Genomic DNA, 144,179 nt, shown 5'->3' with positions numbered 1-144,179 from the left:
TAAAGCACGTTGAATGGTCGGAGGCCTATAGCTTAGGTGACATAAAACACTATAGAGACGGCTAAAGAAAGTTCGATGGTCGCGAGTCTATAGGTTTAGGGACATACACCACTCTATAGCCGGCTAAAGAACATTGAAAGGTCAGAGGCCTATAGCTTCGGTGACATAAAATGCTATAGAGTCGGCTAAAGAAAATTTAATGGTTGCGATTCTATAGATTTAGGGACATACACCACTCTATAGCCGGCTAAAGCATATTCAATAGTCGCGAATCTATAGCATCAAGGACATACATATGTCTATAGCTTGCTAAAGAATATTGAATAGTCGCGAGTCTATAGCTGCGTAGTCATAAATTATTCTATAGCCAGGTATAGAAATCGGAATGGTCGAGATTCTAAAGCTTTGAAGACATACATTTTTCTATAGGTGGCTATAGCGTGTTTTATGGTTTCTTATGGCTGACCATAGAGGGCCATAGAAGGTGATAGCTCACCATAGGATTTTCCATAGACGTCCATAGACCATTTTTGTATGGGAGGTGACCCAGAAATTTGACTTCTCTGACCCCGAAGTGGCATTTGGTTTCTTTTAATCTCAGTCCTGCTTTCTCTAGTCTTGTCAGCACCTGGCCTAGTCGATAGGCATGTTCCTCGGCGTTTGCCCCACTGATGATAACGTCGTCGAGGTATGCAGCGACTCCAGGAATACCTGCTAATGTCATGTCCATAACTTTTTGGAAGATTGCCGGCGCTGCCGCCACTCCAAAGGGAAGTCTTTTTACTCGGAACAAGCCCTTGACGGTGTTGATTGTTAGCATATCGGCCGTGGTGTCTGTCACTCGCAGCTGTTGGTACGCCTGAGCGAGGTCCAACGTTGAAAACACTGTGCCACCCGGAGGTTAGACAGCACTTCCGTGGGGGTGGGCAGGGGGTAAGCGGCCGGTTTAACTGCGATGTTCACCGTACTCCGATAGTCCCCGCAGAGTCTCACCAAGCCATCAGTCCTTCTGACCACGACCACTGGTGTCGCCCATGTTGAATGTTGGACCGGTTCAAGAATTCCTTGCTTCTGCAAGGAATTCTTGAACCGTCCCAGGCGTGACGCTCGACCATCGCCAATTCTTTTGAAAAAAATCACAGGGGTTCTTTTTGTGTTGCATAGTCACTTGCCTAAATATTTTAGTACACAAAAATATTTCGGCCGCGCTAGCGCTGCTTGAAATTCCCGAAAAGGCGCGAAACTAGGCACGAGTAAAAAAATTGCCATAAGTACAGATCTTTAGTTATCAACACAGAAAATTTTCGGTCCGATTCTACTTGCATTATTGCTTGATATGAGGCCGATTTTAAATAATATAGTTGTTTTTTGTTTGTTTTTAATTAAAGACAAAATAATGAATTTGTGCCGTTTTCAGGATATTTTTGTTTAAATTTGGGACTCTGTATACCCGTACTAGGAGTGTTTTCCGCTTCTATTGTAGATATGCGTTTTATATGAAATATCTTTCTACCGTTAACAAAAAGGTTTTTGTTATATTGAAGCTTAAATTTGCGTAAAAGGGCATTTTGGTTTAAATTAAACCGAAAATTTCGCATTGAGGTGGTCCAAGTAAAAATATGCCAGACCACTCACGCGATAGAGCGCCATACGAGCTTGTGATCTATAAAATTTAAACGAAGTAATATTCTTTTTTAAGCGAGAAAATATTTTTTGAAGTTGAGCTCCCGCTACACCACGCGGAGTGGTTCCATGCGGCAACTTCTCCACACAGCACGACGGAATAGACCTTATCTGAGCCGTGGCGCATGCCCTGGTGTTAGCTATCGCCTAGGGCCATCTATGTGCTTGTAATTGAACTATTCGTCTTGTTTAGCTCACGCCCTCCATTTTAGGCTACAAGATGTACTTTTCTGCAAAAAGAGCTTGTGTACTTAGTAACGCTGTAGTTACGTTCCCGTCAAGTTCGAAAACGGCTAATACAGCAACCTGCAGACTCTGGTTAAAAAACTTCACAAATGGCACCGAGAGCTCCCAGCTTTATAACGTAACACTCACCAGGCACCAGCCACTGCATGAAAAAAAACAAAAAAAACAAATAGGAATGAAGAACTGTTTTTTTTGCTCCCTACTTAGTGGCAACTTATTGCTGCGCAAACTAAGCTGCACGCCCCATTTAGAGCACCAGAATATGTGCCTGAGCTCAGATAAGGTCCATCGCCGCCGTGCTGTGCTGAGAAGCTGCCGCATGGAACCACTCCGCGCGGTGTCGCGGGAGCTCGACTTCAAAAATTATTTTCTCACTTTAAAAAAAAATATTACTTCGTTTAAATTTTTTAAATCACAAGTTCATATAGCGCTCTATCTCTTGAGTGGTCTGGCATATTTTTACTTGGACCACCTCACTGCGAAATTTGCGGTTTAATTTAAACCAAAATTTCGTTTTACGCAACTTTATGCTTTAATATAACAAAAACCTTTCTTTTTTTAACGGTAGCAAAATATTTCATGCAAAAAGTATATCTACAATAGATGCGGAAAACACTCCTAGCACGGGTTTACAGACTTTCAAATTTAACCAAAAAAATCTCGAAATTGGCGCAAATTCAGTATTTTGTCTTCAATTAAAAAAAAACAAAAAAGCAACTATATTATTTAAAATCGGCCTCATATAAAGCGATAATGCAAGTAGAATTGGACAGAAAAGATTTTGCGTTTTTGACTAAAGACCTGTACTTTTGGAAATTTTTTTTACTTATGCCTAGTTTCGCGCCTATTCGGGAATTTCAAACAGCGCTAGCGCGGCCAAAAAGCTTTTGTGTACGAAAATATTTAGGCAAGTGACTATTCAACACATCGAACCCCTGTGAATTTTTTCAAAAGAATCGGTGATGGTCGAGCGGACGTTTGGCATGGAATGACCCTATTATATTTTGCAGTCAAAGAGTGATGATGAATTGGCGATTTATTTGCAAAAAGAAAGAAATACGTAACAAGCGCACAGACGCCACATTTGCACCGCAAACACGAGCGCTAGCACAGCTGCCAGGGGTATTATGGTTGGGGCCGTGGGAGGGCTAGTTTCCCAAGGATCGTATCCCAGCACCAAACAAATGTCGACACCCATGGTCGACACAACACTCTGGTTTCCGCCGTCGCTCATAGATGGCGGCAACATTTCTTCCGAGGAAGAAGAGCGGGAACGGAACGAGCGGCGATGTGCGCAGCAGCGCGAATGGTTCTGCAACCACCGCGAGGCCGCTATCGCCTAAAGTCCCACTGCGTCGAGCGCGTCAGATTTCCTTGCGAAAGAAGAGCAGATCGCTCGCCTGGGAAGCCACCGCCGATAACAGAAGCTAGAGCTCCGCTGCTCTTCCTTCTTCACCAGAGTGTAAAGCTGAAAGTTTTTAGTATGGATCTGGGTGTCTGTGAGTTTGTCGGAGCCTTCGACTGCTTTCGGACTTATAATGAAACAAAGTATGGCGCTTGTCACCCAGGGGGAAAATGCCAGGTCGCCGCGCTGTGCACGCAGGCGTGGTGTTTGATGTTCCGCAGAGGAGAGCTACTGGGAATATTCGGAAGGTGTCCTCAACCCAGTGGACAAAGATGGCAGCGTGCAGAAGCCGAAGAATGGAATGGTTTTATACCCTAGTTACACGGGCGCTTTCAACTGCCATTGAGTCAACGACAGTTGACTCAATCGCGATCGGCCGGAGTTACACGGCGGCGCCAACTGTCATCGAGCCGCTAATGACAGTTGAGTTCAACTGAGCTCCCCTACCTCAGTTCAACTGAACGGACTTCCCCAACTGAGGTAAAATGGCGCTTGTTCGCGGGACCGCTGCCGCCGACCATCGTTTGCGAGGCACTTACTGTTTTGGAATGCGGGGGGAGGCGTCTAGAAAGAATCGTAGCAGCAAAATATCCGGGAAGGAATAGGTTTAGGCGCCCGAGCTGCCGCTAAAACGATCCCGGCTAGCGGGCAAGCCACCAAACGAGCGAAGATGGCGGTGGGACCAGCTGTATGAATGGACAAATAGTAATAGTTGCACCGATTGTAGCGGGCGGTAGTTTGCGCCACCTATCCTAAAATATGCACAACCTAGCCCTGAATCTGCTTTGGTACTCGTGTAAACGCGCTAAAAAGCAACAAGGTATAGAACATATTGTCCGATATACTTATAATAAACAAAATATGTTTCTCCGAGTAAATTAGTTTACCAATTAAACTGATCACGTGGCACAAGAGCTAGTTTCGTTTTAGCTTCAACTGGGTTCTAGAGAGCCGTGTAGCACCATCTCAGTTCAGTTCAGTTCGATCACAGTTGGCGCCGATAACTGTGATTGAACTGAACGACAGTTCAAAGCGCCCGTGTAACTAGGGTATTAGAACATTCCAACTATCACCTCGTATATTGAAGGTTCGTCGCGGTCGCTCGTAAGTTCGTAAAACGCGTGAATATTTTAACGAGAAAAAACCACACACACAAAAACTGGATATCGGAAATGAAGGAATTCATATCTACATAAGAGACACCAGACGCAACCTTAGCAGGCTAACTTCCCGCTGTCAAAAACTCGATATTTGGTAATCGAAGAAACGTTTACCAGACAAAAACTCACCCATTCTTCGGCGAACCCGGTAAGAAGCTAACCTCCTCTTAGGGTAACCGGTACGAAACCTAACATAGTGTAATACGCGCTGGACTCATCATTGTAAAATGGAGGCACGTCAACAGTCGTTCCAGAACCTTTTTTTGTTTGAGCTCCAGTAAAAACGACGGTCAAAGCTTCACGTGTCATGCTGGGGTTATTCCTATTCTGAATCTGCGTGAGTGCTATGGAGAACTGCTATGTGGCGTGCAGATTTACAAGACTCGGATTAATAATGGGGTCGATACTAAATCACCGGGGACTGCAGAGTAGCGATTATTACAAATCTTTACGAGTGTATTTAATAGTAATTTATTGTCTGAGTGTATTTCTATTTCACCACATTCTGCACTTTCTGGCAACGTATGTTTATATATATTGATTTTAAGATGTCAGTATAAAATATTTTAATATTTATATTTGTCTTCTATCGCATATAATAATGATACCTCTTTTACATTTATTTTCATCTCCTACATATATTGATCTGGAACATTGCTCAAGTCATACATACTTTTTCATCGATTGCGCTGCTTTTGGGGGATATTTTCATGTTTTTTGAAAATGCGTAATAGAAACAAAAAAAACTTATTTTATCAAAATGAGTGTTTGATTCGGTTCACGAGTAAAAAAAAAAAGGCGAGCCTTTGTCTGGTTAGCTTTTCTTTGGTAAGCTTCTTTACGTTTAGCTTTTTGTCCGGTGAGCTTTCGTGTGGGATCCAACATGTTCGCCCTTGACTTTGTACCGATCGGACCAAGTTCAGGCTGACGCGTCAGGACAAGATGGAGAACGCCCCCTCGACGGAGGAAAGTCTGCTACGGCACGCTGCCGCACGATTTGACCGTACGCCCGCGACCAAAAGCTTCCTGCGTGCTTCAACGCGCTACACGCGAGATGCCGATATGGGCAAACGGCCAGTGGCGCGAAATCGCGGCCAGAGTGCTTCTTGATGCTCGTCGAACGATTTGGAAGATCTTCGAGCAGTTCGCTCGCACGCACGCGCGGTTACGCGCTGGAGCGTTGTTGCGTCGGCGTCTCGATTGAGCGGCGCTCTCGATGAAGCGCGGAAGACAGCCGCAACGTTCGTCGTTTTCCTCCACCGACACCCGCAGGCTGCGCTTCACTAACTTCACCTGGTGCGACTCATTTTTGAGTGTGTTTCCAACAGCTCGATCAAGGTCAGGTGGTATATGGACCGCGATTAAAATACACGCTTCGAGCGGGAGCTGAAGGCGTCGAGTGTTTATAGCCACCAATAGGATGACGAGGGCAGGAACCAGATTCAGTTGTCTTGGCTTCAGCGCGAGCTTCCACCCTTCGATTCGCGGCGAGAAGTTTGGGTATCAGCGCCTTGTGGCATTTTTTCTCAATCCAGAGTGAGGATACTTCAACTTCCTCTTTTAGTGCAAGCACGTGTAGTGCCAAGCTTCTGTACGTTATGAAAATTAAGACATAACCGCGTGGGCAGCACGTCCACTAACCATAGTGAGGAAAACAGAAGCGCCCCTAGCGAGCTTCTCACCGCGAAATTCATACAGAAAGTCTTACAGGATGGCATTTAATGCATACTTTTTTTTTTGTTTGTGGGAAGGCATACGGAAAGCCCTTTCCTGTATACATTTGTGGGGGAAGTCATACAGGAAGGCATTTCCTGTAAACTTTTATACAGCACGTAATACAGGAAGGTACTTAATGTTTGCTTTTTATGAAGGAAGTCTGAGAAAAAGGTATTTTGTATTCACCTTGCATATATACGATTGCAAACAAGACTCGTGGCCGCCGCCGTGTTCTTGTTCGTGTGACCAAGCAGGTGCAAGTGCAAGCCTATCAAAGCTACCTTCACGCGCATCCTGCACGCGCTCGCATACATGGTGCGCCCGTCGGGAACTCATGTTTTCAAACGTCTATACACTTTTTCTACAAAGAAGTAGCCATATTGAATGTCGTCATTTCTGTCAAAAAGTTATTTCTGGTATTTGTCATTTCTGGTATACGTTAAAACATCGTTTCGATCTCTGGAATGTGTTAACCAAAAATGCTCGATTGTCACACATTCTTCTTTTGCCTCACCTATATTTTCTCGCACATTACAGGTTGAAATGTCCTATTATTTTTTTTTGTCCAGCGTACCATATACGGAATCCACGTGGCCGAGAACGAAATAAAACGAAAAACGTCAATAGGAATCCGAAATGGTAATCTAAATCATGAATGGCTTTTACGCCAAGTCAAACAGGTAATGGGGGAGTTCATGTAAGAGCCATAGGCGGCAAAACCTTGGTCTCTACAAAATCGCTCTAACATATTTTCACTGTTACGCCATATAATGCTCCAATTCACTTAGCTTTGAGTGGACGTCTGTCACTAGAAAACCCCCAAGTATAGAACAGGTTAGCAACGCTGTGGCGAAGATCAGTGGTAATGCCTCCGTTTCGCGCACACCGGACCCACGTTCGATTTTCTCGGGTGGCATGCGAGGTTTTTTAAGAATTTGGCAACACCGACGACGGACGCCCTACATCGCCAATACAACGTCATCACCGAAAACTACAACATCAACAACGGATGTCATTTCGACTGGGGGAAGATGCAGTAAAAAGTGTGACCAAGCACATGTTTTACAGCGATAGCGTCGCTGTAAAACATGCCCAGTGCACTCACACAAGCCTCACTCATGGTGTCGGGGATATCATTAACAGGTCTGAGTACTATGCAAGACTCTTTGTACAGATATGGTATACAAGATCCAGTGTGTGGGCTTCATCTTGTATACCTATAGAGGATCCTGTAAAGCTATACAGGATCCCGTATGTGGGTATGGATCCCATATACCTATTCAGGATCCTGCGTCCAATAACACCACATAAAATGTATATAGGATCCCATGTATAGAAATATGTCAGGAATTTTTACTCGAATATTTTTCAGGTGGCGTTTCGGCTGCGTGTTCCTACGCTCCTTGACGTTCCTAAAAAAAAAAACAATATAACAGAAAAAGAAATAATACAGCTGAAAGGAAGGTATTCTTGGCACTTCGATCGGACGCTAAGGCCACAAACAATGCGTTTTTTTACGCGCATGAACAGACGCTGACAAGCGCTACCCAGGCAGCCCATGAACATCAAATCGACATCGAATGCTCTTGGAAGACGTCTGGATGTGATGTCCAATGACTTCGAAAGTCATAGCATTCGAATGTGGCGGTGAACGCCGCGTATATGGTCGTGTCTCGCAGACGCCGGAGCAAACATGACATGGTCGCATCTTGTGGACGCGCTCGCGCCACCTGGCCGAGTGCGACAGACCTATGACTTTTCCAAGTTTTGTGAAGCCTCTCGATCTGCTATCCTCCTGTACACGCGGCAATCGTACACATGCGCTCGAGCCATCGCTGGAGTTGTTTGTCAAATTTGAAACGTCCTTCAAGACTTGAGCTGTCCCATCTCTTAAATCTAGGCTATTCAACTTCGTGCACAATGATGGATTGTTGAAGAGGCCCAATTCGTTACTGACGCACGCTCGTTGCACGTTTTGTTTCAGAATCGAATACCCTTCCTTGGAAGCTAATGAGGCGCATCGTGTTGTTGACTTCCTGGAGTCGGTCGAGTGCGAGCTATCGACGCGTTGTTTTTGGTGCTCTCTCTCTCTCTCTCTCTCTCATTCATAGATTATATATTTTTTAAATATAAATTGGACTAATCAAAAAGAAAAGCTTCATTGAATGTTGTCGCTTATTTGCGTGCGTTCATGCGATGAAAAATGCAAGCCGCGTCAGCCGTTCCTCATGTACGACGGAAGGGTTGAGATGACACAACAGACACGCCAAGTAGCGACGACTTAAGCAACGCGCACAAGGAAACACATTTGCCGGAACCAAAATGACGTCTTTGACTATTTTTTTCCTAATAGAGATATCAAAACACGTTCTAAACACGTACCACAGCCCAGTATAGGGAAGCTATGGCAGCACGCAGAAGGCGATTATTGGAGTGACACTTTGCGTGTTATTGCGTATGGCGCGAATTTTGATCGCTTTAATAAAGCTTAGAGGCGCATCGTGTTGTACACGCTAGTTGTTGATCACGGTGATCAAAGACATAGCAAAAGACAGGGACAAAAGGAAGAGGAACATACACGAAAGAGCAAGTGCTGATTGCTTTCTAATTGACAAACATCGTGCGTGCTGGGCTGTGTGTTTGTGGTGGTGGTGGTGGTGTTTGCCTGACGTAAGGTTTTTCTCACTGGTTGTGAAAAAGTTTCACGGGCTTGGGTTATTGCAGTATTGATGTGAATGAATGCAGGGGAAAGGAGGGGGAACAGATGGTGATGTGAACACCGGAGCGGTGTATACACTATTCCACTGTACGGCCCAGGGTGCAACCAAGTGCAGCCTTGTAACCCAGCGAGTGCGTATTCGTTGCCGCGGAACGCGAGGAAATAAAAAAACGCCTAGAAGACCAGGCCTGTGCCCCCCCCCCCCCCCTCTTTCGACGTACAGTCTCCTGCAATATAAAAGGCCCACCGGAAGCGCGTGGCCGGGACGGCGGAGGGGGGGGGGGGGGGGGTGCGCGCTCCGGACGATTTCAATTCTACGTTATGGCCAGGAGATTCACTCGGGGCTCAACCGAGCCTGAGCGCGCTCAAATTTTTCCTTTCTGTTAGCGGAAGAGCGCTCTTCATCGGCGTCAGGCCAGATATATGGTCACGAGGGCTCAAAATAAGCATAGTCATTATATTTTAGGAGTTGTTTCAGGCATGAACTGTCAGAAAATTTTCTGCCAAATAGCCAAATATTACAGTTATATCCGAGTCCTATATTTAAAGAGTAAAATGCGTTGAAAAGAGCATTCGTCCGCAAGGAGGATGGCACGGATGTCGCGCTTTAAGAGAGACCGAGTAATCACCCTGGCTACATTGTACCCTGGCCACCGTGACCCTGGCTCAGGCCTGTCTCTCACATTATGTTGACGAACTCACAACCAACTCTATACTTACGACCACTCCATCTGAGCGCTCCCTATAGAAGAGCATGCTCCCAGCTCTGTGTATGTATTGTATGTACGTATTTATGCGGCGCTTGCTCTTTGCAACGAGCGTCTGCAAAACAGACACGCCCCCCTCCCCCCCCCCCCCCCCCCCCCAGAAAAAAAAGGAGAAGAAATTGGAGTGTTGTTGCTGCTGCAGTCGCCGCACCGGCGCTTCTTGTAGTTAATGGGCTGAAGCAGCTCGTCAGATCTCCCGAGACTCGTGCCGTTGAGAACTTCCTGAAGTCTCTCCTGAAGCTTGTCTGCCCGTCTTCTTTCCGTCTGGAAGTGCCTCTTCAACTCCTTCACCGTAGACAATCCTCTCTTGTCCTGCATCTTGCACTCCTCGATGTTGTCCTGTGCTCTTGCTTCAGCTTCTTTGCTTTCTCTCGAAATCGTACTTCTGGTTGTTTGACATCTCCAGATGAATGGTGAGATCCTTTACGGCATCGTCCAGCTGCGCCTTGAGCTTGGTGCAGCCGTCCGAACGTTACCTTGCTTTGCACTGCTCCAGGTCATCTTTGGACTCCTCAATGGCTTTCTGTGGCATGTCCACGCGTTCCTGCGCCTCAGCCTTGCGCTGAAGCACCTCCTCCTTCATAGAGGGCAGCAGACGCTTGTATAGTGTAGGGTGCCTACATGTCTGTCTGTCTCAGGGTGAAGACATCCATTGTTGCCCTGGATGTGTCAGCGCGTGAGGCTCTCGAGCGCTCGGTGCGTGACTTGGGCGGTAAAATGGCGTCTATGCGTTAGCCAAAGCTACGCGCTCGAGCTGACTGACACCGGATTGCGCGCACTTCAAAATGCATAAAAAAACGACTGGGCGGAAAAATGGCTGAGATGTCACCACTCAAGCAAAAGCGCGCGTGTGTATGAAGGCACTCTAGTATAGTGTAAAGCCCCTTGATAAAGGTGTTTTCACAAGTAGCGCCAACCATTGTTGTGGAAATGCGCAAGACACGTGCCACGAGCGGGTGCTCCGCCGCCATTGGCTTCCAAGGGCCGCTCATTTCAGTGCTGCGCCGCCATTTGCTTCCAAGGGCCGCTCGAGACCTGGGCCACGTGCGCTCGCGCATTTGGCGCTACTTGCAAAGACAAAGGAAAACATATCGAGGGGCTTTAGTATAGTGTCAGCGCCGCTTCGTTTTCTATCACCTTCGTCGCACGCTCCTGCTCAACAAGAAGTGCTTCGTTTGAGAAGTGTAGCTTCTCCTCAAACTCCTGCCACATTTTCTCTGGGGCCTGCCTGTGTTTCTCCTCTTCCTCCAGCAGGTATGCCCCCATCTCCTCTACCCACGCCTTCCCCTTCTCCGCCACCTTGTTTGCTTCGGAAGCAGCAATGGCACTACGTCGGGAAGCATCTTCTAAACCATGAATGGTGGTGTGCATTGAAATTATCTTGCCTGCCATTTGCCCGTTCACCCTAAGCAGAGCCTCTCACTCCTTGTCGGAGTAGTCGATCTGTTGGCACGAGTCTCGCAGCAGCGTCTCCAGCAATGCCTTCTCGGCGAGCGTTACAGGAGAATCGCCCACCAAGCCTTGAGCCTCCGCTTCGCGCACGCCACAAAATTGGTTTCTTCTGTAAATCCAAGAGCTTGCTCAATGCGAGTACCGACGCCTGCTACAGGTTCCAGTGCTGGACACTCGAGAAGCAAATGTTGTAAAGTTTCGTCTGCACATCACATGCACTGCACAGCAAGTCCGTTACCGGTGTCATATCTTCTTCTGTACAGACGGGTACGCAAGGCACCACCGCGGGCCTCGGCGAGGAGCCGACTTCCCGACGTATTTCCACATCAGTGGATAGGTGCGATGTCGGTCTTGTAAGACGCGTGGAGGTGCATACTTGAATGTTCTTGCATGTCTGCCCTCCAGCGGTCTGCCTCGACAGTCTTTATGTGCCCTCTAACCTTGGCTACCCAGTCTTTCTTTGTAGATGGCTCGTCGGTCATTGAGGAGGCACCATACTTCGTTCCAAGTCGAATGACTCGACGCCTCCACGTTGTGTGTACGTTTTTTAATATGCAGGTATACGAAAATTCTCCTCGCCCAGCAGTCTCCATTCATATGTTGAAGTCGGGCATAATATTGGAGTTTGCTGATGGCTTGACGCGCTTTGAAAGAGGACCATCCGAGATCTCCTTGAACAAGTTGATTGGCCACCCTGCTGTGGCATCCTGTGCCTGGCGTCCAATCTCTCGTTGTCGTCTTTCAATGTATTCCAGGATCTCGCTGGGTGTACACGTAATACTATTGGCGAAAGTCAATCATAGTACCGCGACCGCTCTCCAAAGTTCTCGAGTTACTAGATACCGGTCACAGCTCCAAAGACTTTTTCGACGCAGCATGTTTCGCTTTCTTAGTGCCGATGCCTTGAGATTTTCATTGTGTTCTGTTAGATAATCTTCGGAACAGGTCAGTGTAACATCAAGGTATCTGTATCGGGTACTATCGGGTACTGGATGGTAAGGGGTTCAAGGACCTCGCCCTGCCCGGAAAACAGCACCACGGCTCACTTACTGGCATTGAAATGCAGTCGAAGCTGAGCCACTTCTGCTTCGCAGGTGGTCAACAGTACCTTCATGTCTACCACATTGCCGGCCATCAGCACAAGATAGTCGGCAAAAGCAAGACCGGGGAGCCGCCATTTGACCATGTCCCCGTGCTGCCTGTGTTGTAGAGTGAAACCGATACCGTTTTTTTCCAGTGCTTTCTCTATGCCGGACGTATATAGCATATACAGAACGGGGGATAACGGTCAGCCCTGACGTAGTACCCTGTGCACCGGAACATTCCCAGATGTGGTCCCGTTGAATGTTGCCATTACGTGGTTTCCATCATAGATACGCTGGATAAGTCCCACCCAGGGTTCCGGCATATCGAGTTGTTGTAGCCTCCTGATTAGCAACGTATGGGGTACGCAGTCGTAGGAGGACCGAGTTTTCGTGCCGCCCAGTGAGAAGCGTTCTCACTAGGTTCTCACCGAGCACAAAAGCTCGGTCCTCCTACCGAACCCCTACCTTGCGGGTTCTTCTGTTATCCGTGGGTGTGTGCCAGCTGATCGCGCTTTTTGGTTTCAAGCGCGTTCACGATGTAAAAGGTTTTTCTATTGGCGAATTCGCGTGGTCATTTCCCGGCAAAATATTTTGCCATATCTCCGCCAAGGGCGTTCGCGTGGTCAAAGGCTGGCGAGTGCGCGCCGTTCGGGTGGCAGTTCTCAGGCGTGTGCTGGCAATTTACCGGCACAATTTTTGCCCGAGCTCCAAGAGGTCGGGCAGCTTGTCTGCCAGACTGTATCCGGTATCGTCATATCCGAATCGGGAAAGGGAACCAAACGAAACAATGGTCGCCGATAGCGGATTCGAGTAGAAAACGAAGCCATTGAGACAGACACCCCTCTGTGGTCCGAGAAAGACAGCAAAAACAACGGAGATAAAGATAAAATATTTTAAAGGAAGCTTCCGCAAGATCAGTTTCCTATGGGACACAGCGTGTTATTACACCGCTGTAAAAAATGTATTGATAGTGCTACAGCTCGACACTTGAACTCGCATTACTATTTTAGAGGGCTGGGTCAAATCAAAATGCTGAGGATTCCAGCAAAAATGTAATAACAAGAAAATGGAATATAAAATGGCGACGCTGGTGAGCCTTCTAGGATCCTTGTAAGATGGCAGCAGTTCCTCGAGAATCTAAACAAAATATATTACAATTTGTTTACCCACATCTCAGAGTCCGAATATATGTTGCTGATGCCTAGAGCGTGCCTATTGTATCATAAAATAATCGTGGAAGAAGTTAACGAAGTTCACGCGCGACCCAGGCAGACGAAAACGCCAGTTGCAGGCGCTTTGTGTTCGGGTGGAGAGGGTCACGTGGTGCGCCGCTGGCGCGGTTTTCGTTGCCTGTGCCGCTGGCGTGAGCTCGCCGGCGATTGACCACCCGAATTCGCCATATGTGTAAAGAATATTGGGTCGTTAATTGGTTTGCTTTTTTTTTTAGTTTGCGCAATCAACACCAGATGGTAATGGCTGCGCCCTCGCGCCGCCAACGCCATAGAGGCCAACACAACCTGGCGCAGCGCGGAAAAAGATGAAAACAAATACCGAGTTCCAGGCCCCACCACGAGGCGCCGCTGAAACTCGGCCCTCCGGGAAGTGCGTGCTGGAGTGTTTCCAGATAAGGTGGTCGTAAATATAGAGCAGGTCATGGACGAACTACTCTGTGCCGCGAAACTGAAACCGAACTCCATCCGAGCCGCTCCTTTTGCCTATTCAGGCTGAGTTCTCCCCTTAGAGCAGAATGCAATCGCCCGGAGCGTTCGCAGCACTCCCGCCAGGAACCGTCGCAGCCACGCGCTCCCAGTGGCTACACTGACTTAAAGGAAGTAGAGTAGTTACCGCGTAGCCTCCACCACGCATCGGGAACGCCTGCTCCTTGGAAGACAGTGTAGGTGGCGGTTCGATCTGCAGCTCCGTTGGGTGCCTCCATCGGCCGGCAGATAGAGGCACCGTAACACGCTTCACAACTAATATAAATACCTCAGAAACAATTATTTGTTTACAGTGAACTTCCCAGGACATTTGTTTGTTTTCGTAGGTGAATAAAAATGTGAAACTAGCAAACGACAGTGCAGTCGACAGCTGCGAATCGGCCGGAGCTGGCCGGAGCCAAGTTGGCCAAGCGGCCAAGCCGTAGCCATAGCCGGAACGACGGATGGATGGATGGATGGATGGATGGATGGATGAATACGGCTGAGCCCTTTGGATCGGGCGGTAGCTTACGCCACCTAGCCATTTTGTTTTACCATTTAAGCTTAGAATATTTAAATGTGGAATCTATATTCACTCCGCAGTGCAAAGAAAGTGAGGCTATAAAACCCCCTTGCCATCAGTGAATAAGAAAATACCTAGTTTTCTCTCGATTTCTGCCACCATTCACTTAATCTTTGCTTGGTAATCTCTACAGTCTTGAAATCCACTCTCCCTTCGCTGTCTCTAAAACCCAATGACTTTATTAAATCTATGTTGTCTTCGGTAGGCCAGAGCCGTATATGTAGAGAGTTTGGTCAATGGGAGGCGCGGGCAGAGAGAGAGAGAGAGAATAAACATCTTTATTGTGAGAAAGCGATGGGGAGGAGTCCTTAGTCCAAGACGCCTTGAGCCTTCCCTGCTTCCACAGCCCTCGACACGAGCATGAGCTGGTCATCGAGGTTGGAGCTGGTCAGTGCTCTCTCCCAAAGCTCGTATGAAGACTGGAAGGGGTTAGACGATTGGGTGGGATTGTGGTCGCATCCTCCTACCATATGAAAAAGGGTCCCAGGAGCTCCGCAAAAGCGGCATAATGGGGAATAGAGGGTAGGGAAAAAGATATGGCATTTAGTGGGATGAGGGAAGGTGTTAGTTTGTAAGGCACGGTGATGACGTTCCTGCTCTTTCGATAGTTGTTTATGTGGGGGTGGGTAGGTACGTCGCTCCAACCTATAGTGCTGCGTGATCTCTTGATATGTTACCAATGGGACCGGCCGCTCCTGCTCGTCTCCCAGGGCCCGGCGGGATAACTCTCGGGCCAAGAGGTGGGCGGTTGCATTGCCTGGTACAGAGGAGTGGGCGGGTGTCCATATGATAGTGATGAGTCTATCCGGCGGGTGTTGGGAGATAATTCGTTCTGTTGTACGGTGAATTCTTCCTCTGGAGAAATTACAGCACGCGTGCTGCGAGTCTGTAATGATGACTTCGGCTGTAGTTTGCGCGATGGCAAGAGCAATGGCCGCCTCTTCCGCTTGTAAGGGTTCGTATCTTGGTAGTGTGATGCTGCTGACATGGTGATTTTGTTGGACGACGACGGCTGTCATGGCTCTTATGCCGGGATAAGAGGCCGCGTGCGTGTATGCGGTGGTTGGTTCGTGGCCATAGCGTTTGTATATGGCTTGGGCTGTCGCCTCCCTTCGTCCCGCATGATGCACGGGGTGCATGTTGCGGGGGAGCGGTGAAATGGAGAGGTGTCTCCGGACCTCGTGAGAGAGAGTCGTGGTTTCAGAAGGAGGATGCTGCAGAGGGGTTGAGAGTCGCAGTCGAGAGAGAAGAAGTCTTCCTGTGCCCCTGGCTCCCAGTCTGATTCTTTGGCTGGAAAGATGGGCTTCTATGAGCTCGTCAGCTGTATTGTGTAGGCCGAGTTTTAACAATTTGTCGGTGGCCGTGCTGACGGGAAGTCTGAGGGCCTGTTTGTAGGCTTTCCTGATCACTACATCCACCTTCGAGAGTTCTGTCTTGGTTAGGACTGCATAAGGTATGGCATACGTAATGCGGGAGATTATGAATGCCTGGACTAGGCGAACCGTATCGACCTCGCGCATACCCCTCGTTTTGGTGGTTATAGAGCCAGGGCGTGCGGCAGACTCGGAAAGAGGGCTTGGCATGCTCTCTTGACCAACCAGAAGCCGAAAAGAATCCCCTAGCGGTGGTAGCGGCAAACAGTTCTGATCAAAAGTCTATGTTCGTATATGGTTTTAAAAAGCGCGTAAGAGTGAAGTGTAGTAACTCTTTGTGGTTGAAAATAGGGTGCACGTGTTGTTTTGATCATGATCATGCAGAAAGATGTAATAAACGAATGCGCCGCGCAACCTCTGTTTTGCGCGGACAGAGTGTGACCGCTCGGACGGCAGATTCCCGGCCCTTGGCGCTTGGCGTACGGATTATGTCGATCGTTCCGCTTGTCGCACTCTTCCACCATCATTTTGGATTAACGCGATTGAAACATCACGTGTACCATATTTTCAGCCATTGAGAGTTACTCTAATGCAGTTATCAGGTTTGTTTCTCGCGACCACCACCAGGGTATTATTTCCGGCTTCTGGTTGGTCACATTCAAATTTCTGAAGATGCCCTGGAACACGCCCAGCCCGCTTTCGGCCAATGCAGCTTTTTCATTTGTCTCCTATACTTCCCAACGAATGGCCAAACTCTCTACATACACGGCTCTGCGGTAGGCATAGGGTGAAGCCCTTTACAGTAGAGTATCAAGTGCTCAACGATCTCGTCCTCCTCTCCACAAGCAGTGCACACTGTATCCATTTCCTGGTGCTTTACTCTGTATGTTCTGGTTTGCAGAACACCCGTCCTCGCCTCAAACAGCAATGAGCTTCCCCTAGAATTGTCATAAATGCTTTCTTTGGCAATAACTGTTTTGTTTGATCTATAGCTTTCCAGGGCCGTCCTTGTCTGCATTCCGTCTAGCCACCGATCTCTTTCTGTGGCCTTAACTTTCTTCTTAACTGAGACTTGCTCTTCCGTATCTTCGGTATAGCCCAAAAACTTTCCTCTTAATTTCCTAGTGCGCTGTCTCCAGTTTGTGTCTACACTCCTCATGTATAAATAGCTGATAACCTTTCGTGCCCATTGCTCCCCATCCATTTGCCTCAACCTATCCTCAAATTCTATCTTGCTCACCGCTTCCCTGCTCTCAAATGACGCCCATCCCATGTCTCCTTGTACTCCCTGGTTTGGCGTTTTGCAATGTGCCCCCAAAGCCAGTCTACCTACTCCGCGCTGTTTTATTTCTAGTCTCGCATGCACTTCGGATTTCATGCATAGCACTGCGTTTCCAAAAGTCAAGCCAGGCACCATGACCCCTTTCCAAATCTCTCTCACCACCTCATACCTGTTGTAATTCCAAAGTGCTCTATTTTTCATTACAGCTGCATTTCTGTTGCCCTTACCTATTATATACTTTTCATGCTCACTGAGATATTCTGCACCATCACATATCCATACTCCTAGATACTTGTATTTACTAGCTCTTTCAACTGTAATATTCTGTATCTTCAGCCTCTCAACTTCATCCTCGTTAAAAATCATGACTACTGATTTTTCGCTACTGAATTCTAAACCTAATTCCTCTTCTTCCCTACCACAGATGCTCATTAACTCCTGCGACTCTGTCCTGTTGTTAGCCATTATTACGTTATCATCCGCATACATCAATCCCTGTAAGGATTGCTGAATTGTTTGGCCTAGCTTACTGCAAGAAAGGCCGAATCCAAGCCCACTCTTCTCTAGTCTATCCTCCAATCCTCTCAGATACAACATAAACAGCAAAGGCGATAACGGGCACCCCTGCCTAAGGCCTCGTCTTATCTCTATTTCCCCTGTCGCCTTTCCTTCCCATGTTATAATCACCTTGTTATCTTTTAAATGTTCCTTAATAGTGCTGTTAGTCCTTCATCTTGGTTTAAGCTCTCCATTATGTCTTACAGGTTCCTTTGGTTCATAATTACTTACAGCGCGACTGGGACAAGGACAGAGAGAGGAGAAACACAGAAACACAGGACAAGCTGTAAGTAATTATGAACTCTTACCAACTCGCCCAATTGTCCATTTTGCTAGGTTCCTTTGGTTCACATTGTCATAGGCACCCTTGATATCCAGAAATGCCAGCCAGAGCTGTCTGTTTTCTTTTTGCGCTATTTCTATACACTGTGTTAGAGAAAATAAATTGTCCTCCAACCTTCTTTGTATCCGAAACCCGTTCTGTAACTCGCCCAGTATGCCCTCGCAATCTACCCATTCCTCCGGTCTGTTCTTTATAATCTGCATTACCAACCTGTAAATAACCGGTGTTACGGTTATTGGACGATAATTCCTAATATCAGACTTATCTCCCTTTCCCTTACATATCATACTCATCCTACTAAGCCTCCATTCATCTGGAATATTTCCCTTTGTTATCACGGTACTCACTACCTCCCTTAGTTTTGCCTTAGATTTAGGACCCAAATTCTTCACCAGCTTGATAGGGATACCATCTGTGCCTGTCGACGTGCCACTAGGGACTCTTCGTTCCGCCTTTTCCCATTTTCTTTTCCAAAATCCGCGATGTCACAAACTGGACTGCTACTTCCTTCGGTTCTCCTATCTTCCACGTGTACCCGTTCACGAAATTTCTCCTCCATCACTGCTCCTATATATTGTATCGCATCATCTCCCTCTAATTGATCTCCCCGATGCGAGAGTATGAACCTCTGTCTAGCTTGCGTCGTTTCACCGAGTGAGTTCAAGTGCTCCCAAAACTTCTTGGCAGCGTTTCTATCTTTCTTGCTTACATTACTCATCCATTCCTCACCCTTTCTCTGAATTTTCGCATTGATCAAACTGGATGCCTCTTGGCGACATGTTATAAAGTTGTCCCATTTTCTTTTTACTTCCGTTTCGGACTCCCCACTACGCTTGGAATACCTGTGTTCTCTAGAGGCTTCCTGACGTTTTTGTATCGCTTGCTTCACTTCTTTGTCCCACCGGCTTTTTGGTCTATGTCAGGGGTGGCCAAACCGCGGCTCGCGAGCCGCATGCGGCTCTTTGCTGGTCCAAGTGCGGCTCGCGGATCCCTCGTAAGGGGACCCCCCTCCCCCCTTCCCGCATTTCCCCAGGAAAAAAAGAAGGAATTTCAGGCAGAATGAAGTACGGCTCGCGGTTTGGCAGCCTTGTACCTCCATACGTACTGTCGTACAGCCTTGTGCACTCATACGTACTGTCGTACAGCCTTGTGCACTCATACGTACAGTCAAACTCTGAACAAAATTTAAACTTGCCCCGCCCCCCCCCCCCCCCCCCCCCCGTGGCTCTTAGAAGTTTCGTAATTCCGTTTGCGGCTCTTAGGCCTAGTAGGCCTGGTCATCCCTGGTCTATGTCCTTGCTTCCCCTTTTGTTTACTCTGAACTTTGTCTAGTTCTAGAGCAAAAAGCCTAGTTAGGCTCTCATAGGTCCAATCTGTATACCGTTGTCGTAAAACTGCTGCCTCTATTCTTTCAACAACTATTTCCAACTCCTTGTCGCTGCAGAAAGTTTGCTTTGAATTATGTTGTCTAGTTTCAGCATTTACTTCTCTGGCAAAATTCAGCTTAATACGTTTGTGATTACTACCAAGACTTTTGGAACCTTCATCTATTTTCATTACTTGTAACTTGCCATATATTTTGTGTGACATGAGTACGTAATCTATAGTTGAATGTAGATTGCCAGTTTCCCAAGTTATGTGCCCGTCACACTTTTGACTGGTATTACATAAAACTAAGTCATGTTTTTCCGCCAGTTCTAGTAATATGCTTCCAGTTGAGTCCGTATACCCATCCAGACCCTCTATATGGGCATTCATGTCTCCCATAATAATTATTTCGGAGCCTTCCCCTAGTTCACTAATGTCTCTTGATATGCAATCAATCATTTTTCTGTTTTCCTCTTTAGCACCTGTCCCTGTCCATAAGTAAACAACTCCAAGGACTGTTGATTCCCCAGCGACTTTTCCTTTCAGCCACAAATGTTCGCCGCACTCCTTTCTGATCCTTTGAAAGTTCATATTCTTCTTAATAAATGCTCCAATTCCACCTCCTTTCCTTGTTCCCACCATTCTGTTGCATTCTTCCCACACATAGTCAGGGTTGCAAGGTGGCTGCTCAATGTCTCTAAGGTGTGTCTCCACAAACCCATGCACCATTAAATCCTCCTTTCTTAGTTGCTCCTCTACCTCTTCCCATTTTAACCTATTTCTACCACCCTGCATGTTAATATATCCAATGTCTGATTGTGCTGTTTGTTTATACCTGTTCTTACGTTTTCTCCTCTTTTTAACCCTGGGTGCCTCTCCTGGCTTTGTTGGGTTTTCAGTTACTTCAGTGCCCCCCAGGGCCCTCAGTCCCCTCAAAAAAGCAGTCACCGTGCGGCCCATCCTATCCCCCACCCTGTAACCCGTGGCCTCACTGTAGTGAATGTCATCTGCAAAAGGGCGGGAGCCAGCCTCGTACACTTCTCTGTTTACTTCCATTATGTCGTACCGAAGCTGTCGACTCATACCCTTAATTACTCCGTTGACTTCGACAACCCTCTTCTCCGTTAACCCGGACTGCTCCCGAACTTCTGGAATGGTGCACACAACCACATGCACATTCTCAGACACGTCCCTCAGCTTACGCATTCCCACGTTTAGCTGCTTTCCGAGGTTCTGTCTCCTACCCTTGAGCACATCATTAAGCCCCGCATGAACTATTACTAGGTTCCTTCCCTCCCGGTCATCCCACACCCCCTCAAGTGCTGCGGTCATAGCATCCATCATACACTTCCCTGGCTGGACCTCTACGGTTGCCCTCTGGTCTCCCTTCACCCTGTTATGTACACCCCTCCTAACCCGTGCTACGTTAGAGCTCCCCACTACCAGTACCCTAGATCCCCCTGGTGCCTGCACGCCTTTGTCCTGCGACTTATCTTCTGTCACCTGACTGCCCGACGCCTGCTGCTCGAAGGCGCCATTGAGCTGAGGTTCAATCAGCTCTCCAGCGTCGTCGAGCCCGTCAGCCAACAGGCCGGACTCCCGACCACCAGGGACCCCAGCCTGCAGACTGGTGGTTCGTCCCGCTAGAACTGACACTTTATCCTTTCTTCCCTCGCTACTCTCACTCGCTCGAATTACCCCTTCAAGGCGCTCTACTTTACTGTCACACTCCCTCTTACGCTCCTCTAAACCCGCCTTCTATACTTCCCCCAGCTCTTCCGCCTGCTTCTCGAGGCCGACCCGCTGCTCCCTCTCATGATTAAGCTGCCTAGTCAGCTCCTCTACCTGGGCCTCGAGACCCACCCGCTTCTCTCCTTCTGCCTTAAGCTGGGCCTCAATCTCCCGAACTCTACCCTCCCATTCCCGTTACCTGCTGAAGCTTCACAAAAAGCCGACACTCGAAACTCATCCCCGCCGCCTCCTCCAGGCTCCCGAAACCCGTCTCTCCTCTAGGTAACACCACCTCCCACACCCCTCGCACTGCACCAACCCGTCCCCACCCTTGTCATGCCGACCCAAATTTAGACCCATGTCTAGACCGGGAAAAAACCGTCCCTTCCCGCCAAATATTCAAACAGAGCCTACTTTGCGAAACTAACGTTAACTGCTGCTGTTCAAACCTAATACTGTTACCGCATAGTCACTTCCAATCAACTCTCAAAAAAAAAAAAAAAAAAAAAAAAAAGAGAGAGAAAAGAAGAAAAACTGGCACTTAGCTTCGGATACTCGAGGAGAACCAGGAAACACGTCCGCTCACCGCCGTAGCTTCGGTGCTGCAAGCGCCAGCGCCACCCGCGGCCGTCTTCCAACGCTGTGCCGTTTCTCTGGTTTCGTTCGTTACACTACCCCATTAAGCCACTGTATACAGTGGATCTTCCATATTGCGGAGGACTGTACGCCATCACTGGTTGATCCAGGCAGTGCCGCGTATATCCAGCGTCAGCATCGTCGACTGCGCGTCTTGCAGCGTCTCACAGAGGCGCGACGTTAGCACGCAGCGGTTTTATTTAAAGCTTCACCGTGTTTGCCGCTTGAGAGGAGGGTCGGGGACCCACGAACGATGACATCATGCGACCGAAGACGTGCGCCAAGCGTGCCCCGACACTCGACTTGGTCGTCCGCGTCGCCATCCGCCATTGACACTGGCAAGCTTTTTTGCCCCGTTTCTTACAAAAGAGGGGGGTACGTTTTGTAATTTTACAACATAAAATATAGCTGGGAAATACACCTTTGACGAAAAGTTTAGATTGCTGCGTGATGGCGCAGAGTATTACGGTTCATTTTGAATCCAGCCTCGTTATTTCAAGCACACTATAAAAAGCTCTTCTTTCACAAAACTTCGTGGTAGGAAATGACACTCGGATAAAACGTCTTGCGATTAAGCATATATGGGGAGAGATGATCGTCGATCATGATATGAAGCTCAAATGGCCGGGAGAAACTGCCCTGGTGTGAAGCGACTAGAAACAAAAAGTATGGTAAATAGCTTTCATGTGACCAGAGTAATTTACTGAAGAGGTCAGAAATAAACAAAACAAAAACAAAAAACAAACAAAAAAAAACGTTGGGTTAGGATTTTGTGCGTTCACCTTTGTCTGAAAGCGTTCCAAGTTTAGTTTTCTGCGTGCTGCACCCCTTGCACGCCCAGCTTTGAGTTAAGTTTCGAAATATACATACATCGCCCCTCATACTTGTGGCGTCACCTGGGAGAAACTGCGCGTAATATGATGGACACTCAAAAACTCCGACAGTGAGATGAATACGACTGCTCGGCGGTTTTATTCTCGAACTGCTCGACGTCTGCTTAGACAAGATCCAATCAAGCTCGAGAAAGTCAAACATCTTATTCTTACGACTCGTGCAAATCCATTCAGCTTCTTTATTCGCAGCAACACTGGCAATAAAGAGAGCACTACTCCCAGTTCCATTTGATCATCATCAGAAGAAAAGAAAAGGGAGAGAAAAAACATGCAAGCCGACACTAGTCACGGAAGAACAAAAACAAAGATACTAAGCAACCTGCATAGGCAGTTTGTCCCATAGAGAAAAAGATAAAAAAAAAAAGAAACAGAAAGCCGTCTTGGAGAACACTTTATAGTCCTCGCGCGTCGGTCGCACCGTCCTAGACAGAGCACACAGAAGAGAAGCATGCCGATGCATCTTCCAAGGTCAGTCTTCTGCGCAGCTCGGGGTGAGGAAGAGTACCTCAACCAGAACAGCAGCGTCCGTTTTGCTTCATGTTCTTGTTTAATTAGCTAAAAGAGCACAGCGAGGAGCGCTCGGCAAGGACAGAAGGTGCACCAGTCAATACATACACGTATACTATGAACAAGATGGAACCCGTCTGCTTTGGGCAGCCAGAGGGTCGGAAGAAAGGAGGGGAGGAGGGGGGAGCTTTGATGAAGGGACCCGGGCCCATGGAGGGGGTGTGTGGGGCGGCGCTCGAGGTTACCGCACCGAGGTTCCGGACCCCTGGGCTCCTAGGCGTTAAAACCCGGGTGGGCAGCGAGGCTGGACGGGACCCGCCACTACGTCATCCGGTGATCGAGCTGATGGGAGCCATCGAGTCCACGGCGAACTCCCAGAGCCGCCACGCGTTGGAGCCAAGGTCCAGTAGCTTCCAGGCGGCGAAGACGAAGAGCGCATTGGTCGCGTGCTTCACCACGTACAACCTGAGGGAAAGAGGACAGAAAGCAACGAACTAAGGCAGGTTCACAAACTCGCGTTCGCTTACGACCGAGTTATCGTTATCGTTGCGACGAAGAAACGCACTCCAACACTTGCGCTACTGATGAGGTGACCCTGAAACTGCATGTTTTTCGGGCTTTGCGAGATCAAGTGCAGGGGCTATATTCAAGAAATAATAGTTTGTAATAATTCCAAAGTTTATCAAGCCAAAAAAATACAAACATATATATAAATAGATATGTACGAATTCCAAGTGTTCCACGTCTACCCAATAGACTTTGCCAATATGTCCTCTGGGCGCAATAAAGTTTAGGAGCTTATAAAACACAGGCCACAAGCATGCTTTGTCGAAGTCTACGCGCAAAAGAGTTTCATATTTCCGGTGTTGGTAAACATTTGGTCAGTGAGGTACAGCTGATAACTTGGGACCCTTAAAAGGACAATGCAATAATTTTTGTACTTTGCGCAAATACCGCTTGTTTTTCACCACACGCAATCAAAATCTCAAAAAAAATCAAAAGGAGAGCAGCGTTTATTCTTTCAATTTGAAGCCAGAACAAGCGGCCACGTGATCTGGAGTTGAAGCCAGCGTTGATCATTTCACGCGCTTGGGGGTTGGCAAAGCACAGGACACGCGCTGAGCTGCAGACATTGTGTTATGGTTCGGCTATTGTCGTCATTGCAGCGATTGGACAGGAGCCACTACCCGAATGTTTGTCGAGCTATCGATTATCACGAGCCCAAATTGAGCGCGCACGCATTGCTCGGGTCCAGTCTACGAGCAGCATTCAAACATCGCCACTGGAGGTACTATGCCGACACTGCGTCAACGCTACGTCAACAAGTTTTGTAAAGGAGAGATTGAAAGAAAGCGATCTCTTTTCTCCTAGAAATTACACTACGAGGGAGTTTCTTGGTCAGTGGCGTTGCGTGAAAGTACGCTTGGGTAGCACTAGTGCCAGTATGCTCGTGTAAAGTGAAAAAAAAACAAAAAAACATTCCTATTGAATATAGTTGCACCGCCCCATTAGCCTTCAAGTTATCAGCACAACTCGTCGAAAGTCAATTTTTCAAAGGTCGACTCGTCGAAGGCCATCTCACCCTACAGGTCTATTTGCAGAAAGGTGAACTCGTCGAAAGGGGCAACCTTTTCATAGGTAACTCGTTGAATATTCCGTAAGAAAGTCCTAGAGAGCCTTTTCATTGTTCCTTCTTTTCGATCTTTCACCCTTGAACACCAAGATCACGCATTCGTCTTCCTTCCCCTCACACGCCAAGATAAACATTGTTTTAAAAGTTTTCGTTTTAAATTTTTGCCATCGCTAGGATCCTCACGAGCGCGAACAGGAGCTCGTACCGTCGCTTTGAAGCCGTACTTCAGCACGCGCCCGTTGTGCCTCAATCCGTAGGGGTTGGATTGGATTGGATTTTTATGGCGCAAAGGCTGCTAAGGCCAAAGATCGCCAAAGAAGGGAACTATTGCATTGAGGGTAAGCGAGAAGAAAGGACTGTAGCGGTCAGGGTTAAAATAATGGAATGAGACATGAACCGGATAATGTCACAAACAAAAATGGGCATGAGTGAAAAGCTTTGAAGTACACAGTCGATGTAGAAGACCAATAGCATCTAAAAACTTCAAAACCTGCTTGTAAGTCACGAATGGTTCATCGCCCAATAACAGCATTGGGTGTAAGGGAATGTGCTTTCTGTATAGCTGTGCAAAGTGAGATTGGCGTTCCCGTTCATAGAAAGGGCACTCAATTAGAAAATGGAGAACACAGAGGTTTTTTACACTGTTCACACAAAGGGGCATCCTCCCAACGGAGCAGGTAGCCATAAGTAAGATGCATGTGGCCAATGCGCAAACGACACAGTATTACTTCATAAAACCGGAGCGCTCGCCCATTCACCCTGGTTTGGCTTAATGAGATGCAGCTTCTTGTAGATGTCCTCATTCCACTCGGCTTGCCATTGTGCTCGTATGCGAGACCTAACAGAAGGGCGACAGTCCATGTAAGGTATCCTTTTAATATCTACCTCTCTGCTGACGCATGTGCGGGCAGCACGGTCGGCCGCCTCATGGCTTGGGATACCAACATGGCTGGGAATCCCACAAAAGACAATTGTGCAGTGCTTTCTGGCTGCCACAATAATTCTCTTCTGAACTTCAACAACACGGGAGGTCATTGTAGGCAGCAGTGAAGAGATGGCTCGCAAGGCACTGAGAGAGTCAGTGAAAACCACTGCCAGGGGTATCCTGTGGCGGGCTATGCGTTCCGTAGCCAACAGGAGGCCATACAGCTCCACTGTAAGAATGGTAGCAGCAGCATTTATCCGCCTTACAGCTTCCACTGAAGAGCCAATGACAGAGCAACCAACGAATGTCTCAAATTTTGTTCTATCTGTATAGAACTTTGTATATTCTTTATACAATTGAGCGAGTTCATGAAATCCTTGTAGAAGCACAGCACTTGGAGTGCTTTTCTTGTTATACTGTGTAAGAGACAGGTTGCAGTGTATGTCAGGGTGCTTCCAAGGTGCTGTGATGCCAGGGAATTCGACTACCTGGGATGCCACATCAAATCTGACAGACTCGGTCAAGGCCTTCAATCGCAAACTGAATGCAGAGATCACGCTAGGTTTTGCAAGCAAGAGTCGTTCCGAGCGTGTTTCTTGAACAACTTCTCGAGTGGGGTGCTGGAGGACAGATAGGATGCGAACATCATGTCCAATGCGAATCTACGTCTTTCGAGGCAACACTTATTAGCCTCTGCTTATAAACTGGGCACAGGGGATGTACGAAATGCACCTGTAGCCAAACAAAGCCCAATATGATGAATGGGATCCAACATCTTGAGCACAGACTGTCTGGTAGACCCATAAACAAAGCAGCCATAGTCTAGTCGGGAGCGTACCAAGGAGCGATAGATCCGCAGGAGGCACAATCGATCCGAGCCCCAAGACCGGTGAGAGACAACTTTAAGGATATTGAGAGACTTGTGAGTTTTCAGTTTCAGGCTTTTCAGTTTGAGATCCCTGCTACATTATCCATGTTTCTTAGAAGGCCACGACAGTTCCATTGTATGACTACTGAAGCCATTTTAGGGTCAAAAACCAAGGAACATGAAAATGTGAGTCAGTTGCCTCACTTCGGAGGAGTTAAAAGTTTTTTTTTTTATTTTTGTTTCTTCGTAGTTTGCCACTCCATCTTGTCTTGGTCAGAACCCGAAGTCCATGAGGGGGCAGAAAAGGTAGCGCCAGTGTTCTCCTGAGCCCCGCAGGCAGACCGGCCCGCTGGCCCGGGAGAGTGTGTCGCGGGGCCCCAAGCCGCGGCCACGACCAGAACTAGGTGGAAAGGTGGTTGATGTACTGGAAAGGGGTTCTGCCCCGTTCCTCTGTTCCATTTCTTTTCCCGACAAGGAACCTGCATGCGAGCCACGCAGCTCCTTGGTTGCTGGCTGCCTCTCCAGGGACTGAGGCCGAGGGCCTCGCTTCTTCTCCTCCTTAGGAGAGCTGCCAGTGCTGATAGCTGCAGCCGGTGCTGCCCTGTCCTGAGCAGAGATAGCAGCTAAAGCGCCCTCTACGCGAGAAGAGGAAGCCTGCTGACCCTGCGCCACAGTCTTGAAGGGTAGAGCGGGCGCGGCTATTGCCGGCCCACCTTTGCCCAGGGGAGCAGCATACTGCTCCTGTTGAGGGGGTGGGGCCCTTAGGTCAGCCGCCAAGATCTCATGAGAAACCTGGGTGGCCTTAGTCTCCAAGCGTGGTGCAGGGCCCCTGCGCACCACCTCGGCGTAACCTCCCTTTGAGAGGAACAACAGCTTCTTCTTCTTAGCCTCCGAGTTGGTGATATTCTCCTTTGCCTTTAGGAAAAAAATTTCCTTTTCTTGACGCCAACGGGGACAGGTGCGGAAGTAAGCTGGGTGGGGCCCACTGCAGTTACTACAGCGGGCCGCTGCCTCGCGGATGTCAGCAACATGTTCCTGGCTTTCACATTTCGCACAAGTTTCTTTCCCACGGCAACTGCGTGACCCATTCCCAAAGCGTTGGCAGCGAAAGCGCCGTTGCGGGTTGGGTACATAGGGACGGATGCGACACTGGAGATAGCCTGCCTTCACAGTTTCAGGGAGGGTGTGTCTCTCAAAAATCAAGATCACGTGCTTTCATTAGGTTTCCTTGCCATCCTTCCGGAACATAATACGTTTAACGGCAACAACACTGGCATCTTTCAGTCCTTCCAGGATTTCTTCCTCGCTAGCGTCGAGGAAGTCGTCTTCAGAAAGGACTCCACGGATCGTGTTGAGCGTCCGGTGAGGACTTGTGGACACTTCGACATCGACTATGCTGGTCACCTTAGAGAGTGCCTAACTTTGTATTTCGTGTTCACTACAACGAGAAGGTCGCCGGAGTGGAGTTTTTTTTGCTTTGTATGAGAACCCGATGAGGTTTTCTAGCACCTTGGCTACCACAAAGGGAGACAATTTGGACACTGGTTTCTCTTCGAGGTTCGAGTGGATCACAAAAAACTTTGTAAATGTTGTTGTCATTCGAAAAGTTGTCATTCGAAAAGTTGTCATTCGAAAAGTTGTCATTCGAAAAGTTGTCATTCGAAAAGTTGTCATTCGAAAAGTTGTCATTCGAAAAGTTGTCATTCGAAAAGTTGTCATTCGAAAAGTTGTCATTCGAAAAGTTGTCATTCGAAAAGTTGTCATTCGAAAAGTTGTCATTCGAAAAGTTGTCATTCGAAAAGTTGTCATTCGAAAAGTTGTCATTCGAAAAGTTGTCATTCGAAAAGTTGTCATTCGAAAAGTTGTCATTCGAAAAGTTGTCATTCGAAAAGTTGTCATTCGAAAAGTTGTCATTCGAAAAGTTGTCATTCGAAAAGTTGTCATTCGAAAAGTTGTCATTCGAAAAGTTGTCATTCGAAAAGTTGTCATTCGAAAAGTTGTCATTCGAAAAGTTGTCATTCGAAAAGTTGTCATTCGAAAAGTTGTCATTCGACAAGTTGGCTTTCGACAAGTTGGCTTTCGACAAGTTGGCTTTCGACAAGTTGGCTTTCGACAAGTTGGCTTTCGACAAGTTGGCTTTCGACAAGTTGGCTTTCGACAAGTTGGCTTTCGACAAGTTGGCTTTCGACAAGTTGGCTTTCGACAAGTTGGCTTTCGACAAGTTGGCTTATACTCCATTCGAAGATGCTTGGGGATTTTTAACGTCTTCCACGTTGTGAAGTTTAGTACTGAAAAGTTTAGTAATAAAAAAATAAACCACAAGTCTAGCTTCTGCCAAGTGGGCGAATCCAGCTGGCGAAAAAACAAAGACAAAAACACCGCTTTCAGCAATGGTTGCTTTCACCATGTAACTCTTATTCAGTGACTAGAAAAATGTTTTTACCATCCAAAAGACACTTTACTTTTATTGGTGACACTGATTCTACGCTACGGCATGAGGAGCCTATACAGTGTTTCGCTCGCTAAACTATGTACACCATAACCGAACGATGAAGACGACCCCCCTTCGTCCGCCATTTTCAGTACGTTTTTTCAACTTCGGCGGTGCGCACCAGAGCCGAATTACTCGAAAAATGTGAGACCATACTCCCCCAAACAGCCGCGTTTCATTCTTTTTTTAAATCGAAGTGTGTGTGTGTGTGTGTGTGTGTGTGTGTGTGTGTGTGTGTGTGTGTGTGTGTGTGCGTGTGCGTGTGCGTGTGCCTGTGGGGTTGACCGATCAACGACTGGATTTCAATCCCCTACGACTGCGTACACGCTCCAAATATTGAATGTTTAGAAAATTTACGCAACCCCCTCATGCTTGGAAGGTAAAAACCCATCGGCCATATTTTCTAAAAAAAATCTAATGTTATTAAATCAGCCGCCGGTGCTAACAATTATGGTATACCTTGTCATAGGGGGATACCCCCTGAACAATTCTTATCTGAAGACTTCCCGCTCCTCACATCAGACTCCCGTAGAAGGTTACACTTGCGCACGGCATCAGTTCCTGTACTTACGGGCGTCGCACACAACTTGTTGCCTTTCTGGTCAACGCGCCAACAAACAAACGAACCAATTCTTGGTCCCGTGCCGCACCGGTTCTGTGCGTGCGTACACGACACGCGCGAGGCAAGCAAGGAAAGAAGCTGCTACGAGTTGGCCGCTATACAAGCATTGGACTGCAGTTAGCGGTAACCTTCGACTTGCCTCTGGGACAATCAACGACGACGCGTATATTGAAAGGAAGTCCCCTCCGGTGTGGGAAGGCACTAGTGGCTTCCTCTTAAGATATTGTCGTCGATACCTGGCGAGGTCAAAGTAGCGCCTCGTGCGGCGCGTGTTCTGATCGGCGAGCTGCAGCTTCTTCGGGCACCGACGGGGTGTTGCGAAAGGCCGCAGGAGACGACCTTACCTAACGAATCCGACCGGCGCCGGTGAACGCCTCGAGTACCGTTGCCACGTGGCTCCGGTCAGCTGTGCCCGGAGGCGAAACGAGACGCGACTTGGGAGCGCCAACGCACCTTGGTGAAAGGGGATCAAGAGGTCCAACGAGTCAAAAGATCCAACGCGTCAAAAGATCCATTATTGGACCTTCTGACTCGTTGGACGTTTTGACTCGATAACCCTCTTGACTCACCGTGGATCTTTCGACTCGTTGGATCTCTTGACTTGTTGGACCTCTTGACCCAGATTGGATCTCTTGACTCGTGTTTGGCGAGTCAAAAGCTCCAACGAGTCAAAAGATCCGTTATTGGGCCTTTTGACTCGTTGGACCTCTTGACTCTCTGGCCGATCACCGGGAAGGGGCTTTGAAGAAGAGCAGGAAAAGAAAGGAAGGCAAAACTAGGATGAATGACGGCCTTCGAGTGGCAAGGAGGGGAGTGACGGTCATTGCACTGAAGCAGGGTGGGATCCCGCGTCTAATAACAAAGCGACAAAGAAGAGGAAGATGAGAGAAGAGGATACAGTGGGGCCTCGGGGACGACAGATTTTGGGATACTGAGAGGCTGGCTGTGTCAGGGCGCTTTGCGTTTTCCAGTTTAATCGGATGGTGACCAACGCCATCTCTTCGTGCGGTATGCTTGACTAGAGGAGGAATTTCCCGAGAGTTGTGCACTCTGCACGGTAGTGGGGGCGCAAGGTGTTTCTCGAATTTAGAAATCAACGAACAGTTAATTCGTGACTGAATTACGATCGAGGCACGTATAGACCAACACGCGGTGCTGACGTCCCGCCTTTGCGGTGGTGCTGCTATCGGCATTGCGCACGCGCTGATGGTCCACTTGACGCGCTCCCTGCGCACGTGCAGTGGCCACACCTCGTGCGGAAACTGCGCCTTTTCTCGCACCTTGTGAGGGCTTGTATGGAAACAGTGCGTTGGTCTATACGCAGCATGAGCTCAACTGGGAGGAAGGGTTATGTGAATAATTTCGACAGCGTAATGTTTTGGGAGTCATCCAGAGGGTCAACATGTCGCAGTATCTTGCCGCAGTATCTTGTATCTTGTCTTGCTTTGTAAGCACAGTCGTCAAATAAATTTGAAAAATATGAGCATCGTTCTTCCCCTCAACTCGGAGCCAGAACAAGCGGCCACGCGGCCCGGCGCCTATCCTATACCTTTAACGTTAATCTTACCCACGTGCTAGGTTTGACAAAGTAGAGAACGTGTGCTCAGCTCAGACATTGTTGGAGTTGGGCTATTCTCATCACCGCTGTGATTGGAGACGAGCCACTACCCGAGCGTCAGCCGAGGCATTGAATGTTACGAGCCGAAGTCGAGTGCTCACGCAGTTCTCGAGTCCAATGCATGAGCCGCGCTCGACTGTCGTCAGTCGGGTGATTTCCATTCCACAATCACGTGATTCCACTTTGCACGAGCAAGACTGAAAGAAATAGTGACCTTTTATCTTCGCGATTTCACAATTTCACCGCGGCAAAGAAGTTTCTGAATCAGTGGCGGTCTGTGCGATTATACTTGCGCCAGGCTGGGACCAGTACAAACCGGCAAAGTCATGAACGTTCCAACCTGATAACGTTTCATGACCCCTTTAAAGGGGCCGTGAAATGATTTTGATCTTCAAAAAATCTAGTGCGTTAGGGACCCAGGAACCGGGGGCGGGGGGGGGGGGGGGGGGGGGCAACAGGGGCTTACGCACTCGCTGACATTTTCTAGGGGGTGCTGAGTGGCAAATGTGTAAACGGGCTCCGCAGTGCCTCTCTCGAAGGTCGCACGACACTGCCTTGGCTTAGGGTACTCATAACGCCGTTTTACGATACATCGTAAGGTGAAAGGAAGTATAATACCGGTCAAGTCGTAACATGTCGGGAGCTAAGGAACGCCTCATAAATAGGCAACAAATGAAACGGGAGAGTTAAAAAAAAGACGGCAAGAGCGCAGGTGAGCTTGTGAAAAGTTTAACGTGAAACGTGCTTCGGCTTTTGGCTCGTTAAGCTCCCTGCAACCCCCTTCCACAGAAAAAAAACCTGCTCAGAAGTCCAGAACGTAAATGTGTTGGGACGAAACAAAAAAAAAAAAAAAAAAAAAAAAAAAAGCATTTCTGAATAATAAAAAAAAGAAAAGGGCAGTTTATTTTTTGCAATTGCATGAAAAGTACAAAAAAAAGCTGTTAACTTTTTAAATGAAAAAAAAGGGGGGGGGGGGTTGAGATAGCACGAATAAGTATCCAGTCGACGTTTCGCAAAAATAAGAAACTAACATTTGAAGAATAAAAAACAAAACGAACCGAATAAATGCCGATAAAGTGCAAGTAAAAAAAAAAAAGATATATATATATATATATATATATATATGAACAAATATGTGCAGATGAATGAACCGTACTTATCCAATGAATCAAAGAATCAAAGTTTCCAGGAACCCGCCGAAAGCCAAAAATAGGCGGAGCCAGGATTTGAACTCTGGGCCTCCCAATGTCCGGTCGGGTGTGCTAACCACTACACCACTCCACCTTGGCTTTCTGGCGTTTCCTACCTGTCTTATTAATGCACAAGAAACGAAATGTATCCAATCGGAGGTGTTCTGGAACCACACGCCGCCGCGTGGAACGCGGTACGACGCTTAGTGTCACGTGGTACGTGCTCGTTTGTGCTCCAGAAATCCTCCCACTGTTTGTCTCGCCCCGTGTACATGTAGTATTCTTTGTTTATGAGCTTTTAGAGACACGGTATCATCATCATCATCATCTGCGAGAATCAAGAGCCACGTTATTGAGTATACAACACGGGCACTTCACGTCATCGTACGTGGTCTCCGAGCTGTATATTGTGAGCAGGCTCATTACTAGCGCCACCTGCCGACATCTTGTTGTTCACAAAGCCAAGCCTGGCCCAACGAAGGAGACTCTAGACGACGCTCCCGCTATGCGATGTTCCCGCCATAACCGCCGTATGAATTTGCCATCGTTATTAAACCCTTTAAGTAACGTTTAACTCTGCCTCTGTCATCTGTACCCTCACATTTGGCGCAGTCGACATGTCAAGGAGCCTGGATGCCACTCGTCCGCCCGCACCGCCTGCCTAACTCGCCTGAAGAACGAGTCGCATCTTTTGTTTCGCCCGCTCGCCCGCCCGCCCGCCATGCCTCTTGTCAATTGGGCCGAAGCCACGCCAAGCGACCTCGCCGGTTTTACGGCGGAATACCTTCGCGACGAGTTGTCTCGTCGCAAACTTGACGTCGCCGGATCCAAAGAGGAAATCATCCACCGCCTCCTGGACGACATCGCCCGAAGCCCCCCGCCACCGCCATCGACCCTGCCTCTTCCCGACTCGGCGGCCTCCGCAGAAGGCCCGCAAGAGTCATCGCCTCTCCCGACTCTCGACCCGGCGCAGTCCACGCAGCTACTGACAAGCTTGCTGCAGCAGTTCCTGACCGTGTCTCAACGTGCACCAGCCCCTGTGCAGGTGACTACCCTGCCGGACTTGTCCGCGTCGCTTCCAACTTTTAGCGGCGATGGAGGTATTTCGGCCCGCCATTGGATCGAGGAGCTGGAGCGAACACAAGGACTGGCTTCCTGGGAGCCCTCGACACTTCTCGCAGTCGCTCTCGGCAAGCTTCGAGGCCCCGCCGCTAACTGGAAAGCTGTTTCTGGACGCCAGTGCCTAACTTGGGACAGCTTTAAGGCCGCCTTCCAGGCGCAGTTCGGTGATCGCCTTACGCTTCTGCAGTGGCAGCATAAGGTCACCGCTCTGGTGCAGTCGCCTGCAGAGAGCCTCGTGAACTATTCCCTGGCAAAACTAAAACTCATCTCGAAATGCCCCGTTGTGCTGACTGATGCTCAGCGCATAGAGTATGCTGTTCAAGGCATCAATGACGAACATCTAGCGACATCCATCACAGCGCAGTGTCCTGCGACGGTCCCTGCATACATGGACATTGTAACACGACTCGACCAGACTTTAAGCCATTCTCGTCTAAGGTCAAACCGCACGGAGGCTGAAAGTGCAAGGCCACCAGTTGCCAAACCACACGCAACGCCTTCCTCTACTCAATCTTCAAATCGAGCTGAACGTGTGTCTGCCATACCACAGCGCATTTCGTCTCTTTCACAAGAACAGCAGGAGGCACGATACCTTGCCATCACGTCAAAACACGGAGCTCCCGCCCATCGCCCCGGCCAAGATTTGAGTAAGGCTGTGTGCTACAATTGCCGGCAGCTGGGTCACCTCTCCGCCAAGTGCACCGCTGCAAGGACCCCACGTAATCAGCAGCCAGCCAGCTTCAAGACCAATGCCCCTGCCATGTCCTGCCTCCAGAACTCTGAGCCACTTGAGGGCTCAATGGTCCAGTGTGCTGTAGTCCAAGCCGATGTCCCAACAATCGGCAAGGTTGACGCTTTCCCTGACAGTGGGTCTAAGTTGACCATACTGTCGCAAGAGCTTATCGGAACCTTGAGCTTGCTACCATGGACAAAGCCACCCATTGCTGTCGTTGGTGGCAGCACAGTTGCACCAACTGGTACTCTGTGCACTCGCATCTCCGTTGGTCCCATCTCTGCCGTCGTGGAGGTGATGGTACTTGCGCGCAACCCCCTGCCTCTGATCCTCGGAGAGGACTGGTTCGAAGCAGCACATGCAGAACTTGTTGTGAGGCCGCCTAATCCAACTGAAATTCGCCACCCCAGCTCAGGTGCCGTCTTGTTGTGCCAGGAGAAGGTGTTGCCGAGGATGTCGAACGCTGTCCTTCTCCACACCCTGACTTCTTCCCCGTTTGCACCGACTATCCCTTCGACAGGTGGTCTCCAACTTGAGCCTCTCCCAGATGACAACCAGCCCTTGTGGCTGGCTCTGGCATGCCATGAAAAGTCGCCCCAGCCAGAGCGTGATTCTCCAAAAACATGTAGCCCGAACAGTTTCGAGAGAAACAAGACAAGTTCTATTCTAAACGAAGCCCAAATTGGCACAGAGCTACAGCCAGAAGAGTCTGCTGCGATTCAAAATGTCCTGCAGCGACACATTGCTCTCTTTGCTACAGACGACAACGACTTGGGACTCTATGAAGGAGCACAGCACGCCATTGACCTCGTTCCAGACGCTGTACCCTACAGTCGGCAACCGTATCGGTATGCTGCTGATGACCGACAGTTTATTGAGCAGCAAACTGATGAGCTCCTGAGGAAGGGCATCATAGTGCCGTCTTCTAGCCCTTGGGCCTTCCCCATTGTCATTGTTTCTCGTGGAAGCAAGAAACGACTGTGTGTAAACTACATCCCACTTAACAAGCAGACAATCAGTGTCGCTCAGCCGCTTCCCCGTGCCGAGGACATTATGGACGACATAGCAGGTTGCTCGCTGTTCGCCTGCCTTGACTTGAGGTTTGCCTACTGGCAAATACGAGTGCGCCCGGAAGACCAGCTCAAGACGTCTTTCATTACGCATCGTGGCACGTTCCAGTGGACAAGAATGCCATTTGGACTCAAAAATGCCCCTGCCACATTTCAAAAAGCCATGCAAGCAGTCTTCGAGCAGCTTCGATCCCGACACCCCAAGTGTGGAGTTCGTGTGTATCTGGACGATGTCCTGCTCTTTGCCACCAATTTTCACGAGTTCATCGACTTGCTCGAAGAAGTCCTCGGACTGCTACAGACAAGTGGATTTAAAGTTTCGCTAACTAAGTGCCGGTTCGCTGTACCATCATTGACGTTCCTAGGCTACGTCCTCTCCAAAGAAGGGAAACGACCCAACCCAGCAAAAGTGGAAGCCATCCTGAAGATACCCACACCGACAACTGCCAAGTCTCTCCTGTCCTGGTTGCAGACTGCAAACTTTTACCGACGGTTTATCCCCGAGTTCTCCAAGGTTTCGGCTCCTCTCCAGACCATCATCAGGACTGGAACCTTTAAGTGGACCCCTGCTTGTGAATCTTCATTTCAAGCTCTCCGCCAAGCGCTTACCTCTGCTCCTGTTCTCGGGCATTTTGATCCTTCAGCGCCGACTACGGTGACCACGGATGCATCAGCTGTGGCACTTGGTGCTGTCCTTTCACAACTCCAGGATGGCAACGAGGTGGTCATTGAGTATGCTAGCAGAGCTTTGTCAGCCACTGAGAAGAACTTGCACAGCAACATTTGGGAATGCTTGGCTGTTCATTGGGCTATCTCCCAGAAGTTCCGGCACTACCTCCTTAACCGGAAGTTTTGCTTACTGACTGATAATTGGTCAGTCGCCTGCCTGACGGCCAACTTCAAGCCGTCGCGTCGCTTCACGGGAATGCTTATGGACCTTGTGGAGTTTGATTTCACTGTGCAACACAAACCAGGCAAACAAAATGTTGTCGCAGACATGCTGTCACGTCTTGCCTGTGCCACTGTGGAGCCCATGGTGACCTTGTGCCAACTTCAGCAAGAAGACGAGGAGTGCCTTGCCCTACATCAGAGACTGCTGACCGACGATGAAGCAAGGCAGGACTTTGTCATCATCGATGACATCCTGTACCGTCGCACGCATCCAAACGTGCACACAATTGTTGTGCCTTACAAGTTGCGTCAGTCTGTGCTTGAGCTGACTCACGATAACAGCGGCCACATGGATGCAAAGCGCACACTGAAGAAACTGCAGGACCGCTATTGGTGGCCACGAATGACTGCAACAGTGACCCAGTACGTTGACGGATGTCAAACATGCCAGGTCAACAAACGCCCTACCACACGCAACGTTGGGAAAATGGGCTTCATGCCGACAACCGAAGTCCCCTTCAGCACTATTGCACTGGACCACGTTACAATGCCTCTAAGCGATGGTGGCAAGTACATTCTGAACGTTATAGACTTTGCCACGCGTTTCATTGTGCCAGGTGCCGTCTCAACTACTTGCACCAAAGAAGTGATTCAGCACTTGTACACAGTCTTCTACCACTACGGTGTGCCTGATGACTGCCTGTCTGACCATGGCCGTGCCTTTGAGTCCTGCGAATTCACACGATTTTTGGTTCTTCATGGTATTCGACAACACTTTTCGGTAGCTTACCGTGCGGCAAGCAATGGGCTTGTCGAGAGAAGTAACGGAACGCTCGTCTCGGTGCTGAGAAAGATGTGCAACGCAGAGCCATCACGTTGGGAAGAGAAACTAAGCGCCGCAGCCTTCGCTGTGAACACAGCCGTCAATGCAACTTTACAGTTTTCCCCTTTTGAGTTGCTGCACGGATATGTGCCCAAACTGCCCATGGAGAAGTTCCGACGCCTTGGAACCACCACCCTAGAAGCAAGACTTCTAGACCTTTCAGAACGCCGCAGTGAAGCGCAACAGAATTCTGAGCAAGCTCAGCAACGACGGAAACGTCGCTATGACGAGAGCCATCGCCATGTCACCTTTACACCAGGCCAGCATGTATGGCTTCGACGTCAAGAACCAATCACAGATGGCACTACAAAACTTGCTCCAACGCACAAGGGACCTTATCAAATCATCGCACAGAAGACTCCAGTCACCTATGAGATTCGCCGTATAACTAATCCAGCCGACAATTCATCAAGAGACGAGAGAGTTGCGCACTCCAGCCAGCTCAAAGTATTCCGTCCTCCATACGTTGACCCTACCCTCCTTGCCCATCTGCGACCCGCACCGACAGCCTGTGCCGAACCAGACCCTGTGACAACCGGACCAACAGCCAGTGCCGAAGCAGAACCCTTAACAACCGGACCAACGCCTAGTGTCAACACAGAACTTGCAACCCCCGGTCCAAGCTCGAGGACCCAACGAGTGCGGCGCCTGCCCAACTATTTGACAGATTACGACCTTTCTGAATGAAAGCTTCGGGACCAAAGGGCCTTGGTCCTATTAAGAGGGAGTCGGATGTGAGCAGGCTCATTACTAGCGCCACCTGCCGACATCTTGTTGTTCACAAAGCCAAGCCTGGCCCAACGAAGGAGACGCTAGACGACGCTCCCGCCATGCGATGTTCCCGCCAAAACCGCCGTATGAATTTGCCATCGTTATTAAACTCTTTAAGTAACGTTTAACTCTGCCTCTGTCATCCGTACCCTCACAATATATATATATCGAATGAAAAAGTATTATGTAGTGGGCGGAAAATTTTATTGCCCGGAAGTGCGAGCCTTGGCTATTAGACTGCACTTGGCGTCATAACAGACCTCGCTGGGAAATCCCACACGGCCTCTTGGCTACCCTACATTATTGCAGCGTGCAACGCGGGGAATCGTGGGGCCGTTGTGACGTAGTACGCTTGGGTCGCCTCCTACGCTTCGTACATTCGAAAAGAGGCGCGATCCTTTCTTTCAGACCAGTTCGGAGTAGAAAGCGGAACGAATGCGCACCAAAGCTGAAACGTCCGCTGTTGTGTTATTGCCCGGTGGTCATCGCGTTCTAGAGCCCCAAGCCGCTAAATCAACGTGATTCAACTCTATCCTCGGGGCATGTCTTTACGCGCCGTACGTCGGAATGGCCGGTGGGTAGGCAGCAGTTTTCCTACAGCGGACCGAATCGCTTCAACGCGACGATGAAACAGGTCGGACGGAAAACAGAGGGGGGGATTTATGAAGATAACGATACAAGAAACGTTCACCATACTTCGTTCCAGCTTCGGTCCGAGCGCAGCCGATGTTAGGAGCCGAAGGGCCAATCCAACAGCGAAAGAGGCACAACGTCATGGCGTGCTCTCTGCAGTTGATAGGACCAACCGGTATTCGCCGTCTCTCTGTGCGTGCTCCTCCGCCGGCTACTCCTATCAAGCGCAGAGAGCACGCCATGACGTTGCGCTTTTTGCGCTGTTTGATTGGCCCTAAGGCTCATAACATCGGCCGCGCTCGGACCGAAGCTGGAACGAAGTATAGCTTAAAGTGATGTGCAAAACGAAAAAAAGCAAACGTTTCGTTGGTTTAGGCACACGTAATTTGCCATTGCTCGAGTCCTCTCTCATTAAGAGTTTTGATGTCCGATATTAATTTTATGGATTTGGAATATTTATTGTACCTACTCAGTCCTAACACTTTTATTTAAGGTACTTATCTTCATAATAAAATGCACGTTTCACTCCTTAATCTTCGTTCTGTGAAAGCACGTTTAGACTTGTAGGTGTTCTAGCAAACACTAAGATCGAGGCCAGAACAGTTCTTTTTTTTTATCGAAAGGCCGGACCAGCGTAAAACTTAAAAAAGTGCTTCACTGCCAATACATCCTTCAGCATATTCTCTGTTTAGTAATCAGCGAGTTTTATCTTGCAAATTTCTTGAACTGTGCCGTGGTCTGCGTTAAATGCATATTAGAAAGCGTGGATGTTCGAGTATTTAAAAGAAAAAAATCATATTTTAACTCTTTGTTCAAACTGAGTGCTGTCCACGGTGTAAGATAATGCTCTTCACGCGAGGACAGCGCGCTCCTCGCGACGTGCCGATAAAGTTCGCTTTTCACTCTATCTCTTTCTCTCCCTCACTATGGTTTCAAGCGGCGCCGGCAGATGACTCGTCGACCCGTGGGTCCGCGGGCCTCGTCTCCTGCGCTTTTAAATGGAAAAAGCGTTTTTTAGAAGTCGTATTGTGCATGCGGTGCGTTCCTTATAACCCGGCACTTGTAGTATCTGTGTTGCTTAGACATAGATTCGTCGTTTGTCTTAGTTTCGGGGCTCAACGGCAGCGAGGGCAGTTTTATGAAGACACTAAAACAGACGCATTTGGCGCGGTATTCAAACAGGCTAAGCGGGTATGTATCGGCGCTTCCCTGGAATTTCATCCCTTTCTAGGTCTCAGGTTCGTGAGTACCAGCCACTAAACACCTAATGTTGGGATTCATATTTTCTCGGCAAAACATCGCGGGGACAACCTCTCCACAGCGAAGCAACGCAAGCTCCGCGAAGTAACGTCCTTTCACAATCATGTCTTTGCTGAAATGCTTGACGCAAACAAAATCTTTAGGACCAAGCGGACGGTGCTTGCGAGGAGTTGCTTGAACCCCGCTTCTAGACGTGTGGGGTCGGATGGGACCTTGAACAGGCTAACCTTTTCTTTGCAACTAGGGTGACCTAAGTTGCAGTTCTGGACAAAGCCTCTCCGGCCCATTGTCACCGCTTTGAAACCGCGTCAAACGCGTGGTCAAACGTCGCACACGGCTTCTTCAATCTTCATTTTATGTAGCGTACGGCGACTGGAGTTCCAAATATCTCCGTCGCAATTTGAAACGAAGGAAAGACGTGCAAAGCGACTCTTAATAGGCCGATCTCACCAAGCGTTCGGCGCATGCGTGACGCCGGCATAACTTTAGTTCAAATGAGGCAGGCAGCAGTGCACAAGACGGCTCGTGCCGCCTCATGCTCCACACGCGCAGAGCTCCAGCGAGGTTGTCGCACGTGCAGAAAGACGAAAGCTCCCTCGATGCATTGCGGCAGCGGGGGCGTAGTCAAACTGGCTGTTGAGATCGGTCTATGTTATGCGAATATTTTTGGGGCAGACGCTGAGCACGCGAAATTCCGGCACCTAGGTGTCATGGCAACGAGATAATTTCTTTTCGCTCTCACACAGTTTCGCCGTTTGGCCGCCGGCCACACTGTTAGTCGCCGGCACGGTGGCAGCGGAATGATGCAGCCTTGGGGATGTCCGTCGAGCGAACGCTATCCGATTCCTCGCGCCGTGCATTCAGCCCCGCTGTGTCCTCACCTAAAGAGTGTATCTTACACCGTGGTACTGTCTCACCAAAAAAACATTTTGTGAAACGTTGTGATTGTGTCTTGAATTTCAGTGCTCGTCCCGTCTACTGCCTACCCTTGTACTGGTTTATAGCACGCACTATCGCCAGCATGTTTCTCCTAAATTCTTTAGGTAAGAGAACGAAGAAATGTATTTTTTATACAGACGCCTGATTTTGCTAGAATCCGAACTCCTTTTTCTAAACTTTCAAATTTGAGAACGTCCCCGCCTCGAGTTTTTAAGCCGCACACCTTATCAGGATCAGCAGAACCTTGCAAAAGCTCTTTTATGTAGAAAAACCAACACATTTTTATGAAGCTAGAAAAGCCATTAGACTCATACTTTCTTTGTTCATCGACCTTTGCAGTATTGCGCTACAGTGGGGCTCCGTGCGCGACAATACCGTAGAAACGGACGATGGTACTAGCCGCGCAGTGAATGTGAAAAGGAAACTGATTTGGAGGTGTGCCGTTTCGGAGTCATTTGTCAGATTTCGAAAACCCTGTTTCTGTCTGTGCCTGGATGTCTGTTTGTGTGCGTATGGGTGTGTGTGTTTGGGGGAAGGGCGCAACGTGCCGGGAGCCATATAATATTGTCTCGCGGGCCACCCGCTACCGACCCCAGCCGTGATGCGTCAAGGAGACGGTTGTAGCGCTGTTTATTGTCGATACGATTAATCCCGGACGGCACACTGAAGCTTGCGGTTGATTCCCGGGATTCGTAAGCAAAGCTTCAAACTGGGCTCTCTTTCGTTCATATATTTTCATGTTGCAGCTCACACGCATCAGTGATACCACAACATCAATCAAGTTTTAATTTAGGTCCGACTGAACTTAAATTTAAGTTTGATTCAACTTAAAATTAAGTTTGATTCAACTTAAAATTAAATTTGATTCAACTTAAAATGAAATTTGATTCAACTTAAAATTAAATTTGATTCAACTTAAATTTAAATTTGATTCAACTTAAATTTAAATTTGATTCAACTTAAATTTAAATTTGATTCAACTTAAATTTAAATTTGATTCAACTTGAATTTAAGTTCGCTTTAACATTAATTCTAGCTCGATTCAAGTTCGACGATTCAACATCGACGATTCAACATCGACGATTCAACATCGACGATTCAACATCGACGATTCAACATCGACGATGCAACATCGACGATGCAACATCGACGATGCAACATCGACGATGCAACATCGACGATGCAACATCGACGATGCAAGTTCGACGGTGCAAGTTCGACGGTGCAAGTTCGACGGTGCAAGTTCGACGGTGCAAGTTCGACGGTGCAAGTTCGACGGTGCAAGTTCGACGGTGCAAGTTCGACGGTGCAAGTTCGACGGTGCAAGTTCGACGATTCAAGTTCGACGATTCAAGTTCGACGATTCAAGTTCGACGATTCAAGTTCGACGATTCAAGTTCGATTTCACTCACATTAAACTTGCATAAAGCTAAGATTAAACTCAGATTAAACACGCAATAAACTGAGATGATACAAGTACTAGACTCAAGTGAATCTCATATTAATCTTACGTTAAACTCATAATATCCAATATTAAACTCGTTAAACTTTTATGCTACTCACATTACACTAGTTATAATTAGCGCAGACTTATGACACCCGTATTTAGTGCCAATTTTATGACACCCATGTTAAACTTACGACTCATAAAACTCGTGAAACTCGTGTTACTCAGGTTAAACTTATGTTAAATCTCGTGTTAAACTAAACTCGTGTCAAACTCACGTTAAACTAAACTCGTGTTAAACTCCCGTTAAACTCTAGTTAAGTTCAGGCTCATATTAAACTGATAATGACATAAAACTAAACTCAAGTTAAGCTCAGGTTTAACTCAGGTCGTTAAAAAAAAAAAAAGAATTGCGCTCGCTCTAACTAAACGGTCAACCACTCCATTCCGCTGAAGGTTCTGACATTTCTACATTTCACTATCAAATGTTGTCATACTATATAATCATGCCATGGAATGAAAATTCGGGCAAATTGGTGGGAGTTCATAGTGAAAAACATAGTAAAGAATAATAAACAACGAGATATATTGGCAAGGAGATCGAACTATAGGAGCGCTTTCTTCGGCTTGTTTTCCGCAGAGCTGAATGTTCACCAAACAGAAGACCTGCGACTTAGATGTTTTATGTCATCCTTTCTGACCCAGCGCTGCAGAGGCTGGGCACGAGTGGTGCCCCAGTGTCTGCTACGGCAGTCGCGCGCTGCGTTAGAAACTTAGCCAAATCATTCATGGGGTTTTCCCCAGCGATACATCCTCAACTTCGCACCTCGGGTCGCGACGGTTGAATTCCCCAATACCTAGACGAATTCATTTATTCATTTATTATACGAACCTCAAGCGCCGATGCAATGTAGAGGGGTGTGCGAAAGAAAGAAAAAAAAGACGAAAACGAGAAATAAAGAGAAACGTGTCAAAGTTTGCGAACATTAAATATATGCGCCGTAATTAAAAATAAGAAAAAAGACGTCTTCCACGAACAAAGTAAAATTAAAGCAGTCAAGCCAGTGAGAAGCATGACACAAACACGTGAACGAATATGGCCGGATTAGCGTATAACTAGATATAGATGGGATATCTGCCGGAAGGTAGTCCCCTTCGTTTAAACCTATGCGGGTTGTATGAATAGAAGGGGTTCATTTTGGCAACGACAACGAGTTTGTCCAACTTTATGTTGATGATCAACACAGAGAGAGTGATAAGTAGACATTGTAATGAAATTGGCTCGTAAATATGAATAATAACAAACATAAAATAGGCAAAGACAAAAGAAAATCCTATGTATTGAAAAAGAAGGTAAGGAGAGACTAAATTTCATCATATATAAAATCATTGGTCTATACTTCGTCTCATCCCATGATGGACTAAATCCCAATGCTACAGGCCACCGGGTCCAATCACGAGCCTGTTAGAAACCGCGTGGTATATTTGCTCCGTCGACGCGTCTCCGATTGGTGTGTTTACCGCGTCCAAAAAAGTGATCCCTCGATTTCCGCTTGATGACGTCATAGACGTGTCATGTTGTCGTCGGTCGCGATCTTGGCGGCGTCCCAACACCTGTGGTGTATGTGGCAGATGCCTGTTCCGCTGGAGGTCGCTCTCCACTGTGGCAGTCCACGGAAGCTCCGGCAGCCAAAAGTTGGGACGCCGTGACGACAGCGACACTCGCGTTCGCTCGTGCTACTTGCAGCCTTCTCGTCAACATTTCTACGACCAACCGCCAGAATCGCGACATGCAGCAGCATGACACTTCGGCTTCTATAACGTCATTGGTTACCCCCTAGGGACCACTTTTGATGTATGGGCAGCATGGGACGCTAAACACATCAGGCAGCGATGCGTTACTGGCACCATAGTATCAGTGTGCCAAGAGGCGTCATGCGGAGGCGAGTTTTTAGTCTGCTATCGATCGCTCCCGGCGGCCCCGTCTGCTTGCCGCTACTGAAGACTACTGAAGGGATTAAATACCATCTGGAAGCGATGTGGCGAAGAGAACCAGGAATCAGAACCAGTGGCCATTGAGAAATGAAGATGAGTCCGATAGAGTTTTCGACAAAAAAGCGTATATGTACGAACCGCGTGCGGAAGGGAGATGCGGGTGAGGGTATGTTTCACGTATAACAAAAGTTGGATTGGATTGTTATTGCTAAGGCGAAACGACTTTATGTCGACGTTGCCTGCTCGCCGTCCAACTTCTCCAAACAGTTTACATGTTTGCGAGATATGTCCAGAATGTTTTGAAACTAAATACCCCGTACTTTTAGTTCACCAATATAAAATATCGCGCTATCGTAACAGAGAACCATATGCGTTAGATTAGTGCCCTTCGTACTCTGCGTATGGGAATATCTCTCGCGCACTCTCACGCAATGCGGATGCAAGCTTTTTTCAGGCAGTGCTTCACCCGTCAGCCTTCGGGTCCGAGTAAATCGTAGAGTGTGACGGGGTGTAGTACTGGGTAAACGACCTTTTTCAGTAATGGGTCTGACGCTTGGGATGCGAGTATGCGACAGGGGACTACCTTCAACGTACCTTAGAGGCTAGAAATCTAAAAAGGGGTACTCCGGCGATTTTTGAGCTTCCAAGAACATATACCGTTTCACCCTACGTCCGGCCGCAATAGATGCTACAAGTCATCAAATTCAACCCGAGGCCGCGCGAATTTCGCGTGACCTTTGAGATGCAGCACCCTGACGCACGGAAGATGTAGTCACGCGATACCTTCCCGGAGCTGGATTGGCTGGCGTGACTCGTAGCGTCCGCTGCTGTCGGACGTAGGGTGAAACGGAGTATATAGATCTTTTCCGAATACCCGGCCTTTACCCTTTCGGGCTTGCTATTTAGTATTTCAAAATTCGGGATCATTACTGTGAAATCGACAGATGTGGGCGATGCCAAAAAACCCGCAATTTTGAGTTCTGCAACGTCGCTGGAAGTCTAGAAACTCGAACTGGCAGTCAGAAAACAGAGTGTGCCGCGTATTTGGCTCGTGCTGCTGTGCGATTCTGGAGCGAACTTTCAACGCATTCTTTTGACAATATCAAACTCCTTGTATTCATACCCTACCGCCCGAAGAATACTCACTCCCTGCCGCTGGCGCCACTGTTTCATTTTTTTAAAAGAAGCGTTAGGACTAAAATTGTGAGTTCAATTTATTTGCCACAAATATTCATTTGGCCTAATACTTGAATTAACTTGAGTTAAGGCTCGATCACACGGTTGCGTTTGACTGCGTAAGGTCTGCTAAGGACTGCTTGCGTCAAGCTGTTGTTACGGCGACCCTCACGATGAGCGAAGGGGATTCCGAGTCAACAGGTGCAACGAGTCAAAAGATCCAACGCGTCAAAAGATCCATTATTGGACCTTCTGACTCGTTGGACCTTTTGACTCGTTGGACCTCTTGACTCGCCATGGATCTCTTGTCTCGTTGGATCTCTTGACTCGTTGGACCTCTTGACCCACATTGGATCGCTTGACTCGTGTTTGGCGAGTCAAAAGATCCAACGAGTCAAAAGATCCATTATTGGACCTTTTGACTTGTTGGACCTCTTGACTCCCTGCCCGATCACCGGAAAAGGAAAGGAAGGGCTTCAAAGGAGAGCAGAAGAAAGAAAAGCAAAACTACGATGAATGACGGCTTTCGGGTGGCAAGGAGGGGCGTGACGGTCACTGCACTGCCAGCGGGGTCAGATCCCGCTTCTAATAACAAAGCAACAGAAGAGAGGGGGATGAGAGAAGAGAATAGTGTAATGTAGTGACAAGTTTCACTGTTTTCGCTATGTTTAGCGGACTTCGTGTTTTGGTTGTCAACCTTGTTATCTGTTTGTTATCGGAACGGAAAAGCAAAACCTACCAGTCGTCACCAAGACCGCGATGTGTTCGGCTCAAGTCATTACAACTGGCGACGAGAAACTAAGCCTAAACGGCGACGTCAGTTAGAGAACAAAGGAACACCCACGGCGGCAGAAGCGGCCACAGCGGCGGCACAGCAGCGGACTACGTGACAGCTCTCCGCAAGCTAGCGGGCGACTGTGAGTTCGGGAACAAACAGTTGCCGCTCGATGTCATGCTCCGTGATCGTTTTGTGTGTGGAATTCGCAGCGAGGCGATACAACAGATGCTGCTCGCCGAACACAAGTTGACGTTCGACGCGGCGTATGACTGGCGCTCACGGCGGAAGCCGCAGCCAGGCAGCTGAAGGACATCAACGAGGATCGAAAGACAGTCGCGGACGGGGACGCCAGCGTGCATGCAACCGCAAAGAGGAGCTCGCCTCGCGAAAAGAAAGGAGAGTTGCTACCGTTGTAACGGTAAGCATCTTCCAACTTTGTGTAAGTTCACGACTTCGACATGTTATAAGTCTCAGAAGCTAGGGCACATCGCGGCAGCGTGTCGTTCGAAAAAACAGGCGGTGAAGCCAGCGACGGGAAACAAGCGTGGAAACGCAAAACAGGTCCACGAAGTGGATGAGTTATTCTCCATCTGCGAGCTAACCGAGGCACCCAAGAAATACATGGTCGAGGTTTCCATTGCAAATGAGCAAGTCACCATGGAAGTGGACTCTGGTGCATCCTGTTGGATAGTCAGCGAAGACACGTTCAGGAAAATTGAAGCAAGCTCAAGAAGAAAAGACCCCTATCGTGTAATTGAGCACCAAGCTGGTCACATGGTCCAGTGAAACGCTGCCGATCCTCGGTAAAGCGATGGTGGACATCATGTTCAGAGATCACGTTGCAACATTGCCGTTGCTAGCGGTCGGAAGGCAAGGAAACAGTTTGTTGGGCAGAAACTGGTTTCCAGCGTTGGGGATTGGAGTGCAAGGCATCCAAAAGCTGAGCAGCTCCGAAGAGGACCTAACGGAAGCTTTTCAGGAGATTTTCGGCAGCGACTTGCGGGGATTCACAGGAGCACCCCTTCACATTGAACTGAAAGACACCGCTGAGCCGAAGTTCCTCAAGTATCGTCCAGTGCCATTTGCCCTTCGTGAAGACGTCAACAACGAACTGGACCGCCTCCAGAAGCAAGGCATCTTGGAGCCTACCCAGTATGCCAGCTGGGCGACGCCACTGGTAGTGGTAAGAAAAAAAGACGGGTCCCTGAGACTGTGTGGGGATTATTGAAGTACGGTGAACAAGGCAGTGAAAAGCAATGTTTACCCTCCACCGACCACTACCGAAGTGTTTGCGGCAATAGGCACCATCTGCATCTTCACGAAACTCGACCTCGCGCAGGCCTACCAGCAGCTGAAGCTGGACGATGAGTCTGCAGAGCTCCTCACAATCAACACCTTGAAAGGACTTTACAGCGTCCGACGACTGCCTTTCGGTGTTTCGGCAACGCCGGGACTGTTTCAGCGTGTCGTCGACAGTCTGATCTCTGGAATCCCTGGTGTTGTAGCGTACCTGGATGATATCATCATCTCGGGAAAAACGAAACAAGAACACAACGAGCGTATGGAGGCTGTGTTGCGACAGTTACAAGACACCAGACTGAGGGTCAACAAGGAAAAGTGCCAGTTTGGCAAGACAAGCATAGAGTACCTTGGACGCAAGATCGATGCTTCGGGGATCCACCCAAGTGCCAGCAAGGTTGCAGCAATCCACAGCGCTCCAGCTCCAACTAACAAAAAAGAACTACAGGCCTTCTTGGGCATGGTGAACTTCTACAGTCGATTCCTGGAAGGGAAGGCAGTGGTTGCAGAGATTTTGCATCGCCTGCTAGACGACGGACGTAAGTGGACCTGGACAAGGGAACACCAGAACGCTTTTGAGAGCCTCAAGAAACTGCTGACTTCCGAGTCGCTTCTGGTGAAGTACGAAACCAGTCGTCCTCTGGTGCAATGCTATGACGCCTCACCAGTGGGGGTTGGAGCAGTGTTGGCACACCAAGACGACGACGGGAATGAGCTTCCTATCGCATATGCCTCCATATTCTTGACAAGAGCGAGCGGAATTATGCACAAATCGACCGAGAGGGTCTTGCCGTTGTCTACGGGGTTAGACACTTTCACCAATATCTGGCAGGAAGAAGTTTTACGATCATAACGGACTATAAGCCGTTACTGGGATTGTTCGGCACAGACAAGCGCATGCCTGAGGTCCTTTCACCTCGAATGCTACGGTGGACACTCCTGTTGAGTGCCTACAACTACCAGATTAAGTACTGGAAGGGTCAAGACAACTCTAACGCGGATGGTCTAAGCCGGCTGCCACTGCCTGGAGGTGTTGACGAACCAGCACCACCCGGTGACATCCTGTTGCTTGAAGCCGTCCAGTACCCCCCCCTTCTGGCTACTGACATTGCGGGCTTTACCGGAAAGGACACCGTGCTCTCAAGGGTGAAGTGGTTTTCTCCGCACCACAAAAAATGAGCCAGATCTGCCCCAGAGTTCAGGCGAAGGCAGAGGGAATCGCAAGAAACAAGTGTAGCAAGAAGCACTCCAGGCCGTTCGTCCCATGTGCCACGGGAGTAGTCTACAGCATCCCCCTCTCGTGCGTCTGCACCTACGTGGGACAAACGAGACGGTGCCTGAATGAAAGGCTCCGCGAACACAGGTACTCCCTCGGAGCGACAGTAGGAGGACACCTATCGGTTCACTGCAAAGAGTGCCTGTGCGAGCCGTTTTTTAGTGCCACCACCATCTTGGGACGACACAGGGACAAAGTGACACGCGAGGTGCTGGAGGCATTCCACATCCAGAGTAGAGGAAAAAGGTGTATCAGCGCAGCATCGGTGGCGTTGTCAGGCAAGGAGCTGGAATTCCTGAAGTTGATGTGGGTCCAGCACTTGCCGTAGTCAGCTACCATGGGTGAAAGGTGCGCGTGGGATTGCGTACACTCGTGTCTTTTTTTCGTCTTTTTCTGTATATTTTTTATCTTTGTTTTCTTTCTGTCTTTTTCTTTGTCGTTGAGTAAAGAAGCCGTAGTTGCGAGTCAGCGCTCTGTCCTGTCTGGTTTGTCTCTTCCTATTTCTATCTTTGCGCTGTTTTATTCCATTATGTCCAACATTACCAACTAGCCCAGCTTTCAACCTTAGGACATATTTGGAATCTTGCATCCCATGATCCATTACAGCAACCGTTTATCAAATGCTAATTTAAATTTCGATGTGTCTTATATCGAACCTGAAAGTTTATTAGAAAGAAAATTGTCATATTGCCTTCACATTGGCCAAGTTCGATATCTTACCTGCACGAAAAGAACCGGTGAATTATCGGGAGTTCCTCTCTCCGAGGTGGCCACCTAAAGCGCATCCTAAATGAGCCTTAAAACGATTCGTCTACTTTTGCTAAAAAGTAATTAGAATCACTCAATAACGTTAATAACTGAATAAACTTGCATTAATTGTTCTTTCTAGGCAATGGCAGTCGCCAATAAAATTCGAGAAATATGAGCATCGTTCGTCCTCTCAACTCGGAGCCAGAACAAGCGGCCACGTGACCTGGTGACTATCCCTTACCTTCAACGTTAATCATACCCACGTGCTGGGCTCGACAAAATAGAGAACTCGTGCTGAGCTCAGACATTGTTAGAGTTTCGCTATTTTCATAACCGAAGTGGTTGGACACGAGCCACAACCCGAGTGTCCGCCGAGACATTGATTGTCACGAGCCGAAGTCGAGTGTTCACGTAGTCCTTGTTTCCAATCCAAGCATGAGCCGCGCTCAACTGTTGAACTGGTTGAAGGTGTATTAAGCTAGCAAGCGTAGTAAGTGTCTGCTCGATTTGAGGCTAATTTTTGTTTTAATGTTGTCGTGAAAACGTGAACAGACGCCTTGACTTTTATTATGCAAAGTTTTAGTGGCGCCATCTACCCGAAGCGAAGAAAAGCGCTCCCTCCCCACTTCCCATAGCCAGGGACACGAAACTGGATGTCTCCGGGTGGCCCCCTCGCGCCGGTTTGCGGGCCGCAAACCGGAAAACGGTGCGTAGTTGAGCGGCGCCCCTCAAACCTAAATCTGTTTCACTTTTTGTAAAAAAACAAAACTAAGGCATTTAATTAAGTTGTCAACTGATCTTTATTGTACAACGCCTCCCCGAGACTAGGGGAGGAGTGGTGAGGGGCTTTCCGTGGCCCCTTTGCAATATGAAGCGGCAGTTCTCGAGCAATTGGAGCTGTTGACCCACAATGGATCTCTTTGGCTCGTGTCTTCCGAGTCAAGAGATCTAACGCGTCAAAAGATACATTATTGGACCTTCTGACTCGTTGGACCTTTTGACTCGTTGGACCTCTTGACTCGTTGGACCTCTTGACTCGCCGTGGATCTTTTGACTCGTTGGATCTCTTGGCTCGTTGGACCTCTTAACCCACATTGGATCTTTTGACTCGTGTCTGGCGAGTCAAAAGATCCAACGAGTCAAAAGGTCCATTATTGGACCTTTTGACTCTTTGGATCTTTTGACTCGTTGGATCTCTTGACCCGAAACGAGCGAAGGGGGGGGGGGGGGGGGGGGTGCTGTGTTGCACGACGCAACGCAGTCGACGCAACTGCGTGAACGAGCCTTTACGAGCTCAGCGACGTTCGTTGGTGCGTCTAGGCAATTTTGAGGCAAATCGGCAACCGTGAAATAAAAGCCGGGTACCCCCCGAAGTCTAAGGGCAAAGAGGAAAAAAGGAAATGCGTCCACACCTCTGATAGTTTCGGCACTTGACCTTGGAGTGGTCCTCCTTGAGGAGGATGTCTCTCGCGCCAATGGCATAGCGGAAGAGGAACTGCTTCCAGTCCAGCGTACTCACGTCGAAGTTGAATTCCTGGAAAGAAATCATCACATCAATAAATACGCCAATGAAGGAAGCAATCCTTTCGTTACAGTTCGCTTAAGCATATTAATACGAGAAAGCAAGATACAGCGAAACACAACCATACCAGAGCTATTTTCAATTTAACCCGATGGCAACACTGTACATAAAATATAGGGTGAATGAAGTCTCAAGGTTTGATCTAAAATGGACCGTAAAAATGGACTCCTGCACCTGGGGCGGATTTATGGGTCAGGCCAGGGTGGGGCGGTAGGCATTCGGCTGGTGGAGAAGGGGTGGGGGTTGTCCGGGGGGCGTATTAGCAAACCATATCCTGTACAGTGCCTGGCCACGCCCCCTTCGGCTCGACGCAAAAGCGGCCATTTCATTGGTTTTGAAAATGTCACGTGACATGACGTCACTTCCGCGCCGTTTGAACGCATTTGACCGCGTTTTCGTCTCGTCAAGATGGCGTCCGCCGCTACGCTGGTGGGTGAGACGCACGTTACGCTGCGCCGCTGTAAACACTTCGTTTCACGCGCGTGCCTGCATGACTCGAATGCTTTCAGCTTCGCGATGTGAACTCGTTTTTCGGTAAGATGAACGCCCAGGACTGCACGCCGAGATGATGCCACCGCATACGCGCCGCTGCCGAAGTCGCCCATACGAGTACGACCACTACGATCGTCGAAGTTCGCCGCTGCACCGTAGCACCAAATGCTAGCGGGAGGACGGCTCGACGCGGACGCAATGCTTTTTATACGTGAATATGTTCTCGTTACGCGAATTCGCGCCTAATCGTGACACGGGCGCGCTGTGCGCCTGACGTCTACGCGCGTTCCAGTGCGAATTCGGAAAGCGATGGCGGTGTCGTTCTATCACCATCAAAGTACTCGGGCCCCTCAGAATGACTGACACCTTCAGTAAATGTACCGCAGTAGGTTGGAGTTGCGCATCTCACGACATAATGCTACAGCGAATTCTGTAGCATTATGTCGGCATGCAGTCCTGGGCGTTCATCTTACCGAAAAACGAGTTCACATCGCCGAGGTGAAAGCATTAGTTGCTAGCATTTGGTGCTACGGTGCAGCGGCGAACTTCAACGATCGTAGTGGTCGTACTCGTATGGGCGACTTCGGCAGCGGCGCGTATGCGGTGGCATCATCTCGGCGTGCAGTCCTGGGCGTTCATCTTACCGAAAAACGAGTTCACATCGCGAAGCTGAAAGCATTCGAGTCATCTAGGCACGCGCGTGAAACGAAGTGTTTACAGCGGCGCAGCGTAACGTGCGTCTCACCCACCAGCGTAGCGGCGGACGCCATCTTGACGAGACGAAAACGCGGTCAAATGCGTTCAAACGGCGCGGAAGTGACGTCATGTCACGTGACATTTTCAAAACCAATGAAATTGCCGCTTTTGCGTCGAGCCGAAGGGGGCGTGGCCAGGCACTGTACGGGATATGGCTTGCTAATACGCGTCCGGGGGGGGGGGGGGGGGGGGGGGGGGCCTCTGCTGAGATATGGCGCTACGGTCGAAAGGTTGCTGAGGTCTATTTGATTGACCCATTATTTGCTATGTCTCCAGAAACTGAACTTTTGGCTGGTGTATATAAATTATTTCATTTAAATAGTTGACGTTCTGGAGCTTAAGAACGGGAAGGCGGACCCCCCCCCCTCCTAAATTCGCCCTTGGCCTGCAAGGAGCAATCTAAAATTTTCGTCAAGGTTGTATTTCGCAGGTCGGTTTTTTCTTCTAGAGTTAGAAAGCGTAGCCCCCTTCCAGTAAAAGATGGAGCCAAGAAGCTTGCCAGGATCAACTGCGGGCGGCGACGCAAACAACCAAGTCGAGTGGTGGGGCGCGTCTACCACAACGGTACATGTGTTAATGTCGGCATTGTGCGAGTTCCGCTTGCTCGCCGATTCCGTGTCCTGGTAACAGAACGGAGGGACACTAATATATTTGTAATAAAAGCATCGAATAGTGCGTGGGTTGTCACAATTTACAAAAAAAAAAGTAATAGTTCGACTCAATCGCTCCATCCGCATTTTACCCTACCCCTACCAGTGCAAACTTAATTATAGGGTGGTAATTAAATCACTAGTTTATTTTGTTCCCTAAGTGATTCGTACTGAGGCGTCCGACGTATTAGGGGGGGGGGGGGCAGAGTTGTATTACTTATTGCATCAGTAATTAGAAACATTTGCATTCTCATTACTACCCAATACATGATACTGATATTGTGCTCCTTCGATCGAACGACCGAAAGAAACGAACCCCATGCATCTGTCTCGTTGGGTTCTTCCGTCAGCATATGTGACACTGGCTATCACAGTCTTTAAATTTCGCTTTAAATAATATGGTGTTTAAAGTCAACGGTCTTATGGGTTAAGAGTTATGTTCCTTACCACGTGTGTATTGTCCGACATCCAGCTGTACGACGATGACTGTGTGAATTACCGCAACTATAACTCTTAAAGAAAAAGAAAATCTCAGTAAAGCGGACAAGACGGAGAGGGCAGACGAACAGCAGCGTTGACTTACAACTGATTTGTTTGTTCTAACAGAGCACAAATATTGGAACGCCAAACTAACAAATCAAGAGAAAAACACAAGAAAAGGACGCCACGAGCTTCTTAAAAAAGCCATGAAAGAATTTCTCTACTTTTGCTATACACTACTTAGAATAACTTCCAAACGTTAATAACTGAATAAACTTGTCTTAGATTTTTCTTTCGGTTATTGAAGCCGTTTCTTGAATGCTAGAAAAACGGGTTATTGCAGTTATGCCCGATCGTTTCTTGAAAACGCTAATGAAATATGGTATAAATTTCATAATGTGCGTATGGATCAAATTTAAAGAGCTTAAAACAAAGCTGTCAAATTTGTTTCGGGGAGGTCTTTCATATGATGAGAGTTATGTGTGATGAGTGCTATACGGAATGACCCTCAATTTGAGCCACTGTATTTTTGAAGAAATATTTTTGGTTAAAACTAATGCATCAATTATACTAAGAAAAAAAAAAAACAGCGAACCAACGAACGAACAAAGGTAGGTTTTCGTATCTCTCATACATTATTTCCCGAAGGTCGGATGAGGCTTGCAATATTAAAGAATTCAACTGTGAATCTGATACCTTCAAATACTTGTTTTTATTTATGTACATTTGGAAATTGAATAAGTTACCCAACAATATATATATTTTTAATCATGTTTCATTTAATCATTCGTTGAACAACCGTGATTAATACTTTCTTTTTGTGTAATAACTTATAAACTGCCATTCCCTTATAGTCCAATTTTTGTATGACTTGCACATTGGCATATAATTATATGCATATTTCGATGTGCCGAGATATCAAATGATCATGACCCCTCCGTGCTAGAATGCCCTGGTGCTGCAGGATAAATTAAATAAAAAAGTAGATAAATGAATAAACAAATAACTAACGGGTTAATAAATTAAAGTGCATAAATTGGCAAAACCAACTAAAAAAAAATCTAGTACTAAATCTGTAGCAAAGGAAATTCCAAAGTACGTACATTACGGGCTTTTGTTGATCTAATGCATCTCCCGACATTAACACCTTTACTCTAAGAATTTAAGCTACTACTCCTTACAGAGTAGTAATTCTAATTGAATTTACCTACTTTTGGAGCGATAGGCAATAGTAACAATAAAAAAAAACATGTCGTGCATGATTTGCCGAAGAATTATAACCGACGCACACAGACACGCGCACACACACGCACGTACACACACGCACACGCACGCGCACGCGCACACACACGCGCGCACACACGCGCGCACACACACACGCGCACACGCAAACACACGCACACACATACACGCGCACACACACACACACAGTGTACCGAAAACGCCCTTATAATCACGGCAAAGGCGTAAGCATGGTGGCGCCCTCTCGAGGGAGTAAGGCAAATCATAGTTGAGTCGGCCGGTTTCCACCAGTCTCTCCAAGAGGACGCTGTCTGTCCATAGGGCAATGAACCTCAATGAAAATCGCGCTAGCAGTAAATTGCCGTTCACACTCTTGCGACCGAGTAAGACCGAGAGAGACCAGACCGGGTTTTAAGTCTTTTGCGACTTCTTAGGACCGGATGCGATGCAGCGGAGCTGGTCCTAAGAGATCGCAAGAGGCTTAAAAACCGGTCTGGTCTCTCTCGGTCTCAGTCAGTCGCAAGAGTGGGAACGGGCCTTAATTTTTCGCTTGGGAACAACTCTCTGCGAGATTTCCGAGAGGAGTAGTAGAGCCGGCGCAGAGCTTTAATCAGCGCTTGCCATTGGGAAGAGCTGGCGTTCCCGCACCTTCCAATGCACTGCCACTGAAAATCGTACCCGAAGTGTAGGCCCGCCCTGGAAGAGACATGGCCCAAGCCAACACCACCTCGACGAATCAGACCCTGTGCACTGGAGCATTGAGGTCATCGAAGTGAGATCGAACAAAGCCGGAGTTTGGATACGAGGCCTCGATTATTCCAGCCGGTGTTGGTAAAGCCCGGCTCTAGACGCTCAGGTTTTCTAAACTTTAGCCCGAGCCCGGCAGGATTGCCTTTTATGGGAAACTCCTTCATTTTGCATCACAGGTTAAATGCCGAACAATCCGAGAAACGCAAAAAACGTTTGCCAATCACCCGCTCATCATTGGACGACTCGCAACAAGGAAAATAATCTCGGACGAAAAAAACAAACAAAAACAAGACATGGATTGATTCGGTCATATCGTTTTAGAGTTCGTACCTGTTTAAATAAACCGTTAATACGGAAAATGTGATTCTGAAACTGAAAATTCAACGATACAATGTCACAAATTGATTATGAACAAAAGCAAGTGAAAAGTGATATGGTTAACAATCGATAGTGCAGCAGGAACACCTAGTTCGCAATCGTCCCAAGAAGAAAGAACAAAAGAAAGCCTAAAGGAGAAGCGCGGCCTTCTCAAGTGGCTACATGCTGCTTTTTTCCTGCCTTTTCCTCTCAAACAGAGAGAAAAGGACGCACCGATACTGAGCTTAGTCGGACAAAAGCTAAGAATTTGACAAATAAATACCGTAGAGTACAGAGTTAATCACACTTGTTCATAATGCGGGAGCGCACGGCTTCTTCCGGCGAGCACTCGACGGGTGGCATTCCCGGCAAGTAATCTATGGGGTGCCTGAAATGACATGGGTTGTTCTAAAATTGCCCGTAAAAATCGGCACCTGCACGGAGCAAGCCTTTCGTCAAAGATGTATTTCACGGGTGGGTTTTACCCTGTAAAATTGCAAGGCGCCAGCTCCCTTTCTATATATATATATATATATATAAAAAAATGGGGCCGAAAAACTAGCCACGGTCAACGGCGGACGGCGAGGCAGTCGACCGAGTGGAGTTGCGGAGAGCCTTTGACGCACGTATTGACAGATTGCGCTGCGTCCTTGACCGGCTCGCCTAAAAAAATAGAAAGAGCGAGTTTGGCCGCGGCGACCGTGGAATATTAAAAACTATATTAATTGGTCGAACTTAATGGAGGTGGTGGGGACCCAAGTGAAAACGTGCCAGTGTATTTCTATTGCTGCGAGTTTCTTAGGACGTCTTTCCAGCGAGAACTAGTCATCGTTATTGATTAATGCCCAACAAACAATATGCCACCAAAAACAAGCTACAAAGAGCACTGGCGTGCCCCTTCAAGAGGAAAAGTGTACACAAGCTTGATCATGCTGACAAAAACCGGAAAGCAAAAGGTGCGATGAGCGCAATCCGCACAACTATCGGGAACGGGCCCATTTTTTTATTGATAGTTTCAGAAAGTCCCTTATAATTTTTGATTAACATAACGGTTTGTTACGAAACTGGCATCTGATCCGAACCGCCAGCGCGACGTTTGGGCAGAAACGGGGTGTCCGACGATGTACAGTTTATTTTTGCGTCACAGAAACTTTGTAACACTTTTTTTCTTTCTTTTGGGACACGCTGTTATTAGCTGCCCTAACGAGGTAAAATTGTGAAACAAAATAGGTACCTTCTTGTCTTCATCGGAGAGCCGGTTGTACATGGACATCATGCCCTGCGTCTCGAACTTCCACTGGTGCGTGGTGAAGTAGCCGAGAGCTTCCAAAAGCGTCTCTAATTTGTAGTAGGTCTTGACTAACCTTCAAAAAAGGACCACGAGACACAGATAGCCATGAAACTAGTGCCAACTCGTAGCTAAGGTTTCGTGTTTTCGTGGCTTTGTTTATTGAGAAAACAGCGAATGTGCTAAAACAAACAACTAAAATTTCCCGCACTCTCACGTCGGGTCACGTCACATGTGTATCTTGCAAGTCGGGCGATAAATAGACAAAATTTTTCGAAGCAAGTTTCTTTTTTTTTTTTTTTCCACTGGCGTGAGCTTAATCAGTATTTATTTTACACAATTATACTTCTCGTAACCTGTCGAGAACAAGTTATAATGCCCCCATATTACATCTGACGTCATGATTTCAGTGTTGCGAGTAGGGCCACTCAGCCTCTAAGGCTAAAATGAAAAAGTCTGCTTCACAAGAAACAATTATTGTGACTTGCAATGCGAGTTATTAGTTCAGATGTTATTCAGGAGAGAACATGTGAGGGAGAAACAAATATATTTAGTTGTTGAAACTGAAGTTTCAACTGCAGGAAAGCCGTGCAACGCGTGCTTTTGAGAGAAGCCTTACTCACCCCGCGCAGATCGCATTTTTTTCCGAAGTAGCTGAAGCCTAGAACATCGATATATAACACATCCAGACTGACGGGAAATAAAAGAGACCGTGAAACGGGATCGGAGGCGGGGAACATCAGCGAGCGTGTGACAATTTTGTCACGGGGACACCTGGACCCACGCAGCACAAGCAGCCCTGCAGCCAATGGCAGCTACCCTAATCGTTTGCAGCTAAAGGAGGGAAGGACAAGCCCCTCCCACAGAGCTCTGTGCTCGCCATGATTTGTGATTTTTTCCTCTCCACCCGCCTCCTCTCGAATGTTCATTCAGCTAAGGCGGAAAAAGTAGAGGACTTTTTGGGAGGAGCCTGTCCTGCGCTGGCCTCCGAAGGTCCCGTAGGAGATCAAGCATTTGTGAACGTCACGTGACCCTGGTTTCCCTCTAAATCTGGCAGGCCACGACCTGCACACAGCCACATCCCGGGGTCAATGTACAATGTGGAAAGCCGGAGCGACCCTTGCGATTTAAGAACATTCTGGGAAACAAGTGCCAACGAAGAATTGCGTTTTGGTTTCCTCTGTCGCACAACGGCCAACCGCTGACCTTGTGGACTTGCACCTCGCACCTCATCACGGGATTCCTCGCCGTTAATCTTCATGATTTCATCTACATATTTACAGTTATTCTCGTGCCTTTATTAGACGGTAGACAGTCAAAGGAAAAGAAAAACTTGTCACAGCAAAGAAGCTAGGGGTGTTGCGAGGGGGTGCGAGGTAGCGGTCGGCAGCGTCCGCGGCTGACTGTGCTACAACGGCGGAAACAAAAACTTACACCATCGTTGACAGTCCCGAACTGTCCCTGAACCGCTGAGAGCGCTTCGGTTTTGCGCATTGTTAATTGCGAAACCTCACCAATAGCGGCTGTCTCCGTCAAACCGTGAAAGGAGGGGAAGGGGTGTTGGATGCAGAGCGGTTGCCTACCACTGCTTCTTGCCCAAGCAGGCGAGAAGTGCGTCGCCGAGGCAGGCCGGCACGTAGTGCTGGAAGAACATGGCGGCCCTGTGAGCGGTCAGGTTGCGCCTCAGCTGGACGTCGGGGTACCGGATGGCGCTCGTGAAGCGCAGCTCGCCCATCAAAGACTCCTGGATGGCCTTCATATCCCGCCAGCGCAGCCGCGGAGACCGCCCGCTGCTCGCGCACTGGTACACCTGCACGTCGGAGGGCCTGGGGCGAGGAGAAGCAGGTGGTTTAGGTGACAACGGCACTGCTGTTGCGAACATACGATTAAATCTAATTTTTTACCGTCAAATCACGAACAAATGGGCCTCTCCCGAATGATCGCCCACTTGACAATAATGCAGAATTGCAGATTGACCTGAAACGTTTTTAGGCTAGGCTTTCAGATTAAGTGTAGCCACAAAAACCGTAACCGCGATTTAGGGGAATTAGCACCATTAACTCCACTAACTCTTACTCTAACACTAACTCCACTGAACATTTTGTATAGCGCTAGTGGTTTGCACGACTATTGCTAAACCAGCAATGTTTCCCGTAGCAACACAATGGGAGAGCTATTCGCGATACAACTTTCCCCCTTAGGCCACTCGCATGAAGCTCGGAAAGGTCACTGACAAGCTGAGAACGTCGGGGTGTCTCTTTCGAACGCCTGACCTCCAGCACATGTTCGTTGCCGTTCGCGGCAATTAAGCTGTACGTCCACGCCTGAGGCTCGCGAGAGGCCGCAGAGTCCTCGAACGTAGGAAGTTTGCGCTGGAGGCTTAACAACCGAGACTGCTTCATGCCGTTCTTACCTTGTCAGTAACTAGAGAAGAGTTGGTCCATTTTGGCCAGCTACCAACCGCCGGTACCTCGAACCTTCTGCGAGTGCTCTCACGCGCGTCGCGTGTTGACGAGAGGTTATGAATAGCGTTCTGTATTTTTAATAAATACCGAAAATACCCGAAAGCTAACACCCGAAGCCGGTTTCGTGGAAATCGGGAATACCGAAAAATCCAGAAATGGAGATGTTTCAATATTAAAGAGAAATAAATTGCTGCAGAAACCACTATTGTTGGTTGTCTATCAATTGCGATAGCATTCGGCTAAGACAACCAGAAGGACGACGTTCGAGACGACGACGAAAACTACATTAAAGACGACATCTAGGACGACATCAAAAACGACATCCAGGACGACATCAAAGACGACGTTTAGGACGACGTACAGGACGACCTCAAGGACGATGTCTAGAATGACCTATAGGGCGATTTTAAGGGCGACTTCCGGGACAACCCCAAGGGAGATGTCCAGGATGACGTCCTAGAGGATGATGTCAGACGACGTTAAGGACGACCTCTAGGGCGATCTCCAGGACGATTTCATGGCCGACGTCTAGGACGAAGTCTAGGACATCCTCGAGAACGGCCTTTAGAACCACGTCGAGGAAGACGTCAAGGTCGTCAGGTAATTCGAAGAGGGCGCGAATGTGATGGAGAGTGAGAATGTAGGCTGAAATGGTTTACGGTGCATACCTACTGCGGATTAGGAGGCCAGAAAGTCCAAGAAATTCCGGGGGGGGGGGGGGGCAGCTAAAAATGCTATCGTATTAAAACAATGTTTACGGTGTCTGTGTCTCCTTCTGTGTCCGTTGTCCTGACGCTCTCTTTAATCATTATGAATCAACAACTTGCCCAACTTTCCACCCTCGTAAGGTCTACGGAACAAAAATTCTTGGCGACAGATATGTATTAAATTGTCCAGGACATAGCCCACTCGAAACTGTCTGCGAGGTTGCTTCCTTTTTGGAACCACACACCCTTTCCCGTTTCCTTCCCTTATCGATTCGAGGACATTTCCCAAGTATTCGGGGCCCGCGTACGTTGACTCGAAGTTGGGGAATCCTATGTTCTTATCTCATTTTATTTCACCAGAAGCCCCGATGAATGATGCTGTGCTTTCGGATACATTTAATAATAATAAAAAAACATTCACCGGTCAAATGTTTTTTTTTTAATTCGGATTTATAAAAAAAAAAGAACTCCAAAGTTAATTACATTGCCAAAAAAATCTGAATTCCATAACTAAGTTTCGTCAGAGCACAGGGTCATCGGTCCTCGGGAAAGACCTCCCAGATTCTTTCGATGTCCCGTAATATTAACAAAAGCAGGTTCACCATCTCTCCCGTCAAGGTTCTTTTGGGACAACGGGACATTGCAATTCTGGGTCACTGTTTTGGCTTTCAGATTGAACTTATTTGAGTTGGGTGGAGTTATGTTTTGATAACCGTGAAGGCTGTCAACACTGGTATTTTATAGGAGGGAGGGAGGCAGCTGAGGCTTCTATGTCACCACGGAAATAGAAAGCGCGAAAGACAAGGACAAGTGGAAGACTACTCAGGACAAGCGCTTAGTTTCAACTGACGTTTTAATTCGGAGAAAACCAAAGACGAAGGTACCCCATAACCCAATTGTTAAAAGCAAACAAATTTTTTTTTTTTATGAAAAAAGCAAAAGGATAAAAAAGAAACCTAACGAAAGATAAAAGAAAGAAAATGAGTAAAAATAAAAGGAAAATGTGAACATTATAAAGTAACAGTGATACATAAAAAGGAGATAGACAAAGGTAACGCAAATGTACAAAAAAATTAAGAAAAAATGGTGCATGTACTCTAATGCTTTTGATGACAAAGTCACAGACGGAGCACTGATGCAGGCGTCTCCTTTGTTTGCACACTCTCAAGAAAAAAGGGTGTCAAATGGTGTATTTTTACACCCTTTGTCCCATATAATACACCCCAAAATTTCAATTCGACGTACAGTGCCCTACAGTCGAACATTGGGCCCGAAACCTTACGAGGGGCTTGATAGCCGTGTGGTACAACATTTTAAATAGCTAAAGTACGTATCAAAGACCACATAAAGAAAACACCGAGTTTTTACAGTAGGGCAAAGAAAACCCGAATTATTTTTTTTCGTGTTCAGTAAAACGTACATTAGCTATTTTTATAAGTTGTACCAAACGGCTATCAAGCCCCTCGTACAATTTCGGGCCGTCTGTTCGACTGTAGGGCGCTGTACGTCGAAATGAAGTTTGGGGGTGTATTATATGGGACAAAGGGTGTAATAATACACCCTTTGACACCCTTTTTTCTTGAGAGTGCAATGTCTTCAGCCTCAAAAATCTCTCGAGTTCGCTTATCGGGACTCCGTCTCAAAATCCTTGAGCTGAACAGCAGCGGGGCGTATCCACAGTCCCTCACATGTATATCGAGATGCCCCGGCGGTGAGGATTTGAGTGATTGCGCGTGTTCTCCGAGTCTTACGTTGATGCATCTTCCAGACTGTCACATATACTCTTGTGCAACAGTTGACGTATTTGTGGCAGTGTCTAACGCCGCATTCTTCAGGCTTTTCGCGCTGGGTGTTGACTCTGAAACAGAGCTTTTTTAGCTTGTCTGGGGCTGAAAACACGACCCGCACATCGCATTTGAAGGCAATTCTCATGAAGTAATTGGAAATGCGATTAATGTAAGAGACGATCGCCGGGCGGCTTCGTTTTTCTCTAGTTCTCTTGCTTGTTGTGTTTGGTTTGATCATACATTCAGCAACGTCAGACAGGATGGAAGTTGTGCAGCCTGACGCCTTGAGCCGTGATACTTGCGCGTCAAAGCTCTCCCTTGATGAATGAATACAAGACCTTTTCAGGGCAGCGCTGAAACAACTAGATACAATGCCTCAAAAGAGGCATATTATCTAGTATCTAGCTGAGGCATTGTACCTAGTATGTAGCTGAATAAATACAGGACTTTTGAAAAAAAAGTATTTTTTCCATTCGTCGCGGCTCACGGCGTCAGGCTACCCGACTTCCATCCTGTCTGACGTTGCTGAATGTATGATCCAACCAAACAAAACAAGCAAGAGGAGTAGAGAAAAAGAAGCCGCCCGGCGGTCGTCCCTTATATTCCCCATCGTATCTCTCACAACTTCGAGAAAATTGCCTCCAAATACAATGTGTGGGTCGTGTTTTCAGCTCCATACAAACCAACTCACGAAATTTTTGGGACTGAATATGTTGCGAACGAAAGAAACGCCGGTGTCGGTGCTCCATCCATTACTTTGTCATCAAAAGAATTAGAGTACAAGCAACATTTTTCTTAGCGTTTCTTAAATTTGCGTTACCTTTCTTTTTATTTCTAAGACTTACTTTATCATGTACACATTTTCCTTTTATTTTTACTCACTTCCTTTTATCTTTCTTGAATTCTCAGTCTTGCAGATCCTTTGACTCCTTTCTTAAAAAAAAAAAAAAATGCTTGCTTTTAACATTTGGGTTTTTGATACCGTCGTCTTTGCCCTTTTCCGAATTAAAAAGTGCCATTTGTCCAAGTCTGGCTTGGACAAATGACACTCTTTATTCGAGGAGCGTCGCTCTATGGTGAAGCGATTGATTAAAAGGAACAAACGCCTATTGCACGACTCCCTTGAGTCATACCTTAGGCGTTGTCCTGACCGACATTGGGAATAGGTTAGGTACAGTAGGCCATACAGTGGAATTGAGGCTATATTTCTGAAGACACTCAACGGTCACGTGTCTGACTCTTTAAGTGTCCGCAATCTATCTGCTAAACACTTCTTATATATAGTAAACCCCAATGTTCCCCATTTTAACAACACAACTCCTTGTCCTGATAATCTTCTTATATCAATTCGTGCTGACGACTGATGATATGGCTTCGGCCATAAAAGAACTTCCCCCGAAAAAGTCATGTGGGAAACACGAGATCCCTGCCTTCATTGTTAAAGGGTGTTCTGTTATTTTGGTTCCTGTGCTGCAGTGCATTTTTGACCCCTGCTCTTAGGCACCCGTTTCCGGCTTCAGCGGAGTCGCCGCCGACATCGGCGTTCGGGTAACCGCGCGCGTTGCATTATGGGGAATAACGCAAGCGAGCTTAACCGCGCGTTGCATTATGAGAACGTTTCCCGCTAAATATAGTGGAAAAATTTCCCCTATAAACTTAGCCGTGAAAATTTCCCCCAAATGTAGCGGGGAAAATTTCTCGCTAAACCTAGCGGGGAAATATTTCCCCTCAATGTAGCGGGGAAATTTTTCCGCTAGACTTAGCGAGAAATTTAGCGAAAAATTTCGGCTAAATTTAGAGGGGAAGGGGGAGGGTACGGAGGGAGACGAGGGGCATACCCTCCGCTCCGTACTCTCCCCTCCACCTCCTCAAGAGCTGCGCTCTAATTCGGCATTACAGAGAATTGTAAACGTCTTTCGTTTTTTAACATGTCCTTAAAGATTTCCAACGGCTTGGGAAAATGCTGTGGTACGTTGTGCCAGTGCACAAATCTGGAAGCTCTGTGTTTCGATAATTAGAGACCAATTGCGCTGCTTTCTGTTTTTTTTTCCAAAGTTCTTGAAAAAGTTATTTTTAAGCATCCGAGTTTTCATTTTGGACCAATGCTCAGTCCAAATCAGCACGGTTTTTGTCGGGGACATTCTGTTGAGCCTAACCTTGTAACTCTTTTGGAGTTCGCAAAGCCTTTAGTTGAGACCCGTGGCCAGGTTGATGTTATTTATTTTTACTGTTTTCAGGCGTTTGGCCTCGTAGATAACAATCTATTGTTGAAAAAGCTGTTTAATATGGGTCTTCCTTCGGGTCTTTGCGACCGGTTTGGCAGCTACCTGATCGCTCAAATATAGTGTCCGACTTAGGCTGCAAGTGATATCCTTATGTGATCAATTCCGGAGTACCACAAGGGTCGAGCATTGGACTTTTGCTTTTAAATATTTTTAAAAATGACCTCGCAACTTGTGTAAGTAACTCAGAGATGCTACAGTTCGCTGACGACGTGAAAATTTATCGTAGTATCTGCACGCCTGCTGACTGTGAGCTGTTACAAAACGATGTTGATGCGATTCGCGTGTGGTCCTGCACAAACTCTCTCTTTTTAAAGCCCACCAAAACTAAGGTTGCATCTTTCTCCCGTAAGGCAGATGTTATTGTTCATGTCTATAAATTGCATGACTCAAAACTTAGTGTTTTGATTGACTCGTGCATCAATTTTAATTGCCATGTTTCGAAAATTATGATTGCGTATGCATCCTAGGCGTAATTGCATGCGTTACCCGTAATTTCCGCAGTTACACCTGCATACTGCACCTAATTCGGTTGTTAGTTTTATCAAGACTGAACTTTTTTTTGCAGTACGAAATTTCAAGGAAACAATAAAATACTAAGGTTGGGGTGCTTACAGCGACGATTTGTAAGAATAGACTATTATCGCCACATTGGACAGAGTTTTTTTTATGATTCCGTGCGTCTTTTGGATACCCTCTGTCTTTCGCCTCTTTCGCATGAATGACTAGTTCGCTACATGTTTCCTACATAAACTGCTCAACGCTGCTATTGATTCCCCAGTTATAGATTAGAATCTCACTTCATTTTCCCCAGCAAAAAAAATCGGGGTTTATGGTTTTTTTTTTTACCCTTCTAACTTAGAAACTATTCATCCGTTCACACGGATGCAGACCATGTATGACAAGTGCTTTAGCCCTGACGTGGACCTTTTCACTACCCTTCCATGTTTTCTTTTTATTTTTTTTTTTAAGTGTAATACTGAGGCTTACTGTGTAGTGTGAATATATTTTGGTTCGATTGTCTTTTATTTCGTGCAAGTGTAACCCTCCTCCTTACCAACTGTTTGATTCACAATCAAACACGGATTGATTGACTGATTGATTGAGGGATCGAGTGAAAACGTCAGTCGAGAGTAAGCGCTTGTCCTGTGTTGCCTTTCACTTGTCCTTGTCTTTTGCGCCTTCTATTTTCGTGATGTTTATCCATCGAGATCAAGAAATTATTTTTCCATCTCATAACTCCATTCCGCAAAGCCGCAAGGAGCTGCAATATATCATGGGAAGAAAAAGGGTCCTCCAGGGACTACGTCAGGGAATTCACTGATTTTAAGGTGCCTTTTTAAGTTTTGTAGTGGACAGTTATTACCACTGACAAGGGCGCCGATGTCATCTGGTGCCGGTGAGTTCATATTCATTTAGGTCAAGGTTATGTCCGGTTAATATATATTCTTATTTTCAATCTAGAAAATTTGGGAACAAAGCAAAAGTTTCTATTTCGGAGGATTCGAAATCTAGCAAAAATATACTGCGATAAACTCAAAATTTTCGGCAAAAATTTAACTCCGTCAAACACCCTCCCAATTTCAAGAGAAATAAACTCCAAAAAACAAGGAATCCTAGCTATTACCCCTGTCTTTTGTTTGGCACCATTATTTGGCTCCAAAAAACATCGAATCAAAAACGATAAAACACCCTCGCATTCAAAGAAGAAAGAAACTCCAGAACACGGAACTCTAGTCACGAGTAAACCGACACGATGCTCCGATCAACCAAGTCCCTGTATTCTTGGTTTTGACGCAAGAAAAAGAAAGAACTACGAGGCGACGTTTCAACAAGACAGTTAAAGAACTACTCATAGACGCTGCATGCACGAGCAGTACGTCGGGGGACGTCGAGAGCGAGTCGTGGTGAGCTTCACTCTCCACGACTCGCCTCCCGACGTCCGACGCGCCGGGCGGCTGCTTTGGTAACTGCAATGTATTCTATGGGGTACGTACGTTTCGAAGCGTAGCGTCTAGATGACGTTCCACCGTACTCTATGCAACACACTGTTCGTGAACGAAAATCTAGATGGCGCTACTAACGACAGGAGGCGGACTGAAGCGAGTAAGGGGGGTATTCCCTTCCGCAGGAGTTCCACAGCTAAGGTAATCTAGTAATGTTGCGAGACACGCACGCGGCCATGACAGAAAGACAAATGTCGAACTCGAGCGTCGGCTTCGTTTGTTATAAAACGGAAATTCTGCGTATGACGGTTTCATTAAAAGATCTAAGTAAAACTGCAAAGTATTTTTTTTTTTTTGCCTTTTTATCTCTTCGTTATGGGTGGACGTTAATTCGGATTTTACGGTATACTGGGTTCCGTTTCACACCAAGTCCAAGCGCAGCCAACGCTGAAACGCGATGGAGGCAATACAGCGGCACCAAAAGAACATCGTCACTGCTCTTGCCATCTTCGTGCGTTTCCAATTCCCCGCTAAACCAATCCCGGAAAAACACCGTGATTCGGCGTTTTTCCTGTCCCGCCCATAGTTGGTATGGTCGGTGACACCAAGAGCAAAAGACGACGACGATTTGGCTAAAAATTACACCATCTTCACGAGGGGAACCATGGGGTGATGCGGAGCATCGCGGATCGTTATTAACGGTGTCAGTAACGTTGTCAGTAACGTTGTCAGTAACGTTGTCAGTAACGTTGTCAGTAACGTTGTCAGTAACGTTGTCAGTAACGTTGTCAGTAACGTTGTCAGTAACGTTGTTAGTAACGTTGTTAGTAACGTTGTTAGTAACGTTGTTAACTTGCGTGTTATTACGTTGTTAACTTGCGTTGGTTACCACAGATCGCGTGAACGTTGAACGCGCGCAGCGCGCTACCGCTGCTTATATTCACACTTGAGGTAGAGGAGACTAGAAAAGGAGAGTTGCGCACGCGCGCGCGGTGTGAGTAGAAGCGAACGCACGCGAAGTGCACGCAGCTGGTAGAGAGAGAGAGAGAGCGGAGAGAGTAACGCGCAGCTGTTGGAGAGAGGGAAGGAGGAGAGTTGCGTATGCGTAGTGTGAGTGCGGACTACGACGCCGCGGGACATAGACCCGAGCAAGAGATGCTCCGCATCTAAAACGGCTCTTAGCCTCAGGTGCACTCGCAGACGGAGTGCGGTTTCATTTGGTATAAAGAGCGTGGCGAACAGGGACCCACCGTGTCGTGGCCACGTTCCACGCCGCTGCGAGGATGCAGTTGACAACCACGTCGACCGGCACAAAGTCCGTCTCCATGTCGGGGTCGGTGTAGACGCTTTTCAGCAGGCCCGTCGCCACCTTGGCACACAGCGACATGTGAACCTATTGAAGGCTTTAAAAGCGCGCACGAAGAGAACCTCGCAACAATATACCCTTTCTCGAGAGTCTATCGAGCAACACTGGCAGCTGCCGTTGCTCGGACACGAGGCGGGCGCGTAATTGGATCCGAGTCCACGCCGAACGCTGACGTCACACTCGTGTCCACTACGGGCTTAGGGCACGCGATCGAGCAATTGCAGACAGGCGTTGGCGAGGACTTTTGAAATGTGTCTGTTACTGACAGAAAAAAGGGAAGGGGACACCCTCGAGGGAAACTAAAACGGTTCCGTGTTTGAGGGAAAAAAAAAGAACAAGAACACTTAAGTCGTTTTCGATTGGCTCAGAGGATCGCGAATATCGAGATTATTTTACGGCGGAGCTGTGAAGGGCTAGTCTCCCCAGTATCGTGTTTGTCAGCAAACAAATGAGTAGTCTAAACTCTGGACAGCTACCGCTACTTACAAAACGGCGGCAACCAAACAACCGGCTTGCCGGTTGTCTGGCTGCCGCCGTCGCTCATAGATGACGGCAACCGCTCCAGCCTTTCCACTCTGGCTTGGAGACTTGCGGCTGGCCGTTACTTCATTCGCACCATAGTACAGCTTCGCTGGTCTTCCTTCTTCACCAAAATAAAAAGGCTGAAAAATTTTTTTTTTTTTTTTTTTTCAGTTTGGTGCACAGAAGCTTTAGAAAATGATTTTCAAATTACCACCGAAGCCCCTTTTTCCCGTAGCGTGACGTCATATTTACAATTTTGGGAATCTCTGCTCTCGCGTATCTTCAGCGCCTATCAAAACCATGCACGCGCGCTCTTGGAATTCTTTTTTTGGAAGAACCTCATACAGGACCCCCTACTATCCTTTGTTTCACCTTGAGGCCTACTGCAGCCCGCGCTACCATCCAAGTGGGAAAATCAAACGGCCACCAAAAAGTGCACGGACTCGTAGTCTTTGTTCGATTACTATCACCGGCGCGATTGATTTAGCCGGTGATAGGAAAGGCAGAAAGACGACGTGACGATGCACTTTTGGTGCTTATTGACTGACTCCCGAGGATTGTTGCGTCAGCAGCGCTGCGGTAGGACTTGAAGGGAAACGACGCATAGTTTTAGCAAGTCACGATTTTCTTAGAATGCCCGTCGACCTCGGTGGAAGTGCAATAATGACTAAATCATTATTTCACGTCTTTTAACAAAAATGACAAAAAAAAAAATCCGTGTTCGTTATGTACTTGTTAGACACGAGTTTTACGTTAGACACGAGTTGTGTTCGCCCTAAATAAGAGATGGCTGTTTAAGATCACCGTTGGACGGCTCGCCTGCATTGACATTATCGCCGTGGTACCTTCATCCTGATTTTAAACGCGCATTTCAGCCACGTAAAACATCAGTGCAGATCACGTCGTCTATTCGCGTCCGCACTCCGAGGCGAGTTTTGCGAGTTCCTCTTTCTTTATTCCTTATTGAAATCATTTCAATTAACCCCCACGACCCGCAAACAGCACTTGTTAACACCCTCGATGCAGCGGATGGTGACTTTGTGAACTCGAATTTTTCAGCATTTAAGTTGTCATCGAGTAATTTGTAATCGCACCATTTGTGCATCATTACCAAAGGATCCGCAGTTTATGAGCACAAACATGAATGAATGAATGAACCAATAAATAAATGATTGAGTGAGTGTTGCTTGAGGTGTATGTTTTTGAGTCTACAAAATATCAAACTGATGAAGGCAGACGTCTGTATGTAAATGTTTATATATATATGGATAAAGAAATGCAAGAACATAGCCCGCAAGACAAGAAAGATGTCTTAAACTTACCGCAATAATTAAACCCGTGGGTCCATTGAAGTTGTCCACCCAACCCTGCAAAATGCAATGGAGTGGCAATTCTGATAATCGGTTGTAAGAACGCGCACGACTCTGATTGGATACATTTCGTCCTTGTGCGTTACTAAGACGGTTGGGAAACGCCAGAGAGTCAAGGTGGAGTGGTTCTGCGGTTCGCACACCCGACCGGACATCGAGAGGCCCAGAGTTCAAATCCTGGCGCCGCCAAATATTTTAACTTTCGGCTGTCTCGCACAACTTTGATTCATTTGATGAAGTACGGTCCATTCATCCGCATATTTGTAGGTTATATAATCTGGTGTTTTCTATTTGTCTTAATAATGCACAGAAACAAAATGCATCCAATCCATGGTGTCCTGAAAGCACACGCCGCCGTGTAGAACACGGTGCAACGCTAGTTGAGGAGGCTCGTTGCGCTTCAGAACTCCTCTCACTGTGCCTCGTCACGCGTACGTGTATTATTTATGTTTCTTAGTTTTAGAGACATGGCATCATAGTCTGCGACAATAAAGAGCCACGCTTGAATATCTCACGGACACTTTCGGCATCGTACGTGGTCCCTGAACTACAGAATACACCGCAATATAAAACAAACATCAACAAGTATCTAAAGCGTGAAAAAACACAACGAGCCAGACATGGCCCACTCGGTTGCCAAAAAAAAAAAAAAAAACAGTAAAGATGAAATTAAATTACGTACAGAAAAAAATTACTTTTCAAACCCTTTCTTATAGCACTTAACCAAAATTAAAGGAGCGATGCAACAATTTTTGTACTTTGCGCAAATACCGCTTAAAACGGATCCCTAACGTTAATGACCTATGAAACACGCGTTCGTTTTTCACCCCGCGCAATAGAAGTCCCAGAAAAAAATTAAAGAAAGACGAGCAGCGTTCACCCCCTCAACTCACAGCCAGAACAAGCGGCCACGTGATCTGGAGCCGATTATTTGCCGCCAGTGTTGATCATAGCCACGCGCTGGGGTTTGCAAAGCGCAGGACACGCGCCGAGTTTGAGACATTGTTATGGCTCGGCTGTTGTCGTCGTTGCAGCGATTGGACACGGGTCACAACCCGAATGCTTCTCGAGCTAGCAATTGTCACGAGCCCAAGTCGAGTGCCCACGCAGTGCTCGGGTCCAATCTGTGAACCGCATTCAAATATCGTCACTTGGGTGTACTGCGATCCCCGAGTTACGTCATCAAATTTTGCAAAGGAGAGATTGAATGAAAATGATCGCTTCTGTCCTTGAAATTACACCGCAACAAAGGAGTTTCTTGGCCAGTGGCGTTGCGTGTGAGTATCCTTGAGTCCCAGGTATGCCAGTATGCTTGAGTAGAGAGAAAAACATTCCAATTGAATATCGTTGCACAGCTCCTTTAAACATCACCTATTAAAAAGCACACACACACAAAAAAAGCTACGTTTCACGAGAGTAATTCGATTTGACGATTCCTAGCTAGTAAGGAATGGTATTGAATATATTTAACAAAACAATGGTGTTTTCTGCCTTATATTGACACTCTTTGCCCGTTGAATAAAGCAGAACTTTGGCGCATAAGAGAAACTCGTTGAATAATGTAAATCGAGAGCTTTCGATAAACAGAACCTTGTTTCTCAGTGTACCGAAGTTTGCGTTAGGACATTTTTATAATAAAGTGCACAATGAATACTACTTTTTTTTTTTATAAGAATACCTAGGGAGTAACTGCCGACTCCAAAAACGGATCGCTGAACGTCGGACAGTGAAGGAACGATTCCAGGAGCATTGGCACTCCACGGATTCTCTTCTCGGCGCACCCAATTCGTTGCGCAATCGGGGATGTTTACGATTAAACGTGGCGAATTTCCGATCTTTCAATTAGATATTTTGCTTTGCCGCGAACTGTTTGGGCATTTAGGAGGATGGAAGAGCTGCTTCCTGCTATTTTGAATAAAACTTCATACAACGGTCTTACCCTCTAAAGCGTGCTTTGCCTACTGACGTGTGTCATTGCGGTGGAACCAACTGGGCTGGAGCAATTTTCCACGAAGAGACCTATCTCACCAGCTATACTTCGTTACAGCTTCCGTCCAAGCGCAGCCAAAGGCTGAGGGACGGTTTTCAACTTCGAGAAGAGCATTCCTACGCACCACAAAAAAGTCCGCAAACGTGCTTTTTTTTTTTAAATAACTGTTTTGTGCGTAAACATTGCACAATATTCCAGATGTGTAGTGCCGAGAATGATGTCCAACTAAAAGAATTGAATGTCTGAAGTTTATTTTTATTATTATAATTAAATGCATGTGGTTTGGTGAAAACACGTACATCCGCAGGCTGCAGCGCTCGTTTTTTCTGTGTGATTTCGTTCCCATAATGGCCGAGTCATGTGCTTCGCTGCTTTCCTCACCGAGTCGTTTCAAAACGTTTTTTTTCGAAAAGGCACACTTGGGCGTCAGGCGCGAGAGGTCGTGATGAATGTCTGCTTTCAAATTCGGCAGGAGACTCCGGCCGCGTCGTACCGCGAATGCATTGTAAACAAGAAAAGCGTCCGGGCCACTACAATTCAGGGCACCCCTTTACCTGCTGATCACATTGAACACCGAGGGTGGAAAGGCTTCGAGCCCTGGTATATCCAGACAAGGAAACATCAAGGGCCAGGTCATCGGTCACCTTGCAATGTCTACTTACATCTGGAAACTACACCGAAACGCCGAACAGGTGCAAAGCTCGGACCAAGACGCCAGCGGCCAGCTTGTGTACTGACATCCCCTGTGACTAAATTTCAGAACGTGAAAGGGCACTTTTTAAGCCTGTAGCAGACGATACCGTTGATACACCCGTAGCAGACGAAATACTCGGCGAGCGCGGGCGGCGCGGACGACCCCTCGGCGCAGCGGAGGGATACAAAAGTGCAGGCGAGATCGCGTGACCTATTGCCGGTGTGTGATTGGCTCCAGCCACAGGTAGCTTTGGCTGCGCTCGGACGGAAGCTGAAACGAAGTATAGTTTTGACTACGCGACCGGTGCCACAATGCATCTAGGGAACTTTATAGTCCTTTTGCTCGTGCGACAACCTTGCTGGAGCTCTCGCGCGTGCAGAGTACAAGAAGGCCCGTGCACGGCCGCCGCCCTCCGATGAACTACAGGGCCCGGAACATGGCTTCGACTTTTGCGTGCTATTCCGCCCGTGCAGCGAAAGTGGTCCCGGGGCCCTAATCTACACGACGGGACCAAGCGATACAGAGGGACATCGCCGCCCGCTGCGATTGGCCAGTTCCACGCCGCTGGCCAATCGCAGCAAGCGGTGATGTTCCAATCCTTCGGTCGCACCGCGCGGACTAGGGCCCCAGCGAGTGGCAACGAATGACGTCACAGAGGTCGGGGTGTCACACTGTGGGATGTTGCGACCCTGGCGGTTGGTCGGATAGAAGTTTCGGCGAAAAGCGGGAGCGAACGCGGGTGGAGCTGTCGTCCGAGCGTCCCAACGACTGCCTGCCGAAGCTTCCGTTCACTGTGACACCAGGGAGTGACCTGCAGCAGAAGGGGCGTCTGGCACATCACCCGCCGCTGCTGCTGTGACGTCGCCAGGATTGCTAACGGTGACAGCGAGACATTTTTATGACGTCCTCAGGCGGCAATCGAGGGACCATTTTTTGGGGCGCTGTAAGCGTACCACTCAGAGAGGCGTTCCAGGCACCATTCTGTGAACTAAAGTTATGGCGGCTTCAAGGATGAGCGCTACACTAGGTGAGATCGGTTCATCAGAAACAATAATTTGAAGCAACTCTCTGGTTGAAGCGTCGTCATTCTGAGTAACTTCTTAGCGGCTCTCTTTCCGGGTAGTAAAGGCGGAATCACCGAAATGTGTTAACCTAAACTTAGCTTTCGTCTTTGTTACTTCCCCTAGTAAAACCCTATGAACAAACTTCTACTATACCCACTACATGCAATACAATTTGTGATAATGAATAACTTTTCAAAGTAATTTTGTGATAACCTTCATATTCTATTAGGTAGTATTTACGAGGTTATTCGTAAGTTGTGAAAATTACGAAATTAATTGTAAACAGTACTACTACTACCCCCCCCCCCCCCCTTTGTTAAGGTCCCCGGTTTACGACTACTTAGTCACTACTTTTCGACCCACAATGCTTCTCTGTGTACACTTTATAAGCTCCTAATGCCCGCAAGTTAAGTACAAAGCAACAGTTGCACTGTAAAGAGCAATAAACGCCATCAAACGTTTCTCATGCTCCCCTCTAAATGCAAGTGCCATAATAAAGAAACCAGTTCCTCCTCCAAAAATTATTCCATTTTCATACTAAATTCTTCAATATTTGCGAGTGATTATGACACGAGGCTTTCGAATATATCAATAAAGAAAAAAATTAATTACCGTTCAATTGCCTTTACCCTCAAGTGTTGTAATTGGATACATGTTACACGCAAGTTCACCTGGCACCATTGCCGGTCGCCATTTTTCTGGCAAGAAGCGTGCCGTTGGATCCGAGTCCTCGCCGAAAGCTGACGCGGCGTTCGTTTTTGATACGAATTTAGCCGTGTTTGTGCTGAGCGCTGGCGTACACTTCGTGACCAATACACGCTCAGAGGAAGCTCAGAGTGCGCCCAAATAATGACGAACGGACCATGGCGCACACATCTGAAAAGGGTATATTGTAATCTTTTTATGTGTCATATGGCTGGCACCCAACCATTTCCGTCACCCAACCAGGGGTGGAAGTCGATCAACCGACTGCCTGCAAAACGCTGACGAAGTGCTCAGCTTATCACTGATTGGACACCAGCGCGAGCCGGAAAGTCTTTGAAGGCATCCGTGTTACTCCCGGCGGGGGAAAACGTATCACGTGTTCGGACACACAGCGGCGTTCTGTTCCACGAAACGAGCTTGCTCCGGGCTTCCACAGTCAATAAACGCAAAAAAATCGATTAAAAAAAAAACAACAAAAAAAAACGGAACCTTTTTGTTATTCGTGCGCCCTTTGCGGCAACAGTAGCAACGGGTTGAAGTATGAGTCTTTTGGTTCTCCATTTCCGCGAGCTGGCACCAAAGCTCTGCTCGGCGCTGCCCCGTTTTAATAGTTCTTTTCCGCGCACTTCGTATACTGCGTCCCACGCTCCAACAGGCTTTGAGAAAGTCGCGTTTACATTGCCACCGCAGAAGAAGACACCCAGCCACCATTTGTGCCACCCAGTCCCCACATGTGTGCATAGTTTCTTCGCACTAACAGACTACATTCTGCGTTATACTACTGCCATTGCGACGCTAGTACGTCGAAGGGACGACTTTTCCGAGTAAAACGCGTACAGGACCGGCCAGAGCTGGCCGCGGGTCGGGGCACGCTCACGGGGAAAGGCTCTTTCCAGGAGCAGACGACGATGGACGGCCGGACGATCGCCACCGGGTACCCTTTGGACTCTCGCTGCACCAGCGTCTCGGCCAGGCCCTTGGTGAAGGTGTACGTGTTGGGCATGGAGCCCAGTAGCTTGGTCTGACAAGCTTCCAGCGTCTCGGTGTCCAGCCAGCTGCAACCGAACCGGGCAGATGAGTCCTTTTGGCAAAAATCCCACAAGGCCGCGCCATGGGAATCTGCTCTATTCCCCCCCCCCCCCCCTTTTCTTTCTCCCCGACCCTTTGCATCCGCAGTATTTACCACGTGACACTGAAGAAGGCGAGGGAGCAGGAGAGCGAAAGAGAGAGAGAGAGAGAGAGAGCAAAAGAGACAGAGAAAGACATATGGTGACGCGAAATGGCAGAAAATAAAATAAAAAAAAAGCACGCTTAAAGGTTCGACAAACCATCTTCGAATGAGTAGAATACAATTTTCGAAATAGCAGTGACACAAACGTGTTTAGAATAGTAGAAGAACAACGCTCTAATGTGAAGATATTTCTAGTCTCGACCTTCTGGAATGCTGCAATTCGAGATAAAAAGAGTATTATTGATTTATCTTCGGTGCCCACAAATAGCTGTATGCCTTTTTAGTGGGGCACTGCGTAGAAATAAGAAATCACATATCATGATTGTAGGTTGGCATATCTCAAACTTAAAGAAAGACGTTAATGCCCTTTCTAAATGTTTGTTGGGATCCAAAAATGTCAATGTCAAATATATCCACGTTGGATTAAAATTTGTTAAGAACCAGTCAGACGGGTAATGGAATCAGTCTTGTGTAGAACAGAAGGATAAAACAATGAGCGTACACGGCTAAACCTTTGAGACACATGTAAACATACACAGTTCAGTAAAGCTGTGCACTCGACAAGACCATTAAGAACCTTATGCAAGAACATGAAATCAAGCACCTTTCGTCTATTACCCAAAGAATGTAAGCCAATCTGCCAAATATTTTCTCGTAGTCATAAAACACCTTGGATTGCAAATAAACAATCATAAAAAAAAAGACTATTTTTTTCATATTAGATGAGTTAATCTCTCCAATGCTGTTACATACAGCTGAGGAAAACTCGAGGCGGCTCCGTACAAAATAGCAAAATAGCATAAAAAAAAAAAAAAAAAAGCAGAGGGGATTTTTAAAAATCACTCGATATACGCATGATAGCAGCAAAAACTCTTCGAGACGAGTTGAGACTATTTTTAACATATTGATTGAAAGAAAGTTTAGTGTCTAAATATACAAATATAAAGTTCAGTGTCTAAATATCTATAGGCATACGCCTTCCGGGGATGAAGGGAAGAGCATTTGAACGGCAGCGCCTAACGAAAGATTCGCTCTCCTTTCTTATACACGCCGTGAGATGGCGCAGCGGGACAAGAAAGACCGCGAGTGCGCTACCGCGCGTTTTTGCGCCCCGCGACTTTGCACGCTCTAATCTCCGACCCTGGGTAGCTCAGTCGACAAATTACATGGCTCACAATATCAAAGTGCCAAATAAAAAAATAAAAAAAATAAAAAAAGAAGTTGCCGGGGGACTGAAGTTTTTTAATAGGGTTCCCTGTGGGCATAGCGCTTTTCCTAGTCGTTACAGCCCGCTGTGACAGACATCCATGGAAATTGGCTTATAAAACAGATTCTGCGTCAAAAAAGCATAGCGCTGTGTTATTTTTCTATATGTCGTTTTTTAGAGGTTAGCGCGAGGGTGCGGATTGGGAACCAGTGTTCTTGCGACGTTCGGTTGGGACCGGTGTTCTCACCGATCGAACACAAAACCCCAGCTGAACGCTGACGCCGCCCTGGTGTCTAACCTGCACCCCTCGCTCAAATATAAAAACTGACGTAAAAAAAAAAAAAAGACGTTTATACGGTTTTGTTATCTGGGAGGTGTTGCTCGCAGCTACTATTAACCGGCTGTCCCACTGCTAATAGATCATACAAACGACAGTATGTAGACACCGATGATGCCTGTTTCCTTCTTGTACGACCGTCCTCTCAGAACGGTCATGCAACAACTACGGACGTGCTCCAAGCAAACGTATGTACGAAGCGAGCGGGCTTCGAACGTTCTGCGGGCTTGTCCGCAGTGAGGTCTGACATCATGCTTGCACCGAACACCGTGTCGTTTATCTTTTTCTATGATGCATGGGCAGAGAAACTGGAGAATTTATGATTTTTTTTTATAAAACTCTAAACGAGACGACGCCACGTAGGGTGACAGCATAATTTTTAGCATAATTAAATTCGCGCCTTTACAATCTGCAGCGAGGAATTATGTCGGCCTAGTTGGCAGACAATAAAATGAAAATACGGCCCTGCCCTTTATTTTTCTTTGAGAGTTCTTTTCGGACATAAAAGATTTTGTTTCCGGTCAGTGCCCCGTGTGCGTACATTTCTTCCTTATGTCTTCGCTTTTTTTTAGCGCAGTTCTAACGACACAGCCTTTGTGCCCATACACACCCGCCCTACGCACACGCACACATGCACACGTTTGCATACGCACACAAACGCTCCCAGCAATGTACAATGCGCAACAGAGAGTGGGCATAACGCGGAGCTATATTTTTGTTTCGTGCCTGTTTAGAAAGATGCTTCTTCCTTTAGGTCACGTGCTCAACACTGATTGGCTGATTCGGATGAGTATAGAGGGGTGTTATAGGAAACCGCGAAACTTCAAAACCTGACTAGCGCCAGTATTTTCATTCCAGGAACTCCTAACACATTTATATGCCATGTGTAAGGACTGGGCAGAGATACTCCAAGAAGTATTCAAAAATACAAATAATGAGATACACGTGTTTTAAGGACCAAAATACAGATACTGATATACATTTGTCTTTTCCTTGAGATACTTCTGCAAACTCGGCGAAAATGTATTTCGAAATTTAGATACAGATACTTTTAGAAACACATTTGTGCCCGAACGGTGCTACGTGAGGAGGGTGTAGTTCGTGTAAGAATGGTAATTTATGCTTGTGCTCCTTTTTGTGCCATTTTATGCTACTCCCCTTACCTTCAACTCTTTATGTATCATTACTGCCGTTAAAAAAAAATGTCATCCCCGTTGAACCTTGTAGTTACAGAACGGTAAAGATTGCGTACCATGGTTGACAAAAGGCGTTCGCCCAAAATGAACTTTGTTTTGCTGTGAGAACGCATCTCAAACTGCCGTATAATAAGTTTCTAAGTCACTCATAGTGTGGGGAGATTAGACAACAGGGCCGTACTTTTCTCCACTCAACTCCTTTGCAGCGTTCTTTCTGCTAAATTTCAAAGAGTGCAGTGCTTTATGAGAGGAGCTGATTTTGTTATTTTTGCAAGTAACCTTCTCTGAATACATTTTAGCGCTCAAAACACAAGGGCACAGAGACTAGAGTCAGACACCACAGTGCGCTACTAACAACTGATTTTATTACATAAAACGTCACTTTTATACCATCCGAGTTTCTGATTTCGCTCCATCACTAGCCAACCCGATGCCAGGCCGCGTCATTGAGGAACGCACGTTCCTTGTCAAGTATATCAATTGAGGGCACGCTGACACATGCTGCCTCACTCTTCTTAATCTCCTCTGCCTGGACTATCTCCCTCACAGTTTTTTCCTTGTGCCTCGCCAGAATCTTGCTCTCGGAAAACAACGGCACACACTCGCAGCTTTGACAACGATCAGAAAGATGTCCGTCCCGATAACTTCCTACTTTAAATTTGCGTTCCCTTAGCCTATCAATATTAATACATCTACCAGTCTGACCTATATACTTGTTACCGCATGTTAAGGGGATCCCATACACTACTTCCTCCGCACATTCAACGAAGGGATTGCTGTGTTTCTCCGCACAGAGCTAAAATGTATTCCAAGTTCCAAATCCAACTAGCCCAACAATCTACCCTACTGTAACCTTCTTTAAACCACACTTGTTGTTTTTTGTTTTAATGTCGGTGACTGAGATGGATTATGTTATAGTGCGGGTCCATCTTATAAATTACGAAGCAACTTGCACCAAACAGGTGTTTTTATATTTTAAATTTATCGTAAAAATGAAAGATGTTTACAACTTCCTGTACCGCTGAATCAGAGAGCAGCTCTTAAGGAGGAGGTGGGGAGGGTACTGAGGGGAGGGTGTGCCCCTCCTCCTCCCGCAGTTGGGTGTGCGCCTGCACGGTGGAGGCTCACGAGACGCCCACCGCAGCTTTACCGAAAGTGGGAAAAGCTAGCGCTGGATGCGGGGCGACTAAGACTCCCAGTGAACGTACGGAGAGAAACTGCGGGAGAGGGGAAAATACGTGCGCGCTCTGACGTCAGAGCTCGCTTTCAGCTCCTCCTCACCCGCAGTTGCTCTCCGCCTAACGGAAGCGGGGAGACGAAAGGAACTTACTCGATTATTTTTATTATGTGGTCGGGGTCGTGGACGGGCGCGTAGATCTCCTCCTTGATTTCTCCCCTGTCGCAGTTGCAGTAACACGTCGAAACGTGCACAAGGACCTGCAGAAGAGAGCATTGCGAGCTTTCTGGTACACTGACGTCCTCAAAGAGCACCGTTATTCCGACGAACACCAGTATTCACGCAAACCGTACTTTACTCGCTACGCTACTCTTTTAGGAGTAAAAGTGCCTCACGTAAACTGCGGGAACCTTTCAGCGTAAACGCGACATCTGCGTTTTTTTTTTGTTCTAAATTTTACTTTTACGAAGTTACTGAAGTCGAAATACTTTTGAACATAAGATACTTCTTCGAACGTTGAATTTCCTTCGTACTAGTTACATTTTACGCAGCTGTTCAGTTTTAAAAGGAAGACGGGAAAAAGCTGTCGATCGCATGTTTGCGTCAACAGTGTCGCGCTGCGTAAAGTGCGCGACAATCTAAACGCGAAAAGTGGTTGCCCGTTTCTTTCTTTCACGTTATTTAGGTATCGAAGGGCTGCCAATAAAAATATACACTGTCGTCCTACAACTTTTTGCGATTATGCGGTCAAAGGTGCAGGGGCGCGTGCAGGAACGCCGATCCAAGCTTTGCACGCGCGCTCTTTTTCTCCTCGAGAATGCCAGAGAAACTTGTCCGAGGGTGTTGCAGGGGGTTTCAGGGCCCTAGTCCAGGCTGTAATGGTTTATGCTTGCCAATACCTTCACGACGTGAAATACGGAAGAATACCAATGTCAGGCTCGCGCTTACAGTTTCGCAAAGTGTTCACAGTGCGACGCTGGCAGAGCGAACGAGGTATTTCGGAGTTTATTTTTTTATAATTGAAGTAATGTCTCCAATCTCCTAGTGTGATGGAGAGTGTTCATTTAGTGCACACATTGAAGCAGTAAGATTTGATGTCCACTAATCGTAGGTATTTGAAGTAGAAGCGGGGTTGTCACTTTCGCGCTAAGAGTGTCGCGCAATGCATGCGCTACTTCACAGTCCGTGGCCCCAACGTTACCTTAAGGTCCTCCATTTCGTTACAGAGCTCGACTATCCTCCGTGTTCCGCCGAGGTTCATCCTCACAGCGTTCCTGAAACAAATAATCAAGGAGAGACAAATGATGCATGCGCAGTGAGAGAGCTACACGGGTCACGCCTCCATGTTTGAAAACAAAGTGCTTTCAGCATGCACTGAGCAAACGCACGCAGAGCACAGATTTGAGACGCGTGCTGGGTCAGCCTTCGAATCACACTTACGATAAATTAGTGAAAATATAAGACCTCTCTCTCTCTCTCTCTTTCTCTCTCTCTTCTTTTTCGATAATTTATATTCTTAGACGCAACCCCCACACTGAACATTCCAAAAGGAAGTACGGCCTCCATTAGAAAGCGCAACCTAAACTTCACACCGAATCCTCGACAAGCTAATCTCGCAAATCGCTTGCAAAAACAAACTGCGGCGCCAGGTTCGAGTTTTTGGGTTATTTATCGCCACGCAAACGTCGCTTAAAAGTGGCGAAACATTGATAGTTTTCTGATTTGCCTTAACACTGGTTAAACACCTCGATTGATACATATAAAGTAGTAAGGCAAATTTCAAGTAATTTTTTTTTCGCCGTGTTATTGAAGTTTTAATTTTGGTCTAAGAGGTTGCACTGGCAACTCTAAAAGCGTGACATTAGATGCTGTAAGATATATGGAGGCATTACACAGTGGTTTCGACGGACTACAACATGTTTGGTGGAATAAAAGGCACACGGTTGAGCGCATGCCAAAATAACTGAAAATAAAACATGCCTTCAATAAAACATGAAGGTAGAGCCACTTAGTGCAGATGATTAAGTATTGAATCATTTCATTCTCAGATCTACACGCTTTACACAGTGTATCACTTACCTGATGACTGGTGTCATCTTTACTCTAGAAAGCCCACGACGGAGTCATTGAGCGCGCGGCCGCCGGACAAAGGCAAGGAGCAGTGCCGAGTGGTTACCCCTTTGCTGGCGCAGAATCACTCCCGGGGTAACAGGTAATTAACCCTTCAGCCAACGCCAACAATACACGCGGTGGCCTCTGCGAAACAATGACAAACCACAACGGAGAAAAAAGAAAGGACGCTACCGGCGCGTGGAGAAGCAGAAGAGAGGCGGAATAGAAGAAGGACGATGCCAAACTCTCTTCTTTCTAAAAAAAGAAAAAAAGAAAAAGGCGCGTGTTTGTATTTCCGACTTTTACCGCTGTTGCATTGTTTGGCGCTGCCAGAGGACTCCTTGCGCGCGGCCTGGTCTCTTTTTTCTTTCCCCTTTACAGCGGCCAGGTCCTTCCCCAATGTTGACAGGCTTTCTAGAATAAAGATGGCTATGCTTGTGTGCTACTGTTTTCTTTTTTTTTTTCAGCGAAGACTCGGAACTTTCTGCCAATAGAGCCGCTCAGCACACTCTTTTTGGGCACAGGCTGCCAGTCACAGCGGATGTCAGTGATCGAAAAAAAAAAAAAAGACCCACGTGAATTCGGTAAATAATGGCGAAAAATTAAAAAAAAACAATCTACGTTTTTATTAGTAAAAATAAACATCCGGTTTCAATTACAAACTTGCTTGGCGTTATTACAAAACCCTAAATCGGTCAGTTTTCGGTAGATTTAAAGCTATCGTGAAGCGGGGGGCTGCGCTAAAGTTCCCACCCATGCAGCAGGCACAGGGCTAGCAGTGCAAAAACTCTTTTCATAATATCATCCACGTATAGGTGAATGAATGAATGGGAGCATACAACTCAACCTTCTTTTAAACGGGCGACGGCTTACGCCAACGAACCAGTGCTTTTAATTTCAACAGTTATCCTGTGCCTAGTATACAAAAGAATAGTGGCCCTTCAAGACACAGATAAAGCGTGCGCCCTTTGGTGAAAATGACCGCAAGTGCCTACAGTGGCACTAAGATAGATTTTGAGATCGTCGTTTTAGAATGCGAACTGAATTCCCGCGCCCTAAGCGTCACATAAAACCCAAATTACAATGACGCGCGGCCTTTTTTCGCCCTTAAAACAAAACCAAACACCACGACACGCTCTCTTTTCTTCCAACCATCGACTTCCTACACCCTGTCATCTTTATATGTTGGGCTATGAAGCACGTTCGGAGAAGGCGCAGTCTCCCTTCTATGGAATAGCAGACGCTGCGCGTGGGTCCACAGTCCAGTGACTCGGCATTTTTCGCGTAGGTGATAAGCGCTGGGAAGGTGTATTAGACTTTGTGGCAGGATGAAAGAAGAGAAAGGTGTGTGGGACGCCTCGCCACGGAGCAAGTGTGTCGAAAAGTCGCTCCCTTTTCTGACAAACGCCGTGAGATGGCGCAGCACGAAAGAAGCTCGAGGAACCCTCCTTCTTTGGCCGCACGTTTTCAATGCCGCGAGACGCACAACTGCGCCCGCGGGCCGTGCCCCAACCAACACCTCGTAGATAAGAAAATCTAGGTGCTGAGTTTCCCTGCGTTACTAAACAGGGCTACCGTAGGCCAGAGAGTGGACAATACTACGGCGGGTCCAATCTCTGGCCTACGGTGGCGTTTTTTTTTTTTAGTGACGTACGAAAATTCGAAGGTTGTTGCCCCAACCCAACCATGCCTCGCCGGCAGATGCGTGATGACCGGAGTGGAATTTCGGCCCTTTTTCTGACCTTGTTCCGAAACCTCTCTTTTTCCACCGTGCGCTGCAGCTTCTACCGAAAATCAGGCGGCGCCCATGCATGCCGAGCCCAGTGACTCGACACTTTTTGCCCGGGCGATAAGTGGGCGAAAGACGGGTAGCGTCTATGACGCGGAGGTGCTCACTTGATGGGCTCGTCGAATTTCACAGTGGCGGCCGAATGCACGACAACGTTGACCGTGGCCACGAGTAGTTGGCGGTCTTTTGGCTTGAGGCCGAGGTCCGGTAGCGTCAGGTCACCCTCGAGCACCACGATCTTCTGGAACGCCTCCGGACGCTCTTGCCTCAGCCGTTGGAAAAGCTGCAAAGGCAGTGGACGAGAGATTACGGAGTTCTTTAAAAATTAAAAAAAAAATCGTACGCTTTTTTTTTTGTATTGTGATTTGCAGCGCTTATAAAAAGAGTGGGCAAGTGTACGGTAGTCACTAAACTCATCTGAAACACGCGAACGCCGTCTTATCTTATGGGAGCGCTATCTTGGTGGCGGCCGAAGAACGTCTCCATGACGTAGCGCTCAAGGGTACAGCCTGAGCAGGGAAGGCCACTGGCTCGACCGTGGATACGGTAGCAACTTTTCTGACCGCCCAATTTATACTTGTCGCCACATTTTGGCACGAAAATTCATGGGTGACTGTCGAAACAGCCAGTGATTGAATAATCCAATCAGCAAGCATTTGATGCTTCTACTGAGTGGGCAGAAAAGCGTAGTTCGCCTCGCAGGCAAACTTTCTCTGTTGTCGCCGGTCCAGCAGCGATTTTAGACCTTGAGCGAGCGGCCTTCCCTGCTCGTGCTGTTCTATTGAGCGCTACGTCATGAAGCAGTTCTCAGGCTGCCGTTGGGATAGGGCTTCAATCACACGATAAAACAGCCCGCGTAACGGATAAGTTTGGCGAGCACTGTACTTTCGCTCAGAGCGGTTTCGATTTCAACCAAAGTGACCTGGCAAAGGATCCAAGCGGAAGGCGATGACCTCCAGACATTGAATAGTTTACTTGAGTGTGTTCGTATGATGAAAATGGGAAGCATAGATTGCATCAGTGCATGAAGGGCGATGTCGAGCGTCCTAGTCCTTGCTTTCTATTGATTTTTTTTTTCCAAAGCAGCACAGGTCTTGTGAAACATTACGCGACATGACAGTCCTGTTCTAACATTTTGTACTGCTTTCTGATGAGTTTCTTGGCTAGAGTGCCGAGCAGTCGTTTCTCTTTGGTGCGTGCGAAATGATAACGGAAAGAAAAACTCGAGGCTGAAAACTTAAAAAGCACAATTATAAAACTTCGGTTTCCTAAAATCAGCCATTGAGAGTGCTGAAGGCTCATCGTTAAATTTCGAAGACAAAGGCTACCTGTAAATGCAAGAAGGGCCATGGCGTGTTCACTGTGTTGGTACAGTATTTCAGTTCATTTAAATATTTTCTCTCAGGGCCCGAAGGCATTACAGAGAGGAGGGAACACTAACATAAACATAAAAACAATAAAAAGTCAAAACTACAAAAAAATAGGAATCATAATTTAAAAAAAAAAAAAAAAAACTGTCATCGCACTTTTAATATTAGCGGTGTTGGTAATTGCAACTACAATTGCGGGAAGGCGATATTAATCAGGAGAGGTTTAAGGCAATAAGGAGGCATTAAATGTAGATTCGCGGCAACGTGGGATCGAAACTTTTAGTGGATGGTTGGTGAAATGTAAGATTGTTTTCACAATAGCGTTTGGCCATGTGTTGGATTAGAGTGACGAATCTTGTGAAACGAACATAGGCGATATTTTTTTTCTACAAGCCAGGTATTGGAAAAATTTCATCAAGGTAAGGCTAGCTAACGAGCGGAACGATTTTAAACACGCATGTGAAGACCATAAAGTTGAAGGTGATAATGACTTAAGTTTTAATGACATAAGAACGGCCGTTGCTCGGGAGCGGCAAGGGAGGCTCATGGCAAAGTTGATGTGCAATGTCACAGTAAAGCTCTGCAAACAGTATAGGCGTTCATAGCAATGAGTCTCATACAACGCTGCATATCGATGTTGACTGGAGAGGGTTGCGGTACTGGTACCTTTGAATTATGAACATTTTGGAGACGTTTTACGAGATATGCCGAATTCGAATGCAAGTGTCAAGTTTTAACGTCAGAACCAATATCAATTACCCATGCTTTAATTGTGATATGTGCCTACCAAAAAAAAAAAAATTTAAAAAAATGAAGAATTAAATCTTTGGATTAGACTAGTTCGCTTATAATCTCAGAAGTATGAGAGAGCGCAAAAAAGACAATGACGACAAGAACACTCAAAGGCCGTAGACGGGCGCTACCGCTCCCCAGATTTACTTCAAGTTCGACGAAGGAGTCTACCTGCCAGTTTGGCCACCACCGCCACAAAAAACAAAAAAACAAAAAAACATAAGGTTACGCTCTTCAAATTATTTATGCGAAAACATACAAACGCGAACAAGATATGATACCTCACTGTCAATTAGTAAATTCCATGGCGGGCTAACGCATTTGTAGCCTAAAGTTATTAAAGAATAATACGAATAAATAATTTATTTTGAGTCACATCTTTGACACCTTCGGTAAGATTTTTCACATAGATATATGACGTACAGAGCACTTCATTACAATGTATGCTTCTTTGTATGTCGTGGAATGTAACAGTGTTTGTGTGAAATATACATCGCTTATTTAACATGATACACTTTATGCACATACTTGTATTAAAGGTTATAGATTATTCAGGTGTTCATGGTTAATCTAGACGTTTTATTTCTACATGATTGAAGCCATGAAATGCACTGCCGGGTCTTGCATTCAAGCGTTCTACGCTTAAGCGGGCCGGAGTCTTTGTACTCTTTGCATTCCTCAAACTGAAATAAAAATGAGAATTGGAGTGAAAATTGTTTTCAACTAGACAAAACATTTTGTAAATTTTTATTTTATGTTCAAAACACTAGACTCATATAGTTATTGGAAACGGCAGCGCTGTTTTCTTGCCTGAATCCCATGTTGAGGTTTTGCTCGCGATTTCGCATCTGCGCTTTCACCACGCTTTTTTTTTTTTTTGCCGCACGAGCGATCTGGTGATTGCAAAATCGCAAGTATAGGATATTCCCTGGAGGCCATATTCGAGGGTGATGCTTAGAGCGCATGCTCGGAGCGAGCTCACATTAATATCTTTCTGGTGGTACGGAATGCACATTGCAAAAGAACCGCGGAAGCTCGTCGTCAGCACGCGCTCAGCAGCCACCGCACAAGGTCCCTATAATCACATCACACGAATCAAGACTTTTCACGGTAAGGCCATCCACTTCGACATTCTCTAAACATGTCACTTGGAGCGATTACATGGTTCACATGATAATCTGAAATATATGAATCGTGAAATCTCCGCTTGTGTGGGGCAGATGGTTTTCACCGTCCCGCAACGCTCTCCGCAACCCGCTACGATAACAGGCTACAGTCAAGGCCATGGGCACTCAGGCGCAGTAGCGGCTTGTTCGTTCCGGGGGGCTTAGCGGAGGGGGAAACGCGGTCTGCGAAAACTCCCTATTGAGTGTGGTGTGTGGAACGTTATGCCTGAGAAGCCGCTTTCCACTGAGGCACGTTTTGGCGATTCTCGCCCAGATTGTCGGAGCCAGTCCGTTTTCTCCGGCTCCTAAACAAAGCAGAGCGTGTGTCATAATGGTTAAACTCCGAAGCGTGGGACTTAACCTTTTGACCACCTGAGAGTGTGGTGTTCTTTCGCCCGATTCCTTGAGAGTGCGTCGATGCCTGCACCCAGTGGGATTCCGACTAGGCTTTATTTGGACGGGACAGGCTGCGGCGTTCTGTCTTAACCCCTTGCCTGACGGGGGACCGTCGTGTTTGAACGGGACCCGTGCTCGGGCCCCCCGAGCTGAGCCGCGTTTGCTTCTGTCGTGCGCGACAGCCTTCGCTCTCCGGTGGCAAGCTAGCCTCTGGCCACACCGTGCACGGGTGGACACTTGACGCGTCCGTCTAGGAACTGTTAGACCACGTAAGCCGTGCGCGTCAGTTAGTTGCAGTTTTCAATATCTGTACTGTCTTGATGTAACCGCTTTACGCAGCAGTGGAGCTTTTATCTATTTCAACTTCGCCTCCAAGTAGATTAACTTTCTGCCGCGCCGTCGGCCACCACAAGGAACAGAACTCTTTATAAACGAGTCCATGGCCAGCAACCGGCATGCTCACTCATGATTCTCTCCCTGCCCCTTCCCCGGTTGTCAACAGTCTAGGCACCTCCAAGGTGACCATCAAGGTCCGGCACAGAACAACCCAGTCGCTATTGGTGGTTAGTCGATTAGTTAAAGGGTTCACGAAATGATTCTTCAAATTTTTCCTCCTTAAAGCTTTTCTCCTCAACTCAAAAGCGAAACGAGAAATCACGTGGACGTTACATGCTTGGGTATCGGTGCGATGACTGTAAGCTTCCAGCGTACTTTCTATAAAGACACCACGGAACTTGCCACTCGCAAGTGATGATAAGTGCCGTCACGACACTCATTGGCCCCGAATGCGAATCCAGATATTTGTTCACGGATTGATTGGTGACGAGCGCATACGTCAGTGTGACGCAGTGCTCGGGTTCAGTGCCCCTCCCTCGCTCGGCTGGGGAGAACTTCCGTTTCAGGTAGAATGGCATATTTTACGTCGCGGCCACGTAATTTCACATGCTGGTGGCCGAGTTCGGTCGAGTCGAGGAAGAAAACAGACTTGAGCTTTCATCTTCTTTTTGTGAAAAACTGGAGGCCAGAAAAGAAAATCGGATTCCTGCTCTAAGTTCTGTGAACAGTAACCATTAATTAGGTCTTTATTAAAAAAAAAAATTATTTATGGTTACTTTAATCGATCTAAGGCGCAGAAATTTATCGGGATGAACCTTGTAACCGACGCCGCTTGAAAGGGTGTTGTGACCATTACCGAAAAAAGTGACGACATAGATTTACCCGTCAGTTTGTCGAAAATTAATTAACTTATTACAGAGATTCGTTATCGTCGACCAAACTTAACGAAGTAATAATAAAAAAAATGTTGAACGTTTCTCTCCGTTACTTTAGATCAAAGTATCATAATTGGCAGCGTTAAGTCCCGGATATTAAAGGGGCGGTGCAACGATATTCAATTGGAATGTTTTTCACTTTACACGAGCTTACTGGCACTAGTGGGACTCAAGGATACTCACACGCAACGCCACTGACTAAGAAACTCCTTTGTTGCGGTGTAATTTCGAGGACCAAACCGAGTGTTTTCATTCAATCTCTCCTTCGCAAAACCTGATGACGTAGCTGGGTGGTAGCACTACCGCCCAGTGACGATATTTGAATGCTGCTCATAGATTGGACCCGAGCATGGCGTGGACATTCGATTTGGGCTCGTGATAATCGATAGCTCGAGAAACATTCGGGTAGTGTTCTGTGTCCAATCGCTGCAATGACGACAACAGCCGGACCATAACAATGTCTTGAACTCAGCGCGTGTCCTGTACCTTGCCAACCCCAGCGCGTGGCTATGATCAACATTGGCAGCATAAAATCGGCTCCAGATCACGTGGCCGCTTGTTCTGGATGCGAGCTGAGGGGTTGAACTCTGCTCGTTTTTCTTTATTTTTTTCTGCGACTTCGATTGCATGTGGTGAAAAACGAACGGGTATTTCACAGGTCATTAACGTCAGGGATCCGTTCTAAGCGATATTTGCGCAAAATACTAAAATCGTTGCATCGCCCCTTTAACTTTGACAACAATCATACTTTGAAAAGAGATTTATCGTTTATATTACTTTCTTGAATGTGTAAAATATGTTTTTTTTTTTTTTTACCGAATAATCTTTGTTTTGTTAGCGAAGGACTTCGAAATAACGACGCGGAGAAGGATAATTCATATTCTCTTGTTGCGTAATTGGAAAATATCTGATTAACCTGCTTCTAAGTTAAACAAACCAAAATGAAGGGGTAACAAGTTCCGTAGTTTGATAGACGTTACCGTAAAATAGTAACGAAGGCACTTTAACTCATTAGACATTAAGGAATCCGTCTAGTACGTTAGCGAGTTACGGAAGAAAAAGCGACGCGTTACCACTAACATCGTCACTTTCAATACCGCTTGAGAGTGGACGGACGAACGCTCTGAAGGGACGCGGAGCCTTGACCGACGCGGCTCGCCGAGTCGCCTGCCACCGTACACACACGAGCGAGGTCCGATCTCGGTGGTCTGGCGGAAGTCTCCCCGAGGGAGCCCTGAACAACTGGAGACCGAGGACGACTCCGCTCTTCGATCGGGGTCGTTCCTCGGAGGACTCGGCAGAGCGGCGGCCTTGACCACTTTCCTTTCTTACTAGCGAAAATAAGACCGCTCCGAAACACTCATCGGAATCTTTGAAATTCCGGACTCTAGTCTTGACCCTGAACCATGCACGTGCGAGCAAATACCGCGTGAAGTCGCTCCGCCGAGCGGCGTTGCTATCTATAGCAACGGTTGCTGACGCGGTGACGTAGCGGTGCGGCATACGGCGACGACGTCATGCTGCCTGCGGCAGTATGTTTACGCTGCTATAGGAGAGGCGCGGCGCGACGCGGCGTTTGCACACTTCACGTATAAGGCTACGTTTGGTTTGGGCTTTGTGCGACGTGCATCGGCCTTCCTACGGCGAATGCGCTCAAGGGGGGTGTTTCGTCACGCCGACAACCATCGCCAAAAAAGTTGCAAGCACCTCCAGCAGGAACACAATCTTGAACATCTCATATGGGAGTGCACGGCATTGGCCCAGTTTCTGATCAAATCCTTTCAACATCTCAAAGCCCGCGTCCCCCCCCCCCCCCTCTTTACAAAAAAAAAAAAAAAAGAATGTAAGAAAGTGCTATTTAAAAAAAAAAAAAAAAACAAGACGGTCTTCAGTCACTGTCTGAGGCATGTTTCTTCCTTGTATGAGAGTTCTGTCGCATTGGTCACACAACAACTGTTTCCGCAGACAATTACGCCGTCACGTCTGCGGAGAAACTTTGTGTCTTTTGTGTGATGATCGAGCAACCGGACTGCGAGCTTTAGCATTATGTCCATGAGAGGAGAGTAGGGGACAACCATGTAACCCTCAAAGCCTTGTTGACCAAAAAACAAAAACAAAAAAAAATAATACGTTGTTAATTTTTTTACAGTTTAAGGCTTTTATTGCACTTCTTTTTTTATAAAGTATGCCGGCGCTGTGTGGGACACGAAGCAAAATATACGAAACTGCGAACGACACAAAGCGAGGTACCCCCTTACCGACAGTTATTATAGGTGAACCACAACAGTTACTGAATTGCGAGAAAGAGCTGGGTTTCGCGCTATTGGGCAGGAGATCGAACTATACACCTTTCCAAAAAACGCTCCTAGGCCGCCGCCATGTTGCTGATGCTGATGCGGCTGGTGCGACTCTCGCGCCCCCTATCAGCTAGAAATTTTCTGCCACTCTCTGGGACTGTGAAGACCCGCTCAGCGCGGTTCTCTACGTACGTTTTTGCGGTTTTGCATTCGACGTTTTCTCGCCTCTCTTGAATGTTTCCACTTATTTTTTTATGCGTGCTGAGTACCCTTTTTGTGATGTCTTCCATTGTGAGAAATAAGGCTGGTAAGTGCCTGCCATTCAAGCTTTTCTGCTCGACATTCACGGGAAAGGTGAAGGACGTTGAACGGCCCTCGACGCGATTTTGCGAACATTGTTCTCCCCCCTCCCAGAGATAATCCGCGTAGAATCCTCAGTTATCTCCAAAAATAGTTGTCCGGGTTGGGGTGAGAGAAATGGGTCAGTCGCGTTTGTTTCTTTGCCTTGGTGCGGTTGTGAAAAAAGGAAGCTCTCCCCGAAACGTGCCCCGAAACGAAGTCATCTCGGATTCCGTGCGATCGTCAAGATGTGACTGTCGTCGACTGTGACTATGTTATTTGAGATCTTTCTCAAATAAATTCTTTTCGGATAACGCTGCATCGTGTGGTACGTACGATATATCTGTCCATCGGTAAACACGTTATTTGTGAGTGTGAAAAATGCATGCCTTTCGGCCCTCTTCTGTTGCAATTTATTTTTGACAGCAAAGCGCTTTGTCGTTTCACATGCGGCGAATCCCGCTGCGCCGTCCGAACTTATCGTAAGAAAAAAAAAAATAACTAGAACTATACATTCCAGTCGCATTCGTTCTGTCGCGCGCGTACCCCAAAAAAATAGATGACAGTTCTTTTTTTTTTTTTTTTTTGCTTTTTTGTTTTTTTTAATTGTGGTACAATGCTTTCTCAATGTTCTCGGGAAAATACATGTACCATGAAACACAAAATATAGCGGGAAAAGGCGATAATTTAGCCGCCAGCAGCGTTTGAAACGGTGCCTACGCAGGCTGCGCCTATTGAAATCACAGTCCACTCGGTTAGGGTTAGGAGGGACGCCGGTGAGGGTCTAGCCTCAAACTCAGTGACTGGGCTCGAAAACGGATTGTTGCCCCTGGGGTCGAGTGTTTTTTGGAAAGGTGTATAGGGGGCGCTCTGACTCGTTTCTTTTCCCCACGCTCGGTGTTTACTCAACCCAAGGCCTGTGCACATGCCGACAGGCCTTATGGGCATGTCCATGTCATCTTCTACAATAGAGCGCGGTGCACAGTTTAATGTAAAAAATACTAACGATCGACGAGCGACGTTAAGTGCCGGATCTATCCTCAGAAAAGGCGAGCTTGACCCACTTCGGCTTTTGTGCGGAGCTGGGACCGTGCATGCTGCATTGTTCATGCAGGCCGTAGTGGAAACAAAAGAGCCTCTCCTCCCCTTCACTGGAGAACACGAACTCCAGCCGAAAGCTGACGCCGCGTTCTGTTATGTGGTTCGAGCGATGAGTCATTGTATTTGTTGTCCCCATCCGTGTAGTTGTAAAGTTAACCGCTTGGGGCGTCACGGTCTGTCCTCCTCCCCAATAGCGTACGAACATAAAATAAATCGCCTTAAATGGGTCTCTTTAATTATTGACGATTCCCAAAAAGAACATAAATATATACAATTCTCGAGCTCCCGTGTAGTTGAAAACAAACGCAATACATTGTGTTTATTTTCTTTACAGGAACTCTTCTATGCTTTCTAAATTTTCGTGTTTCTTTTTTGTGAGACGTATAAATGATTGGAACAGCTTGACTGGTGGTGTTTGTCAGTAGCCCAAGAGAGAATAAACTTTATTCAAATCGGCCCAGCAGTCTTGCTTTAAGCGCAACTTTTTTTGTAATAAGAAAAACCTTGCCTCAAATTTGCTGTCCTAATGTGTGACTGTACTATGATCATGTATTCCGTGTAATCTGTACCCACTTCTGCCATGGCCTGTCGATGGCTTGCAGTCGGAAATAAAATAAGATAAAATAAAATAAAATCACTCATTCCAGACAAGAAATTAAAGTGTACCGGCGAACGGGTCAGAAAGCTTAATCATCAAAACCAGACACCAAGAAATGAAGTAAAATAAACATAGCATTGTCGTTTTTTTGTGTCTCAGGAACTAAATTAAGCTACATCGAGGATTTTTGAAAGTGGATAGGTTTTAATGAGAAGCTGTTTTAATGAGCTTTCCAGAGAAATAATGGTGCGATTTTGAATTAATGAAAGAAACCAGTGCGAAAATTTTTTTTCTTGGACACAAAAACCGTAATACCGATGTCGTAAAAAACAAAACAAAGGAAGATATGGAAAATAAACTTCATGTAGACAGTTAATTTCAGCACCTTTAGAAAATAATCTTAGAAGAAGCAGATATGCCTTTGGGTTGTTTCTGCAGGCTACTAACAATACCTTCTCTCTAAAATGATAAAAGCAAGACTCCTCATTGTCGTATAAAATATTACTCAAAGTTAGAGGCGCGCGATAAAGAAAACTTTTTTTCTTTATTTTCACATTTGAAAATCACTTGGTCAGCTATTCAATTATCTCGGAATTATATTAAATACAAGAAGGAAAATTTAAGTATTTCCGACGAAAACACAGTTTTGTAAAATTGGCTCGAGTCAGAAAGTTCGTTAGGCCATAGGTGATGCATTTCTGAAAGGAGGCGTCAATAGCTTTTCAAGTTTGCAAGAATTGCAGATGCCTCGGACAACATGCAGTGGCAGAATATACAATTGATTTCATGCTCGGTTGAATCAATTGTAATTTAAAAATAAAGACTGCACTGATTCTCTATCACAATATTAATATTTTTTTAATTGTACAACTATGCACAGAAGGGATGTCAACATAGCGGGATGGCATTTAAGAGAACCAGTCTTAATTTTTTGAAGGTTCCATTAATGTCCGGGACGCGATACGCATATGATGATGATGCCTATTTAGTTTTATTCAAGTTCTGTAAAAAAATATAAGGATCTTGTTGCTGCGGTGTGCAGCTACAACGTTCACATTTCTAAATGGTGCCTACGTTTTAGTTTAATTTATATCGCAAGTTATCTGGCAGCATTTACGATCATATATTTCTGGATTATCGAACTTTTTAGTATGATGTTTTCATGTCAGATCATACAATGATTGTTCGGGTCATATCTTTTATATTTTGTGCCGACTTATGTATATGCAAAAGCCATGAACTTGGGCGTATAATTCAGCTTTACGTGAACGTTGTAGCTAGTTGTTTTTTTGGAGATATAACATTTTGAAGCTCGAGGCGTAGATTGCCAAGGTTTCATTACGGTAATTCGCACAGCCATAATTCTCAAACAAAAAGTATTGCACGTAGCAATAACTTTTAATATTAAGTTTATGATATATTTTGCAACATGTGTAAAGATTAGTAGAAACGCAAAAAAATATTTCTACTAGAAATGCTATGAAACACGCCAAGTAAACACGTTTTAGATGCATGTTCGCAAATTATTTACGAACAAAATACTTCATATAAAATGGCGCAACAATATTACAATGTGCATCATTAATGTCATGTTACGGATATATATAAAAATATATGTTTAGCCATCATTGCAGCTTTCTTAGTAATACAGAAACGCAGCTGATTTCTTTAAATGTAACGAATCGCATGTAAAAAAAAACACAAACAAAACATTCGTTTAAACATTTTTAACAACCTTTCGCAGTGTCCTGAACTAACATGTGTAGGCAAAATGTTTAATAACATATATTATCCAAAAGAGAAAAACGCCAACACGCCTTTACTCAAATTGAGCTTGCTTGTCTTCGTTGTAGGGGCTTCCACACACGATGTTGGCTCCAATTAGACATTCTCTAGAACCGACAAAGGCTGCAGAGCGGTGCTGCTCTCTCCTAGGGTGTAGAAAGGAGTGCTGCCCCTAGTTTAGCTTTATATTTGTTTTTCCTAGCGTTACCTGCATGTAAGTTGCCACAAGGAGGGAACCCATCCTTTCTACGTTGATCCCTTCGGCTTATTCTAAGTTTCCCAATGTTGTAAGTGAAGACGGCATTAAACTTTCGAAGCCATCGCAACAGAAGCGGCTGCTTTTTCAAGCATGGACAGCTCTAGAGGTTCAATAACGACCAAAACAAAGTACCACGTAATTTTTTCTAGATTCAATACTGATCCTGTGGTTGCGCTACCTTCCTGCGTTTTTGTTTTCAATTAATTTTTCTTGACAATAAATTGCGCCACATTACAATTGGTTCATTGATATTTAAGAGGTTTTAACCTCCTATACCGCCGTTTTGTTGTGCAGGTTGAAAAACGCACGTCTATTAAAGCATACTCTTTTTTTTTCGTGCGGAACCCCATATCCTAGAAGACTGTATGCCCATCTAGCAGTGTGTGCTAGAGCACTGCACGGGCCGGAATTTCTAGGCCCGGCCCGACCCGGCCCGGTAGAGACACGGCCCGGGTCCGGCCCGAGCCCGACAGAATTTTTAATTTCTAGGCCCGGCCTGACCCGGCCCGGAAGAGACACGGCCCGGGCCTGGCCCGAGCCCGACAGAATTTCAATTTCTAGGCCCCGCCCGACCCGGCCCGATGGCTGTAGCCCGAAACAACCCATTCCCGTTTGAACCCGTCCCGTTTCCACCCGTTCCCGAAACGAGCTCCCCATTTGAACCCCGTCCTGTTTCGACCCATTCTTTAAACGCCCTTCCCATATGAACTCGTCCCGTTTCGACCAGTTCCCTAAACGCCCTTCTCGTTTGAATTTGTCCTGTTTCGACCCATTCCCTAAACGCCCTTCTTATTTGAACCAGTTTCCGAAACACCCTTTGCGTTTGAACGCGTCCCGTTTCAACCTACTTCTATAAGGCCCTGCACATCGCAACCTCTTCGCAAAAAGTCTCCATCGTTCTAAGCCTGGTCTGCGCACCTTTTCTGTTTAAGAATATGTTCTCAAGTAGCTTTACATGTCAACGCGTTCTTAAAATATACAACCCTTTCAGGCAAGATTAAGTTTAATATATTCCTACTTAACCCCTTAAACGTTTTTTTCAAGATGGTTCCCAAAACGTGCAAGCGCGGAACGGACTATGTACACTGCGCGACACTGATACCGCGAACACGACGTTGGCTCTTTTTTCGAATTTTACATCGAAATGGTATTAGTAGGCACCAAAGTATACCGCTTAGGTCTTTGGCCCAGATGAGCACTTCTAAAAACACTAATAGTTTTGAAAACAGCGTTTTGATTTTATGAGATAAACATAAAAACACGACGATCGCTTGTTCGCGCTAAAATAGTGTCGCGCTCTGTGCAATAAGGGAGTCTTAGAATAACGTACTCAAGCACTTTGGGCAAGCTAAAATTAGCATCGCCATAGGTTTTACATCGCAACGCTATTTTTACGGTACCCAAAGCGCTTGCGTACGTTTTTCTAAATCTTCCTAATAGTGGACTAGATATTTTTGAGAGCGATGAATCAGACAGGTTGACAAGCATATGACTGGGACTTTATTTTGTTTACAATTTATAACACTGAACCCTCGCTTACACGGAAAAAGCTTGAAGGCTTTCTAGCTTCAAGACGTCGTTTAGTTATTATTTTTGTGAATTTGCACCTCGCTTTTTTTTTTTTTTGTATTCAATGAACCTAAAAGATTAATGAGCAAACTTCTTGCTATCAGCAACAATCTATGATTTACGGTACAAGATTGCCCAGGCACGGCCCGGGCCGGCCCGGGCCGGTGCGGCCGGAGAACTTTTTTTGTTCAAGCCCGAGCCCGGCCCGGGCCCGAGGAAATACGTGCTACCCGGCCCGAGCCCGGCCCGCGGGCCGGGCCGGGCTCGGGCTTTCGGGCTGGCCCGGGCCCGTGCAGTGCTCTAGCACTGTGTGCTGCTAGATGGACGTGACACCACCACTTGGCACCGTAGCGTCAAGCCACCAAGCCGCGCGGCGTCAAGTCATGTAACGTCCTTTTGTCAGGAGAACTTAGCGGGAAAAGTGATAAACCATATGTTCTCCACTTCCCGAAACAGATGTTAAATTTTTTCTGATTTAGCCTTAATTATTTCTCCTTGAATGCTTCATTTATTGCATAATAGGCCTTCAAGGATAAAAGTTTACTCTAATTTGAGAATGTTTGAACATGGAGCCGCGTGTGAAGCAGGCTCATGCGCACTCCCCGCTGGGCCTCACCTGCATCTTGAGGATGTCCGCGATGCGGTCCTCGGCCCGAAGACCTCGTTTGGTGCGCACGATCAGGTAGATGCTACCCACGTCGGGACACGAGCGAAGCAGCTTTTCCAGGAGCACCTGCGGGCAGAGAGCGAAGTGACGTGAGCAGCCGAGTCGATGGCTTGTAGGTAACAGAACCCATATCGAAATCGTTTTGTGCAACACAGGCGGTCACGATTTCTTAGCCTCGAAGTGTCCGATTGGACCCAACTTTTGGCCGAATGCTGACACGGCTTTAGTTCTTGATACGGGCTGAGCCGAGTTCACGCCGAATGCTGACTCAGGCCTCGTATCCTATACGTGCCCAGAGCGCGTGCCAAAGTAATGGCAGACTCGGACAATTACCACAGCGGCTACTAGATGGCGCAAGCGTTTGGAAAATGGCTTCGTGTGAACACGACTAATTCTGTCATGTTTTTGTTTAGACAGCGAGAGGTCAGGCCGATAACCATATGGTGTTTCCGCTGTAGAGGAGCAATTTACCCAGTACATTATCATTGCTAGACTGGTGTCTTTAACGTGCACCACGCAGTAGTGATACACGACCGGACGCAGGTGTACGCTGATCACCCAGATATAAACTGGACGGCGTGGAGACTGAGCCCAGGATGCCAGGGTTTTGCAGCACGAGCCGCGATACGTTTATACACTAGGCCAGCGAACTCACCGAATTCTTGTCAGAAGTTACGTGGTATCCACACAAGACAGGCGCGTACACGAGGATTGTAAAGCTCTAGCCTTCTTAGAGTTTTATATGGGAACATGAGCGATTCTACATTGATGCTACGTTCATCGAAGCGCTTAGGTGTCACGTCCAAAAGTTGAATATACTTTTTATAATTTCTTGAAGTTTCTCATTCGAGGTGTGTGCGCAGAGGTTGCGCGTGCACAGCACGAGAACTGGATCCAGCCTCTCGCTTGAAAGCCTTTCATGGGGCTCTAATCTGGATACTTGGTAAAAAAGTCGGCGAAGAATTTGGCGGCCGTGATTGACCAAGTGACGCGTTTGACATTGGCGCCCGCCGATCACGGTAGCCAGATTCCTCGGCGACTTTTCCGCAAAGTGTCGAGATTATAGACCTTTTCATTTCAGTAGTTGCCTGACCGGCGGGTAGAGGGCGCTGGCGCACTCGCCGCCATTAGGTTGCTTCAGTTTGGTCGGTTTCGGTTTCAACGTGCACGCGATTGTGATGCTGTTTCATGTCACTTTCGATTATTTTGCGATATGAATTTCTTTCTAGTAGCACACAGCGAATGAAACAATAGTATTGAGCCACTTGGCAAACCACGAAGTGGTTTCGAGCCTAAATTGCGATCTTTTTTTACGAACACTATATGCGTCTGATTCCGTCCATCGTTAATTTCGGCCAGGTTCGGCGGTGAAACAACTGCGCTGATGCACAGGGAGGAGCACCATTGTCCACATCCGTACCCGCGGACACTAATTTTAAGAAAAGAAAAAGATCAGGACAAGCTCCGCCTGCAGCGTGCGCTCGATGCCTGCCGCCGTGCTTTGGCTGTGCGTGCACCGAGCGGTGCGGAAGGTAGATAGCTCGCGCTCAAGGCAGATATTGAACTGATCATCTTATATTACAACAGACTATATTGCATGAGTGCTTAGTGAAAAAGCTGCTCGACAACATGATTAACAATCTGCTGAATCACCAAGAACAGATGAACTGACAAGTTTACTGTTCGATGTTTGGTTTCCGTACACCAGCCTTTTCTAACTTCGACACCTCGAAACGTGTTTTATAATGACTAGAAAAGTTTCATATAATCACGTAGACAATATAAAAAAAGTGACATTGTCTCGGCCTGTTTTATTTTAAAAAATTAAGCGCTCGAGACATAAATTGATAGACCAACCTAGGCTGACTGGAAAATTTCTTTAACTAAAGTACTCCTTTACAGCATTTCAAAATATTGGCCTTATGAAATAAACTTTTTGTTATATGGACATTTGCTTACGACGTTCTCAAGGTATGAGAATGGTAAGATAAGTAAATGCCAGACTTCAAATAATGTCTGATATTCACCTTCCGTAAAATTTGCCGAATGAAATTGAAAAGCGCAAAAGACATGATCTCTGATAAGTTTGGCTCAAGTCGAAAGCCAGGCGCCACTCAATGGACCTGTGTAGAAAGCTGTTCACTGATTTGAAGCGATGCGCTTTGCACATTTTGACGTCGCCAGCTACTGAAAGTAAATCCCTATTCGCCGTCGACAACCGGCTGCACTCGGGTGATTTTCATGCAGAACGATTCTTTTCGGCGTAGCATTTTGTGAATCATAGGCACTATCAAGCTGTCTGTGACAGTTTCTTACGCGGGAAGCTCAAATATTTGTGTTGAAATGAATTAACTGAAACTGCATGGTTATATTAAAAAATGACTCAAGCAACTGAAAGACTATGAACATGGGACCAAGCACGATATACAATTCCGTGGAATTCTTAAATAAACCGATAAAGCGAATGCTTATATCACACATGCGATTAAGAACGTAAAACAGATATAGGTGTGATATTGCGAACAAACAAGTTGCCTAATGTTAAGGTGCCATTATTCCTAGCATAAAAAATAATTCAAACTAAATGTTTGTTCCCGCGTCTTGTCCACAAGTTCCCTAGTGTAATCAAAAGAAGCTGTTTTCGATCTGTTGTAACTACAAAACACCATGTTTGAGGAAAAACACATGGCTAATTACGCTGGGTGTTTTTATTAACTTCCTTGAAACCAATGCGCACGCATATGTAAGAACATTGGGTTTCCTATTGCAAATGTTCCGCCCTTATTAGTAACCAAACCTCAGTTCTCATAAGTTATTGATATTTGAACCCTCGAGGCTCTCTTCAAGTCATATATGTATTCAATGTGCGCAAGTGCTAACGCTGATTCCTGTTCCTATAAAATTTTTTCACACGTATCCCGCACGCCGACGGTAAAGATATTCAAAACGTGTTACGATATCAACTACAGAAGTTGCGCGCATAATGATGTAATGCGATTGCATGGTAAGTATAAGCATCGGAAGACACTTTACGGAGTAAAGCAACTTGCAAGAGACGCGGTGAAACGCGACGAAAAACACGAATTCAACGCATCCGCCAAGGCGCGGACGGGAGAGCGGAGCAACAAGTTGAAGCAACCTAATGGCGGCCGCATCACGTGATTCCAAGATGGCAGCGCCCATGCGGCGGAGGCTGAAAAGGTCTATAGTCCCAGGTTGCTCGTCAATTCATTGAATGCGAACATGTGCTTTCCTTTCAGAAAATGACCATATTTATGAAGAAAAACAACTGTAGGTTTCCGCTTTGTAACCGCGGTAGCACCACAGCGAATAAACATTAAAACATTATATATATATATATATATATATATATATATATATATATATATATATATATATATATATATATATATATATATATATATTGTTGTAAACGCGGCTTAAACACAGCCTTTGTGCCTCGCTAAATAGTGCGTTGTGGCTGCTTCCCGTACATTCAAACGTTCGGGTCAGTTCGAAGTTCAGTGCAATTAACTAGAAATATATATTTTGAATAAACGCTAGAATTCGCTTTACACAAATAAACGTGTCGCCCTCTTGAAGGAAAACCATTTCATCGAAATGTGCATATAATCGTTTGATCATTAACACTGTTTATTGAACAGTGTCGGGGTAAAAAGAGTTACTCATTCGTGTGACGAAGAAGCATTTCTGTTCACCGAGTATGCCGAAAGCAGACATCTACAATTCCGTAGGGTGGTCATTTTCAAATGGGGGTCTGCGGGCCATTTGGGGTTCGCAATGGCATCCTACGGGTCCGCGGGGCCATGTCTCATTTGTCAAGCCCTGCAATATAGGTTGTCTTTGTTTACATTGAAAAAAACCCAAAAAAACGTTCCAATTTTCGGAAGAGTACTCTCGTGTGTATGCTAATGAGATAAGTCTACTTCACAGTAGCAATGAGTTATATTCACTTATTAAATCATTATGATTCACTTATACATTTGATTCTTCTCACCCTGAACGGGGTCATGCATCATATCCGCCTATCCACAAGGGGTCCGCGAAACATCAATGGTTGAGAACCAGTGCCTTAAGGTACGGAAATGAAATGACGTGAGAGCGAGCTCTTTTTTTCCATTTACCCCTCGCTTCAAATTCGGCTAGGGAGAAGCGCAATGCGCGTCACGCTCGTGGCGTCAATAGTTCATGCAATGTGAAGGGTAGTGTAGTTGCGAGCTTTGCCGCTTGGTGGCGTCAACGCGTGACAATCTCGCCTACTAGTAATAACCGAGGACTGTACGCCCTATGGCCTATACATAGTTTTCCCGTAATATCATTTGCCCAATGCCGGTATTTTATGTGCCACGAGCGTTCGATTCACCGTGTTAGTTTCACACTGCAGAAGTAATAGCTCGAGAAAACCAGTAAGTAGAAATAACCGTCAGTACCGAGCGATGGCGACCCCTCAAGGTGCCAGATTTGAGCGTGCTATTCACAGCGCACCGGGGCGTGGGGGTTTGGTTGGCCTGGCACAAATGACCGTATCCTCAGACCAAGCTCCTACGAAACATTTGCAACGAACAGCAATCTGGATAATGTGGAATGCATTAAAATGCAATTAAATGCAAAGGTGCCAGCGAGCTGGACAAGAATGACGAAAATATTCCCTGGAGAAGGGGAACAAGAGGGACAAAGGACGAACACAAATCTCCAAACAGAGCAAATCTCCAAGCACGTTGCAGAAGCACTATTAGCGTCGAGATGTTTCGGTGGCGCCCTCGTTCGGTTACCGTTCGTGACGTCATTACCTTGTGAGCAACAACTTCGATGGTGTTTGTAATGGGCATGGTGGAAGCCTGAAATCATAGCCCTCTCAAAGCAACACTGCCAACACCTTAAAAATTGAAGTTCTTTCATTCCTCTTATTTCCGTCGATGAGACATTCTTTGCTGACGTCACAGTTAGCATTCGGCCAATCGTGGTGGGCCGATCACAGCGACGCTTTCGATCGCTCACGTCGCCAATAGAACTGAGACTGCAGATCCTACACCGTGGACTGCATTCAATGCCGCAACCACGAGAGGCGAGAGCTCGAGGTCACTGCTTTGAAGCGTTTTTCCGCAGAACGAACGCTCACGCTAGAAATGCATGTCTCAAAGTCAGAAGCGCGGGCTAGCTCGAGCTTGTAGCTTTGGCTGCAGTCTCAGCTTATCGGTGAAGGGAGCATAGTAAACGCGTTAGCGTTTTACGGCAAATCACATTCAGGACTAAGTAAAGCGCGAGACACATGGACGACAGAATCGTCCGATTCGACGTCCGATCTGACAGTCCGAACGCCGCTCCAATTTGCCGCGCGCGACAGTTTGAGACACGCTCCCGACCTTGCATGCGACACGACGATCTGTTCGGCTTCGCCCAGGAGATTCAAGCGCTCCAGCTAGGTCCGCGTTCCAGGGTACGAACTCTGGTCCCAGATTGACAGTTTAACTCGCACGAGCAAAGTTAATAGCTCGTTCTCGCTAGAGCGTGCATTCTTTGCTGGGGCCATCTTTCTCGCAGCGGGATTCACGCGTCCGGCTTCTCGTCGCCCAGGTCAGTCCCTTTTTCTTTTTCGTCCCGCCAGACCCAGTACGTCATCATGACGTTCGCGCTAGCTGTGCTGTCATTGGCTGGACGCTTCCGACAGTCCATCCACCATTCGAAACTATCTGGAACGTTCACTCTAAAAAAAAAAAGTGTGTCATGAGGTACATCCATAAGTGCTTGTCACATATACTACCCCCTTTGGGGGAACACTTGCACACGCCAAATATGGGAGTACGTCTACACCTGTTTGTGTGCACCTTTTTCTACAGAAATCTCACACGAAAGGAACACAGGCGCACCCCATTCAACTGTGTACGGCTACACCTCTTTCTACACCCAATGAAATGAAAGGGAATGCAGATGCACACCGTTCGAAAGTACCATTGCACCGCTTCATGAACTCGCCTCACTCAATGGGAACACGGATGCACCCTGCTCAATAGTGTACCATTACTCCCCTTTCTACACCTAGTGCTCTCAAAGGAAACACAAGAGCACCCCGTTATTAGTGTACTGTTACACCTTTTCCTATACCCACTGAATTCGAAGAGAACACAGATGCACCCGATTCAAAGGTGCATGGTCACGCCATTTTATGCACCCGCTTCATAGCTAACTTCATAAACCTATTTAAGACAAGGAAACCCTTAAAAAATGTATGCGCCCCGGTGATTGCATAAAACTATAGTAAACGGACACACGGGATCGTTTTCAAATCTTTAATAAAACAAGGCGATGTCGCAAAGTGCGTCACGTCAAAGGTGACGTTATAATAATATACTTAAATGGTTCATTTTCCAGTGCCCGCAAACGAACTAGCGGTCTACTGTGTGGTGCAAAAACATGGGTGAATTATTATACATATAAGACAAAGTACAAATTATAAAAAAAAACTAACAAACGAAAGCAAAAAAAAAAAAAAAGAATGTAGGGGTAGGCTTGATTTGGCCTGCTTAAGGCAATTGCATCCATTCGCGTAATTGTTGCATAAAATCCTGATGTGCACTAAAAATATCGAAGTGATTCCGATGTGCATTATAAATCAATTGGAACCTCAAAAGAGGTGACACAGGGGATGTACAGGGGGGTTAAAGCGTTGATTTGTGCTTAATGATTCGGTGTGGAGCATGGAAGGAAATAGACTGCAATAAGTCCGTCGAGTTTACCTCACCATGTACAACTTTGTATAAAAGCAAAATCTCGGTACTGTCTTGTCAGTTTGTGTTTTGTCAGTTTGTGCAATAGAAACCTGTAAAGCAATGATTCGTAGTGGTAGATACACCCCTTTCCAATATAGCCAACCGGCAACTGCCAGGCGGCGCCAGCAGCGTGAAAGCGCACGGTTATACCCTGTCTCGTAACTTGGCAAAGGGTGAACATTAAACCAAACATCCCGTGCCGAAGGCTTCGAAATGCGCTGCGTATACGAGCGCAACGCACACATATTGGAGCATGACGCAGCGAAAAGCCTGATACTTCTGCGGAGTTGAGGCGCGCTCCGGTGATACGCAGTCACGTTTCCGTTGGCCCGCCAGGGCCGTAGCTTCCGCTCTACTGGCACGTTACGCGATCACGGCTTCCTGGGATACCAGTATTTCTTGCTTCCGACACTAGGCTAAGCGGCGCCAACAGAGTAAAAGCTCATGTTTGAACAATGCAGCCGCCACTCCCAGGGGTACCCAATATTTCTTGCTTCAGTCGCTAGATGGCGCCAAACCAAACAGCATTGCAGGTTGCCTATACCTATCATAGACAATTCTAATCATTTGCTTCTGTACATTTTCAATTGCGATAGCTTACGAAATAGTCAGGGAATTCCAAGCCACCGAGCACAATTCTAACCGTGATCTAACCGAAGACATACAAATGCAATAAACATGGAGGGGCAGAAAATTGGCGACATAAACGCGAAATCATACCTATACTTTGTTTCAGCTTCGGTCCGAGCGCGGCCGATGTTATGAGCCAAAGGGCCAATCAAACAGCGCAAAAGCGCAGCGTCATGGCGTGCTCCCTGCGCTTGATAGGACTAACCGGCGGAGGAGCACGCACAGAGACACGGCGAATTCCGGCTGGGGTTATCAACTGCAGAGAGCACGCCGTGACGTTGTGCCTGTTTCGCTGTTTGATTGGCCCTTCGTCTCATAACATTGGCCGCGCTTGGACCGAAGCTGAAACGAAGTATAACGATCTTAGCGCTGCATTTATGGTGGTAACAACAACATTATTAAAAAAAAAGTGCGCTGTCAAGACAGACGCCAAGATCTCTGATGAACGATCGAGGGGGAATCGGGACGCGCTTTCTAGACAGCACAACAGATCTAGTTTTTTCTGGGCTCAGTGACAAACAGTTTTTGGTACACTATGCAGAAACAGAATCTACATCATCTTGAAGACTGGAACAATCAGGCACTCATTCGACACTTATGAAAAGCTTAACGTCATGGGCGAGAAGAAGAATTTTGGCATCCTTAACGCAAGAAACAATGTCATTTAGAAGCAAAAGAAATAACATGGGTCCTAGAATTGAGCTCTGTGGCACACCGGAACTCGAAATAAACTCATCGGAATAGCTACCGGAGACAGGAACCGAATTGTGGCGATGACCGAGATAGTTTGAAAACCAGGCGAAGGGGTACGGGCTGAAGCCATGTAGGGCAAGCTTGTGTAACAGTAATATGTGATTAACCAGGTCGAAGGCTTTCGACATGTCAAAGAAAATCGCGTCAACCTGACCTCTTCCGGAAACCACTGAAGCGCAGTAATTCAAATATGTGCATAAATTTTATTCTCCGGACCTGCCCCTCAAGAAACCGTGCTGGAATTCAGATATTTTTCTGTTCAAGCAAAAGTAAATCCGCTTATGCACTACTTTTTCGAAAACCTTCGCGAAGCCACATAACAACGGAACAGGACGGTAATTCTTAACTAAAGTAGAATCACCAGCTTTAAAGACAGTAACTACTACCGAGTATTTCCAGAGCTCAGGAAACTTATCCTGAGTTAGGGACAAGTTAAAAATATGCTTCAACACAGGTACAAAAAGAGAGGTGTAACCTTTAATCATAAAACTAGGTATGCCATCAATACCGGTGGATAATTTAGGTTTAAGTTTACTTATGGCTTATAAAATATCGTCATTGTCAACCTTAAAAGTAGGCAGAAGGTCCGCACACTGGATACCAACGTCACTAAAAGCGCCACCTTGTTGTGCCGGTAAATAGCAAGAACTAAAAAAAAATCAGCAAAACGATTTGCACTTTCGTCTGCACACAGTGATAACCAATATTTGGTTATCACACAGTGATAACCAAATAAAGCGCAGCGTCATCCACAGAATAAAACGGTGCTTCGGGTCAAGGAAGCTTTTCGCGTTTGAAACTTAGAACTATACAAATAAGAAACAACTATTCACGGTTGAACTCTTCAATCACGAAAAAGACGAAGAGAATCAGCACCCATATTGTAGAGTTGCGTAAAGGAGACGACGGGATGTGGTAACGATGTTGACATCCAAGATGACGCAGCAAAATCTGTGACATCATCACTGGAATAGGACGAGGGTGGCACTCTGTTTTTTTACGAAACCTTTTGCCGAAGGAGTCTCGCTTGACCAGAGCGGGCGTCGCCTGTTGACTCGACTTACAAGGGAAGCAGTGGAGGCTGACAATCCATCAATGTTCTGGTCACAACAAAAGCACTTCAAAAAATAAAAAAAGCTCGTTCTCACTGGTTGTCTTTTGCTATCTTTCCGCTTCGGAAACATAGCAAGGATCAAAATATTTACTATATTGCTACTACAGTTCAATCCAAAAGACCACTCTGGGAGGCACGTGAATAAAACGAAACCATTCGAACGTGTTTTGTAGCATATTTTGCCGTGGTCAACTGAACAACACCTCCACCGAAGTTAAAAAAAGTGTAGCATTTTCTATACACCTTTTCAGTAACTACCTACCGGGCGCAGCCATCTTTGTCTACTGGGCTCTGAAACGCGTTCTGAGGAAGCGCAGTAGCTCTCTTCTGCGCAACATCAAACGCCGCGCACGCGTCCAGAGCCCATTGACTCGACGCTTGTCGTCGAAGTGCTAGGTGATAGAGAAGTGTGACAGCATAACAAACCAGTGGGTGTGGCTCATCGTGTTCATATTTCTTGCTGTGCGAGTTGTTCTTTGTCGTTTCTATTGGCCAATGCCGGAATCTCAGTGGCTGAATAATAGGGATAATCAAATGCTCAAAATTTGCCCAGTTTTTTTTTTTTTAGGCCACCACCGACAACATAGATTTTTTTTTTTTTATCAGCGAAAACTCACACCACACGATGATATCAAAGCTCGACACACATTTTAACAAAGAATTTGTTATAAGGCTGGTTTCAGCCTTTTAGAGCGCCACGTTTCTTGACAAGTGTAGTCATATGCTTCGTGTCAGCTCACCAAATCGAGCAGAGTTCAAAGCGCAACTCATCTTGGCTTTCGTTTCTGTTTACGATTGGTGCAGCGGTGATGCAACAAGTAAAATAACATAACACACATCAAGATGGCGAGACTTTGACGCTCTCCTACTGTTCCCACCAGCTCGTAGCCTCGGCTGCGTCTCATGTTCAGAAGAAACGTAGCATAGTATATAGCTAGTGTCTAAAGTGAGAAAATATTCCGACCCAATATTGTTGCACGGCCCCTTTTTAGATGTCTTCTGAGTGCAGAGACAAAAGTGGTAGTTGACGTCCGATTGAAGACATTTCACGGCAAAGCAGTACACTAATATATATGCATATATGTTTAGTCAGGAACTGACCCGGAACTGAAACAGAAATGTTCTACAATATATGTTCTGCGAGGAAAGGGCAACGTCCCTCTTGAAGATACTCTGAGTCACGATGGAGCGCAGCATACGCGGTCCCATCCAGCACCATGAACGTAAATATACGCACCCCTATGCGTTGCTGCGACCCTTTCGAAAGGTCACGTGACGCTCAGGCGGCATCGTATTGGCTCCGACGGCTCGCAGAGCTTCCGCCGCGCTTCATCGCAAGGCGACGTAAATTTGAAGGAAGCTGGCCAAATTAAAACGTAGCCAATAGAGAGAAGCAATCTTGACGTATACCTAATTCATTTATCCCAGCCTAAAATTTATTTCATGGCCCCTTTAAGATATATGTGGGTCACCTTAGATTAGATTTTTCTTATTTCACCCACTGTTCCCGGTTCAAGCGCCAAAGGCGTCGTTACTTCCTTCCACAAGCAAATATTGCGAGAACTACTTCGGGCAATGCGCGAAGAACGCGCAAAACTTCCTTCTTTCTTAGTGTGACAATGAGCATTTATCTCTCGCCCCGGTAGACATGGTTAACCGTATGGCTAAGTTGGATCGGTGCCGTTTTTTTCTGCGAAATCTCCGTTACATAGCACGAGCGCATCTGCTCCCGATTGACGCGCACAATATAGGAATGAACGTATAAACATCTTTCAGCGTCTGTATCGCTGTTATATTTTAAGCATTTTCATCTTTAAACGAGTTCTAAAATGTAACAGATGCCAAAAAGAAAAAAAAAAAAAAAGATGTCATTTTGAGACGTTTAGTTTAGTAAAACATACTAAGCGGCACAGTTTTCAAGCCGAGTGCTTTTGATGAAAACAAGCTGGAAACCATTACTTCGTTGAACTTGTACGAAACAGTCTGTCGGCCCTAAAGGGAAGTTGAAACACTTCTTTAAAAAATGAGAGAGAGGTTCATTCTAGCGTAGTTTTATCCCATGAATCTGAATATCACGTTCGTTTTTCCCGAGGATGTAACCATAGCCTCTTCTATACTGACAAAGGCTGGCAGATGGCCACAAAAAGCGCCCGCCGAAATTGAAACGGTAGAGTGGCAGACAACGGTTGAGAGGAGAGCCTAGGGTGCCTACATGTCTGTCTGTCTCAGGGTGAAGACATCCATTGTTGCCCTGAATGCGCCAGCGCGTGACGCTATCGCGCACTTGGTGCGTGACTTGGGCGGTAAAATGGCGTCTATGCATTAGCCAAAGCTACGCGCTCGAGCTGAGTGACACCGGATGGCACGCATTTCAAGATGCATAAAAAAACGATTGGGCGGAAAAATGGCCGAGATGTCACCACTCAAGCAAAAGCGCGCGTGTGTATGAAGGCACTCTAGGAGAGCCACCTGACGGGCGCCCCGCTGCGGCGAGACGCCGAAACACGCTTCTCCCGAGCGATGGAATGTCCGCTCGTGCACCTCGCGTTCCTCGCGCTGCCGCTTCTTTTCTCGTCGTGTTTGAAAACCATGTTTCGGGCCCTCGCCGCTCCAAAAGCTGTGCGCTGACCTTCAGGTACCCCGGGATATGCTGTGTGCTACCAGATACTCGCGCTCCCAATCTCCGACCAGGCACCCTATCTTCGTCGAACTTCCAGGCTTTGTAAGTATAGAACCGGGTATGATGTAACTAAACGCCGAGAAAACAAAAAAAAACTCCGACCAGTCATTCCGTCATGGCCGTCAAGCACGTGCCGCTCGGGGGCCAGGCATGCAATCGCAAGCTTGCCAAGTATATCTTCGCACTGAAAACAGTCGTGACAATATTTTTCTGCCTTTTTTAAAAAAGAAATAGCAAGAGTGCGCGTGCAAAGCTTCGACAGACGCTGAAGACGCGCAAGAGCGGAGATTCAGAAAACTCCGCTCCGGGAATGAGGGCCTTCAGCGGTACTTCGAAAATGATTTCCTCGACCCGTTTGCTCGAAGCCGGTTAACTTTAACCGCTGTTAAAAGTTAGCCGCCCTTTTCTCCTAGGTACCTACAAGTACCTAGCCAAGTTCGACGAGGGCTGGATGAACGAAAGCTTCGTGTTTTATTATGGGGTGGTAGCTGGTGTCACCTACTGGTTGTAGCGATTACAATCGCCTTCCGTGAAGAAAGTTCCCGTAAGGAACCCCTCCTTGCGGGAACTTTTTTCACGGAAGCCAATTGTATTCCCGAAAACCCAATAACGCGAGCTACCGGGTTTTCGCGACGCAGTGCGGCATACATTTGAGCTTAAGGTAAAACTAAATTAACCCTTGTTTGGAAAATTTTTAAATGCTTGGCCTTCTGAATTGAAGACAAGCCTCGTTGAAATTTACTTCCAAGTTCGAAAGAGGACGACGAAGTTCCATCCTAGAAACGATAAGGAAGAGGTGATCACTGAAAGGTACACCGGCAGCATGGTTGGCCAGCCTGTAAGAACTATGTATACAATCATTATAAATTGAATAACCTCTGATTCGGCTCCAGGGAAAATAGACGTATTAGTAAATAGACCGATCTCACCAAGCGTTCGGCGCATGCGTGATGCCGGCATAACTTTAGTTCAAATGAGGCAGGCAGCAGTGCACAAGACGGCTCGTGCCGCCTCATGCTCCACACGCGCAGAGCTCCAGCGAGGTTGTCGCACGTGCAGAAAGACTAAAGTTCCCTGGATGCATTGCGGCAGCGGTGGCGTAGTCAAACTGGCTAGTGAGATCGGTCTATTCACTGGTATACTCACTGGACGCCATATTTGTGGGTGCTGTTTAGAGCGCATGCTCAGAACGAGCTCACATCAATAGGCTGCCAAGACCGGCACTCTTGATGGTGCGGAATGCACGTTCCAAAAGAACTGTGGTAGCTCGCCGACAGCACGCGCTCAGCATTCGCGCGCACAGCTATGGCCGTGAATGAATACTCCCTTTTAGCCCAGCATCGAGGACAACGCTGAAAGTGTAATTCTACGATCCGCGCGCGCTGGCCTTCCCCTTATAAAAGATTCGAAGGAAATAATCGTAATTGGCGACGTGCGCGACCGAAAGCGTCGCTGAGGTCGGCCTTCCACGATTGGCCCAAAAGCTGACTATGACGTCGGAAAGGGTATACCATCGACGGAAATAAGAGAAATGAAAGAACTTTAATTTCGACGGTGTTGGCAGTGTTCCTTTGAGAGCGCAATGATTTCAGGCTTCCACCATGCTATTTACAGACACCATCGAACTTGTAGTTCGCAAGGTAATGACGTCACAAGGGGGGAACCATAGGAGGGCGCAACCAAAACATCTCGCCGCTAATAAGGCTTTGGACGAACGCGCGTGCAATACAAAATATGTTTTAGGCTTTTTGCTTCAGAACAGTTACTACTGCAGACGCCAGCACGAGCAGGGCGACAAACTAAACTCGTAGCATGCACCTCGGTGTTTGGGAAATTTAGAGAAAGGTCTATTGACACGCTGCCTGCTTTTGTCTGCTATCAATACCCGGCCGATTGAGGAAAGGCAATCCACTTTCCAAAGACGTTGCCATGCCGACAATTATCGCGTTTATTTAGGCTTAGGAACGGCCAGGATCGAAAGACTATCTAAAAATTGCGGCGAGGTCATTGCTCCTGCTTTGCAATTTAGGTGAGGCAAGGCAAAGCGAAAGCTTCCCGCACCATTCATTTCTCACTAACGCGCCCGATATTGCAGCTACTACGGCATATCAGTTCCAAAGCGAGCGGCGCTCACTCGACGGAGCACCGCCATGTTTCCCCGCCGTCCCTACTCTGCCGGTCACGTGACCTACAATTCCCCCTCGTAGGGAAATGCGGTTAACTTCTAACCGCGGTTGGAGTTAACCAGCTTTGAGCAAACGGGCCCCACAGCCTCCATGCACCAAATAAAAAAAAAAAAAAAATGTAATTTCGATATCCGAGATTCTGGAGGTCAGAGGAAGACGATTGAAGTGTGTTTACTAAAATATAAAACCGCTTCAGCTTCCATTTAATGGACGACACTGCCCAAACGGGTCAACGCTTGCACCTGAGGCTTAATATGAATAACATTTACAGTTTATACTGGCAGTTGCGAGGCAGAATGCAGTGCAAAGTTTAATCTGTGTACATAAATTGTGGAAGAAATTAGCCTAGCTTTTATCACGAACGCACTGACATTGTTTAGGCAAAGTATCGTTAAAAATTAATGTAATATTCAACATTTGTCTTCCCTAGGTACGCAGCACGATGCCTGTAGAGTGCAACTTTGAAGAACAAGGTCCATAAGAGTAACGAGTTGTACGCTAACATCGCGCTAAAAGGATGAAAGGAATGTTTTGCCTTTTATGTGTTGTCGACTAAATTTTGACATCTTTTATAAAAGGTCCATAAAGAAAAAAAAACAATAAAATGCCCCATCACATTGCCCATTAAATCCCAGGTAGAAAAATAGGACCAGTTGCTTTTTAGCTGGCTGCAAACAGTTTAGCTTTTAGTCAAGCAAAAATGGCGCAGCACTCCCGTGACGTCACGTCACGGCGGAGCTGCAGTTGATTGGTTGTACCGCGTACCGCAGCACCATGATTACGTCACGTCCTGGACGTATGGCTGATGATCAGTGTTGCCATCCCTCTAGCAGATAGTTCCGGTTTTACTGTTGACTCCCGAAACCAAACTTTGGGCTGCGATATTTATAAAACGACACACAATATTGAAAAGTACATACCTTGTAATTCAGGTACACTGCCTTAGCAGAAAACAGCCGTAATCTCAAATGCAAAAATATTGACCGGAGTTTGCCCTTCAACCTTTCTTGGAGCTCGACCAAATAGTTTAGGATGATAACAATTCACAAATAATTAGTGTGTGGCTTTCACTTCCATAAAAAATCGCAAAAAGGTTGATTATTTTTGTTGCTTACACTAAAAACACGATGTTTATTTTTCTTTAAATGAAAAAGAAAAGGAAACATGCGGCAAGCGAGCTTATTTGAGCTACCACAACCCATTTGAGACGACACTACAATTTCAGATTTTGGTCGCGCTTTTTGTTGTTTCCTTTAAACTACTTGCTTACCTGTGTGCACAAAACATACTTGGGAGCACGGTTCCTGGAACGCGTCTCAGACTGTTGCGTTTACCGCGTCCTAAAAAGTGGTGCCTCGATATCCGCCTTATGACGTCATCAAAATGGCACGCTGTCGCCGGTCGTGACCCTGGCGGTGTCCCAGCCGTGGTGATGAACCTAGCAGACGCCTGTTCAGGTGCAGGCCGCTCTGTAGCTTGACATTCCACGGAAGCTTCCCCGGTTGGGAATGGGGACACGCCGTGATAGCGACTCTCTTGTCCACTCGTACTTTTTTCCGGGAATTTTAGCACCAACCGCCGGGATCGCGACAAGCGACACAGCTCTTGTGACGTCATTTGTCGCCTCTTCGGGTCCATTTTGTTTGCATAGAGGGGATAGGACGGTCAACGCACAATCTCGAAGGCGCATCGCAGGTGAAGTACTTGAGAAAAATAGAGTAGACAAAAAAACAAAAACAAAAAAAAAAACTTATGTTTGGGGTGAACTTGTGACATTTTTAAAGTCAAGATTCCGCGTGTACTGGCCCACACAGCTTTGGCTTCATGTTCACGGAAAGTAGCCTCCAAGTTTTGCAGATCGATCAGAATTAGTTGGGGGGCTAGTTGGTTGAACATCTAGACGGTGGTTTAAAAGCGCAAAGGACTAAGAAGAGAAGAAGGGGACAGGACAGAGCGCTCTGTCCTGTCCCCTTCTTCTCTTCTTAGTCCTTTGCGCTTTTAAACCACCGTCTAGTTGCAGATCGATGCTTCAAATTGTTTACACAAAAAAAAAAAAAAAAAAAAAAGAGACCGCAGAAAGCTTTGTCGTTGGTGAGCCTTTCTTTTTCCTGCTTAGTGTGAATAACTTATTCTTCTTACCAGACTGCACTCTTGAACGACGATCTATGGCTATGCAGTCAAAGCTATGGATGCACGACCTCTTTGCGCAGCTAGAGGGGATATCAAAAATGTGCACGTGCGCATTTTTGTGCACGTGCACTCATCACTTTTGAAATACCTCTGCGAGACATTAGCCCCTAGATATTTCGGTGGCGCACTTTTTTTGTAACCGCTCGTGACGTCACGAACAGTATTTTCCTTGCCGTGACGTCAGGTCAGGAGTTGTGATCCTGACTACTTATCAGCAGCTGCGAGCGATAAGTTGGATGGTATGTGTAAAATACACGATCGAAGCCAGAGGAGTCGTCACATTCGGAAACAAAGGCCTTCAACGTTGACAGTCCGACATTGTTAAACATGGTTAAATCACCGGAAAAAGGCACTCAACTGTAGAATAACACAAGACACAGGTAAGACGTCGAACTCACAACTCAATAGCTTCAGCGTCTGTCCCGTCTCCGTACCTTTTCTCGCCGATTTGAACTACGTTTGAGGCTTGCCAACTAAGCCCAGCTCACCATCTTTCTACCGACATTGTTCTTATGTTCGTCGACGAAAGCAAAACTAATTCAAGGTCGTCATTGTGAGCGCTTGGCTAATCGCGGATACCGACCACAGCGACGCCTTTGTCCGCGCACGTCGCCTATAGTGCGCTGACTGGGATTGAGCGCGTAACTGCAATGAAAAGGAACTCAAGGGCGGTTAAGGGTGCCGTTAAACGAAGGCCTTAAACTCGGAAAGATAGGACGATTGTCAAGAAAGACTCGCGCAGCTGACACATGCCATGACATCAAAAAAAGAAAAAAGAAATATAGGGCAAATTCTATAAACATCTTCATCTTGGAGCATCTTGAGATCTTCAAACGTTAAGCGTGCTCTTGACCGGCTTCATTCGGTCTGCAAACGGGTCAGCCAAGCTTCTAGATAGCAAGTCTAGACGTCTTCTAGATAGCAAGTCCATAGTGTTGGGTTTTCCACGTCACCTGCCCCGGGCTAGCGTGCTGTTCTGATTGGACACGACTGTTGCAGCAGCATTCGGCTGGAACTCGGGTCCTCACTGATTGGACGCGAGCCCCTGCTGAACGCCGGCCCAGTCCACTGCGCTGTTACGCGGTGTAGTGACAAACACTATGGACTGGGGCGCTTGTCAAGCCGCAGACAGACAAGTTGGCCAGTTGCTGTTCTCCATTGACGAGAAGCTAAAATCAACCAAATAAAAAGACATTGACTGAAGCCATTTTGACCTCCAAACTGCACTAGAAATGTCCATTTGCTTGCGGAGCTTTTACTTAATTTTCTCATTATGCGGCTATTTAATATACTTGGGAGTGGTTTGAGGTTTTCTCAAAACGTAGATTTCTAAACGCAAAACAAAAACAGTCAGTTTTTTTCGTTTTTTTATATCAAATTTTGTAAGAAGGGTCATTCCATGCCAAACGTCCCAGGCCGATTCTTTTAAGAAAAAAATATCACGGGGGTTCCATATGTTTTGAATAGTTACTTGCCTAAATATTTTCGTACCCAAAATGTTTTTGGCCGCGCTAGCACCGTTTGAAATTCCCGAAGAGGCCCGAAACTAGGCACAAGTAAAAAAATTGCCAAAAGAACAGTTCTTTAGTTATAAACGCACAATCTTTTTCTGTCCAATTCCACTTGCATTGTTGCTTCATAAGAGGCCAATTTCAAATAATAGTTTTTTTTAGTTAAAGACAAAATGCTGAAATTGTGCCGTTTTGAAGATTTTGTTTAAATTTGGTAATCTGTACGCCCGTGCTAGAAGTGTTTTCCTCATCTATTGTAGATATACTTTTTGTATGAAATAGCTTCTTACCATTATAATGAAAGGGTTTTGTTATATTAAAGCTTCAAGTTACGGAAACCGGCATTTTGTCTTAAATTAAACTGCAAATTTCGCAGTGAGGTGATTCAAGTAAAAATAGGCCAGACCACTAAAGCGATAGAGCGCCATATGAACTTGTGATTGATAAAATTTAAACGAGTAATATTGTTTTTAAGTGAGAAAATATTTTTTTTTGAATTTGAGCTCCCGCGACACCGCGTGAAGTGGTTCCATGCGGCAGCTTCTCCACACAGCACGGCAGCGATGGAGCTTATCCGAGCCGTGGCGCATGCCCTGGTGTTAGCTATCGCCTAGGGCCATCTATGTGCTCGTAATTGAACTATTCGTCTTGTTTAGCTCACGCCCTCTATTTTAGGCTACAAGATGCACTTTCCTGCAAATAGAGCTTGTGTACTTAGTACCGTTGTAGTTACGTTCCCGTCCAATTCGAAAATGGCTAAAACTGCAACACTGCCGGCGAGCGAAAAGCTACGTGCCTTGTCGCACTGCCCACAAGCAAACGCATGAAGATTCAGGAAAGTCCTGACCCTTTGCAATGAAAAAAATAGGCCATTATGCAGATAGAAGCAATTCAGTTGTTTCAGCGCCCTTAGATAGAAGTCAAGAGGTTTTTTTTAGCGCTCACCAGATGGTCTTGTCTGCATAAAAGCTTTTGGTTACGCTTGTCATCTGTCTTAATCCCGCAAATGACAAGTCTCTTCTCCACAAGAGACCTATCAATAAGTTGATAGCGCAGTAATAAGTTCTGACAACTTATTACGAACTAAGCGGCATGCCCCATTTAGAGCACCAGAACATGTGCCTGGGCTCAGATAAGGTCGATTTCCGTCGTGCTCTGTGAAGAAGCTGCCGCATGGAACCACTCAGCGCGGTGTCGCGGGAGCCCAACTTCAAAAATTATTTTCTCACTTAAAAACAATATTACTTCCTTTAAATTTAAAAAAAATCACAAGTCCATATGGTGCTCTATCGCTTGAGTGGTCTGGCCTATTTTTATCTGGACCACCTCACTGCGAAATTTGCAGTTTAATTTAAACCAAAATGGCGTTTTGCGGGACTTTACGGTTTAATATAATAATAAAAAAAACTTGTATTCTAACGGTAGGAAGCTATTTCATACAAAACACTCCTAGCACTAGTATACAGACTCCAAAATTTAAACAAAAAATCTCGAAAACGGCACAAATTCAGCATTTTGTCTTCCATTAAAAAAACGATATTATTTAAAATCGGATCATATTAGGCAATAATGCAAGTAAAATTGGACAGATAAAACTTTGCGTTTATAACTGAAAATTTGTACCTTTGACAATTTTTTTACTTGTGCCTTGTTTCGCGCCTCTTTGAGAATTTCAAACAGTACTAGCGCGGCCAAAAAATGATTGTGGACGAAAATATTGAGGCAAGTGACTATTTAACACATAAGGAACCCCTGCGATTTTTTTCGAAAGAATCGGCGACGGTCAAGCGTCCCGTCTGGGACGTTTGTCATGGAATGACCCAGAACTGAAACGCCCAGTGTGTGATCTGAGAAAAACAAATTGCCTTTCTCTTAGGGTGATAAAATTGTTTTAAAAAGTACTAATATTTTTTATCTACTTTCTTCGGTGGATATTTAATTGAACTTATTTCTAAGCATGGTACAAATTACACATTACTATATTATCCTGCATAAAGCGTGAAGTTGAACAAGCGTTTATACTAATGACCTTGAGACAAATTCATAATATGCTCAAGCAGATTTTAAAAATCAAAACGAAAACGCGAATACATTAGGGTATTAAAAAAGGCCGTTCAGGCCACCAGCTACGGAGCAGACTGTTATACCATATATGAGCAGACTTTCTAATATGGTTATCATTTCTTTTTACATTCATTTTTACGTACGGAATAGAAAGGAGGTTAGCAGCAAGCGGATTTTGTTGGCAAAAACACTTTTTATATGTAGAATACAGAGCTATAGTAGTTGTTTTTTTTTCGCTTCCTTCTCTTAGAATTGGAAGGGTCTCATGAGAAATAAACATTTCGCGTAAAGTTGCGGTAAAATCTTATGCTTTAAAAGTAAAAAAAAAATAAAAAAAGAACTCATATTTGTGTTAACTGCTTTTTTCAATATACCTCTAGTGGATGTTCCAAAAATTGCTTGGAAGTTAATATTTCTCAACAATTAATGGCCACAGGACCGGCATAATACTTAAATTCTATATAGGAAACCTATCAACCACGCAGGCAAGTGTTCCGAACAAGTATGCAATTCTTTTAAACTTTCAGTTTTTGAAAAGCGAAAATTTTAATAAACTTTTTCCTCTGAAGAAGGTTCTTGATATTTTATAGCTATGAGTGCATGTTAAATTTAAGCAACTCTATTCTTTTAAAAAGATTGCACACTTTACTTTTAAAACAAACAAGCCCCGTGCTTATTAATACTGATAAAAGTTACGAGATGGCAGATACTACAGCTGGGCAATGAATTGTGTAGAACTATGCGTAAATGGTATGTCCCTTTAAAGGTCTAGATACCATCAGCATTATGTATCATGCTCAATCTTAATTCCCTTACAAAGTAGCAAGACGGTGAAGTTGGTCGCAGTGCAGGAATGAATACCCCAAATATACAAGCAACAATTTGAAACATCTAATGTGGCTTTGTCATTGAAGCAAAAAAGCTTCCGTCGAAAAATAGTGCGTGTTTGAGTTCTTTTTTCGTGGTCTAAATTATTGTACTCCTTGCTAGTTATCTTATTCACTTTTTTTTGCTTTGGAACATGAACACAAACGTTTAAGTGCTGAGAACCCTTTCTAAGCTCTGAATTCGGTTTAGATATCAACTTTTGACTAATACGACAAGTCTGTTGCTAGGTTACCTATTGTACCCGAATACGACTTCGTAAAGCGCATCTTACAGCCAACAAGCTGGCACGTTAGAAAATATATATGACGTCGAACGGTCCATTCAAGGCAACACACTTGTATACAAGACTGGCGGTGACTCCTTGATTATATTACGAAAATCTCCACGTAAAAAATTAAAAAAAAACGGGTTCTATCAAAGGAAGTCACGCAACATCTATCGTACAGCCGATTACTCTAAATTCGGCAGATTTTCGGTTGTTTTTTTTTTCGCAACGCTCCCCGCACTTAAATACGAGATCCTGATTTCTGCCTTCAAGGTTAACCATGCGCATGCACAGTATTGACGTTTTCGTTGCGGACAGCGTAGCAGAGGAACTCCATTTTAGGGAGCATTGGTAGATCGTTCCATTAACAATAGCGATACCCTCTACTCCGCTCACGCCTTTGCACGTGTATGATATGTTTATCGGCTACCCTTATTGGACACATCAGAACGACCTACTAAAACTATTGGAACTCGGCGACAATATGTGAAATTTGTGTTTACCGAGCAGCACATTACGTTCCGCGTGCACTTGGCGAATCCAGCAAGAGGTCCATATATATGTTAAAGCGAGTTTCAGTTAAAGTTTTGTACGCACACGTCAATTAAATTTTCCCTCCAAATTGAAAGAGAGAAGCTACCCATTAAATTTAGCAAAATATAGGTCGGTTAAGTTTTGCGTGCCACATTCTTGTGCTTCATTTTTTGGGAACATTTTTTTTTTCTTTTTGGTATGAAACCCCAGTCCTAAACGCAATCTGTCTGCCATCGAAGACCCATGCATTTGTTTAGAACATAATGGGCAAACAATCCATGCAGCAAGAAGGAGGACATGATCAGATTTCTTGATTACTTGGCACCAATAGTAAATGGATGACTACTTCAAAGGGTAGGCGTTGCTGCGCCAAATAGTTCCGTGAGTCACATGCTTCTCACAAGCCACCGTCTGAGTAGGTCTGTATTAAAAGGGTAAGGAAGCCAAATTTGGAGTTCACCTTTTGGCTTCAACCTGAAGTGGGTTGAAGTAGAACTTCACAAGTACCAATATGTCATAGGAAAACACAAGGAAACATATTTTAAAGTAGAATAAACGATAACCAAAAAACACCTGGTGGGTATCTGTGAAGCCACGATGGGAAGTACGCTCACTCAGAGATTATTTAAGCCTGAACGCAGTATCGAGGCACTTTGGTGTAGAAAGTCAGAGAAGTTGTCCCCCATTGGTTTCAATGTCAGGTGGCCTTTCCGGCAACGCTTGTTTGGGGTGGTTTAGGGACTGTGTCTGTAAGATGTAATGTCAACGCTACAAAGTGTCAATTTAAACAGGCTCGAATGCCCACCCCTGCCGATGTTAGGATAACCGCATTGGTCGAGCGCTACGAGCTCGATCGCTACGAAATCAGCACAACCATCATCGTTACTTTAAATATGAGACGACCCGCACGGCTCTACATAGCGGTGAGCATTTAAACAAATTGCCGCGGCGTTCGTGTCCTCAGGGAGGCGGGAGGGAGTCGACGGTGCAAGAAGATACGTACGTTTAAACTGCAATACTGTCAGCAGAAGCCGCCTATACGTGTTCACATTGGGAGCGAAATCGCGCTGGCACCATTTTGTTAGACTGCGTCTTGGTAACCGCTTCGGGAACGATCTTTTTGAACCGATAATATGGACCACTGGAGACAATCACAACTCGATGCTGACGTTTTGCTCGACAAAAGAAGATTGGACCGGCATTGAGCAGGGGGGGGGGGGGGGGGGGGGGAGGGGGGGGGGGGGCTCGCAACAACTGCTGTAACTTGGCATGTGCTGGTGTTTCGTCATATCGGAATAAAATGGACGTACTAAAAGAACTGTAAATACCTACGTTCCGAAGGCAATCCACATGGCGTTTATTCGACCTCTATAACACACAAAAAAGGGGATAGAATCATTGAGAGTGTCCCTTTTTCGATGAGCGCGTTCGTCACCGATGCATCTCAAAACATGGAAAAGACGAGGGGAACAGACTAGCCTCTGATTTACGATAACAAAAGAGGGACATTGAAGACAACAGACAACACAGGCTTTGTTGTCTGTATTCAATGTTCCTTTTTCGTTATCGTAAAATAGAAACCAACACGCTCAACCATCTTGATGAGAACGGTCTCTTTACCAAAAAATAGAGGTCAGGTTTTAAACTGCTCATACGAGAAGGGTCCACAAAGGTCGCATGGGCATATTTCATTCAGGAAGCCAGCCGGTAGGTGGGCAGATGGTCTTGGCCAGGGTCGTCGGAGTGCCATGCTATAGGCCTAGCGTTCTTAGCTAGCACTTAGCGATCGCTTGGTGGGTGGGATCGTAGCTTTTTTCCTGGTATTCGTAATTCCAGCGTTTTTCTCGAGGGGTTTAGACTCAAGCACCTGTTTCTTGTCTCTTGCTGCTTGAAGTCGGGGCGTGCGCGGAGAGCCAGAGTTTGGGAGACCCCATAGAATATGCCCGTTGGTCGTCGCGACGACGTAAGAGAGCGACGTTGTCATCCATGGGGATTGGATCGTAGAAAGTGCGTAAGACACCACAGACCGGTGGGCGGAATCACTTCCCGGCCGCTCTCATCGCTTTGGTCGGCCATCACACACAAGCCAACTCCGCCGGCTCTGCAATCCCCGCGTGATATGCTACCGCCATGTGTGCAGCAAGGCAACCACACCACATGGCCCCACGTTGGGCGCCATGTGGCAGGGTTGCCTTGCTGCATGCCCATCCGGAAGAAACAACACGAAGCCGGGGTTTCCATAACAAGAAACTACATTTATTGAGTAACAGGAATGGGTTGTTAGTATCAAAATAAAACTTTGCCGTAGCGTTCGAACTACACGCCTCCGTGACCTCGGTTTGTCTCCCCTCGTTCTGGGGGCGTGTCCTCCTTTTATTGACTCTTTACGCGTGCGCTGTTGTGAGTTCCGGTCTGTGTCCTCTTTGGCCGGTCGCTAGCGGCCCCTGGGCGGAGTTGCAGACCCTCGCTCCCACAACTTGTAGCCGCACAAATCTACTCTCGTTCTTTTCATATACGACGAAAGAAATTATTTGGAGAGCCCAGACTTGTTTTCGAACCATGTGTTCACGACAAAAAGAATGACCGCGATGAACTCCAAAAGTAACAACTGCTTGCAGTTTACGCACTGACCCGGAACGAGAAATAATAAATGAACGGGAAACACGAGATCCTTAATACGGGCACCTAATTTCTTACACTGAACCATTAATATTCCCTTTTCCCCATCCCTTGCTCAACCGGATTCCCATAAAAACAAACATCTCTTTGATGAAATTGCGAAAGAGGTCAAATAAAGTACTTACAAATACAGACGAAGCAGGGAAACAAACTAATAATACAAACGTCATTACTTTTCCTAATGAAAGTGGTTTCCTGTTTCTTTTGATGGCCGAGGAAGGGTAACCGTGATTCTTTGAGCTAATCTATTTTGTTTCCCTTTTACAACGACCATGCACACCCCAAAATTTTTTTTGTAAAATTATTCGGGAATGAGAGACTGAGGCCGCAGTTTTCTGAACTCAAAATACGCACGGTTTCGTTTGACATTACAAAATTTCTCATGGTATAGCACCGAACCTTGCCGGTGCTTGCTATACATATATTTGCCTAACTAAGAAATCGCGCAGTTGATTTTCTAAAAAAGAAAGAAACAATAATGAAGTAGATTACACAAGACCTTTACGCAAAAATAATTGGAGTTGCAGGACTTCGTTATCTGCGTGATCTTTTTTTCTTTTCGAGGTTCTGTTCGATGTGCTTGACATCCAACGGCTCCTTTGAGTCTTATTATTTCTGCGGGGTGCGTGAGTGTGCTGCCAACAGCAATAAAGTTTAACAGACTTTAACTTTAGAAGAAAAGGTAAAGAAAAAATACACTTATGCAGATTACATTAACGTCGAGGTTCAAATCTCCTACCTTGTAAATCGATACCGAGGAACTTTTGAGATATATATATATATATATACATATATATATAAAAGTCAAGTCTGGCGTTTCTTTTTTGTTCCGCAAGCTTCGCTGTGCCAGTTGGTCAACGTAATACCCAAACCGCGACGTGGGAGCTGCCTTTTTGTTTCTTTTAAATGCCAAATAAACTGTACTTTAGGTTAAAGGAACTCTTTCTTCCAGTTTGTTTTCAGTGATCCTACGCATTGATCAATCAATCAATATGTCGTGTTTAAAAGTACGTCCACTGATAAAAAAATGCCCATTTTCTAACTACATATATTTCAATCAAAATATGTGATTTCAATCAAATAAATATAATTTAAGTCGAATAAATATAACGTATTTAACATTTTATAAAAAAAGAATCGTCACTTTTTTGGAAACGAAAGCTGCCAAGAGTCAGCGTTTGGCTGAAAACACAGACGTCTTCGCCGATTAAACACGCATCCCAGCCGATCGGCGACGCAAAACTCTCGAATTCGAGTCGCGCGCTGGCTTTCGTTAGGTGGCGTAGAGAGTCGTCACCTAGGACTGAAGTGGAAGCTCCTCCCACTCTTTTCAACTTTGGCGGAGCGAACGCTGGGGAGGCGGTCGGCTCCTTCTCGGCGTTCGCGCTGCTGAAGCGGAAAGAGACGCTTGGAGCTTCCAGTTCGTTTCTGACCTGTGAGAGACTAGGAGTGTTGGACGGTCCAGACAAGCTGCGTCCTTTTCGCAGAACTGCGTTTAATTTTAGCGGAGAATACGAAACAAAATCCTTGAACTTTTTAATGCTATTTTTTTTTTAAATATATCTTGTGTTTAACACTTTTCTGATTTGTCGCCTCTTCCTGTTTCAAAAGCGAGTGTTTTTTTTTTCTTGTAAATTCTACTAGGCTGCACCATATATGCTTCGGCGCTTCAGGTTGCTTTTGCAAGGATATACATAAACAACTAACAGTAGCACGAAAATGGTCAGAAACGTGCCAAGACTATGCCTAATTATTCAGACAAAGAGATCAATCCACAATTTGAAAGAATATTCAACCGTACCTTGGTTAGGCTGATAACTAAACCCATAAAGACAACGCAACATCTTGTTTATCGTTTCTGATGGACGATTTGGGTGACAAGGCTCAGCCGAACGCTGCCTCAGTGTTTGAATGGGGCTCTATCTCCATTCTAATTCAAGTACCAATTGAACACCTGTCCCAACTCAAGGATGATGCGGCGCTCTTGTCTGGCACTGACGTCACTTGGTCAAGAATGAAGATGTGGTATTTCAAATTCTGCGCGCAAAGTCTATGACGTCACGGAGTGGACATACACTCTTTCCACCTCAACGATATGGTGGTGCACTCTCTCCACCTCAATGTGATGGCCAAGCCGATCCCCTTCTCCTCCTCGCGCCCGAAACTCCGAGAACGAAAACACGTGAATGGGAAGGAGGTGACTACCAACTAAATCACGTCTCACGCCGTCAATACTGGTCTAAATTTTTCTTTTCGCGTAAAATTTATTTTTTGACAAGCGTGTCTCATTTAGATTGTAAAATAACGTTTTTCTTTTCACTGGTCCTTGCGTCGGGCCATGGTATCTCGTTCTTAAAGGGAGCATGAAATGGCCTTTATACTTTTGCCAAGTAACTTTTACATTAAACCTTAAAGGTTCACTCAACGCCGAACAGACATCCGTGTTCCTTTCGGTTTAACTTCTACACAAAAAAATAATGAAATATCGACTTTTTTCTTTCTCTCCAACTGACCGCAAAACAAGGTGCGGCGTAATTTTGACGGGCGTGACGTACTCTGGCACGTAAACCGGAAGTTCCTTTGGCAGTAGAATGGAAGCGCAGGTGAGCCGTCGGTCTGCCAAGAGATTTTACCGCAGTATTTTACTGGGCTGATGGCGCCGATGTCACCGACATATTTTCTGGATCGACGCGTCTCATCACCGTGATAGCCATGGAAACATCGCAGCTGAGCAAAATTCAACTATATTCGGTGACATCTGAAGAGGGTAGGGCGAGGGAAAGGAGGGTGGGAGAGGAGGAAATGGACGCAACGCTGGCGAGGGAAACAGGAAACTCCATCCCCTCGAAAAGCGGCGCGTCCGCTCCCTCTGCCACAATTTTTCCCCTCGCCCTACCTTCTAAACCCGCAACATAATAGCGAGTTTTAGTAGACCGTGTTTCCCGCTCCGCTGAGCCCCTCCGCTACCCGGAACTCTACAGTCAAGGCCATCGGCGCGCAGGCGCAGTGGCGGTTTCCTCGTAGCGGAGGGCTAGCGGAGCGGGAGACACGGTCTACTAAAACTCCCTAATAGGGAGTTTTAGTAGACCGCGTTTCCCGCTCCGCTAGCCCTCCGCTACGAAGAAACCGCCACTGCGCCTGCGCGCCGATGGCCTTGACTGTAGAGTTCCGGGTAGCGGAGGGGCTTAGCGGAGCGGGAAACACGGTCTACTAAAACTCCCTACTATAGATATGTTACGCTACAGCGACAGCGTGGGCCTCGTCTCATACACCAGTTCGCCTGTTGGAAAGTGCAGAGAGTCTTCCGACAAAGACTCCAGTTCCTCGTCCGAATCGGACAAGAAGTAGCGACTCCAATGCACGGAATGTTGCGTGCATGCACAGATAACCTGGGGTCCCTCAAAACGATGAGCCTGCACTTAGTGCTTCGACGTGGTTCCTCGAGTGGCAAGCGGTGAAACTGCAGCCGTTTTTTCTTTAAGCTCCGGACTGCATAAATTGTAGTTCGGGCACTTGCAACGAGCGCGTTAGCCACGACTGCGTCCCTTGTGACCGGAGCGACCGGAACAACCACTCCGCGCAGCGAGTACACATTCCTGCAACCACTGCAATAAGCGCAGCAGGTCGTCGGCAGGACAGCCGCTTCACCTTCGCCAGCTGTTTTCGTGGTGCCTTTTCAAAGGAGGGGACGTGCTGCCACTCACTGGCGTAGCAGAAAATAGACAGAGTTTTCTATGGGCTCAAGCTTTTTTAACTTTTATTTTGTCAGAATAGGCTCAGAGGGGAGAGTGGATGAAAAAATAAAATAAAACGATGCAGTACACCGTTTTGGACGATCACGACTTTAACACCTGACTATACCAATAGTACAAATATCGCCACACATTTTCTACGATTGCAAAGGACGATATAATCTTAGCAGAGATAGAGCAAAGTAAAATATGATTTCCTGATCACATAGACGTTGTGAGAGTTCAGGAATGCTAACACTAATCACTTTTCTCGCGTGATAAAAACGCGTCCAAATTCGCATCATTCTGACAGGCCTTTAAATACAGTACGCACCAGTAATACCTTGAACTTGAGCACACGCACGGAATGCGCAAAATAAGAAATCCGAATGATGTTCGAGGACAAATGCCAAGAAAGCACCACTGCCGTTGAAGTAAGCCTGAAGTAAACAAACACGACGGCACGAGCGTTTTTGCTGTCTTGAGGGTTTCGCCAAAACCGTGACCGCCGCACGAATAGATGGATATTCCCTTCTAGGACGTGCTGGGTTATCATTGCGACTCACGACCAGAATTCAGTCCAGGATAGCGCTCTACGCGAAACAGTGAGCTTCCACCACGCCGACCATCACCACCGGCGCGATGTTTTTCAGCCAATTACAGGAACCGCGACCGGCATGCAACGCGCGCGGCCGAGCTCTCCTCAGCAGACGACGCTCGTTGGTTGACAGCGTAGACGCAGTCTCATCTTTCTCTTGCTTCGTTTACAGCACGATAGATGGCGTAAGCTCCGGGAATTATAAAATTCGTCAATTTTCGTCACACTACTAATTATGCTACGAAATGTGCATCAGAATATTCGTTGACAAAACTTTTAAGAAACATTCCCCGGTTATTTATTGTTTATAATCGGGGTGCTGGTGAGGTAGGCTCTTATCTAATAGGCGACGTAGATTTAGTTGACGTGCCGTGGCACCGCGGATGCATGGCAGTGAAAAGGTAGAGAACTTTCGAAGAAAAGATATAAAAGTGTCCGCTTAAATTTTAAAAGCTCTACGGCGATTTTTTTGTGTTTTTATTTTTGTGTTTTGGTATTCTTTTCAAACCTTTACCACGTGCGGTGAATGAAATTCGATTTCGAAATCGTTTCATGGTTCCTGTAAAGGGAAACTGCGCCGATTTCTTTGTAGTCTCCGATTTGGCTGGAAATAGGCAGACCACATCAATAGCGCTCTCTCAACTGATAGCCAAAATATTTGATAAAAATAAGCATTTTCGTTGAAGTTATTGAATTTTCAAGTTACGCTGGGCGCGAGGGTTTCAGGAGGCGACCCTCTACTGGCAACAATGAAAAAAATCCCTACTTTTGCCCACCCGTCTATTTAACAAAGGACAGGTGGACAACCGACCCGTTCAGTGCGCCAGCCATCGAGATTGTTTTGTAGCGTGAGCTACACTGGCCGAGGTTGAGCAGCTTCGCATGGCTTTCAAAGAGCCGTGCTGCGCAAGCACGAGGAGCAGTGACGTCACACGGCGTGCAGCTGGCGCGCGGGAGCCGCCGCCGCCACGCGCTCCGCCGCCACCGCGCGCGCCTCGCCGGTCTGCGGATTCCAGAGGAATGACGCCATAGCCGCGGAAAACGCACTTTCGCCGCCGCGTGCCCAGCTGTCCGCCTCCGTTGCGCAGTAGCCAAGTCTGACGCTGCACCGGAGCCGCTTGATAGCGCCTCTCATTTTGTGCGCATAAGCTCACGCTTCACGCTACGTATATCCTAGCATAGCCGAGCTAAGCCACCGCAATTTTTTCATAGCTTCAGGGTTGAAAGTTCCTTTGCAATGGGTAGCAATGTGTGCTTCGCGATAGATTGTAGGAACAGTGCCGGAAAAAAGCTTCATGTTTACTCTTGTTTTCGTGGGAGAAAAAAAAAAGCGTTCCCCGGCAGCAATGGAGGCCAGCCACGTCAAGGTGCTTTTGCGGGATCTGTGTGCCGAGAGAACTACTGTCACGCGACACATTTTTACTTATGCTCGGAGTAGTTTATAGCAGCGTGCCGCAAGTTGAGTATCCCTCTGCAGTTGGAACAGCTTCAAGAGCGGCAAGCGCAGACTCAAGCCGGCTGTGGCCACTGCAAGATCCGTCCGAAGAGGAGAGATAACAATATCGTGAAAAATAGTCACCATTCTAGTACTATAGTCGACAGTTGGCGCAGTTTCGTTTGTTTTGGTTATCGAATCTAGGTCGGGCTACAATCGCGGTTCCACTCACGCGACCGATCTCTTCAAGACAAGAAGTGAAACACCTAAACAAAGTTAAAGTCTGAGTTTAGACGTGACTTTCGAGGCACTCCTCTTCGTGTCTGGTATTACAGAGGTTTAGAGAGAAGGTTTTGAGGCTCGGTTGAGCTCCGCTAATATATTATAGCCTGGTTTGTCAAGTGGTTGGCGTGCAATTTTCTCTCGCAAAAGCTGCAGTGGAAATGCCTTTTTTTTTGTAATGCGGAGACATGTCACATAGGACTAAAAAGTTTTAAAAACTATAAAAAAATATTAAGGTCGACGAAGAGATAGGCATGTGAATTTACAGCTGAAGAGGCTGTTCAAAATCAAAATGTAAATTAATAAAATCCTTTATAATATTACTCCCTTCTATGTGCACTCGTGGATAAGTGTTTGAGCGCGTTGCAGTCTAATCTAGGAGCTAAAAAATTCACAATAATATTTTTTGAGGGGGGGGGGGGGGTAATTGTTGTTAACTTATTTTGAATTAAACATTTTATGATGCATTTTTGTACGTCTTTTGTACGTACTATTTCAAGCAAATATTCCTTCTTTGAAGATGAATTATGTCTGTGTACGTATACGCCTTTCATTGCACACTGTGTTTGGCTTGGTGTTTGCGGAGTTCTTTTTTTGTTTTAGCATCATCTTCATGAATAGTAAGCAACCTGCCGTCTGGCCTACATGAATTCAGTTCATTCCATTCTAGGGATTTCAGTGTTTTCGAGAATCACAGCCTACATGCGCTAGGTCACAGCCCAGCACGCGCATGTTTGTCGCTTTGGAAGACGAGCCAAGTACGCACTTCGCGCGCGAATTCTGAAAATGGCACCGACCAGAAGCGCTTTTCTGGAATGGTGTATAGATACTTCGCCAAATAACCTAAGCAGCAAGGGGCATGTGCATACTACAAGGGTAGTTACACGTACTATCCTCTGCAACAGTAACTTTTCTAAATAAATTGTAAAACAAATAGCACGTCCCTTCACGTAAGACGAGCGTGTGGCGCAGCTGTATCCACATTCCGAGCATTCTCCATGCTGCTTAGGCAATTTGACGAAAAATGTACTGCGTGACTCTGCGACACTTCTCTGCCAGCGTAACTGCAAGCTTCTGACAGGAGAATGATTCGCTAGCGATTTCGCGAGGCTAGAAAGCCGCGCCTGGAGCGGGGCTTTAATTAGGATTTTGAGAGAACTGTTTTTGCAACTCGTGCCGTGTTGCAAAAACATTTCTCTCAAAATCCCATTTGCTTCCGGGGTATTTTTTTTTCGCTTTTTATTTTCTCATAGTTCAGCACGTCGTTTAAGGTAGAGATGATTATCAACTTAAGATAGTACGAACGCCCCCATTTTCTCGCTGTTAGACGCGAGAAAGTCGGGCGCGAGCGTACCCGATTCACGTCCGCGCGCCTCACTGCCCACCGGTGACGTCACGCTTGGGTGGCGGGGAAAACTGGGGAAAAAACTAGGGAGAACGATGTTTCGGTTTCGGCAGCGAACAAAATATCACTTTTTTAATTAACTAGACTGAAGCTGGTGTAGCGAGATAGCATTTCGGAATCAGGAAGCCATGCGCATTCAGATGATGCCTTTGGAATCGGTAACTCAAATAGTCGGCGGAGTTCGCCTTTAACCGCTCATTCACACTGGAAGCGGATCCGCGTTCGCAAAGCGGTTGCGAACGCGGTTGTATAAAGATCCAGTAACATTGCACGCGCACTTGATGTCATCGAGAGCGCGTGCGATTGTCCTGGATCTTTATACAACCGCGTTCGCAACCGCTTTGGGAACGCGGACCCGCTTCCAGTGTAAATGAGCGGTAAGGCTGGTCCACACACTTGGCGTCGAGGGCGACTGCAACGGCTTGCGACATTAACCATTTTACGAATTGCTAAGGCTACGGGTTTTTAAGCCGATCACAACCGACATTGTTGCGGCACGGACGAAAGAGGCTTAAAACCAGTTACACTCTCATCCAGTCGAACTCAAAGCAAGTATGTGAATCGCCTTTTACAACAAGCCGTCCACACGCACTCTAATTCTATTCTCCCGAATGCCTTGGCAAGGAATCTGGGATGAACTCTTTACTCCGGTCGTTTGTTATTCACAATGGTCCAAAATTACGATTTGAACTTGATTGGTGAAAGAGCAAGAAGGCTTGGGTGTTTGTCCTGTACTTTTAAGTATTCAAATACGTTAACCTCACTGTTGATGTGTCCTTCACCTTGTAGCGTACGAGCCGTTTATCCCTCAGTGCAGTGGAAGCTCGTTGGAACAGTCGCACGCCACGTAACCACGCTCTCTTTCATACCCACGCGCACAGAAAGGGACGGGTCAAGTGATGAAAAAGAGGTGCTTTATTGGTTCTGTTGAGCTCGCAGCTTTCACTACACGGTCAGCTTAGGAATGAGGGAAGTAGAGTATCCTCGTGATGACGTAGAGCAGTGAATCTGTCTTGCCTGCAGTTTGTGAGCCGTGACCTTCGAGTGATGTCTTTACACGTAAGCATTTGTCCGCCTCCCCAGCCCGCCTTCGTGATCTGTCGAGTTCTTTGTACGAGGCTTTGCACTCAGATGGCCGTCGTTTTATTTTCTCTGATGTCTTTCTCACGACATTTGGCCGTGCAAAATAATTTTAGAGCGCAGCTCTTAGGGGCCCGTTCCCGGCTTGAGCGGCGTAACCACGAGGTCACGTGACCCCCTTAGGTCCTTAAGGTCATGTGACCCCCTTAGGTCCTTAAGGTCACGTGACCCCCTTAGGTCCTTAAGGTCACGTGACCTCAGGAGGTCACCCCCACCAGGTCACGTGACTCCCCGAGGTCACGTGACCCCCTTAAGGTTATGTGACCCCCTTAAGGTCATGTGACCTCCTGAGGACACGTGACCCCCCTGAAGTCACGTGACCCCGTTGAGGTCACGTGACCTCAAGGAGTCAACTATCCCTCAGTACGCTTCCATCTTCCTCAAGAGCTGCGCTCTAAACGGCGTTACAGAGAATTGTAAACGGCTTTCATTTTTTTTTTTGTTTTTTAAAGCTCGCAAAGGAACTTTTTTTTTCATTTAGGACATCAGTAATTTCAAAGTAATGAATATTGTTTTGCAAAATTACTACCTGAAAGTGATTCATTACAATATAAATCTACCTGCGTATCGAAGTATTTTATTACACTACTGATTACCGCAAATATAATTTAATATAACCCTGTAATTACATTACAGTAATGTCACTACTGCCATCTTTGGTGTGCACGCGCGCTCCTCCTCTCTTTAAAAATACCAGGCTCTTCTAGAATGTATCTCCTTATTACCGTCGTATACAAAATGTCTACAGACCATTTTTGAAGGGGGTCGCATCAATTAAGTATTACACAAACACAGTTGCTATTATCGCAGAGATTGTATGGAGCTAAAAAGGTAATCGTTTATCGAGACAACTCTGGTGTTTCGACTGAGCGGAAGAAAAAAAGGGAATGAAGTAAGTACATTAATGAATGAGCCGTCTCAAAATATATATGAAATTTTTTGAAGAGCAGCCTTCTTAAACAAAGTTGAGACAAACGAAGAAAAAAAATGCACATACAGAAAGAAAAGGCAGCTCGTATCAGCTTAATTTCAAAAATAACGTTTCAATAACCTCAGGGGTAGTAGACGCTTGAACGAGAAGCCTTTGCGCATGTCACACGACCAAATCTAGTGTCAACACGAGGAGGTTGGCTTGAACATTAGACAATCAAAAAAAGACGGAACAACCATACACACCCCTGACTATCAACTGTGAGTTTAATACTTTTTCGTCTTTATCCATATCCTTTTTTTGTTTTCGTTGTATACTCTGTCTTGCTTTATGGGGGATGTGCCAACCCGCAAATCCTGTTTCTCTTTTTGTCGACTGAGGTGAAAGTCGTGGTGGCACATCCGCCTTCGTTTTCTTCAAAGGCCATATATTCTAAGATATCGAGCGCAAAGACATTCTTGCGTCTTCCAAGGACGGTTCTATTGCGGAAATCTGCAATGCATTGGGCAATGGGCTGGTAAATGACCTACTCTTGTTCCCTTCAGCGACGCTGCGTGCTCTCGTGACCGGTCATTTACGTAGTGATCATGTACGTCCTCACTCACTTCAGTCCGCCTCCCGTCGTTCGAAGCGCAATCTAGATTTTCGTTTACGAACTGCGTGTTCCATGGAGTATGGTCTTAGAACGCCATCTTGACGCTGCGCTTCGAAACGTCTACGTATCGCATAGAATACACTACAGAGACCAAAGCAGCCGTCCGGCGCGCCAAACGACGGGAAGCGAGTCGTGGTAAGCAAGGGGGGGGGGGGGGGGGGGTACTGCGTGCATGAACAGTTCCGTAAGTTAGCTAATCTAATAACGTTGGTTCGAACTGTTGTGGGCTCTTTCAAACATGTCTGCTTGTTGTCGTCTACTCGTTCAAGCGACGGCGGCCCGTAAACCAAACGTTTACCCGGTAATCGGGATAAGGAGTAAGTGCAGGCGTCAAAAGACTTAGGTTTGAAGGTTGTTTCAGGTGAGTAGGGTCAGTGTAAATAGTAGATGCAACGATAATAATAATAATAATCCTTTACTTGTATAATGCCCCAGAACAACCTATTGGTTACAGTGTGGTGGCACATAAAAAGTTTAAAAAGGGGGAAAAAAAAAACCTGAAACAGTACACAATCTCAACCCCCCCCCCCCCCCCCCCCCCCCCCGACAATACGCTCTCGAAATTAAAACATTTCGCAATCATAAACCAAAAATACGCATATAAAGTAGTCGTTTGAACGCAGCAAAATTTAAGAATATGTCTGCATGAGTCGGAAATTCATTTAAACAGATTTGCGTTCTAGCCAAAGGGGACGGTCTCGTTTGGATAGATCTATAAAACACGCTTGAGTTTCTAACGACTTGGGCCGGTACATGAAAGTTTAAAGACGACACAAGATTACTATCAATTTGGCCGTGAACCACTTTGTATAAAAATATAATGTCACGAGCAATCCTTCTTCTTAAAAGGTTCTGGAGTAAGAATTCTCTAAGGTATTCATAATCAAAATAACATTTTCTATCAAAATATCTATCGTAAACAAGGCGTATAAATCGCTTCTGAACTCTTTCTATCCGTGCAGCGTCGGTCATTGTTAGCGAATTCCACACTGAACTACAAAACTCAAGTTTAACTCGTACAAGGGAACAAAACAATCGAACTATACGCACATTATATTTGAAAAATGATGCGTCAAACGTGATATCATCCCCATTGTTCTAAAGGCAGAAACAACAATTTGTATAACAAGATATGAAAAGGCAAGATTACTATCGAAATAAACACCAAGGTCACGAACTTGTTCCACACGTTTAATGGTGGAATTGCCGATAAAATATTGATGTAAAATTTTTTCGCGTTTTCTACACATAGATAGCACTTCCGTTTTATCTGGATTGGCCAGCAAAAAGTTACATGAGCACCAGTTTGAGATATGTGAATACGCCTTCTTGCAAAAGAACACAATCATCTTCCGACTGGATACTAAGATAAAGCTTAATATCGTCCGCAAATAAGAGCACTTTCGCATTTTGTATGCACAATTCTATATCACTGATGAATCTAAGAAAAAGTAGCGGCCCCGAATTCGATCCCTGAGGTACTTCCGAAGTTGGAGTAAATACATCTGAGAAGCTATTCAAGATTCTTATTCTACTCTTTCTATCCGACAGATAACTACGAAATAAGTTTAAAAGAGACGACGAAACGCCGTATAAAGAGAGCTTATACAAGAGTAAGTCATGATTGACCTTATCGAAGGCTTTTGATAAGTCAAAATACACAATATCAACTTGCCCACGTGTAAGAACAAATTGGACAGTATACTCAAGGAAAGAACAAAGGTTCGTTTCTACTAAACGCCCTCTTATAAATCCATGCTGAACGGTGCTTAGTTTTCGACAAAAGTAAAAAGAAAGACGGGCATGTAAAACTGTCTCAAAAACCTTTGAAAAAGAAGACAACAAAGACACGGGGCGGTAGTCATCTACCCTAGACGCGTCACCGGCTTTGTGTATTGGTACTATCACTGACCTTTTCCAAAGACATGGGAAAACACCATTTCTCAGCGATAGGTTAAATATGTGCACAAGTAAAGGGGCAAAAAAATCAGCGCAACCTTTAATAATAAAGTTAGGTATTGTATCATCTCCCGTTGACTTCTTCGGTCTTAATTTTTGAATTGCCTTTAAAATTTCATTTATGTCGACCTCACTAAATGTGAAATTGTCGTTCCAACCCAGTAGCGCAGATTGAAGACTTGCTTTTGGATTCTTCCTTAGAATAGCATTCACGAAAGTAAATTTGGAATAGATTAGCTACTTTTTCAGGGTTTGTAACGTAGTCCGTATCAGTACGTAAATAAATATTTCTTACAGACTCTTTCGTGTGCTTCCTGACAAATCGCCAGAATTTATTAGGCTCACGGTAGAGAATATTTTCTACCGATTTTTTATAAATGAATTTGTCGTGTTTAAACAGTTTCTTTACAAGCGCTCTGCAAACACTAAACTTTATGTACCATAGCTCAATGCCGCTTCTTTTAAACAATTTATGATAGTGTTCTTTTTAAGCATGCAGTGTTTCAGCTCCCTTGAGAACCAGAACTGGTATTTAGAAGGCTTAGACAATCGCTTTGGAAGGAGCGCATCGATTGCATTTTTCACTATCTTCGTCAAGGATTCAGTCGCAGAATTTACACAGTTATCATGAAGAACCGTTGACCAGTTATTATCCCGAAGGAACATATATAAACCTAAATAATCACCCTTATGATAATCATATCTGGTTAAATTTTGTCTGTCACGAGACCTCACAGGCGAAGAAAAACATACGATGAAGGGCGGGTGAAAAACGTCAGGTTGCACAAGAGTATCGCTAACTGGCATGACACTGTCTATAGGGCAGTTTGAAAGAAAAAAGATCAAGAACATTCCTACGGACGTGTTCGTAAACTGATTATGCTGAGTTAGACCATTAAAATTAATGAAATTTACTAGACGTGACACTTTTACCACCGTTTGATTATTTCCACTACTGCTTATGCCGGTCGACCAGTTCACTCCTGGTAGATTAAAATCGCCGTACATATGTACTTCAAATTTCGAAAAATCAATTTGCTAATCAAGCTTTTGTAAATGGTTTACGAACAAACTCGAATCTGAGAGCGGAGGAAAATAATAGTTTCCGACGAGGTAATTAAACCCATCGCGTGTTAATGATTCAGCCCATAGGCACTCTGCATAGGTTTCCAAATCTACCCTTCTGCATGATGTAATGTTATCCCCCTCGGCTGTCAACACCCCCCCCCCCCCCCCCGCCAAATTTCTTCACACTTGCACCGTAATCCCTGTCCCTTCGATAAACACTGTATGATGTTGGAAAGTAACTGGTGCTCGAAATTTTTTTCAATAGCCAAGTTTCAGTTAAACAGAACATGTCAAAATTAGTGAAAACAACAGTTGACATACAGTCATCTGCTTTCGTCCTCAAACCGCGAGTGTTCTGATAATAGCATTTAATCTGTTGTTTAGTCATCAGTACTATTTGGTAGTGACGGTCGCATCATATCAAGCTTTCCAAAAAACTGGTGAAAGATACACCCCTCGGGCAAAATGTCTGGGTTATTAATGGTTTCAAAAAGGTCTTGTTCGACCGAAACACGAAAAGAAGTGATTACAATGATTACAATGTGAAAATGAAAAGTGGTTACAATGATCAACGATATGTTGATCATTGTAACCACTGGCCATCACCGACTTGTTATGCCCGATTCACTTGGTCCAATTCTGCTTGCGATTCACTTGGTCCAATTCTGCTTGCGATTTTCGGTATCGAGACCGACCAGCGCAGCTACCGCACAAGCCTTTGCAGCCCGAGCGACGTCGCGACTCAAAATAGCGAGCAGAATCGTATGGTTTTAGTGTCCATTCTGCGGTGTTCAAGCAAGTTAATTTCGCCGCACGTCATATTATTTACACGAAGCTTTGCGGCGTAATGTGCCTCATTAATTTCGCTCAGGCCGCTAAAGTGGTAAGACATTGCTATGAAGACGTAGAATGAACAACTTCAACGCAAAAACGAGCACGGGAACTCACCCCGACTCTGACAATGTGGAATTCCAATGGACTGTTGTTGTAGGACGCGGCGCATCTTGCCCACAGTCCATCGCGCATGCACGGCGCCGGTGGCGTGCCACTAGAGGCGCTCCGGTTTGTTTGTAAACATGAGCTGATGTATACGGGACCTGTTTGGCACATGTCTTATTGTGTGCCTTGTGGCATAGCCTCCTATATTTTAGAAAGCCTGGCAAATCACGAAAGAACGCGACCGCTGTGAAGGGGAAAAAAGATCAGGGAAGAGGGCGCACGCAGGGGTATCGCTCGGGCAGCGAAAAACAATGCCCCAGCGGTGAAATCTGGAACCAAGGACACAGTCCTATTTGTTTTGTATTTATCGGGAAAAGAAAACATTTGGTGTTACCCTCCACTCTCGTTTCTCCAAGCGCCGGTACCCCCCCTTCCCTTTTTCTCCGTTGCGGTTTGCTGTTGTTTTCCGGAGACGACACCGCGCATAGTTTTTGGCGCTGGCTTTGGGATCACCCCAGGAGTAGCTCTGGGCTACCATATCGATAACAGTTCGGTGCTGCTCCTCGCCTTTTTCCTGGGACCGGGCGCTTAATGGCTCCGTCATGGAATAGATAGGCTTTGTAGAATGGAGGAGACTATGCTTGTTGTCAAAGTTGCATGTTTTCTTGTTTTTCTCGTGATTGACTTCGCGGTATATAGAATACGCCCTGCTGGTAGCTGAACACATGATCTGGACACCTTGCCTTCTAGAGATCTTAGTCTGTGCGTGGCTCCATGAATGTACAGTACCACAGCCATGTTCTTTTTAGTTTTCCGCTCCTGTCACTCAGTGCCTGCTAATTTCCGCCGAAATAGCTTTCTGCACATGTTTTACAAATGCATCTTAAGAGATCACCTGGATATCCGGAATCGCACAGCCGGGATATCTATTTTTAAAAACTTGCCTCTGCTTGATAACAACTTCTTTAGTGCGGATACGATGGCCGTGTTGGCAACATTAATGTTTATGGTTTTCGAATGTCCAGATCTAAGAGGAAGAGAACCTTTGCTTGACTGGGGTTCATGCCTCCAGTATACATGTCTGTCTGTACTGGAACTGTCTGAAACTGAAACTCTGAATTTCAAACAATATCTGGCAAGAAGGAACAAGGAGATAGTGAAGAGGTGGCCACTCAACACCATCGGAGACGCACACGTCTTAGACAAGGCCAAAACAGTACTTGAGCAAGGACCGAAGTATGCTGCACCATCACGTCTTGATGACATTGAAAAAGTATTTCTAGTTAGAGTCATCGCATCCAGAGCTCATGAAGAGAGGAAATCACAGATCACATTGCAGGCATCGGGTGCTTTGCCAGGCAAAGAAGTCAAATGGGTCCGATGCGTCCAGTCATGGCTTTGGTCGCGCGATGCAAGTACTACGATATAAAGATCTGAGAGTATGTGTTTCAGATAGAGGAGGCTTTGTTGTCCTGGATTCAGCGACACGCGGAGAGAAAGCCACAGCTGTCATTGCTATCGTTTGACTCGGATTTGTGGATCGCTCTTCGGGCTATCCTGTGACGGGCTCACGAGTTTCTTTTCAGAAAGGACCATAATTCTTTCATTCCTAAGCTACCAGTACCGTGAAAGCTACGTGCTCGTCGGACCAGTACCATGTCTATCTTCAGCCACGTGTTACGCTTCCCTTCCTGCACACACGCAGGGAACGGGGTGAGGTGATGAAAGGGAGGCGTAACTCCCACATCAATCTCAGCTCAGTGGTCAGTGCGGTGATTTTCCTTCAGCGGCTTTAAACTGCATTCTTCTTTTTTTATCTGTCATTATGCGCCAAGCTAAGTTTTGGCGGCATGGTGTATTTTCAAAAGCAGATATATCACCAACAAATGACGACGACTCACATGCCATTGTAAGCCGCTTTGCCGCCTATTGAAGGGTTGTGTGAGGATTGCCAGGGCGTCTTGGAAAGGCACAACGGAGCCTTCGTGGTCATGGCACTTCGTGAATCAACTGCATTTCCAGCGTTCGCTTCATTTCGAAGAGGGTCGAACATTGTCGTGCCAACCTCAGCCCGAAACATTCAGCTGATGCTTCGCCGCAGTCTCCTCCTCTGACATGTGTAGTCGTTTAGGACGTCGTCCCGCATTCTTTTCTTCGAGAAGCACAACAAAATGAAGGCTCGAAGACCTCAACGCTTCTTGCTCTGTAAACAACTATTTTGCGGTCACGTAATTTCGTGAATTTCACTCAGTATGAATTCCAAGAATATTAAGTAAGCATGACATTTTACGATTCAGAGAGGTTCGCTATGTACTGGTTGCGACGGAGTGATGTATTGACGTGAGCGATTTCTCCGAATATTTTAAATCCGGAAATTTTTCGAAATTAGTTTTTCGAAAAAGCTATTCCGTTTTAGTATTTGATGCGGTTACTGAAACAGTTCTCCAATGAAAAAAAAAGCTAAAAAAAAAACTGCGAAATATCTAAGAAAAACAACCTCGGACAGAAAAAAAAGAAGTTATCGTCCAGAGAAAAAGCTGTCTGTGATGGTCTCTTGTCGGTAAAATCTTTCCAGACAGTTGTTGAAATGAACGAACCAGGCGAGGAACCTGGTCGGGCAAGCAGATGCCATCATGCGAAAAGACCATCGAGAGCCCAAAGCTGACGGTTCGGTGGGAGCTACGTGCTGGCCGGATCGTTCCACCGCGTCCTTGGATCTCCTGACCCCGCTCCCTGCGCGTAGGCATGGGCGGGGCAGTAGCCACGTGGGGAAAGATAGGCGTAGGACTGGCCCGACGAGCACGTAGCATCCACGGCACTGTCGGTACTTCAAGTCCCAACAGGGAGCTTTCGTAGATCGTTTTCGCCGTCCCGCAACGTCCTCCGAACCCCGCTACGATACCCGGACTCTACATTCAAGGTCATCGGCGCGCAGGCGCAGTAGCGGCTTCGTTGCGGAGGGCTTAGCGGAGGGGGAAACGCGGTCTGCGAAAACTCCCTAAAGTCAAAAAGAAGGCTAACGTCAAGGGGGAAGTAAGGAAGAAAGAAAGTGCGGCTTCTGCATTTGTTGGTGCGAGTACTAACTCGCCGCGAGACTAATGTTTTCTAATTCTAAACAGCGACGTAAAAAGGAGGGGCGCTTTTCTTCTTTTCCGGAGCGAGAAAAACGGGGAGGAGAAAATCGAGGAGAGTGGAGAGTAAGCTTTCTGCTTGCTGGTCGGCCTTTAAGGCCCCTCAAAATCTTGCAACCGAATAGGACCAACAAACACCAGACCGATTTTAAGCCTCTTGCGACGGCTTTGGACCGAATGCGCTTCTGCGAAGCAGGTACTAAACCGTCGCAAGAGCCTTTAACACCGGTCTTTATCGATTCTACTCGGTTGGAAGTGTGCGACCGGGCCTTTACCGAGAAACACGGAACTCTCTCTAGAGCGGGTAGGGGCCACTCATTCTATTGGATCCGGCAGATCGAGTGTGTTGCCTCGATACAAGTTCAAGTTAAAAAAAAAAAAGTTGCATAAAAGTTATGTAATTCTTAAAGAAGTCAAGTTGGATATGCATTTACTTTGTGCCAACAGAAGTAATAAATTGTAGAAAGACGAGAGCTACTCTTATCTTCAGCATACGGTTCAGCTGGCAAAATGCGACGACCACGTTTGCAAAATTTAAAGGGAAGGGATGGAAACGTTGCTCGGCTAGCTTGCGCAAGCTACAACCTGAAAGTGCGTAAGCACTAAAATCCATTTATCGTTTCAGCACTAGTCCACGTCACTCTTTGCCTCCAATGCTGGATCCGCTTCTATCTTGTGTCGATTTGTTGTACCTGATCCATAGCTCGTTAATTAACACAGCGATGTCTCTTAACATGTGTTTAATAAGAACACAAAATATCTTTAAGAAATTCACTCCTATATCTTAATATTTTTGCTGAGTAGGGACACTTCGCCCATCGTTATTGCCGTTACTTAAAACAATTCGAGAGGCACGAACTTAAACATTCAGGAGTTGCACGCAAGAAAGCCGGTGTCCGTTTCTTGTGTATATTTAAATTCAGAGAAATGGCTCTCCAAACAATTAGACTACCAGCAAAAACGAAATAATGGATTTACAATAGGGACCGGTGAGCAAACCAAAGTGCACAAATGGCCAAGTTCACATACCTCAGCACTAAACATTGTCTCTGGCTTAATTTGAAGCTTGCATTGCTATAATATACAATAACATGTCATCACAGTCAGCTGCGAATACTCTCTACATACAACAAGTAAACGCCTAACTCCCGCTTATATCTAATCGAGTCTTATACGGGACACTTATCACAAAAGATGGGCCGCGATCTTTTTAGGATGCCAAAAATCAAGACATCGGCAGTTCGCACTCCCGTGGTCCGAACGCAAGAAAAATTGCAAAGCCCAGTGGACCAGAAGAAACATGTCAACGCACCCGATCCGACGCGCTTTAACCATCCTAACACTACAGGAGTGCACGAAGAAAGTCAGCACGAGAGCTCACCTTTCCGAGAAATCCCGTACTCCCGGTGACAAGCACATTCCTGCCGGCGAAGAAGCTGCCGATCGTGGGCATACCGCCGTCGTCCTCAAGGAGTGAGCTCATGGTCGGTCTTCAAGAGTCCCACAGGTAAGCAGAACGACGGGACAGTGCACCATCCACCCTCGTCGAAGACAGGCGCGTTCGCTCCCAGTCAATGGTGCGCGCTAAATGAGTAACACTGGCTCTTATCGTCGACGGCGTGAGAGGGGGTCCTGGTCGGTGACGTCGAGGCGCCTCTCTGCCCTCGCCTTGGACCGTTCGGAAAACGGTCGTGGTGGCTGGGAGGGGGGAGGTCTTGCGCGCACGAAGGGCGACGGGGAAGACGCGACTCTTTGCCGACTTCCGTTTTCTAAAGAGCCGTCCCGCTGCTGTTCGGTACGCTGTCTGTCATCCGCGTACTGGGACCCGCCTTCTTTCTTTTCTTTTCGTTTGTCTCTCCTTTCTTCTTTTTTTAGTGGGTCACACCCGAATGGAAGCACAAAAAGAAGAGAGTGCGGATAAGGTATCTCCAGTATATGCGTCACGGTGGAAGCGGCGGTGTACACGCTTGTCATTGCGTTCTTTTGTTCCTAGGGTTTTTTTTGTTTTTTTTTTCTCTTTTTCTTATCACTAGGATTAGCCTGCTTTCGTGTGGGCAGATAAGCACCCTCTCTCGTCAAAGTTTTGGGAATTGAATAGTGCAACCACCCACTGGATCACCACGGGATCTCTGTCTGACGTAACGCGTTGAATATGTGGGATGTCAGCTGCCGCGTGGCAAGGGCGAACGCTTGCTCCAACGTTGCACTCTCTGATGTGGTGTGGTGAGGTCGAGCTATAAAACTGCAAAATCTAACTGATCGTGAAAATATTCCGTTGGCTACTAGACTGTTTTGGAGCTAGGGGCCTCGAGCACTAAATTTTCAGGATACAAGCTGCAACGCGTAGTCGCGAGATGACTCTAGCTAGCATGCAACGAGTGACGGTGTGGCCCCTGATGTGGCATGATGCCTTCATGGTACTGGTGGCTCTTTGGGGCGGTAGGTTTTGTTATCGCCTCGAGAATGCAAAAGCTATAGAGCGTTCCAGTATAGTACGTTGCAACTCAAGAAGGTAGGGCGAGGGAAAGGAAGGCTATTAAGAAGGAAGCAAACAAAACGCTAGAGGGAGAAAGATGTTTCCATCTCTGTTCTCCAGAGTTCCGTCTGCTTCCTCCTACCCGGCCCTGCTTTACCTCGCCCTACCTTTTTAAGTTGCAAGGGATTATGCATATTTTCCCCGAGGCCGCAGCCATCTTAAATGTCGTAACTTCTGGTATGCAGTAGAACACCGTTTTGATTTCTCCACGCCATTAGAAGGTGTTTACGAAACATGCATGGTTGTCACGCAATCTTGTTTTGCCTCATCTGTATTTTCTCGGATATTACAAGTTGAAAAGTTTTATTTATTTTTTTATCCCGCATACAAGATACGGAATTCATGCCCCCCTCCCCCTTGCCCCTTGCACCGCCTGCTCCGGCGAATGGGCTGTACGTAACATCTGTCTGGCTCCAAACTCGGTTTAAAATCGCGTAATTTTGGAAATTTCTAGCGCATATGCGCGGATTTTTATGTGCAAGTTGTCTTGTAATGCTGTGCGCGATAAAATGACTAACCGGGTCCAATTTTGCTGTTACCTGCGTGAAAATGAAAAAAAAAATGAATAACTGTGTCAGAGTGGTCTCTCCGGCAAAAAGTAAATCCGGTTGCTGTAGCTTTTTAACTATGCAAAGTTAGTAGTGGTGTAGGTCTTTAGCGACAACAAGTGGATGTCTGGAATAACAAATAAAAATATGCTCTCCTGGCGCAATAGACGCAGTGGTTAAAGGTGAACTCCGCCGGTTTTTCGATTTACATAATCCGAAGGCATTATCTGAATGCGGATGGCTTCCTGATTCCGAAATGCTATCTCGTTCTCCCAGATTCACTCTAGTTAATTGAAAAAAGTGACATTTTGTTTGCTGCCGAAACCGAAACATCGTTCTTCCTTGTTGTTCCCCAGTTTTCCCCGCCACCCAAGCGTGACGCCACCTGTGGGCAGCGAGGCGCGTGGCCGGCAATCCGGTACGCTCGCGCCCGACTGACTTTCTCACGTCTAACAGCGAGAAAACCTGGGCGTTCGTGCTATTTGGAGTTGATAATATTTTTTTCAATTGCACAAAGTATGACCTTGGCCTACCTGCTAAACTACGAGAAAGTAAGAAAAAAAAACAAAAAACAAAAAACGGGAGCAATCGGAATTTTGATAAAACTGTTTTTGCTACTCGGTACGCTCAAGCCGCGGCTCGCTAATTTTGTGAAATCGTTTGTAAATCCGTTCTCTTTGTATTAGAAGATGGCTAGCCAATTAAAGATTGAAGAGTCACGCAATTCATTTTAGGACGAATTGCCAAAGCACCACCAAACTTTCTCGGAATGTGGGTACAGGTGCCCCACACGCCCCAATAACCTGAAGAAACCTGCCATTTGTTTTAGATTTTCTTTAGAAAAGTTGCTGTTGCATGCGCAAGCACGTGTAACTACTCTTGTGGCATGAGTATGCTTATTGGTGCTTAAGTAATTTAGCAAAAGATCTAAAAACCGTTTCTGAAAAGCGCTTCTGGTCGATGCCATTTTCAGCGTTCGTGTGTGTGGCGCGTACTTTGCTCGCATTTCAAAGCGACGAGCATGTGCGTGCTGGGCTTGGACCTAACACATGTAGACTGTGATTCTCGTAAACAGTGACATGTATAGAAAGGAATTAGCTGCATTCGTGTAGATCAGATGGCAGGTTACAGGTCATGAAGATCGTGTTAAAATGACAATTAAAAGAGCTACGAAACCACCAAGCCAAACATCAAAGTGCAAGGGAATGCGTATAAAATACACAAATACACTGTTCATTTTAAAATAAAGAATATTTGCTCGAAGATACAATGGTGCGTAAAGTACAAAAAGACAACATAAAACTTTTAATTCAAAATATTTAAGTTAACAAAAGTACAAAAAAAATGTGTACCCGTATTTTTTTTTTTTTACTTTTGGAGTAGAATGCAACGCGTTCAAACACCCATCTATGAAAGCACATGGGAAGGGGGTAATTCTATATATGGCTCTTTTTCAATTAAGTTTCGGTTTAGCAGAATTTCTGTCAGGTGTAAATTTGCAAGCCTCCCCTGAACGAAATTAATATTTTCATAGTTTTTAAAGAGACTTTTTAGCCCTATATAAAATTTCTCCGCAGTAGAACATATTAAAGAAGTTTTCATCACTTCTTCTGCAAAGAATATTGCACGCCAGCCATTTGAGAAACCAGGCCAAGGCTGTATCGTATATTACTGCAGCTCGACATCTACTCCATAAGCTTCTGTAATAGCAGACAGGAATAGCAATGTGCCGAAAGTCATGTCCAAATTCAGACTTGCACTTTGCTTAGACGTTTCACTTCTCGTCTTCAACATAAAGGCCGCGTGAGTGGAATTAGATTCAACGTCCGAAACAAATATAATGTTTATATAAATAAATCACTGAACCAGTTGTGAATAACAAAAGTTAATGCGCAAAATGTCGACTATAGTGCTAGATTGCGTGCTATTTTTGTCGATATTATTAGCGCTCTTTCTTGGACGGATGTCGTAGTGGTCCCAGCCGGCTTGAGTTTGCTCTTGCCGCTCTTGAAGCTGTTCCAGCTGCTGAAGGATACTAAACTCGCAGCTCGCGGCTATAAAGTATTCCGAGCATAAGTGAAAATGTTTCACGTGACACTAGTTCTCTTGGCACACAGCTCGCGCAAAAGCACCCTGACGTGGCTGGCCTCCATTGCTGCCGGGGAACGCTTTTTTTTTTCTCCCACGAAAACAAGAGTAAAAATGAGGCTTTTTCTCGGCACTGTTTCTACAATCTATCGAGAAGCACACATTGCTATCCATTGCAAAGAAACTTTCAACCTAGAAGCTTCGAAAAGACCATCTCGATCGCTGGCGTCCGGAAAGCCACTTGGCGGCTGCCCGAGTCGCTCGTCCGCCAGCCCACCGGTGACGTATACGGGTAGGGAAGAGTAGGGATTTTCCACTCTTTCCAGTAGAGAGTCGCCTCCTAGAAACCTCGCAGCCGGCGTAACTTACAAATTCAATAACTGCACGGAAAATGTTTACCTTTATAAAATATTTTGGTTATCGGTTGAGAAAGCGCTGTTGATGTGGTCTGCCTATTTCCAGCCAAATCGAAGCCTACCAAAAAATCGGTGGAGTTCCCCTTCGAAGGAATGGAATGGTGAACCAAAATTTGGATTAAAAAAAACAAGAAAAGAAAAAAAAAACAATGCAGGAGATGTACGTGGAACGCTACAATCCCTACGAGACTACTCGTAAGGCGATATCTCGTATGGACGGCCGTATTTTTGCAAAAAAGAGGTCGAGATTGAACCAGGCCGACGAGGCGTGTGACGTAGAGATATCTTGATGTCTCCTCTCTTTGCT

At 46.3% G+C, this 144,179-nt stretch overlaps 1 protein-coding gene across 1 annotated transcript; it reads right to left on the bottom strand.

Moving 5' to 3' along the window:
- Positions 1 to 22,846: 22,846 nt before the first annotated feature.
- On the bottom strand, positions 22,847 to 140,131 carry LOC8035292 (putative fatty acyl-CoA reductase CG5065). The gene is made up of 12 exons (XM_040211031.3): positions 139,666 to 140,131; positions 96,678 to 96,794; positions 83,226 to 83,401; positions 80,419 to 80,491; positions 79,371 to 79,477; positions 74,947 to 75,124; positions 69,569 to 69,613; positions 67,609 to 67,727; positions 58,755 to 58,997; positions 57,118 to 57,247; positions 50,987 to 51,108; positions 22,847 to 23,669 (listed from the first exon to the last, which is right to left on the bottom strand). Exons 1-12 carry the CDS (start codon positions 139,765 to 139,767, stop codon positions 23,531 to 23,533), a joined length of 1,551 nt encoding a protein of 516 aa, XP_040066965.2. The 5' UTR covers positions 139,768 to 140,131; the 3' UTR covers positions 22,847 to 23,530.
- Positions 140,132 to 144,179: the final 4,048 nt, after the last annotated feature.

This window comes from Ixodes scapularis, unplaced genomic scaffold (genome assembly GCF_016920785.2).
Source record: "Ixodes scapularis isolate PalLabHiFi unplaced genomic scaffold, ASM1692078v2 PGA_scaffold7__128_contigs__length_106722199, whole genome shotgun sequence".
NCBI lineage: Eukaryota > Metazoa > Arthropoda > Arachnida > Ixodida > Ixodidae > Ixodes > Ixodes scapularis.
This window is presented reverse-complemented; position numbering and strand designations above follow the sequence as displayed.

Coding starts and splice junctions, on each gene's coding strand:
- LOC8035292 (XM_040211031.3), bottom strand. CDS start 139,767: ATGAGCTCACTCCTTGAGGACGACGGCGGTATGCCCACGATCGGCAGC. Junction 96,795..139,665: donor GTACGGGATTTCTCGGAAAG/GTGAGCTCTCGT, acceptor CTCTGCCCGCAG/GTGCTCCTGGAAAAGCTGCT. Junction 58,998..67,608: donor TGGAACGTGGCCACGACACG/GTGGGTCCCTGT, acceptor TCCTCGCCCCAG/GCCCTCCGACGTGCAGGTGT.